We start from the raw sequence: 123,595 nt of genomic DNA, 5'->3' as shown, positions 1-123,595 counted from the left end.
AAGTACTGACTCTATTGGAACCTGAAAGCAAAGTTACAGCTGCATGAATACTATGACAGTTGAAACTTCAAATAAGAAAAGAAAAAGCAGCAAATTAATTAGCCAAAACATCAAACCTACATACCTAACTTGCATTCCATGAATGAGATGGATGCAGAGATATGAAGAACAGTACCAATTGCTTTGTACATTACCTTCTCTTCCATCCCAGGAACATGCCATTCCTTTCAGGGAGCCTGACCTTATTTTTCCCTGAATGGCATGCTGCAAACAGACTGTTAGTAGTCCCAGACACATGAGAGACAGCCTGAAATCCAGAGGGTTTCTGTCAAATCCAAATGCCCCTCATTTTAATGGTGAGTGTGAGATGCAGGAGAGCATTCACATCTCTCTTCAGGAACAAGACTCCATCCTGCCTTTTAATTTTCCTTTCCATGCACCATGATTCCTCTGTGAATCCTCTTCCTGCTGCTTCTATTACTGTTGCTTTCAACAAGGCTGTAGCCAGTTCTGTTGCTGCTGTTGTGGCAGAGCAATGGATGAGGAACAACAGCTGTAGCCACCACTGCAAACCTCTCCTGTCCTGGGTCTCTCTGTGTACATGTGGTCTGTGCAGAAATCAGACCCTTTTTCTTTCTAACACAAATAATTTCTAAAACTCCACAAAAAAAAAAAAAAAACAAAACCCGCCAAGAAAAACAAAATAAAAACCCCCAAAAAACCAAACCATACCAAACCACCACCACCAACAACACACAAAAAACCACCCAAAAAAACCCCACAAAAACCAAAAAACAACAAAAACCCCCAAACAAACAGAAAACCAAAGCCTTAAAAAAACCCCACATGTGGGTTCCTACTGGGCAGAAAACTGGCATGAATTGCGGGAACATTGTGCCAGGGATTGTATTGATGGTCTATTGGTGTGGATAGTCCCTGCACTCTGGTGCTGTTCAGTTTATTTCAAGAGTTGGAGCTAGTACAGCCCACCTATTTCAGCTCTGCAGCAGGATCCTGACTTGAAATAGATGGCCTAGGTGTGTCAAGGCTTGAACCAGGTCATCAGTGCCCTTCTCTGAGGAAAGTCCCTAAGTTCAGGATATTTCAGACAGAAAATCTGGGATCTAAATTCCAGCCCCTTGTTCAACCCTCTCTGATCAGCAAACCTAAGGGTTTACTCTTCTCCCCATGACTCAGCTAGCATTGACCTAGAGCTGCATTATTTGCAGAATCGCTGTGCTTCAGGCAAATTAGAAAAAATGTGGCCCAACAGTTCCACCACATTGCAGAACAGGATTCCAGTATCTTGTCTGCTTTGATTTTGAAGTGCTCTCAACAACATCCTACATAATCTTGTGGGGTTTTCTCCCGCAAGGCAAGGCAAAGTGCCAGCTAGAAGCTGAGGAGGAAACTGGCAGTGAAAATATGTCATTGTGTTACAAAGGGCTCATCTTACTTTGCAGACAAATTTAAAAAATAAAAATCTGTTTGCTTCATTTGAAAGAATACACCAAACTGCATGATACACTTGTATAACCTGCCTTCAACTCATGCCAGCTTCTCCCTACAGGAGGATTTTGAAGAACTCCTGTGATGCAGTAAGTTTACAGCCACATCCACCCCACCTGTGTGGTGACTCGAGACAGGCAAAGAGAAAGGCTTCTGGGTTCACAACCAGCTCAGATAACTGTTTAGTGTCTTTAGTATTGATTGAGAAACCTAGCTTTGGGCAGCCAAGATTGGAAGTTGTTTGGTCAAATTCACAGTTGTTTCTGTTCATTTATTAGCCTGTTATATTTCATTTTGAAAGAAAAAACACTCACACAAGATAATTACCTATGTAAACTCCACTATGCCTCTATGAATAGGGTAAGAAAATGAAAATTTGACCTAACTCCTGCGCACCTATGCAATCTACAATGTCCTCTGGTTAAAAATAGTCTGACCTGGCTGCTCATTGTCTTGTGTCAGGTAACATGTCCTTTAAGTCAGAAACTCAGTGTCAGATGGGCTTCTGGAGTATGTGCTGTGCTTGTGATTAATACACACAAAATATGACAGAAGTAGGGCAACTCAGTAACCCTGTTTGGATACAATGAATTTATGTAGTTATTGAGCCATGTCATGTGGGGGGCATCCACAGGGGCAGTTGCAGATATGCACATATAATGGAGTCATCCAGACTTCCTGAAACTATCAATCCTAGGATTAATTCTATGCTAACACAGATGTTTCAAGTACAAGAATATGTCTAGAGCGTCAGTGAATAGAAAAGAAGACTGAAGTTGGTGCTCAAAGGCAGACACATGCATTTTACACATATAGGTTATATAACTTGAGATTAATTCTGCCCTCTGAAACCATCCTGGGTTAAATATTGAGGTATTTCACCCCAATTACTACTATTAGGCTAAACTACAGACTACCAGAGGGCAAGCCTGCTTTGCTTCTACATAAAGTGGCTCTGGCTCTTGCTGAGTCCAGCAAGTAGATTTAGAACTGCAGGACTAAAAAGCCCAGGAATGGAGGAGACATAGGAATCTTAGACCTGTTTCAGGAGTGCTGATGGATTAGAGTCAGAGATTGGTGGCTGTAGCCACCACTGGGTGTTTGAAGAAGTCAGATCTGAATTGGTGACTACTTTGGTAGACATGCATGCACTATTTTACAAAGGTTTCCTCTACATGCCTCTACAGGTATTACTACCAATAAGCCATTACTCTTCAGAAAGCCACCTGCATTTAATTTTTAATGCCTGTAGCATAAATTTCTGAAGGAGAATTGCTGGCAGGAACCATCAGATAATCACGGGGTGCTGGAGCTGGGGCCTGCCCAGAGATGGGAAAACCACATCTCTTACTGGAAAAGAATAAGTCCTGAGGCTTGAGGCATTGCAGTCAGAGGGGAGTGTATGTAATAAAGACATCATTAACATAGCTGCAGCTCATACAAGTGGGGAAGGGCCCTTCTGGGTCACTGAACCTTGCCAGCTGAGGCAGCAGACCTACTGTCCTGGCCATACTGGTATTGATACCTGGGCTATGAGCCTGAGGCTCACTCAGGTGTACCTCCAAGTATTCAGTGGTATTCAGTGCTGGCTGACACGCAGACCATGAGTAGCTCTTGCAACCAGAAACTCTCAGGAACATCAGCAGCTGCAGGTTTACCTTGTCTCAATCTTCTGAGAAATTGCCAGTTTACAAACACAAGAAGAGCATTTTTAGGCTTTTTAAAACTTCCTCTAATGTCTTTTATTTTTGGTGATGATGACTTCTGCGAGCCAGAGCACACCTGAGCTCTCCTCCCCATTACATCAATGTTAGATTTTGCTCATTTCCTTGGATGATGTTGTAGTGCATGCATCCCACAAAGTTCTACAACTCTATGAATAGAGGCTATTCATAATGGAAAAAAGATCTTGTAAACTGGTTTCCGTAAGTACACAATAGGTAGGAGACAGTAAGTGAATTTACTATCCACTTCTGGAGGGTTATTTGTGCTCCTAAACTGTTGCATATTGGTCCCTAAGGTCTTGTGGATCTAGACATCTCAACATGCTTTTGGATGCCCTTTCTATGGAGATATTTGGCCTTGAAATCACTTAAGCCAACCTTTTCAAACTTAAATGCCTAATTAAGCATTCTCTTCCTACCTAATGCAAATGCCAGAAGTCCTTTCTATTCCTACAGCAGAAGAACAAGGTTTAAAGCTGTCTCAGTAGCTCTGACTCCACAGGTGCTGAAGCAAGCACGTTCCCCTACCTATCCAGATGACTATCATGCTAATGGCTTACTGCCTGCCTGTGGGCAGCCTTTCTGGGTGCACCTGGCACTGTTTAACCTGCTGGGTCTGTTCGAAGCTGTGGATCCCTACGTGCTCCAAATCGTGAACTTCAGCTGTGCTCAAATCCACCTGTGTGTCTTTCCATCAGAATAGCCTGCAAGCCTGGTTCCTGACAGTGGCCTGGTCTGAGCAGCCTGCAAGTCTGGTTTCTGACAGTGGCCTGGTCTGAACAGCCTGCAAAGCATGGTTCCTGACAGTGGCCTGGTCTGAACAGCCTGCAAGCCTGGTTTCTGACAGTGCCTTGAGCTGCCTGCAGCAGGCAGGACGGGCGGCCTCGGCAGGGACAAATTTTCAAGCTGGCCAAGACGCAGCCTGGAACAACGGCGTGGTTCTGAGCTGTCCTTACTACACCTGCCCGCACCAAAGCTCCTTCCATCTTAACTTCATCTCCCACCTCACTCACATGTCCTTCTCCTCCTGCAACTGCAGCCGCAGGCAGAAGCTCCCATAAACCGTGATATTGCAAGGAACGACCAGTCCGTAACCATTTACTCTTGTGCGAGGACTTGGTTTGCATGTGCTTTGTCTGCGATGAACATTGTTGTTTAAATTGCTGAGGTCTGGACAAAAATCACTACTGAGATCACGGAGCTAGGCAGCGGCCGTTTCGTGACGAGCCATCAGGGCTGTGCTGTGGGCTGCGCTCGGCCCCATCATGGTTTGACCATAGCACAAACTGCTCCTCCCTGGGCACCGCTGTGGCCTCCCCCGAGTACCGAGGTGCCTCAGCCCGCCGCCCTCCACCAGAGCGCACAGACAACGGCGGAGCCGGGCTGCTCTCTCCACAGCTCCCACGGAATCTCCGGTCGGTGCCAAGGTGAGACGCGGACAGGACCCGCCCCCCTCCGGGCACGGGTCTCGTTCGGCATCGCCCGCCCCTTCCGCCGGCGGTCCCGCCCCTGCTCCCGGCAGCCCGTGCCGGCATGGCGGCGCCTGGCGCTTAGGGCCGCACGTGTGGGACTCGCTGTGGGGCTCCGCCGCCGCCACCATGAAGAGCAAGCCCACGGCCCACAAGTCGGGCAACACGCACCGGGTGAGCGCCCGCCCGGACGCGGCTGCTGGCCGGGGGAAGGGAGCTCGGTGTTAGTTCAGCGGTCGTGCCCGGCTGCCGAAGCGGCACGGCGGCAGGAGGGGCGAGGGTCGGCGGCGTGGCGGGCTCCGCTCAGCGCTGCGAGGGTCCCGGCCGGGACAGCGGGGCCGGAGAGCGGCTGCTGCCCCGTAGCCGGCAGCTCCGGCCGCCGGGTCACCCTCCGTGACAGGCAGCAGGCTCCCCGCCGCCCTAGCGTAGGACATAATTCAGTGAAATTAACCAGGGTTGTTTCAGGAAGGCTGAGAGCGGGGCAGTTTGCTGAAATCTGGGTAGATTTCTTTGCATCTCTGTCATCGTGTTGGGCAGGCGCGTGGGCCGCGAGCCTCGGTTTGCAGGTCGGGAGGTAGAGGGTCAGTCCTGCTCCTGTGCGTTTTGCCTTCTTGTAGGGCTGATATTGAGAGGTATTATCCGGCAGCCTGTCTTTAGGAGTGGGGTTTCTGTTTGCAGTGTGTGTACTATTGAGAGATTTGGAAGGGCTGTGCTCAGAACTGAGCAAGAAATGTGTCTTTTTTTTGCAGTTTCTTACCTTTTCGGAGCGCCTAAGCAACATTAATATTGATATTATTCATCGGATTGACAGAACTGGGAGCTATGCTGAGGTGAGAGCAGCAATTGTGATTATTTTCTGAAATAACATCACAAATAGACATAATCCATGAAAGAGTCACTTAAGAAATTTATTTAGGAGGAAATTGGAAAGGAGCTCCTGCAAGAACTGCTTTTTCTGGAGCCTCATTTCATGTTTTGATCCCTTTTACTTTACCTGGTCTGCAGTATTGCCATTGAACGACTTTGTCAGTACCACCCTGATGTCTTCCATGTGGCTGGTGGGCCTGTTTCTGATGCTGCTGTGTCATTTAGCAGTCCTAGGACCAGACTTGGAAAGACTTGCATGTGCTGAGTATCTGAGTAGTTGCAATAGAATCTGAAGTTTGAAAATCATAAGCTGAAAAAGACCTCTAAGATTATTGAGTGTAACTGTTAACCTAACGCTGTAAAGTTCATCATTAAGCCATGTCCCTAAGTGCTACATCTACACATCTTTTAAATATTTCCAGGGATGATTATTGAACCACTTCTCTGGGCAGCCTGTTCTAATGCCTGACCACCCTTTCAGTGAAGAAATTTTCCCAAATATCCAGTCTAAACCTCCTCTAGCACAACTTCAGGCCATTTCCTCTTCTCCTATCACTTGTCATGTGGGACACATCACTTGTTACCTATGGACACCCACGCATTGGCAACATGTGTGTAAAGTAGGAGTATGTGTCTTTATGGATCACAAGGACCATTTCTATGTGTCATATAAATCATCATTATGATTATAGCACTTTGCAGGTTATTGCCACCTGGCCTTCTGGATTGTTCTTAACTTCCCACTCAATAGCTGTGAGGATGCCAAAAGAAAATCCCAAGGCATTGTGCTGGGTGAACTATGACTTAGATTATCAATCTTAGATTATCAAGGCCAGTCAACGGAGGTATAAAAAGCAATTATGTAAACAAGTCCTGCATCAGAAAATGTTTTCAAATGTGTTTTGAATATTGAAAGAAAGGCTTATTTTCAGGGAAACGCCATAGTGCCTGTTGAAATGAGTAACTAAGATTTCTTAGAGTATTCTTTAAATGTTTAAGGCACTTGATAGTTGTCTTCATTTGAACCTCTCATCTTTGCAGGACACATTCATTAGGGTTGGTAGCTATTTTTCATCTTTGTTTTGGCAGGAGGTTGAAACCTACTTTTCCGAAGGACTGCGGAAATGGAAGGAGCTGAACCTCACTCGCCATTTTGGTACGTCATTTATATTCATGTTTCCTGCTTCCCTTAGACTGCTAAAATATGGTTTTTCTTAATCCAGAGCCCAGTGGGAGACTATTGACTGGTTTTTGGACTGGGCTGTGGAGCTGTTATTCTTTAACACCCTACATGCTTACCAGGGACTGGACTAGTTTTCAGGGCTTTTCTTTTGTTTTTTGAACAGTGCAATTCTATAATGAAGTGGCCAACAAATGCCAGTCCTTCAACCAGCTGGTTTATTACCAAAGTGCTGTTGTGCAGAGCTTGAAGACACATCTGCAAGTCGAAGGCAGTCTTGCTTACCAGCCCCTATTAAAGTAAGTATATGGTCACAAGAAGTAGTCATAACCCTTGATGGTATTACAAGTGAGCATGACTCCTGTTGTAAGTATTCTTTATCTTTATTGTGCTTGAGGAAAATATTCAATGAGATGCCCAAAGTGGTCATATTTCCCTGATAGAGCTTTATGGTTCTAAGTCTTCAAAAAAGTATAGTTGTGACAAGGCAAACAAATTAGCTGGAGTGCTTACTAAATGTCAGACATTATATTAATGTGCTTTGTTTGACATTAATAATTTGTTTTCTTGTTTACTGTTGTCTGCTTGATTTTTTGAAAATCTTAAGATTCTTGCCATCCCCAGCTGCCTAAAAAGTGATGCTGCCTTTCTTTCCAAGGGGACTGTGCTGGATTATGCAATGTTTTACTAGGTTTTGATTGAAATGCACTAACATTGGTGTATTTTCTGAAACACAGTCTAGTGGTGCAGCTGGCTCGAGATCTTCAGGCTGACTTCTATCCTCACTTTCATGACTTCTTCCTGGCCATCACCAAGTTATTGGATACACAGGATACAGAGCTGCTAGAATGGGCTTTTACCTCTCTTTCCTATCTCTACAAGTATTTGTGGAGATTGATGGTGAAAGACATACACAATATATACAGGTAAAAACCATATTTAATGTCTGTCTTGATCAGCAGTTACTAGATGCTGTAGAAGTGTAAATGCCACATGAATGCATGGCTTAATTCTTCAGTGTACTTTTTAGCCTGCTTTCTCAGTTTTTCTCAGAGAGGAACTGGCCAAGCTCCAGGGTGTTACCAACTGCAGGGACTTCTGGGCTTGGGGAGTTCCTGAGCTGCAGGTGCTTGAAGGCTGATTTCATACATGCTTGCTGTGTTTTTAAACCTTTCCCAGGTATCTGCTTTTGGCTGCTGCTGTAGACTGACTGAGCATGTGGCCTGACCCAGTGTGACCACTTGTTCAGTCTGAAATTGCTGATGTAGATGGGCTCTTACTTTTGACATAGACAGTGGTTCCATATTTCTTCCTCCTAATTTCAGTTTGGAACAGATGGAGCAAAAAACTGGTTACAGATTTCCTCCCCAGCCCAGGCTAAGCTGTTGAACATATTGAAAAATTATCTGCTCAATTTGAGAGAATCTGAAGCACCACTCCCTCTGCAATGAACCTGTGATGAGCCATCTGTCACTGTTACTGATACCAGCAAACTGCAAATATTTGTCAGCCTTGCAAACTGAATCTTTCAAAACTTTTAAGTGTACAGGAGAGCCTGTTGGCTCAACTGAAATACAAATCTGGCATATAAATCAACTCTCATTTCACTTACTGCTGCTAAACATATATTTGGAAAATCTTGATGCTGTAATTGAATCTGTGTAGATCTGCAGATTTGAAAGGTATTTCTGATTGTGGCTTAATTTGCCTGGCACTGTCATTTGACCTTCTTTGCAAAACTCTTGTTGTTTATGCAGGGAGAGTGGAAAGGAATATAGATGAGGGAAGGTATTGGCCCTCTCTAGGAGTACAGGTTCTTAATGTTTGTAAAAAGTGGTAATGTAAACTGGAAACAATTTTTTAACCAACTGATGGCAACTATTGCATTGCCCCTAAGACAGTGGGTTATTTTGTGTCTTTGTAGCCTGTACAGCACCCTGCTGGCTCACCACAAACTCCACATCAGAAACTTTGCTGCTGAAAGTTTTGTCTTTCTAATGAGAAAGGTAAGTGGGATGCTTGTACTTTGGTGCTGTCTTAATTTTGAGGTGGTTTTTGGATTCAATGTGCAGTATTAGGTTTTCTCCAGAGAAGGGTTGCAAAGCCTGAACTGGCATACAGCATGTCCTGAGTTGTCTTTTTTTGTCATTTTGTTGTTTTGTTTTTGGTTTTTTTTGTCATACTGAGAATGTCATGCATTCTGTGTCACAAGTGGCAAATAGAGGCCTTAGCACTCTCTGTTTAGAGACATTAAACTAAATGCCTGTAGTTGGTTTATCTAAAATGACTAGAAATAGTAAGGTAATCCTGCAGAAGGGAGGCTTGAATTTGTGTGTGCACATTTTTTTACTGTCTTTTTCACAAATACTTAAAGGCCTTTGTAGAACTGAAATTCTTATGACGTTTTTCCACTCCTGAAGATCACTGCATGTAACATTCCCAAACAGATCAGCCGAGATCAGGCAGCAGCAGCCTTTCATGAAGTAAGGAGAGGGGGAGTGTTAATTGTTGGGTTTTGTTTAGTCAAAACATACAAAAGCCATGATTCCTTAGACTGGCTAGCAAGTTTGAGTATCCTCATTTTTGTCCTAAGTTGAGACCTTAATAAAGCATGTTCATTTGCTTGGTTGCTTTTGGAAATTTCTGAACTTTAAGTCAAATCCTCAGAAACTGAGGTGTTTACAATATTGGTCCAGAAGTCCCTGCAGTATTCTCAAGTGTGGTTCTAGTTTTGGACAACTGCATTCTGTGTTCAGTTGATTCATGTCTCTGTCTCATCAGGACAGGGACTTTTTTGTTTCAGTTGTGACCAATTTAACAGTGCATTTATGCACGTGTTTAAATGTGCATGAGAAGAATTAAATCCATATATTTCAGCTGCAGTGACTTCAGCAGACCTGTGTACATTCTGGGGTTGTGGGAGCTGTAGCAACTGAATAGCTGATCAAATTTCTTCTTTGAATTTCCTTGTGTGGTCACAGAAATAATGAGTTTGAACTGTTGTGGGATTGCAGAACTAGGAGAACGTGGTGCTGTGGAGCCTTTTGATTGTCTCTGTCCATCTGGCAGCTCTGAATAGAAGATAATGTTTTTTTCTCCTCGTGTTTTGTAGGTTTCTGATAAAAATGAACTCTTCAATTTAATGCTCCATGACCTGGGAGAGCACCCGGAAAAGGTGGAAGGTGTAGGACAGCTGCTGTTCGAGATGTGCAAGGGTGTTCGGAACATGTTCCATTCCTGTGCAGAGACGGTAAAAACAAGATTGCTGCTTTAACTGTTACTGTAACAGGCCTTAGGCAGTGCTCGCTGAAACCAGGGGTGTTTTCTCCTTCACCTCAGTGGCTCCCTGGTGATAAGCATGTTGGTAATTACCTGGTAGGATCTGAAAGCCTTCTAAGAATAATTTTGGAGACAGGATGGTTGTTTTAAGTAATTCCTTTTCAGTATGCCTGTATGCTGATATTGCACTTCTTGCTATTTCAGATTTTAGGTGATAGCCTATTTTTTTCTCAGTTCTAGAAAGAATTAAGATCACTGGAATATTTTAGCAATACCTTGCACTAATTGGTTTTAGGATTGCTAGATTTATTCTCTAAGTGTAAGATCACTATATACTCTTTTCCTGTGCAGGCTGTGAAGTTAATTCTGATGAAGCTGGGGCCTATGACTGAAGAAAAAGTTGAGCTACCATGGGTAGCTGTTGGAGAAGCCTTCAAGCAGATGATCAAATCAGCTGCAGTGCATATCCATAAGGAGCATTTTGACATTGTCTTCAAGTGCCTGGAGGTACACTGATTGTTTTTCTTCTTACTGTTATTTTTTTATTCATGAGTGACAGAGAAAAAATTCTGCACTTATTGTAGAAAGTGTTTGTGTTTTACTGGACCAGAAATGAGTTTTTATCTGCTTTGGGAACACAAAATACAGAGTCATGGGAAAAATTCCACCCTTCTTTTCTAAGCTCAGAGTTATCCTGGTGGCTGTTTTGTGAGTGAGAAGGGAGCTACTGCAGGTGAGACTTGGAACTCAGTCCTGTGGCTGGGCAAGGATGGTTTGTACAGTCTGCCTTTGCATGCACTGCAGAACCCTTGTTGGAATGTATTGCTTGTTTTATGTTGCTGAACTATTGGTGATTCAAAACCACTTTATGACAGTAAAAGGGAAGCTTTTTGCCCTTCAGAGCTTTTTAAGGCAAAGAGTTGGGTTAAACCTGGAAATCCAAGTTTGAGCCTTGCAGCCAAGTACTGAAAATCAGAATGGTTTGAGTCTGGGTGTTCCTGTGTTGCTGCTTGGGGGTTGCACTGTGGTCTGAAGGAGCACAGCTGAGTGCTGTGGGCTGTGCTGTGTTGGATCTGGGTGATGTAGAATAATCAGCAATGACACAGCCTGGCAGCGTATTTTACTTACCTGACCAACATTTAAAAGTTTGCAAACATCTGGTAGGAGGATTGAAGCCTCTTGCAGCTGACAACAGACTGTGTCAGTTGTGCTCCTGAGAGGGATGAAACAGGATACTGCAGGAAGTAGTTCAGATGAGCTTTTTTAGGGTAGTCCTTCCAGCATGGGTAAATAATTCCTATTGGTTCCTTCTTGAGACTGCTTTCCTGTGACTAGCCAGTTTCCTAGAAAATCCCATCCTGTTCCTCTGGCCTCACCCAATATGATGAGCAGTTTTAACCTGACTGTCATTAGCTACAGATTTGTTTATCGCTGAATGTTTTGTATCCCTGAGGTTTCTTTGACTCAGCATCTGCAGTTGGTATGAAATCTTGGAAATTTGTGACATATTTCCTTTTATTTTTAATGAGGTTTTTTCTTTTACCCTGGGAACTGATGGATGCACAGGGGATATCTTGCTCAGAGCAAAGTATTCATGTAGTCTGTGATAGCTGTCTAAATTGGGTTCAGTTTGTTGGATCAAGGGTAGAAGTTTATATTTTCTGTCTCTCTGGACAGAAAGAAACTCTAATGTATGTAAATTATATAAGTAATCTCTCAGCATCCACATTAGCAAAATGATGCATAAAGTGTAAAAGTACCTAAATTCTGATAATTCCAGTGAAAGCTGGCTGCTTCCAAATCATTGTAGGTGTGGAACTCAATATTTCTCTTTCCTACTTTGTATGTCAAGTATCAGCCTTTCTGGGGACCCTCATTTTAGGAGTTCCTTGTGTTTCTGTCCAAGGAATCTGGGATGTGTTTTTACCTGAGGGAAATTTCACAGTGTTTCTGCACAGTTTAATTTGTGGAATATGTATGAAAGAGCCAACAATAGTTTGTTGGGCAGCTGAGATACTGATTCTTCTGAATGTCCTTCAAATAGCAGTAAGTGAAACAGTCTGTTCATTTATCTGAAGCATTTCAATTCTCTATTTTATTTAAACAGGAGTCACTCCTAGATTTGCAGAGGAAAATAACGAAGGTCAACTGCTCTGTGGCTTCAGAGCAGATGGAAAGGATTCTACAGGCTTATCTGATCTTAGTGGAACATGCAAATGGATCTAAAATCTCACTGCCTGAAGATGTCTGTCAGGTGGGTCAGACTGGCACTTAGATGTGTCAGAGAGGTATTGTTTGAATATGGAAGAGGTATGGTCAGCTGAAGCATTTATACACATTTCTGATGCATCACTGGACTTGGGATTTGAGTGAACAGAGACATACATATATTTTGAGTATTGCTACTTCTCTGATCCTGTGAGATTTTACCTCTGTATGGTGATGTTAGTGTAGCCCAGCTTTAAATGAGCAGTGGGGAAAATGAGCTACTGCTTCTAGAGTCTGTTCCTGCCACTGTGGAGGAGATCCCCCCCATATCACTGGTATAGAGCATTTCTGCCAGATTCATGTATATTTGACCCCATTGGGCTAGATTTAGGGCCTTCAGACTTCAGTGGGGCTATTAGAATTTGTTTCTGTGGGCTGAAGCTTAGAACTCTGCCCTCCTGGTCCAGGGACTGTCCAGGCCATTCAGACCAGATAATGATTATCTTCTTGGACAAATATGAGTTCTCTCTTTTCATTTCAGGTTTTAATGAAAATGTTACAGACGCCATATCTCTCATCATCTTGCTGCAAGATGTTGCTGAATGCCATTTCTGCATTCCTGCTGGCAGAAAATGTTTTGTTGCCAGATTCTTTGACCAAGGAAGCTATTCAGAAGGTAACAAGGATTGCTGCTTATACCACAAATCCCAGTCTTCAAATTCCCTAGAGCAGGGTAATTTCTGGACATTCTGTTTCAGGCTAGGAAATATGCTGTAAGGTTCCCTTCAGCCTTTTTGCACAGATAATGAAGAACTTGCCCAATGCCCTAAATGAAGTCTGATGAGGTGTTGGGGTTACCTGACAATCTTGCACAGACTGTCAGTATAGCAGTGTCACCATGGCAGATGTCATTGCAATGAAATCCAGGCTTCAATTCAAACACCTACACCCTCTGTAGAGAAAGGAAGGAGAGCAGTGAAGGAGTGCATCCTACCTGTGGTGATAAAGCAGATCATTGAGTCAAACTTAGTGAAAAAAAAAATAAAAATCATTAGGTTTCCAAGAATTTAACGAGCATGCCTTAGCCTTGTGGACAAGGTTCACACAAGTGCACTTTTGATTTAGAAAGTACAGGGGTAAGCATATTTCAGTAGTACCTTTGCTCCTGGAGCATTGACATTATTAGCTGCATACATTCCTAACAAATGTAGTGTTGCAAAGATCAACAGGAGATTATACTTTGGAGTGTTATTCTTTAGTTTTCATGTTACAGGAAATTATAATTTTGCAATTAACAGTGTGGACCATAGTTTGTAGTGTGTGTGAAAAAATATTTCAAATAAAAATGCCACCCAATTTACAATGGGAAAACAAGACTTGCAATTGTTTAAAGGAGATCAAATTTCATCTGGTCTTCAGTGTTGACTTGTGCTGAAGTAAGATTGGTTTTGCCTGTGGCATGAGGCCAGTTTTGCTCAGCAGACTTCTTCAAACATTTGAGGATATTTGTGTAGGTTTGTGTTAAACTGGAGGAGGCTTAAAGCTATCCTTGTGTTCTGAAGGGTCTGGGAAAGAGAGATCTGGGTGTGTCTTTTATCTTGGTATTGAGGAGTACTGATCCTGGGTGTCCTGAAGGACTATTCCTGTTTTGGATCCTTCAAAAGCACAGAGGTTTGCTCTGCCCATGAGGTAGTAAGCTTTCTGCAACATGCTGCAGAGAAAAATGCCAAGTTGAAATATGTTTTGGGCCTAAGGTTTTCCCTAACACTTAGTGTGTGTGTGCTGCAGTCCTAGAACTTTCAGCTTCTGTTCTCCATATCACACTGAAGAGATAGCTCAGTTGTCTTTGCACAGAGACAGTAGGATCCAGCAGTGTTGGTCAAAAAAGGTTGTGTCAGTAGGGTTTGTTAAAAAGGACTGTGCATTTCTGTACCTGAATTGTCACTTGGAAACAATGCTGCTCTGTGTGCTGGAATTAGCAAGAGGGCCAGGCAGAGTATCTCAAGAGTTCAAAGAATGCTTGAATTGTATACCAGAAAACATGTCCCATGGGTAGTGAGGAGCTCACTGTGAAATGTCTCTCATTCTGCAACCTTTCACTTGCATCTTGCAGGTATTTGCAAGTGGATTTGAACGGCATTTTCTTTTGGACTTCTCTGAAGCAATGTTCACAATGAAGCAATTTGAGAGGGTAGGTGGAAGTGATTGTGTGTTATGTTTATTTTTGTTGCTAAAGGGAACTAGAGATTCCACAGTATACTTACCTGCCTTGAATGCTGAAGGATTGTTGTGTATTGACATGATGTTTATTTAAACTTCTGTTATGATCTGATAAGAAGGAAAGAGGTTACTTGTGCTATTGTGTTCAAGTTGTTAAGGGTTCTCAGGGTTGGAGGACATGATAGGTATCTGTTCACAAAAAGAAGCTTGTTAAGAGGGTGAGTGAGTTATGGATGGGAGGAAGAGAATGAGTTCTGGAGAAACTAAAGGGAAATGAAGAGTAAGCTGTATAAGTGGTGATCAGGAGGTATCAAATTAATTAAACAGAATGAGAGGTGAAAGCCAAGTCAAGGATCTGGAGTGTCCTGATAAGACTGGATTTGGTGCAAAATGAGTTTTTGCATTAAATTACAGTCCCTGCTGGTGTCTAGGGGCACCAGAACTGATAAGTCCAATGCTTTGCTGGCTTATTTGTGAGCATTTATATTTCCCTGTGGTTGGTGTCAAGGGTTTTTTTGTGGATTTGATGATGATTAAAAGACTTTCCAATCTTTGACCTTTTTTTTGTTTTGGTCTCTTCAGCATTTTCTCCCATGCTTTCTAGAATACATTGAACGTTGCTTCTCTGGCACAGATGCCATCACAAAGGATGAGGCCATGGCAATTCTGGCTAAACTCATTTTGGTGAAAGCAGAGCCTCCTACAATTGGTTCAATGGCATTTGAAAAGTATCCTCTTGTTTTCACTGAGGCATCTGTCAGGTGAGACTTGTCAAGTTCAGCTAACACTAGATGTGTCTGTGTGGCTCTAGGCCTGAGGGCAGTGCAGAGCACATAAAAGTTGCCCTCCAGTATTTGCTGGAGTTGCATAAAATGGCAGCATTTTTGGCAGATTTGCAAACCAAGTGATATAGTAGGACATCACTTTGCTTTTTGAAATCATGTGAGAAGAGATGCTGCTTTGGAAAGGTGGTTGCTGATACAAACAGTGTTGTGGTGCACATATGGTGGGGATCTGTTACACCGTGATGCAAACTGCATCCCTTGGCAGTTAATATTTGTAGTGAGTGCAGCAGTTCAGCTTCTCATCATTGCTAACCTCTTGCCTGTGCCCCAGCTTTTCTCCCTGTATGCATATGTCTTGTCCAGGAGCTTTCTTGGCAGCAGTACAATAGCCTTGCCATAGAGCACAGCTGGACATCAAAGGACATGTAATTAATCCAGAAGCAGCACTGTGCTGGCACAGCTTGACTGCTTTTAGTTGCAAACCTAGCTTGGTTGCAATTAAGTGGTTGCTTTCCCCAGAGCCTCTTTAGAGAATTAGGTGTAACCACTGAAGCACAGAATGACCATTGCTAATTTAATGATAGAGATTTTTTAGTAGTTCTAACTCAGCTAATTCAAAACTTTTGATGTTGCATTGCCTTTTATGTAAGGTCTGGTTTTTCCTTTAAGCAGTCTACTCTGTTTTTTTCCTATTTTTATTTAATAGTGGTGGAAGCACTGAGGTTTTGGGAACAGAAAGTTGAGTCAAAATTATTAAATTTGGTTTTCTTCCCTTGTTTTCTTTGTTTCTTGATTTCTATTTTTTCAGTGGTTTGGAGCACAGAGCTGCAAGGACCTTGGTCCTGCTTGGACTATTTTTTTGTGCTCTTGCAAAGAGTCAGTAGTGTAAATTACTGTCAGGAGACATCTCAAGAGTTGCATACCCCGTCTCCTATCTAGTTTTTAAACACTCCAATTTTGGAGATTTCTGAGCTGCCTCTGGCAGTCTGTGCCAGTACTTTGGTATCTTTATACTTATACAGTTGTTTTTTTATTTATTTGGGCTTTTTGACTTTTGGCTTTTTTCTTGGGTTGTTAGGGGTTTTTCCCCCAGTCCTCAGTGTATAACTTCAACCTTCTTTACAGCAGTTTAAATCCCTTGCTGCTTATCTTATCTGCTGGAAACATAAAGAGCAGAATATTTCTTACTCTTTGCATCAAGCTTTTACAAATAGCAGGCTTTCATCATCATACATGTCTAAGATCTTCTTTCTCTAGACCAACAATCCTAATTCCTTGAGCTTTATCTCATAAATTTATTTTCTTAAGCCTCTAATAATTCTTATTGTTGGCTTTTTATGAGCTTCTGTATTTCTTGAAGAGTGAAGCCTATGCAGCTCTCTGGCTGTGGTCTTGCAAGCACTGGGTGGAATGGAAAGATTGCTGTGCATGAGTGTGAAGGACTCCTGTTCATATGTTCCAGTGTGGTGTCTGCCCTTTCTGCCTGCAGATAGGCTTGTTGGTTTGGGCTCACCTTGTGATTCCATTTAAGTCCCAAAACTTTTACCTCACTGATTGTTTTCTGTCATCCATCTGTGTCAGTGTTATTGTGGTTTATTAGCAACAGTTGTAGAGATGACTCTCAGATGTTCCTGGGGTCTATATGTCCCAGCTGTGAGGGTGTTCAGCTGAGAGCCAGTGTCTTTTCTTCTAGAAATATTATTTGAACTTGAAATAAAGAGCTGACATTTCTTGTGGGCCATGTTTTGTGCTCTTCAGCATGACTAGATGATGTTTTGTTAAGTAGAGGACATTGAGAAGAAAAAAAATCTCTTGTTTTATGCAAGCCCTTTTTGCTAGAAGTAGACAACATAATTTTGAATATCATAGGAGCAAAAGGAACAATCTCTGATATGCAGTGGTGAATTATTAAAAATTTTGGGTTTATTTTTAGCTCTAATACAAGACAACAAACAAGTAAAAGACAAGGAGAAAAGACAGGAGTACCAGTGTTGGATCATGTACTGTCCTTAATGCATTTACCAGAGAAGGAAGACATCACTGACCTTTCACAGTCTTGGGTTGCTTTGGTTGTACTACCCCATATTAGGTAAGTGATATTCTAAGGTACTGTGGTCATGTATTTCTGTAGTACTGTCTACTTTCTTACTGCCTGTTTGCTGTCTTTCTGTAAGGAATCACTTTACTAAGGAAAAGACGATAAGTGCTAGTGCTAGGCTCAGGAAACTGGGGTTAGAAGACAAAAAAAAGTGCTGCATGGAAATACCATGAGTCAACAGTAAAGACAGGAATAGAATATCAGCTTCTTGATTGCCTACTCACTAAATTTGGTGCTTTAGTGTATAGAGATGTTCTTGACATATTTCAGTTTGTGTGTTTTAAGCACTATCCTCTCTCAACAGTATTTTTTCAGTAATTATTGAAGGACTAGTTAGAAAGAAGATGCAGTGAATGCTACAGCTTAAATTGTGAGTCAGAAATAGCAAAAACATTTTGCTGCTGGTTTCAAACTTGGAATGAGCTACATGTAATTTAATAGAGGTAAATGGGATAGAAAATTTTATATGTAGGTGTCAGTGTAACAGAAATAATAAGTCTTCCCATTTATTTTGAACAGACCAATGAACAAAGACCACATCCTGCCTCATGTGACAAGTTTTATAGACTCTCTCTTCACAGCCATTGGCAAAGGCAGCCTCTGCAAAGGTCAGTTAGTTACTTCCTGTTTATTTGCTTTTTGTTGATATTTAAAAAAATAAAAGCAATTTTTATGATTGTACAAAGCATGAAAATGAATAGTGGTAGCATTGTATCCAAAATTACCAGCTTGACTTAAACTAGAGAGCAAAGCTTGGGAGGAAACAACCTCCAGGAAACAATGGAGGAACATTTGCTGTTCATAATAATGATGGGGTAACAGATGTCCTGCACAGTGGAAGACAGAGGTAATTGGGAAGGAAAAGAAGAAAGTGAGGAAAAAAAAAGAGGAAGAAAATCTATCTAAATCAAATTCAGGCTGAAGCTGTCAAGTGAAGGAGAGACTATTGACTCATAAGCTCCAATTCAAACCTGTAGTGCAAAGTTTAGGACATTAGCATCTGTCAGTGCATAGCTACTCATCAATGACTGCTATAAACTCCAATTAAATATCATTGTCTCAAACCCTTTGAGCTCCATGTTGGGTGCCAAAAAAGACCCTTGTGGTTTAACCCCAGCTGGCAACTACGCTCTACCCAGCCGCTCATACTTGCCCAGTGGGATGGGGCAGAGAATCACAATAGTAAAAGTGGGAAAGTTTGTGGACTGAGATGAATGCAGCTTAATAGGTAAAGCAAAAGCTACACACAGAAGCAAAGCAAAACAAGGAATTTTACCACTTCCTATGGGTGGGCAGGAAACTTCCAGGAAAGCAGCATTATGCCATGCATAACGGTGGTTTGGGAAGACAAACACCATCACTCTGAACATTCCCCAGTTTATCTGCTGAGCATGACCATATGGTTTGAAATACCCCTTTGGTCAGCTGGGGTCAGCTGTCCTGCATGTGTTCCCTCCCAGCTCCTTGTGCAATCCCAGCCCACTCACCAGTGGGCTGGTGTGAAAAGCAGAAAAGGCCTTGATGCTTTGTGAGTGCTGCACACTGATAACAAAAACATCCCTGTGTTGTCAACACTATTTTCAGCACAGATCCAAGCCAGAGCCTCATACCAGCTGCTATGCAGAAACTCAGCTCTATTCCAGCCAAAACCAGTACATTCTCTGCCTGTTATTCAGAACCATTTATGTCATGCTCAGGTACCACACTATCCAATGCAGCCTCATTATCTACCTCTTCCCCTCCCATCCTTTGATACAATATTATTCCCTTAGTCTGTGGACCACCCCTGTAAAATGTTCACAGAATATCTGCTGAGTTCATTTTATCCACAAATCTGGGTTCCATCTGTTATGGCGGTCACTCAGGACAGGAGAGGTGGTGTCTTGTGTGGAATTGTTTGCCACCAGAGTCAGCTCATGTTAACTCACTGCTGCACTTACACTGCTTCTTGTAAAGCTTGTCCTCCATTGGTTTGGGTGGTTCCTGCTATAGGAATTCCTACAACGTGTGACTTAAACCTACAACATGCTACTGAAATGGGTTACAACAATTTAAAATAGTATCTTTTATAATCTCCACCCCAGTCCCTTTGGGCCAGGCCACAGGGCTTAACATTGCAATGACCTTTTCTCCTTGCCCCTGCTGGGGTTTGAATTTCCCCACAGTTTTGTTAGGGGAGTACCTGCTCCAAGTGGAGTCTTACCTACAAGTCCCGGTTTCTCCTGGGGTATACCTTCTGTGGTGTAGGCTTCCCCATCACCACAGGTGTTTTGGGGTGCACCTGCACCTGTTCCAGAGCAGCCTTATCCATGGGCCACAGTGATATGCCTGCTCCGAATGAGGCCTTGCCCATGGCTGATTTCCCTCAGGAGTGTACCTGCTCTGTCATGAACTTGTCTGTGGCCACACTGAGGTGCTCCAGTATGACCTCATGCATAGCTGGGGAGGACTCACAGTGTACCTGCTGCAGCATGTACTTACCCACAGGCACAGATGCTTCAGGTGCACTTTCTCCAGCCTGGATTTACCCTTGGGTCACAGTTCCTTCAGAGGTACACCTGCTGCAGCATTGACATAACTAAACCCATAGCTGCTTTGAGATGTACCTACTCTGTCATGGACTTAACCACAGCCACAGATGCTTTGGGATGTGCTGCTCCTGTGTGGACTCATCCACAAGTCACAGTTCAATTGACTCAAGTTCACACTGGAGTTCCAGCCTGGCTGGTACAGCAGGACAAAAAGAGCAGCACTGCCCTGGCCACCTGCCCACCTGGGTGCATTGCCATGGCTGTTATCAAAGTGCTGCCAGGTACAGCAGGGAAGGATGCTAAGCAGTACAGCACTACAGCTGTGGAAGCAAAAAGCAGGCACTGATGATCAGTGGCTGCTAATATACAGTAAGACAAGCAAGCCTTATGGCAGGCACAGAAGCTTGCTAATTGATATTAATAGCTAAACAGCAATAACAGCTATCAGTCAGGATTCAGCCTAGCCCATTGCTACCTTGCACTGTTCAGGCTCTGTGTGTGCCAGAGGCACACTGCTGTTTCTTCTAACCTTGCAAGCCACATGTTGGATACCAGAAAGAAGTATTGTATCTTAACCTCAGCCAGCAACTGAGCCCCACACAGCTGCTTGCTTACTCAGCAGGAATGAGGGGAGAGCATCAGAAGGGTAAAAAGGGAGAAAACTCAAGGGTTGAGATACAGATAGTTTAACAGATAAAGCAAAAGCCATGCATGCAAGTGAAGCAGAACAAGGAATTAATTCACCACTTCCCAAGGGCAGGCACGTGTTCAGCTGTCCCAGGAAAGCAGGGCTCCATCACTCATAACAGTTACATGGGAAAACAAATGCCATGCCTTCTTCTTGCCCCTGTTTTAAATGCTGAGCATGGTGCTGTCTCATAGGGGATATCTCTTTGATCAGTGGGGTCAGCTGTCCCAGCTGTGTTCCACTGGGGGAGTTAGTTTTCATCACAGTGGCTGGTATGGGGCTGTGTTCTGGATTTGTGCTGAACACAGGGTTGATAATACAGAGATGTTTTTGTTACTACTGAGCCTACTGCTGCTGCTAGGGCCTTTTCTGCTTTTCATAATGCCATGCTGCCAAGGAGGCTAAGGGTATGTGGCAGGCTGGGAGGAGGCACAGTCAGGACAGGTGACCCAGCTGACCAAAGGGTATTCCAGACCTTATCACTTCATGCTCAGTATATAAATTGTGGGGAAGGAGGAGGAAGGGAGGGGATGTTTGAAGTGATGGCATTTGTCTTCTCAAGTCACCACTACATGTGATGGGGCCCTGCTCTCCTGGAGATGGATGAACACCTGCCTGCCCATAGGAAGCAGATTCTTGTTCTGTTTTGCTTGTGTGCATGGCTTTTTTGCTTTATCTCAACCCACAAGTTTTCTACTTTTACCCTTCTGATTTTCTCCCTGATGTTGCTGGTGGGGGAGTGGGCAGGTGGCTGCAGGGGGTTTGGTGGCTGGCTGGAGTTCAATGACAACAACTCTCCCAATGCCTTGTGTCCTCCCAGCCTCCCCACTGGTGGAGTGGGGTGAGGAGCAGGAAAGCCCTTGGTGCTACGTGAGTGCTCCTCATTGGTAACAGAAACATCCTTCTGTTATCAACAGTTTCCAGCACAAATCCAAAACAGAGCTACCTACTAGCTGCTATGAAGAAAATTCCTCTATCCCAGCCAAAACCACCACACCATCTCTGACCCAAGTGGCACCACTACTTCTAAATGCTGCATCTTTTCTCCAGGAAGAGATGGTTACTGGTTGTCTTCCCTCTCTGGCCAGGAAAAAAATTAACTGAGCCTGCTTAGAGCAGGGCAGTTACTCAGAGAGCTAGAAAGTATTTGACCTTGTGACAAGCTATAAACAACTTCTGGAATGCTCCAGGTTGAGTGTTCATTGTTCCTTTGTTTGTAAGGGCTGTCTGTCATTTTTCATTTATAATACCTTTGTTAGTATTCCTGAGTGTATCCACCAATCAGGTTCATTGCTTTTTCTTCTTTAAAGAAACTTTGTCAAGCATTTAGGTCTTTCTTTTATCATATTTGCAAGGTGTTCATGCTGTCATGATTGTTTGATTGGTAATGAACTTAGCCTAAAAAAGGAATATCTAGAATTTCTTTTCTTGGGTCTCATCTTTGCTGGCAGTAGTAGCAGCACTGCTCAGGCTCTGTGTGCATGCCAGAGGCACATTGCTATTTCTTCCTTTGTTGATAAGGGAAAAGAAAATAAATGCATCCTCAGTCCTGTACTTATGCCTCCTCTTATCCCATATTACACTTATTTGCTTGGTTTTCTTCACCCTTCCCCCAAACTAGAGTTCCTGGATACTTTTTTCATCCCCTGGCATTTTTTCCACCTCCATGATTCCTGCAATTCCTTCACCTTCTACTAGGACTTCAGTCCTCTCTCACTGCCTGTGCAAGGCTCCCAGCCCTGTGCTCTATTTGACCTTCCTGCCCTCTGAGCCCTGAGGCAAAGTGCAAGTTCCAGAACTGGGTGTTTTTGGTGTTGTGGTTGCTGTGGAGTGCAAGGAAACAGGCTTGAAAACTGGGTCAGAGCAGCAGCAAGATATCTCTGGCAGCTCCTCAGGGCCAGTATGGAAGTGCTTCCCTTATTGATCACACAGGAGTGTCTGTAGTGAGGTGGAAGCTGCTGTCTTTGTCCAGCATGGCCATACCGCTACCAAAGGGCATGCAGATTGCAGCTTGGGAACTGTTCTTACACTAAAGATGCAGAAAGTTTCCTTCTGTCATTACTTGGTGTTTCTTCTCTCTTTGAGGAGCTCCTTGTGGAGGTTAATGGTTAGCAGGATCTGGGAAATCACATACCTGGGAAATTAAGCAACTGAGAATAGAGCAATTAAGCAACTTAGAATAGAGGAATATTCGCAGAGAAATAAATAGGATATGAATGCTCACTTCTCTTTCTTTTCCATTGGCAGCATGTAAGACAGTTAAATCTTCTAAAAACTTTCTTGCATTTGCCTGGTTTGGGAACAGTATTTCTTTAACCTGGAAAGAGGCGAAGGAGGGGAATTATCTTTTTTTTTTTTTTTTAAAGCAACCTATTTGCTAACTTTGAAGTGTGATGGGAAAGGAATTGCCCTTTCTTGCCTGGCAGGGCATTGGCTATCTTGTGCCTCTGGGAAACCCTCCATCTCAAAAGGAGTCTGAGAGGTTTAGAAAGGAGACAGAATTCAGCAAACCCACCTGCCATTCACTAATACATACTCAGTCTTTAGGTACGTGGGGCAGCTTTAAAGATCTTACACAGTAGTGCATTGCCAAAGTTCCAGAGTTTATAGGCACCTTTGTGGTGGTAGCATCTGTATGTATTTTTGCTTTGTTTTTGCTGCATTCATATCAATTTGGCAGCATTTCTTCCTTTTGAGCAGAGTGCTGTCTGTGACTCCTGCCACAGTGCTTAACTCCAGATCCCTGCTTTCTGCACATGTGGGTGTGATGGAAACATGCAAACTGGGAGCTGTCACTGCTTTCAGTGCTGGCTTGCTGGAGGAGGCACTTACTTTGATAGCCAGGGAAGCACTTCTTTTATGTGTTATGGTTAGAAAATACACATGCCAGTTCTGGGCTCCATATGCGGCCTTATTTCTCTGACTCCAGCCGTTTCAGGATGGGAATGCACCATACAAGCGCAAGTCACTGAGAGCTGTGTAAATTTACAAGATGTTCTTGTTCTTTCTCTGCTCCAGGAAACCTGTTTGTGGCCTGCCAAGCTGTAAGTACTCTCCTTAGTTTGGTGGAATCTGTTGAAGTACTCCATTTGTTACCTGTGGAGCGTGTCAAGAGCTTGGTGACGTAAGTAAATTCTGCCTGTTCGTGGTGCTTCGTGGTTTTCTTTGGTAGGGCAAAAATTTGCCTTTGCCTTTATATAAGAGCTGGTTAAATGCTTCTTTGTGTGCTGTCCATTCTGTTATGCTGGTGCATTGCTGGTGCATTGCTTCAGTATTGTGGTTATGTAGTGGAGCAAAGTTGTAGGCTCTTTTTTTGGAGAGCCAGGTAGATGTAGTTCCTGTTCAATGACATTTTCTCTGCAAACTGATGCTTTCTTAGCTGCAGGGCAGTGTGTCAAGTAAGTTGGTTCTAGTTTTATGTTGGAGTGCTACCCTGGTTCTAGTTTTGCTTTGGAATGCTGCACCTAGTAATTCTGTGTTACATTATAATGACAAAAGAGACAGGAACAGCACTTTCTGAGCTGTGTCAAAAGGCTGAGTTTGCCCCTGGTGTTGGGATTCCACCATGTCCTTACATACCCATGTTTGTGCTTGCTCCACAGTGGGAGGAGATTTTGTATACTCCCATTTTATTTGTTTTCACTCTATTTAACTTATAATTAGCACAGACAACTCTCTAGCTGGAGGGACAGGGAGAGAGCTTAATGCTCTCTCTGGCATCTCCAAGTCTTTAGTGGCTTGAGCTTCAAAACATCCTGTTCATTTAGGAAGTTATGGTGCTCATGTCTGAGGCATGATGGAAATAAAACAACTTGCCCAGATCAGACAGGAATTATTGGCAATGAGCTTTAGCCTAATGCTTTCCTGTCAGCCCTGTGCAGGGAATGTGAAACCTGCTTGGAGCAAGGGATGTAAGATGGCAGAAGGAGGTTTCTCTGTGAGCAGACAGGATTCCTAGAGTCTCACCTAAACCTAGATTATTTCTCTTCTGTTAAAGTTGATCACTGACTGAGCACCGGGGCAGTACCAGAAGCCCTGGTGTGACCTATGCAGGTTTATTTTCTGCAGCTGTGTGTCCAGCATGCAAGCCTCAGCTTGACAAATCTGATTGACACAAAGGAGGGATCTCATGCCTCTTGGGCTGTCATGGGTTTTGCAGCTACAAGTCATTGTGCTGGTGAAGTCTAATTTCATTGGCCTGCTGGTGCAGGCAGAGTCTGAAATCCTGGAATTTTCCCTTAATGTTGTAGTTATCACTACTGCCTTGTTTTTTAATACCAGTGTTGTTGCAGTGCTTTCTGTATGCTAATAAACTCATCTATTGTTTTAGCACTTTCCCTTCAGACCCCTCTGCATTGCTGTTGGCTGATCTCTATTACACAAGGCTGGCATTATGTGGCTGCCAGGAGCCCCTTTCCCAAAGGAACCTAATGGAGTTGTTTGAGAAGTTGCATCCTAATATTTCCACTGGTGTTTCCAAGGTAATCTGCTGTTTTGAGCACATGCAAAGTAATTTGTATTTTAACAATCAAACATAAGTAAACTTAGTTAAATGATAAAGTCTGGAAGGAGAAGCAGGATGAGACTGTAAAGCCATTACTTCCATAGTGTCTGCTTAGACCTGTGTCAATGGGGCATGAGTTAACAGAGGTTAACTGTTAGCCCTGTCAGCCTTGCCTCTTCCCTAGAGCTAAATCAGGGCAGGAGCATAATGCATTCACTTCTAATTGCTTTCTAGACTTCAGGAATTCATCTGTTTCTCAGCTCCAAGATGAACCCAGTGAAATCAGTGTGCTGTACTAGACAGTAACCTCTCTGGAGGTGTGTATTTGTCAATCCATATTGCCTGACATATGCTTCTCCTTGGAATAGGTCCGGCTGTTGACGGTTCGAATTCTAAACCATTTTGATAATCCACCTTCTGCACAGATTGAGGTAGGGCTAAAGCTTTTCATTTAACATTTCAAAGCTATCTGTGTTTCATGTTTTGTGTGAAGTGTTGTTCACTTAGCAGAAACAAAATGTATCTGGTAAAGGTGGTCTTCTGCTTTTGTCCTTTCACATTCCAGTCTTATTTCTTTGTCTCCCACCTCCTGGTGTTTTCAGATGTGTGCCTAAATGGTGAAAACCAGAGCAAGTCCTTTGACTTTATTCTTTTGTCCAGAATGGCCGTGAGTCTGTATAGTCTTTTTTAAGTACTTTTCAATGAAATAAAGGTACTCTAACAGAATTCATGTCACTTGTTTGTTCAGGGTGATGGCACAGGGGAATTCCAGCCATTATTTGCCACATTGCTCCAAGCAGAACTTGTGCCAGCAACAGTGAATGATTACAGAGAAAAACTTCTCCATTTGAGGAAACTAAGATGTGACATAGTGCAGCCTGCAATACCAAGTGGATCTTTACAGGAGGTAAGTATTTATTGTCAAAAAGAAGTGGTCACATTCCTTTATTCCAAGAGAATGTTCTTATTTCATCACATGGATTGCAGAGTTTTTAATGAGAGTGCATCAAAAAAGTCAATTAACTCTCAGATTAGATTTTAGAAAACTTACTTGTTAGTAGGGTTCACAGATCCCATTGTCCTCAGGAGTACTGTGTTTAGTAATACAACAGTGGTATCCAGATAAACGGCCCACAGTCAGATTAATCTGGGTTTGATGCCATGGAAAGGAAGGCAGATGATTCCAGGGAGAAACAAGATGTGAGCAAATTTAAACTCATGACCTTGCCATGTCCTCAATGTGGTTGAACATTGGTAGGGCTCTCACTGGCTGTTGGTGACCTCACTTCTGGATCTTGCTTCAGCAGGAAATTTTTTTATGCCTGTAATTGTTGAATGTCCTCTGCTGCTGAGCTAAAGGGGGCCTCACATCCATGAGGAAGGATTGTAGGTCACTCCTCCATGTAGCTCAGTGAGGAGCCAGCCTAGAGATCATGCCATTAGGCCTAGTGCAGTGAATACGCCTCTGGGCAAACTTTCATCTGTCTGAGGTCCCCCATTTTGCTGTGGCAGCACTGAAGTTGGTGAGAGAGACAGTCCAGATCATCTGCTGAACTGGTTTTTCCATATTCATGTTATTTATAGTTATAAGGTCTCAGTGTAGCTTACAGTAAATGGGTTCTAGATTTCCACATGAAGCTATGAGGAAGTAAATGGGTTCTAGATATTCCACATGAAGAAATTATTATGTATGTGACATCCTTCATCTCTTGTAGCACTCCTGAAAACTTCTTAGACCAGTTTCCTCTTTGAGAGAAAGAAAGGTTAGAGGAGCTTGGTTGGTCTTTAACTAGTGTTTTTTGCATCTCACAAGGTGGTGTTGTGTGTCATTCTAGGTGCCTCTTCGGTATTTACTAGGAATGCTTTATATTAACTTCAGCCCTCTCTGGGATCCTGTAATTGAACTCATAACGTGAGTATATGCAGTTGGATGCTGCAGTCTGTAGTTGTGTCACAGGACATTCCTTTCATTCTTATGTGAACTGAAGCTGAGGTAAAAAATGTCCAGTTTGGAGAGATTTGTGCATGAGAATATTCATGTGAGATCTTCTGAAATTGATTTGATCTCTCAAATCTCAGCCTGTGTAGACTCTTCAGTTTACTTCCTGATTTTTTTTACTTCAAAGCAAACTTGCAACAAATACAGTCAAATAGCATCAGAGTTTCAACAGGAGTTTTTAGTCAGAGGTAGCAGGATTTGATTTATGTTTCACAAATGCTTAAAGGAACAAGAAGTCTCTCTGTTTCCTCATCTGCTAACTTTTCTGTCCTTACTGGAAAACCTCTAAATTGTACTGAAGAGTAGGGAAGTCTTAGCATGGTGAAAAAATAAGTGACTTCTTTCAGCATGACTTCATCTTCATTTTTCCTTCCTTTGTTGTATGATTAAAAAGGAAGGGATTTTCCTCTTCAAACCAGTGAATTAATTAAAGAAAAAAATTAAACCAGCTCTTCAAAAGACATGTCCGTGTTAATTCTTCCTTTGATTCTATATGATTTGCTGTACAGAAGTCAGTAGAAAGCTTGAGAATATTTTTACTCAATTTGAGTTCATTTGAAGTCATGGGATACAACCAGATTATTTTAATAACAGTTGACATTTGGGATCCATGAGAAATGGCAGGGAAGTGCTACAGCTGCATTGTGCAGATGTCCTGTCTCTGGACAGCCACATTAAAGCAGTGATCAAAGCCTTTGATTGTGATGGTTGATAACTAGCTGAGTGACGCTTGCCTTTTCTTATCTTCCTTCTAATTTCATGCTGTATTCTGCTTTGTTAGTTCTCATGCAAAGGAAATGGAGAATAAACAGTTCTGGAAGGTCCTGTATGAACATTTGGAGAGGGCTGCTAGCTATGCTGGTAAGTCACCTATCCTAAGCATGGTTATCATAGCAACCCAGCTAAATGGTGAATTATGTGCCTGCTTTTCAAGTTCCCCAAATTTATGTATGATGGGGGAATTGAGAACCAGTACTGCTGTTGTGTCCAGGACAGTAGTGGAGAGGCTTGTGAGGAAGCTGTGTCTCCTGTCCTAAACACCAAGCAGTAGCTGGAAAAGGCCACCTGCATTACAGGAGGGAGTGGCAGGTTGTTGGAAACCCTGCAGCAGTTTCATCTTTGCTTAAGGCTGGCACTGCCCAGTCTGGTCAGGAGCAATGACAAAACCTGTGTAACGGTGCAGACCATCTTCCTGCTTCATGGAATTTCTGCACACAGTCCTTGTGTGTACTCTTGAGGTTTACCTATGGGCATATGCAATCTAATATTTCAATACAGAGTCACAAGTGTGCAGCCATTTGTGAACTTCCCTGTTACTCAGGGGAACTGAGCCCAGTAGAGAAGTGCCCGGATTCCAAGGCATCCTAGAACGCTTTCTAAGCAGTGTGTGTCTTTCAGGTCAGTGTTAAATACAGTTGTGTCTAAACAGGTGCATGTCACCAAATGTATTACTTTTGTAATGGGGGATGGATTCCTTGCTATTGGTGATGAAGTAACCTGAAAAGATTTTCTTATCTCTTCCATAGAAATGGAGCTGCAAGATGAATTAGATGAACAGGAGGAGAGCATTGCTGAAACAGAAAGTGAGAAAATGCCAGAAGGAGAGGTGGGGACTGTCTTTCTGGAGCAGCTGAGGAGTAGAACAGATTGCAGTGAACGGCTGGACCACACAAATTACAGGTTCCTACTTTGGAAAGCACTGGATAAGTTTCCAGACAGAGTGGAGCCTCGGTCGAGGGAACTTTCCCCACTTCTTTTGAGATTCATTCGGTAAGGAAGATTTATTTTTCAATTGAGTGGACACATTGCTTTCAATGTGTTGCTGAGCTTTAAGATTGGATATCCCATTACAGACTTTATTTCTTGAATGCATGGCTGATGACATGTCTGTTTCCAGTAGAGATAACCTTTTAATTGGACTGTGGATTCTGTTAGAAATGAAGCAGGCTGAAGTGAAACTTACAGTAGTAGGTCTCTGCGGCTCATTCATTGACTTGACATTGTCGCTCTCATTACTCAGTTACAGAGTGATTTCAGTGGAAATGAAGTTCCTCTTTAATGAAAACACACTTTAGTTTGGAATCACAGAATACCAAAGTGTTTTCCCCCAGGATGGAGAAAATACTGATTTTGTTAGAGGCTGATTCAAATTCCTGCCCCTGGAGGGAAATTAATGGTGTGCTTGCATATGTGTGCACATATCAGACAGTATGATGGACATAGTGAGGTGTTACAGTAAGAATGGTGAGGTTTTCAGTTGATGTTGTTGCCCTGAAACCTTGAGAAATGTTATGCTTCTAATTCCTTCCTTCTTTTTTTTAAACACAGAAATGAGTACTACCCAGCAGATTCCTTAGTGGCTCCATCTCAGGATCTCAGAAGGAAAATTAGTGGTACCATAGCAGCAAAACAAATACCCACTGAAGAGGTGAATGATGTTGCTATGGAGGAGGAAGAGGAGGAGGAGGAAGAAGAAAAGGAAGAAGGGGAACCAATTAGTATAGGAGTACCAAAAAAGAAAACAAGAAGAGCTGCTGCTAAGTAAGTATTTTTAGTATTCCCTTTTGCTCTCATGGAAAGGCAGATTCAGCAGCTCACATTGAGGTACAAGCTGTGGTTTTGTATATATTATTTTTTCTTCTTTTGCTTGTGCTTCATCATTTCTCAGTGGATTACAAGTCAGAAATTCTGCCTGTACAGTACTAAAAATCCAAACACGTTGCCCAGGTTTTATCATTATCTCATTACCTGCTGACCTGTCTGTGGTGTGTTTTACTTAAGCAAAAAATATGTAGTATTCTGAAGTTTCCAGAGACTCTTGTACCTGATTTCCCTGGCTTCTCTGTGCATATCTGTTAGTCTTTGAAAACTGTGGGCGTTGCCAAACACTTCAAAAAATTAGATTATTTGTTTAGGTATAGAATATTTGGATTCTGGTATAGAATATTGAGATATTTAGGTATAGAATATTGGGATTCTGCCATTTCCTACCCATTATAAATCTTTTCTTCTTAGGGACCAAGGTTTTTATTTGGTAGGCTGAGGCTGCATGTTGCTGAGTGTAATTGTTGCAGTGCTGAATGCCTGAGAAAGTTGCTCTTTGTATGAATTCTCCCCAGTGATGACCTCTGTCAAATATCCCTTACAAACACAGCACAAAGATTTATATTCTGACACTTCTTCTGCAAAGGATGGCCCTTGTAATGACAGAGAACTTCAAAATGTCACCTTATATGTTGGAACAAGACAAGTATGCAAGTATTTGATATGTGACCTAAAGTGCCATTTCATCCCAGGTGTCCTATGGGTGTTTCATTTTTTTTCCCAGATTCTGGCTTGTATCTGCAAGTTATCAGCAATTAAAATACAGTGACAGTCCAAGATATTTTGTTGTTTTCCCAGCCTCCATCTCAGAACATCCGTGCAGTGAAGTAGAAGCATTAGCACCCGGTAGCTGTAACAAAGGCATGAAAGATTTACCAGGGGTGTGTTAATGAGTTGTGGAGTGACCTCCCTTCCCGGGTCATGCCTGTGCCAGGGAGGACTCCCTTGTGGGGCTGCACCCTGTGTCCTGGGAGGCCTGGCTGAAGCAGGGAGCACCTGCCCCAGACTCCCTCTGGGATTCCTGGAAGGCATCCTACTCATCCCTTGTCTGTGCCCAGCCATGGAAGAGGGTGGCCCAGCTCAAGTGTCTGGAGGATTCAGTGTAAATTAGCAGCTGAATGAGGACAGCTTCTACCAGTCCCACAGCACACATGGTAGAGGAGATCTCACTTATCCTGGTCTTCTCTGTCCCTTTCCATGAGGAGGACGTGGGGCAGATGTGAGGTGACCCTGCTAGTGCTAGAGGAACTGACTCCCATCTGTCCCTGCAGCCCAGTGTTAAGTCCAGCACAGTCTGTGGCTGAATGCAGCCCGTCACATTGGTAGGAGCAACATGGGCACCAGTTATGGACAAGTGAATAAACAAAGAGATAAATACAGAGTTTTGGTGTTCTAGGCTGGGTTGTCAGAGAGAAGTAAGCTGCATCCTGACTGTACCCCTTTCTTGTGAAAAAACTGAGCCTACCCAGTGCTGCTGAAGTAAATGTGTCCTCTGTGCAGTGAAGTGACAGCTGGAAGGAGCTGCTTAGGGAGCAGGACACTTCTTGAGATGTCTGAAATACTGCTGAAGACTTGGGATCCTCTTGTGTTTTGTTTTATTTTCTTTCTTGTTAGTGAATTTTAACTTAAGTTCCCTGGTCATTTGTCTCCGGGATATTTTTAAAAATCATTGCTTTGTTTTGCAGGCAACTAATAGCCCACTTACAAGTTTTCTCAAAATTCTCAAATCCTCGTGCATTGTTTTTGGAGCAGAAGTTGAATGCCTTGTATACCCAGGTGAGGCTATCTGCTTACTTTTAGAAATACTGCTAATAAATCAACTCTTTCTTATTTGAGTGCCATGTCTAATATTGAGGAAAGCTATCATTTTTTGATCTCAGCTGTGATACCTGAAAAAGGAGCTGTCCTTGGGAGGACTTTCTAACAGGCTTCACTTGAAATGAGCCCCTTAGGCAAAGACCTGGTTAAGATACCTGGCTTAGTTTGCCAGGCACTGGCAAACAGATCTGACAGCTGACAATTAGTAGTCTTTGGCAAGGTGGAAGAGTGGCTGCAGAGTATATCTGTTTCACTTACACTTCATGGAGGATATGGGGAAGGATTTAGAATCCAAAATTTGGGGAAGATCTAAGGAGATCTGTCTTTGTCTATAGCGTTTTGTATACTAAGAGTATGGCCAGTATGTACAAGAGATTATCAAGCATCAAAAAAGGAATTTCTTCTTGAAGAATATTCAATTTGCTTGATTCTAGGGATTTCCCTGAAAGAATTGTCAAAAGTATGACTTCAAAGAGGGATTCTGATTCTTTATTTTACAATCCTTAAAATGGTTTTGTTTTTTAATTTTTTAATTTTACAGGGTTGTGTTGGTTCCCAGTTTGTGGATTTGTTCAGGTCATTGGGGTTTGCTCTCATTGTTCGTAGTTTGTTTTCTGAGGCTGTGTGTGTTGAAAGTTCCATTCCTTAGTCCCTGAATTTGACAATCTCTAGTAGACATCCACTCTGTTTCAGTCTATCTCAAAGTATTGCTTAGAAAAACAGTTAATTGATGTGTTTGCTTGGCTGTGTTCTTAGCAAAATATTGGGCAGTCGTGTAAAGGTCAAATCACTGTGGGAAAAACAGCCTGGCACAAGAAGATTATTTCATCACTTACTGTTTGCATTTCTGTGTCTTAGTACATGCATTGTCACGGCTGGTGTGTCCATCTGGCATAGGGACGTCATGGCAGAGTGACCTCTGATGACACTTGCTGTGCTATTTAGTAAGAAACTGAAGAACTGATAAAGATGCTGCCTGGGGAAATGATCTGTATTTCTCAACCTCTTTTCCCTGTCCCAATGAATCTCAGAATCACAGAATATGCTGAGTTGGAATAGATCCATCAGGATCATTGAGTCCAGTTCCTGCCCCTGCACAGGACACCCCAAGAATCAACCATGTGCCTGAGTGCATTGTGCAAACAGTTCTTTAACTCAGGTAGTCTTGGTGTTGTGACCACCCCTTGGTGTTGTTTAGTGCCTAAGTTATGAAGAGTCATCTTCAAGAGAGGGCAATTCTCACTGAGACTTTGCATACCAAGTCTTCCAAGTAGTTTTTGTTTGTCACAGGAAAGAAATACAAATATCTTGGAATGGTTTGGGTAGTCTGCTTTTTAATCCAGTCTTAGATACACAGCGGATACCTGTGATAATAAATTGATGATAAATGCAAACTCATGATGGTCCAAAAGACATCTATGAAAAACATAATATTATAACTATCCTATGTAGGTAGGAAGGAAAAGTATATATGAACTGTCAGCAGCCAGGCCCATTTTTATGAGTGGAAGTTGTATGTGTACATCTTGGCTTTTTAATGGCAACACATACATTCTGCTTCCATTTGAATAAGCTAGTCCAAAACCTGCTTGAGCCTGAGCCTTTGGGTTGTTTCACTATTTTCAGTAAACATTTCTACCTCCTAGATAGGGACTCATTTTCTTTCCTTTGTTATTTGCAGTTACTGTCTCATCAAGACCAGAATGTACAGAGAATAGCTCTTGACTGTATAATGACATACAAGCATCCTCATCTACTGCCATACAGGTAAAAGCTTTTATTTATTTATTTGTTTGTTTGTTTGTTTGTTTATTAGCGTTGGTGAATTAGCCTGCTATCATATCAGAAGCCTGCTTTGGGGTCAGTTTTATTTGGGGTCCTGTATTTGTTGAAGACATATAGGTAAAGTTTCATTTTAGTCAGCTGTATGTTTTGTATCTAAGAGAGGAAATCAGATCTTGAGGTTGATCAGTGTCTCTTTTTTGTTTAGAGAAAAATAGCAACACTTCCATTCTGTACCAGAATATTGTCAGTAGTGTTAGTAGTTCCATCATTTTCAGAGATGTCTTTTGTACTGATGATTTGTAACAACCCAAAGAAACTGACAGCATAACACTGTGTTTAGAGTTAAATAATTTCCTTGAAATACATCCAGGACATACTTGTCTACATCATTAGCTTGAATTTACTGGCTTTTGAAATATTTTTTTATAAAAGAGTGAGAAAATAGTACTTTAATATTTTGTATACAGCAAGGATAGATAGATAGGTAATTAGGTATAGATGCATTTGTGTGTGTATCTGTCTATTTTTATAACCCTACCTGCTTTCAAATAATGTTTATTACTCTCAGGGAGAACTTGCAAAGGCTACTGGAGGACAAGAGCTTTAAAGAAGAGATAGTCCATTTCAGTATTTCTGAGGAGACCACGGTAGTAAAAACAGAGCATCGACCAGATCTCATCCCTGTTCTTATGAGGTGTGTTCTCAAGTGTGAGTTCAAAAGCTTCATGGCAGAGTACCATGAGCAGAGAGATGTAATGCTGCTTCTCATTTTGAATAATTGAGATAAGCCCATGCTTAATGCTACAGTTTGATGACTTAGTTTGTGATATTCTGTATGTTTTTCTTATTAACACATTTATATAATGTGTTATGCAAATGGTGTTTTCTTTAAAAACAGCATTTTGGCACATACTGTTTCTACTAAGGATTACAGAGAACTGTGAGGACATTTCAGTTCATTGAGTGTTGCCAGCTATTTGCAGTGATGTGAATTGTCCTGCAAGGTAACCAGTTTTATACCTGAAGTTTCCAGCAGAGCTTCCATTGTAGAAGCAGAAGCTGATCTTTCACTGGTATGTTTTTGGGCATTATGTAGGATTTCAGTGGAGAACCTGAAGGGAGAACTTTCACTAGAGAATATTTTTAAACCGAGTTTCTCCTACAGAATGAGAGGTTGGAAAACAGATGGCTTGCTGAAAGCTAATGCAATCTCTTTCTGGTTCTTGAAGAATTCTCTATGGCAGAATGAGAAACAAAACAGGGAGCAAAACACAGGGCAAGTCTTCAGCGAGCACTCGCATGTCGATTGTTCTGCGATTTCTGGCCGGCTCGCTGCCAGAAGAGATCCGGATGTTCTTGGATCTGCTCTTTGAAGCTGTGAAGCAATTCAGTAATGGTAGGTAGGCCACAGAAGCTGGGGGTGTGGTATTCCCTGACTGTAGAGATGTGGGAGGATAAATAGGCTTAGTACTGTTATGTGCTTCAGTTTGTCTCTTGACCATGCCTTGAAGGGATGAAAGTAAACCCTTGGTAAGGACTAGGTTTCCCCCAAGTTTCTCCTTACAAAGCATGATTACTCTGTTTTACATGTCCAAGGTCAGAAAAGCTGAACAACTTGCCACAACTGTGCAAATAAGTTGTAGCAGGCCAAGAGTGGATAGTGGCTGGGATCATAGGCTAGCCTGAGTATCAGGGCAGTAAAGAGAGCTTGTAAAGTGCTCTGATTCTGTAGCAGTGGGAGACATCTAAATATCAGAGAGATGGAGAAACAGAGCTGTTCTTATTTAAAAATCTGATTGTGAGGATCAGTAATTTAGGGCCAAATTCCACTATTTTTCACTAAAATATTATTCTTCGTAGTGGGTTTATCCATGGTGCTTCCCTAGGTAATTTGCTGTTCCTTTGCCTATCACAGGGCCTTGCCAGACTGCAGTCCTTCAAAGTATGTCAGAGTTGGATTTAGCTAAAGTCCTGCCTCTTGGGCGTCAGCATAGCCTCTTCAATGGTCTTGAGGTTGTGTTGAAAAACATGGGACATTTGATCCAGCAATACCTGCCTGAAATTCTACAGATTCTGCTCTGCATGACTGCAGTGGTATCCTGCATCCTCCAGCAAAGAGAGAAGGTACAGTACATGCAAACAATATACAAACATGTAAATTAAGTTTTTTCTCTCCTCCTCCTCTGAGCTTACACATATAGACAGAGCTTTATTGATTCAGATAAAGATAAGTTGAATGCCATTGTGAAGCTTAGCAATTAGAAATCTGTCAAAATAGAGGCCAGTGGTTCTTGTCTGAAAGTGCTGCAGGGCTCAAGCAGTACAGGCAGAGTTAATGTACTTAGAAAACTGATTTGAACTGTGTGTTTGTTTGAACTACTGAAGAAAGAGTTGGAGGTGATCTCTGTGCATTGTTCCTACCTGTTCTTTGGAGAGATGGGCATGAGAGAGAGAGAGAAATGTTCTGTTGTAAACATGTAACAACATTTTATGGCCGGAAGTAGAAATTTGCCCTAAAGATGGAGTGTCTTGGCAGCAAGGATAAAACATTTGAGCAGGGGAAGGAGAGGTTTAAAGTTCCTTACCTGAAGACATTTGAACAAAGCTTGTCCATGAAGTGTTTTGTTGCAGTGCTAGACCTCAGAGGAGCTCAGCATTGTGGATGACCACAGTGATTATCAGCCCTTTGTGTCTCCTGTCATGGGACACAGGAGAGACATGACTACCAGCCATGCTTTCAGCACACTAGAAGCATCTTCAGCTCTGTGTCAGGAGTCATACTAATCCCTTGTTACCATTTGGGTCTTAGCCAGGTACCTGCAGAGCAGTGGAAATTATTTTTTCCCTTGCTGAGCAATGGCTGTACATGCAGAAGGGGTCAGGTGAGGAAAACATCCTGTTAAAGATTGGTTGCGCCTGAAGGTGGGGCGTGTTGGTTTATTGCTGCCCTGTGTGCAGGGAGGCAGCACAGACATCCCTGAGCTCTAGTCCAGCTACTTGGGGTCTGTTGGCAGCTGATCAGAAAATGTAACACTGAGCCAGGCTTTTCTGTCTTCTTGGTGCTGGTGCAGAGCCTGCTCATGTATTAGGTGGGAAGCAAGCAAACTGCACAGTCATCATCATCACTGTGGTGTTGCAAGGTGTTAGGAGATGATGGCCTGAGCAAGTGGGAATGAATGTTTTGTCACCATGAGCATGTTCTTGCCAAGACCCAGCTGTGAGCATTTGAGGTTAGAACTTGCTTTGAAAAAAATTTATCCAACAAAGCAAATCCTTGCAATAGGCATACAGTATCCAAGATCTCATAGTTGCCTGCAGGCTGCACAGAACCTGGTAACTGTCTTAATTTATGAAGAAGATTAGCAAATTGGAGGACGTCAGCATCCCCCAGTCTGACTTCAGCAGTGCATTGCATATGCCTGCATGTTTTCAATGAGAACAGGAGACAGGAGTTCTAAAAGCTCCTTCACTAACTGCTAGGAAAGCTACATTTTGCCAGAGTTGCTACAGTAATTCTGTCATGGTTGTGTAATATCAGGATTGACAGTCTGTTGTTTGTCTGAACTTAATTTAGCAGTTCATTAGCCCAGGGGCTGTTAAAAGCTCAAGTAAGAGTGTGAGAAATCTGTTTATCTTGACTAATAATTAGAAGACATTCTTGGAGTTTGAGAGTAATTTATTGCAGGCTGATACTGCCTGGAGAATTAAACATCAACTTTGACCACTTTAAGACAAGTTATTAATTTACCATTTGTGGATGCTGTGGGACAGAGAGAGAGAAATGCTTACCATTTCTCTCTGTCTGTCCCACAGCATCCACAACCATTTCCTAGTGATTGTGTTCACTGTTGAATTTCTTTGTCCTCTCAAAGGCTTGATCTCAGAGAACTCATGGTGATTGGATAGTGTGAAACCCAAAATGACTTCACTTGGAGGTTGCCCTTAGCAATAGTATCCTGGTTTGTGCTTTCTTTGGGCTTTCAAACAGTTCATTTGCCACCTGGAAGCTGATTGAACTCCATTATACACTTTCAGCATAGCTCGGGAGGTCCTGTTGCAAGAGCTTGGTCAGTTCCTTCCACCATCTCCTCTTTGTCTTTTTTACTTGTGATTTTATATTCTTGGATCCACTTGTGGTGGATCATGATATGGGGACCCAAAAGAGCTCCAATATCAGACAGTGGCTTTCATCTGCTCTCATGTGGCTTTGTTGTTTCTGAGGCTGAAGTTCATTACCTCTGCACTGTGGAACTACTTCTTGTGCTCATGCTGTGAGCTGCATTGCACAGTATGGAAATAATTTAGGTTACTCAGGTCAAGACTTCTCTCAGGGAGGAGAGTCAGAATGCAGCTCTGCGTGAATTCCCTTACTGAAATGTTTTTCCAAAGAAAGGCTGTGGAACATAGCCACTAAATGGGTACAGGAAGCACCTTCCTGTAACCAAATGCTATAGCCCCCACCTGACTCCACTGGAAGACATAATTCACATTCTTTCCTTCTCTGTTCCTCCCCCCTTCTCTTCGTCTGTTGATTTCTTCCCAGAAGATCTCAGTGTACAAAGTACAACTTCACTTTGAAGAGGTGATTTCCGTCCTTTCAAGTGTAAAACAGAATTGTTTAAGTGTCAGAGTTGGAAATCTAGTTAATTGCAGTGTAGCTTTCTGCATTGCATCCAAAAGGGGCAGATGCTACAGGGTTAAACCTATAAGCATGGACTTTTTATGACCTGAAGGAGTCCTGTGTAACTGATTCGGTGCAGGAACAGGCAGGCCCCTTCTAGAAACAATTAGGTCAGCTCTGAGGTGTACATTGCTACTGTGAACAAGTTACAAGAGAAAACAACAGAGGTTTCTGCAAAGAATGTGTCTGGATGTGGTCAGTCAATTGCTGGTTTAATTTCAGAGCAAATAGTTGGTAGCTGTTCTGCCAAGGTCTTACTGGGCTGGGTTTTTTGTTGGTTTTCATTACAGGTCCAACCTAGGTTGATTAATCCACTGAAGAATTTGAGACGTCTTGGTCTCAAGCTTGTGGCAGAGTTTTTTTCTGATTATGAGACCTACAGCTTTAGTGTGGAAGAGATTGATGCAGTTTTCCATGCTGTGGTATGGCCTCAGGTAAGTATTTCTTGTTTTTCCAAATAACTTGTTTGAAACATGTACCATGCAGAAAACTCCAGCTGTACTCCAGTCCATCATGTCAGCTCTGTCCATCGCTAGAGTGGATGTGGCCTTGGACAGATTGTGGCATCCCAGTGTCTGTGCAAGGCCAGTTTCTTGGCTCTTCTCTGATTAGTCCTAGAATAATCAAGTCACAGATTAAAGTACAAATTAATTAATATTAATAAAATGGATGCCATTTCTTTGTTCTTTAACCACAGAAGCAGACTTCTTCCCTAGATGCTTCAAGGAAGCTAAATAATACGAGTCATTTCTAGGTGTACTTTGCTACTTTTCTGTGTGACAGTTGTTGGGTAGGGGACTGCAGAAGCAAATGCTGCTGCAGGAAGGACTCAGGAGGGTCTGTCAGTGGGCTAAGTGATCTCGAGCCTGCCTGCCAAGACTTCCATGTGAATATAGTGGCAAAGCACAGGCATGTGGCTTTTATCAGAGAAATTCAGATTGCCTCTGAGCTTGGAAAATGCACTGCTGTACGATGAAGAGAAAACACAGAATTTAAAATTAAATTATATTGTCTTTGTCAGTGCAGTGGCTCTGGGGTTGTCAGGGAGTGCCTGTACCAGCTGCTGGGTTGTCTCTGCTCTAAAAGCAAGCTGTGTCCATGAAAAGGTTAACTGAGTAAGAGGGACTGACTGCAAGCATACTCTTCCATAGAGGCTTCTAAGGTATCCAAATGCCCAACTTCCCTGCAGCAGAAAAGCCTGTTAAAGAGCATTGGTCTAGTTTGTGAAACAACAGAGCTGCTTCTCTAGACATTGTGTTTGTTTACTCCTACACTGTTTCTCTTCTCTACCAGTAACAATATGTGATGTATAGTATGGTTATGTGGACAAACAGTAGATAAAAAGTACCAGGCAGTGCATATAGCTCTGTATTGCCCTGGGCTGGGCAATGGGGAAGTGCATGTTCCTGGTTTGTCCATGGAATCTTCTTTCAGCTGGGGTGCTACGTGGGAAAAGCAATGAACATTTATTGCAGTTCCAGAGCAGTTCAGGCTATTGCAGTTCCAGGCAGTCAGCAAAGCACTTTAAGCTTTCATGGAGCACAGTGTTTGCAAATTCTGAGTAACTCTGAACAAGGTGTACTTTTGTTACTAAATAGTTAGAATGCCTCTTGTCCTTACATATGTCAGGAAGACCGAGGGTTTTGAAGCTTGGATGGTAATACGATCCAGAAGCTCCCTCTGGAGTCTTTTCTGGTGAACTTCATGAGAATTTGGTTTTGGCAAAAGAATCGTTTTGACTTGTGTGCTTTCCTTTTTTAAAACTACAGAACTGAGGTGTGTAAAACTGATGGAGAGGGCAAATTGGTTTAAGCCTGTTGAACCTGCAGTTGGAGTTTTCTGTTGTTCATAGCCCAGGATTTTGCTGCAGAGACTTGTTAGCAGCAACACAACCCAAACACAGGTGGGGTTGTTTTGGATGCAGAACCCTGTGAGGAGATCCCACCCCAATAAGATTTCCAGACTCTCCAGTGAGGCTGTGGAGATACAGACCAGGTGCTGCAGTCAGGGCATAGGAAGTGTGGGAGGAGTGAGTTTTGGGTGCTGTGCTTCAGATTTTCTAGGTCTGTCTGGGAGAGTTTGCTAAGCCTCTGTGGCAAATGTGAGGTGTTGTGGGAATCTAGTTTCAAGAGAAGGCAAAAATGGTAGCTGGAATACTGTATAAACAGAAGTGAAATGATCTAAGAGTCATTTGACAAATATTGAAGAAGTTGGAAAATTACCTTATAAAAGGTTGAAATTGCTTTATAAAAAAGGTAAACTGTAGAATGTAAGGTCTTTGCTAGAGAGGACGTTTTGAAGTGGCTTTACTTACTTGTGTTGCATTGGTATCTGATTTTTCTCTCCTTTAGGTCTGCAGATTGGCTTCAGAGAGTCAGTATTCTCCAACTTTTCTGCTCAAACTCATTCACACCTGGAGTAAGAACCCCAGGTAAGTGTTCTTCTGGCAAAGAAGCCTAAGTACTTCTGAATACATAAAACTCAAGGAAGAAAGAGCACACTAACAGGCTGTGAATAATTGTGTCCAAACCTGTATTTTCTTTTTCCATTAGACTCTAATTCTTTTGATAGCAGTCAAAGCAGCTGGGAAGCTTTCCAGTTTATGCAAGAACTCACTTTTTTAATAGGCTACTTTTTCCATGTATTAATAACTAAGCACATATGCAGCCCAAACTGAACTCACAGGTGAGGAGGAGATCTGATTTCTGAGGGATATATTTGTCTTGACCAATGACTTCTTAGTCTTGTGAGATGGGAAGTCAGTTTTACAATATATAATTTCGTTCGTATTTTTAGAGTCTCTATTACTTTCTATTTTATGAAAGAGTATGGGCAAGTTCAGCACAGAATCTGTGACTGAGAATCTGTTACTGAAAGTTGTAAAAGAGCTTTTTTTGATTGTGAGAAGTTCCAGCTCAACTGTCTTGAGTGGTTTTTGCCTCTTCCTCAGACTCACTGTTTTTCCTTTGCTAAAGTACCAGGTGTTTCTCTTGAGACACCTCATTGGTAGGCATGAAGACCTTATGCACAAACTTCTGTTAAAAGTGATGTTGCATCACTAGGTTAGGAGCAGACTAAGACGAGACTCAGGCTGTGGAGAAAAGATTAGAAAAGGGACTTGATAACCTCTCAACCTCCATTCATTGTATTTTTGATGATGCTGTTCTGGTTTTTGTGCACTTTTTTCTTGGTTGAAATGGAAGACGGTCATTATTTTTTGTGACTTCTTGCACAGTAGAATTGTAAGCTGAAAATTCTGAACCTAATTTTCAGTGAACCTTTTTATAATCTTTCAGGTATTTCCCTTTGCTGGCCAAGCAGCAGCCAGATCATCCAGAGAGTGATATACTGACAAATGTTTTTGCTGTGCTGTCAGCCAAGAATCTGTCTGAGGCCACATCCAGCCTTGTGATGGACATTGCTGACAGCCTTCTCAACAGCCCAGATTTTGAACCCACGGAGCAGGTTTCCAGTCTGAGCGTGACTGACTGTGTTGTCATGGCCACTGGAGACGTGACAGAAGGTATGCCTGCCTGAGAGCTCTCAGAGACCTGTTGGGTGCTTTAGATGGAGGTGGTAGATTATAGTGAGGCTGTTCTAAGAATACTAGGGAAGTGGACCTCCCAGCAGAGATGGAAACATCAATGTACAAACTTGTCTTGTGCTCAAGAACTGTAAAGTCCTGCTTGCTTCGTGACTGATGAAGTCCACGTTTGAGTGTCAGAGTCCTGAGCACAGAGAGATTCCTTATGAAGAGATCAATGTTGACCTGTTCTGTCTGTGAAGCTTTGACTGATACAAGTTGAAGAACTGCGTTGCTGACTTGGCTCTGTGCCTAACACCAGGCTTTATATAAAGGCCCCATTCCTGTATGCACATGATCACTTTAATGTTTAGTCTGTGCTCCCTGACTGGAAAGACCTGGCATCTTTGAGAATTAATAGACAGAACAGTAGTGTGCTGTGTTTGATGCTGTGGAGACAGCATCAGTGTGCTGCTTTCACCTGCAACACTCAAAGCTAGTGGAAAGGAGCATGTGCCCCTGTTATGGCAGCTTTGATTTTACACAAGAGGTCAGTGGTGGAATAAAGAAAACCACATCTACAAATGCTCCAGTCATTTTAGATGTTGGTACTGTAGAAGAATGTCCTTGGTGCCTTCTGATAAGCCTACATATATGAGGGCTGTTACTGAAATCCATGAGGAGAGTGGTGTGTGCTTGCTTTGAGCTCATCTCAGACATGTTAGACTTGGTCTCAGCAAGTGCTGGTGCTTCTTCCCAGCCACCAGCTGCCCTGCATGTTTATAGCTCCTATTTACTAATGAAACCTCCCTTATCCTAATTTCCCCTTTGTATAGGGTTGGATCTCCCTTCTGTTTCTTGCAGCAGAGTTTCTTGGGTGTTGCTAACTGTTGTATCTCTTACAGAGCCCCTCAGCCTAGGTTGCCAGTTGGTCCTGCCTCATGTTCCTGCCGTACTTCAGTACTTCAGCAAAACAATGTTAAGTATGGAGAAGGTGAAAAAGAAGAAGTACAGAGCTCAAGTCAGCAAAGAGCTGAGTATACTTTCCAAGTAAGTGATTTTTAGAGCCTGAAACAGTTAAAAAGCTGGAAGGAGGGAGGAAGAAAGAGGCTTATTGTAATAGTTTCCAAATTAAAAAACACTGTGTCTCAACTTTTTAAAATTTGCAACAGTTGTAAATTGCTGCATCTGTCATTGACCTTGCTGTTTGCTGGTTATTGAGGTGATAAGTTTTCAGAAGTTGATTCTAGCTGATTTTGTTGCTGGTACTCAAACCTAGTATCTCTTGAGGTTAGAGAAAAGTGCAGAAATGTCTGTAGTCATGTGGAACTGAATGCTTAGGCTGGGACTGTGAATTTGGTAGGTATGCTCTGTTAGCCTGGATAGGCTGACAAAGCCTTGTGAAATGACGCTAGTGCTGACAGACTTCTTTGCTCTGTACTGGTGATTGAAATTATATAAAAGAGTAAATTACCTTGTCCAATTCTGCAGGATCAGCAAATTCATACAAGAAAAGAGCCAGAATTCAGTGCTTGTGAGCCTTCTCATCCCTTTCCTTTATCAGACTAACATGGAGCAGGTAGGTTAAAATTATTTCCTCGCCCCTACTAAACATATGATTTTATTTTAATCAAGTATATTTGTTTATTTAAAAGTCATATACATGCCATTTCTCATTATCAGCCTGCAATCAGGTCTTCACATGTTTGTAGTCTGTTCAGAATGCAGTGCCACTGTGTGTTGATGTGCGCTACTCACCCAGAGGTGCCAGTGCCCAGACTGATTCTGTTCCCCCTTGTCATGGGGAAGGTCTGCAGAAGTTATAATGCAGTCTTTACCTTCTTTGACACTGTAGCCAATCCACCAAATTGCTTGCATTGTTTGAAGTAATTGCTCTTCTTCACTGTGTATTTTATGCACCCCAAAGCCACAGGGTCTGGACAGCAATGTGAATTTATGTGGTTGAGTGTGTGGTGTGTGTGGTGTACTGGGCAGTGCTACATTAGTCTGCTGCTGGTTGAAAGGCAAAGGCAAACCATATACAGTACTATTTTGGGGGTTTAAATCAGTGAATCATTAGGGCATCACATGTGATTGCTGTTGAGGGAACTCATACAAGAGCTTTACTGTGCAGTGGCCGGGTCCCCTCACTGGAGATACTCAAGAACTGTCTGGATGCAATCCTGTGCCAAGTGCTCTGGAATGACCCTGCTTGAGCAGGGAGAATGGACCAAATTGACCTCCGTGGTCCTTTCCCAGCCTGACCCATTCTGTGAAGTATATGGTGCTGTTAATGTTCACCTCACATATTCAAGAAAGACTGCTTTTTAAAGCTCCATTAGTTCTCCTGACCTTTGAGTCATGAGGAAAGACACATAAAAGAAGTCTTTATCGTGCTGACAGTCATCTCTTAACATTGTATTGTTTCTAATTGAGAGGCTGCAAGTACTTCTGAGAGATTTGATGATTGCATTGTGTCCTTCTAATTCTTTGTTCTCGTTCAGTATCTCTGATCTGAATGAAGTACAGCAATGTGCACTTTGTGTCTTGAAATATGTCCCAAGGAAATGAAATAATCTTGTGAGTTCTCAGTAGTTATTGAGAGTTATGTGTCTCTTTCAGGGTACCCAAATTGACATTCTGGAGACGGTGCAGAACTTGCTGAGGCATTGCTCAAACCCTACAAGCTTTCTCAAACCACTGGCAAAGCTTTTTTCTGTCATCCAGAACAAACTGTCTCGAAATAAGTTGTGCTTGGTATTTCAGGTATTGCATTTCTACATCTTTCTGTGTTTTTTTTTTAATTTGCTCTAAGAGATCAAGAACAAAGTAATAGCAGTATTTATCTTTGTGCATAAATTTAAAAACCTTTTTACTCTACTTCTTGTGTGAAGTGAAAATAACAGAATTCTATGTGATAGAAATGAATGAGCTGCACAAAGATTTGTAAAAGTTTTGGCTTACAGCCTGGTTGATGTGAACCTCGCCAAAGATCTTTAGTGTAAGAGAAGCCAAGCAAAGCACTTAAACTGCAACAAATCCTGCATGTTGATGAAATTAGAATGGATTTCAGTATCCTGAAGACAATTTTTATTTGTATTCTTCTTTCACAGTTTATAGTAGGATATTCTGTATTACTTTGAAGTGACATATAAATTCTTAGCAATAAAACACAGGAAACATACAGTGTAGATGTTTGGAAACTTAGGACTTAAAACACATATCCTCCAACTTACATGAGAAAGGCTCTTATGGAGATTCTAACAGGAGAAAGGCTAATGCTGCTGCTTATTTATTTTTTGACTGAAGTGGTAAAGTCTTGAGTTAGCCAAATTTTTAACAACTATAAAAGTTAACTGGGTTTTTATGTTTTTTAGACTTTATCTGACTTGGATGCTAAGTTGAAGTACATTACTGATGTTGTTAAGGTATGCACAGTTTTTCTCTCTGCTCCCTTTTTCTCCCAATATGGTATGATCACATTTCTGTCATTTTTCATTAACAACTTGTTGCTCTGTCTTAGCTGAATGCCTTTGATCAGCGACATCTGGATGATATCGACTTTGATGTGCGTCTGTCAGCATTTCAGTCAGTCACAGCCCACATCAAGGAAATGCAAACAGTGGATACTGACTTCCTCATCCCTGTTATGCACAACTGCTTCTACACCATCCAGGTTGGCTGAATGTTCCTTCCCTTGCTATATGCACCATGTGTCCCTGATGAATCTAACTTTCAACTTACTTCCATTGGCTGGTTTTGGCACCACATAACATTCAGAAAGTATCTTTAGGTATTCTTGCAAACATGTTTTTGAAGTTTTGTCTGTTTACCTTTTCATCTGTGTGTCCCAAAAGGCAAGCACAGTGCATCACGACTTTCTGTCAGTGAGCAATGGAACTGTTTGGTCATTTGTACTGGATAAAAGGCACATTACAGGCTTGAAAGGCTGATTTTGGTTTGTTGCAGCATGTTCTGCTTGTGGGTTGTGTGGGTCTGCTGGTAAATGTAAAGGGTTTTTTCCTGATGGGTAGGTTGGGCATTAATTTGGGACTAGAACTTCTATAGGAAAGCTCTCAATAGTTTCTGAGTCTCTACAGGACTTGCTGTGTTGTATCCAGTGGTGCTGTTCTGTCCCAGCTTTTGGGTAGAGAAAGGTGTCAGAGCGAGACTCATGTGGTGCCATTTCTTCATCCTCTCAGCTCGGGGACATGGCTCTCAGTGACAACGCAAGCCTTTGCTTGACCAGTCTCATCCACCGACTGGCAGAGATCAGCCACACGGAAGATGAGTACAAGGAGCTAATCCAGCACACTCTCCTGGAGTCTGTGAGAAGGGGTCTGAAGAGTAAGACTGAGGTAAGGCAGTGGTATCTGATCACACATTTCCAGCTATCTTCATGAGATGTTTTTTGGGTGAGTTCTCAAAGTCCTCTACTGGGATAAGAAGTGCAGGTACCCACTGTAAACTTACCCTTAATATGAAACCTTATAAAATTCTGAAAGATTATAGAAATTACCTGTGTTTCTCTGCTGTTGTTCAGCTTTTCTTAGTTGAAACTCGTTTTTTGGAAGGGAGGCTTTAATTTATATGCAGCCCATAATGGGTGCATTTGTTGTTACCAAGAATTAGGACGTTTGACTGAAACACTTGTAAATGACAGCACTGCTGTTCTCAGGGGTGTGTAGCAGCCTCTCCAAGGGATACTTACCATTCACTGCTTGCTATTTTTAGAGCATCCAGCAGGACTACACATCACTGCTTTCCTGCCTCATTCAGACATTCCCAACAAATCCTGAATTCCAGGATTTGGTCCAGCTGACCAACTGCCATGATCCTGACATGGACTTCTTTGAGAACATGAAACACATGCAGGTAAAAGACAGCAGGCATTTCTTAGTGCCTCTCTTCCCCTGCCAAGCAAAAGCATCTTACTGTGAGGGGATGTTTTGCAAAGCATCTGTTTGTTGTCTGCAGAGAAATTGAACCTGTGTCATTAGATACTGTTACAAAAAAGAGGGGACGTAGACATCATCAGGAGTGATTGAGAATCAAAGTTATGTTTCTGTCTATAAATGTATTGGGTTTATGGTAGCCCACAGTCAGCAGTATCCTGAACATTGCTCTGACAGGCATGGAATGGGTCTCTGTTTTTTCTGGCCTATTCCCTGCTGCTCTCTGGAGGCTCTGCAGCCCCTTCCCATTCACAAACCTTAGCAACACAAATGTTACACAGAGCCTGGTTTTTCTTGCAGTGTGAAAATACATTAATTCTTCTTCCAGAGATGCAATCTGAGAGAGTCTTTGCTATACCTGTTCTTATATGCAGTTTGCATATAAGTTGCAAGTTTTTAATTTTCTCTGGTCTTTGCATTTCATTGCAGAAGCTGCTGTTTGCAGTTGCCTCCCTTGTCTAACACCTCAAGATAGGACAGTCTTATGATTGTGAATCCACAATGCCATTGACTTGGAATATCTGTTGAGGCAAAAGGCTAGTGAAAGCCCAGAAATTTAAGGAAAAAGGCATGCCTTAGAAATTACTGTAATATGTTTATGCCATTACCTAAAACTGGGACATTTTCAGAACTGCGGGATGTAGGTGCTCTCTTGTGCTAGCTGTGACTCAAGCACCGCCTCATTCACTCTCTCCCATGTGACATGTCTCAGATCCACAGGAGAGCACGAGCTCTGAGGAAACTGGCAAAGCAGCTCACTGAAGAAAAGCTTGTGCTGTCTTCTAAATCCCTGCAGAACTACATCATGCCTTATGCTACAACTGCAATTTTCAGTGAAAAAATGCTTAAGGTAGGCTCTTGCAATTGAATGCATCTACTTGAATATTTTCGCATTTCTTATATAGCATTTCCCTTAAAAACCTAACCCCCTTAGACAGCTGATATGTTTGTGAAGTGGGTGTCTCCATTGTAGATAAAAGTGCTGTGCTGGTATTGCTGGCAGAAAGAGGATTTGGAAGGTGCAGAAGCAGTCTGGGCCCAGTCCTGTGTCTGCTAAAAGGTTCATCTCTTAACTGTTTGGGTTAGGTTTTTTGTTTTGTTTTAGTTTTTACTTGGGGTTTTATTTGTCTTTATTTTTTTAATCAGCTTCTTATTTTCTTCCCTCTGCCTCCAAACTTTTGTCTTCCTGTTTAGTTGTGATATTCTTTGACAGTAGACTGTGGGAATATAGTCTGCATCTAGTAACAGAGGTGGGAATAAATACAGTTTTCTCTGGATTTAGAGAGAAACTGCAGGAATTGGCTGGAGACATCTGAAATCAATAGCAGCTTTGTAATTAAAATTTGAAGGCTGACATTTTTTTAGTCACTTTCACTTTCAGTGAAATTACTTGTAGTATCAGTGTGGACAGACTTTCCACCTGTGGCTTTTAAAAGCCAGGTTTCACACTTCTGTAGTTCCCTGCACACTACCAGGAGAACAGCAGACCTGCTTCTATCAAGTGAAGTAAATGTCTAATTTGCTTACTGTCAGAAATGTTCTTCTGAAGCTGAAACAATTAGAGCTCAGGCACAGGACCCAGCCCCTGCAGCAGTGCAGTCTGTGCCCCTCAGTAGAGTGACTGAGTAGCTCTTTGACCAGAGGGCAGTAAAATGTGTGGATTGAAAATTTGATAAAGAAATAGACATTTTATTTCACATCTGAAATGGGTTTATAGTTGACCAGCAATGTGCCATGTGTTTGTGGTTGGATGCCTTAACTGGTTCTTGTTCTTACTTCTTAGCACAAGTGAGCCCATAGGTTTAAGTATGTGAGAAAAGTTAAAAGTGTACAGAATAATTTGGAGGAAGTGGGTCTGGAGATCTGCTTGATAGACTGTGATTTTTTTTTTCCTTACTTGATGCTCAGGAGGAGATGTAAAAATACTGAATCCCAGCATCCCCACTAGACTAGACATTACTTCTGTCTTTTGTTGCTTTGGATGAAGAATGCTGCAGACACGTGGTCATTGTGAATGCTAACAGCAGCTGAATTTCTCTCTTTTGAGCAGCATGAAAACATGGTAACAGCCTCAGTTGAAGTTGTTGGAGCTGTCTGCCGACACCTTTCGTGGTCAGCCTATTTGTACCACTTAAAGCACTTCATCCACGTCTTGCAAACAGGACAGATCGGTACGAAGCTGGGAGTCAGGTGGGTACCACAAGCACTACTGCTCTGGGTTTCTCCAAAGACTGCTTAGGCACAGTTCAGTGTTTTTAGGAGCATCTCATGGACTTTGGCCTCTTCTCTGAGGTGAGAGATTGCTGGCTTTGAGGTGGACTTAGGCGAGTGAAGGTGGGCATGGCTTGCTGCCTGGCGCTATGAAGTTTTAGCAAATTGTTACTTTGTTACACCATGTCTCACTGAAGGCATGGCAGCAGTTCTGTCAGGCTGTCCCTGCTCCTGGGACACCTCTGTTGCTCCAGTACCACTCTCTGTGAGGTTTCACATTGAGCTGGGTCACAGAATATGTGTGCAGCTGAGAAGTAACCAGTTTTTATTTTCTGGGGTTTTTCAGGATAAACATCCTTATGGTGCAATGTCACTAAATCTGATGTTTTCCAAAAAGTGCCTGTAAGATTTTTCTGTTGTATATGCATCCTCTTGTTTTTGTGCAGAGGGCTGATCTTTCTTCATGTTTTCCTTCTGCAGCTTGTTAGAGACAGTGCTGGAAGCCTTTCACTTTGACCATAAAACACTTGAAAAGCAGCTTGTGACCATTGACAACCAAGGTAAGCTTTTTGTGTCTGCTTGTAAAAACACTCCTCAGACTGCTCAAATGCAGCTAATCAAAGTTTTGTGGTTTACTCTTGACATCAGCAACTTCCTTTTTTTTAAATGGGCATCTTGGAAGCTAGCGTTGACTTGTCTCCTCAGGAGTAGTGCAGATTTTCCTCCGGTGTGTTGACAAAGTCAGGAGAGGTTTAGGGAATCACGTCCACATTACCACTCCATCCCAGGCTTCTGTAAGCCAAAACAGCCCAGAACCTGTGTGGTTTTCATGGTTATCTGCAGCCAAGATGTCCTCACCTTGCTTCCCTTGCCATTGCATGGGACAAAGTTGTATCTTCAGCTTCTTCACTATTGTGGTTACCTATGTTGGGACCTTTGGGTGATGGAGGAGGATGTCTCACAGCTGTGCTTGTCAGTAGCTCTTGCCTTGTGAAATCCTCAGTTTTAAGTGAATGGCAGTTCTCTGCAGTTCAGGCACATTGACCTTTGCTCAGCTGACTACAGGGTTCAGACACAGAGTAGTGAAATCTTTGCTTTAAACCTGGCCCTGAGGGTGCTTATCAGAAACCAGCAAGCCAAAGCTTCTTTACCCAGTAGAAGCCTGGTGCTTATTGGTGGTTTGCTGTCACTGGTGGTAGGTAGGAGCTTTATGTAGAACCAGTCTGTCACAGGAGTCTCAATTAAGGGCTCAAGTTTTGTGTTCTCCTGTATTTACCTGTACTTTTGGCAATTACTTGATAGAAGCTGCTGCCGTGGACCTCGAGCCAGTGGTGGAGGCTGAAGAAGCCATGGAGGTGGAGCAGAGTGAAGGGGAAGAGGAGGAGGTTGAAGAAAAGAATGGGAAGAATCTCTCTGAGAAGCCAGTAGAACCTGAGCAAGCAGCTGAGCCATCTGAAAATGCTGAACAAGTGCCCAAACCCGTTTCGTTCTTACCCCGAAATAAAGAGGAGCTTCAGTGTCTGATCCAACACATTCAAGAAACAGTTACAGTCAACATCTTGCCTAAATTGCACAGGTGTATTGTTGCAAAGGTGAGGAGCTGACATTTGAAAGGTCCTTTGTAGGCTGCTACTTTAAGGATTGGGATACTACTTCAGAGCCAGTGAAAAAGCAACATATTTTTAAAAACTGGACACAACGAGAGAGACCATCTGAAAGCACAAAAAAGGCTTCATGCCCTTTGCTGAGTCGTGGAGATTACTGACAGACCTTCTGGTCAGTGTGGATGTGGTGTCCTAACTTCCCTGCTGAGAACTGTCTCAAACTACACAAGTGAAATGATTCACTTTGTCCAACCTCTTGAAGAGTTCTCAGCCACTTGCTTGCACCAGCCTAGTTTCTGTATTGAAAACAGGGATTTATCTCACCTGTCCTTTAGCTGTCTGGGTTTTTCCTGCAGTCATCAGAGGAGAGCAGCCTGCCATACTGGCGTCTTATAGGGTTTGTTGAGAAAAACCAGAGTTCGTTTCTGTATATTAAAAGTGCATTATGTCTTGCTCTCTTAAAAAGGTTAAAAGAGACGAGGAGCACAAGCTTGTGAAATCCAATGTTGTGAATGATGATGAGGTAGTTCGTGTTCCATTAGCTTTTGCAATGGTCAGAATGATGCAGTGTCTTCCCCAGGAAGTGATGGAAGCCAACCTACCAAGGTAAATCCCAGTGGGGCTCCTTACATCCCAGTGGGGCTGTTCATTGTGCAGGGAAGGAGTGCAGGCACCTTTCTCAAGCTGTGGTTACATACACGACTAAAGTCATGAGGGACATCCTAACAGACCTTCTTCTGGAAATTCCTGTTCCTAGGGACATGCACCTCTGCACCTCAGCATTTAACTGCTGTAAATCCTGACCCAAGAGCAGAGCTGTGAATCAAGGTGCAGAGGCAGGGCTGGTTGTGCTGGGGAAAGAATAATGTACAAAAAGAAAAGATAATCAGTAGAATGTCCTGGAGGGCAGTATGTGTGTGTATGCCTATAAAACCTCTCTGTGAGTCTGGCTGCGAGTACAGCTGTGGTTGTGAAACAGTCCTGAAAAGCAGCCTCCTTAGCAGGGTAATTAGTTCTGCTCTGCTTGGAGATGGACAAAGCTGTCTATCTTTGTTTCCAGCATCCTACTGAAAGTCTGCACATTCCTGAGAAACAGATTTCAGGAAATACGGGACATTGCCCGCAACACCCTCATTAAAATCATGGAAGTGTTGGGAGTGCACTACCTTCTGTATATCCTAAAGGAGATGCGGTCTGCACTCATCCATGGCTACCAGGTAATGCTGAAATTCTTCCTCTTCTGTTCTCTGTAGGCTTTTTTTCTAATATATTGGGAGGAGAATCCAGAGGGAAGTTGCTATTGGAATTGTTTTGCACTGGTAGAATAGCTTGGCATAATACAAGTAAATATTGTTGCTAATGCCTACATCAGTCTTTGTTTTGCCTTGCAAAGTCAAGTCAAATAAGGGTCTGTACCCTCAAAGAACTGAGAGTCTAAGCCATTTTCCTAGTGAAGAGTTGGGGTCTGAAGGGGAAGGATGAATTTCTGATTCCAGTAAGATTAGAGGAAATCTTTCCATAAGGTCATGAGGGCTAAACAGTATCTGGGGGGAGTTGCCAAAGAGACTGCACAGGCAGTGTGTGGTGATGCTAGTTGAAGGATTGCTTCCTAGATCCAGAGCCAAGGCTCTGACTATTAATTCATCTTTCCTCTTTCCATGGTTTGGGTTAAGAATAATTTTTCATGTGAATTACCACAGTGGAGTAGCATGGGCTTCTAGCTGCTGTAACAGTGAAAGAATCAATTAGAGCAACCTAAGTATATCAGTAAAAGCCCTGGGGAGAGAGGAGATGACAGCCCTCTTGCCAGTATGGCGTGGGATAGGGATCCTTTTTCTCTTGCTACTACATAGATTATCATCCTCCCAGTGTCTTTTTTTCCTGTAATGAAAGCTCAAGTGCAGTATGTGTCTTGTGATGTCTCTGGTATGGGAGTGTCCCCATGCAGTATGATTAATGAGGTCAATGCAGAGGTTTGGAATGATCTGTTCTCTTTTTCTGTAGCTCCATGTGCTGACTTTCACTGTGAACCTGTTACTGAAGGGCCTTACTACCAGGCTCAGTGCTGGTGATTTGGACCCCTGCTTGGATATCCTGATTGAGGTAAAAGCTGTTCAAAGCTAAAAGAAAAAGCATCATGAAGTGCTTGTGACATAATCTAGGAGGGGAAGGTTTTGTGTAGGTTGTCTCTGATTTGATGGCAAACTAGGCTGTTGTGTGTGTACTGCCAAGGAAGGAGGCACCAGTAGGCCCTGTTGTAGATGGGAATCAAGAGAAGGCAAGTATCTCTGGGGCTGTATCCTGAGCCCTGCATCTTGAGAGGGGATGGATTTAAGATTGACACCTACCTGTGTTTTCCTGTACTCTAAATGGCTGAGCAAGTCAGCAGACGTACTCAGTGCAGTCCACAGAGCCCAGGAACTCAGCTGGCCACACAGATGGGGTATAGTGGGATGCATTGATCTGACTGCAGTCCCAGTCCTTGTGTCACAACACCACAGAGGGGTGTGAGAACAGTCTCATCTGGTGTACTTAAACAAGGATGTTCTGTGTTGACAAAGGAAAGATAGGTGTGATTTGTAGGAAACGTGGAGAATTGTTTTTTTCTGTGAGTGGGGAAAAATAGTGTTGTTCTGTTGCTACTGGAGAAACCTGCTTTTCTTCAATCATTCATTTCTCTTGCCTGTTTTCCAAAGATTTTCAACCAAGAGTTGTTTGGGAATGTAGCTGAAGAGAAAGAAGTGAAGGGTATTGTCTCCAAGGTCATGGAAGCACGCAAAAACAAGAGCTACGATTCCTATGAAATTCTTGGGAAGTTCATAGGAAGGGGCCAGGTGACAAAACTTATTGTGCCACTGAAGGAGGTAAGAAAAGTCAGCCAGTCTCACAAACTGTGACCACTCTCAATTCTGTAAGGTGATTCTAGAGTCTCTGGGTGGCTACTTTGAAGTCACCTGTGGAATCTTGCTTTGGCTTCCCAATTTCCTTTAGGAAAGCAGTGAGACTTTACTGTTGATATCAGGGCAGGGAGTGGCATTCTGGGAAGCTTTTAACTGCTGCTCAAGTGGATACATCCCACTTTGAGTTCTCCATGCACTCTCCCTCTGCCCACTCTTCTTTCCTCTGGAGCTTAGAAATCCTGCAAGGCTGTTTTGTGGTTTAAGCTCTTGTGCTTGGAGGAAATGTCAACAAAATGTATCCAGGGTCTATCCGTGTGCAATAATTGCCTTTTCAAAGATGCAGATTTTTTAGCAGAGTGCAAATTCACACAGGAATGGAACCCTGATTTGCTCATTAGCTCTTGTGTCCTGGTGGCTGTAGCTGAACTGGCTGGAGGCTGACAGGAGCAATGGGCAGGGATGTTGGTGCAGAGCTGAGGCAATGGGATGCTATTCACCTAAAGAGCTGGAGACTGTGACAACATGATGAGAGAGAAATTGATCTAGTTGCTCCCATGATTTCTGATTACAGATAATTGCCATCAGGCTGTCCTCTTAAATTCTCATGGTTTTACCTTTGCAGACTCTGGAGAGCACCACAAGCTTGAAGATAGTCCGGAAGGTGCATGAGGCACTGCGTCACATCATGGCAGGGCTCATCTTCAACTCAGACATGAATGCAGAATCCCTCCTCCTCCTCAGTCATGGTCTCATCAGTGAAAATTTGCCTCTGCTCACTGAGAAGGCCAAGTGAGTTCCTGGGTGTTGTTCAGATGGTCTGGTATTGGTTTGCTTGCAGAAATGGCAGTTCTCAAATCCAACTGATCAAATGCATGAGAGTTTAATTACTTTCATTCCCCTTTTGTTTTCAGTGTAACTAAATCATTTGTGCAGTTACAGGGCAAAAAGAAAGCTTAGTAATGAGAGTTAGCATTTGTGGAACTCGTGGGAGTCTTCTCTTGCAAGGTCTCTTGACCTTCAGCAAGGCTTTTTCACTGTCTGATGAGTTGATAACATGCATTAGGATGTTAGGATGGAGGAACAATGAACAGTGTTTAGAAGCAGGCTGCAAACATTTCCATGGGGCCAAGGAACAAGGAAAAACATGGTCTTCATTGCTTTGCTGCTGGGGCAGAAGATGAGGAGAACCATCAGATTTTCTCTCCATCTGGTGGAGTAACTGTTCAGAGCTAGGTTTAGGTGTCCTGCATTTGGTGTTATGTAGGCTGGCTTTCTCTAGAAGTCTGCTGTTTGCCGACTTCTTGGAGCAGTGTTTGTAAGCCACCAGTAACTGATGTAATGATCAGTAAAGAAGAGCAGTGAGTAGTGGCAGGATGTGTATTTGCTTGAAGGAACTTCCAAAGTTGATCTGTCCACTAAGAAAAAAGTGAGGATGTTATACTCATGATTGTGTGTTTGTTATCTCTGGAATAGTGGCATTGTTCTCAAGTCTGAGTCCTGTCTGTCAGGCTGCTTTCAAACTGATTTTATTTCATTGTGGGCCATCTGTGACCTGCTTTTGCTTGCTATGTGGGAAGCAGCTGAACACAGTTCAGCTCCTTTTACTCCCAACAGCAGGATTGTTGTGGAGAGGGTTCATATCTGAATATTTTATTTGCCATGCATACACTTTTCAGGAAAAAAGCTGCCCCTCCTCCAGACCCTCGGCTGCAACCAGAGAGCTGCCTGCTGCTCCAGCCCACTCCCACAAGAGGAGGGCAGAAAGCTCGTGTCAGCAGCAGGACTAACACATATATCCTGGTTGATTCAGGACTTCGGGTAAGATCTCCTCAGATAAAAAACTTTACATTCAAAATTTTGTTAAGGGTATGCAAAGGAAAGTATTCTGGATATATTGTTTTAATAGCACAGCCGTTAGCCTTAACTTCACTTTGTATATTGTAACTCCAGTGGTGCTTTTAGAGATTTTTTTTAAGTGCCTGTTGAAGTATTTGGGTGAGATATGGCATAAGTTCTACTATAACCTGAAACAGTTGTGGGACCTTACTTGACTCTTTTGTGTTCTGGCTGACTTTGAGATGAATGTCCTGATTTTCCTATTGCAGCTACTGCACATGAGCCTGAAGAGATCCAAAGTAAATTCTTCTGAGGAACATGCTTTGGAAATGCTAGACCCTTTTGTTCAGCTGCTTATAGACTGCCTGAAATCTATGGATGTCAAGGTACAATTCTGAGCTGAAGTCTGTGTGTTCTGTCTGCTGTACTAAGAGTCCTGCCCACAAATGTCATCTTGCAGTTGACTTGCAAGAGGAGAGAAAGCCACCAGGTTTTCAAACCTGCTTTAATAGGTGTGCAGATTAAATTGTTTGAGGACATGTAATCCCAAGGGAATCTTGTGGCTGATGGAGGACTGAATACTCTGCTCTGTGTTGCAGGGGGCAAGTTCTAGAGAACATTCATAAGAGGAACTTAGAGAGTGTCTATGAGGATGTTCATGAGATCCTGTGGGTGCTGGGAGCAGTGTTCTCACAACTGTGGTTTCTTCTGATCCAACTCCAAAGTCTTCATTCCTAGCACTGTAGGCAGCCACTTTTTGGGACAGCTTTTGGTTTGAGTGAGCGTAGAGCCCAAGAGTGGAAGGCATACCTCGTACCCTGTCAGATACTTGGAGTGGGGCTTTCCATGTCTTGAAGGCAGCTCTGCTTCATATCTTTACCTGATAAAATCAAAGTTATAGAATATTGAAGTCACAGATAGTGCTTTCAGAACTGAGAAACCCTTGTGTTACCCATGAATGGTTTGAAAGAGGTTGAGTTTGTTAGCTAACTGCCTTTTACCACTGTTGTAGATAGCCTGACCATGTCTGTAAAACAGTGAGAAGTGTTCTCTCAATGTCTCTGTACCCACGTGCTGTCCTTCGGCTCTTTCTTCCAGGTGATAACTGGTGCTCTGCAGTCCTTGGTATGGATTTTAAAGTTCCCTTTGCCTTCTGTCAGTACAAATATGGAGTCACTGATCAAGCAGCTTTTCCTCTTGCTGAAAGAGTTTGCCAAGACAGGAATAGCCAAAGGCCAGAATTTCCACCTGGTTGTGAGCTGTTTCAAAGTAAGTCAGACCCAGCTCTGCTCATTTCTGCTTTAGGATTAGCTTTCTAGAATGAGACTCTTCCAGCTACAGATCCCTCCTGCAGCTGTCCTTGGAGAGGTAGTCTGGAGATCACAAGCTAGTGAGGAATGTGTGGCCTTGCTTATTCTTTCCCAAATACAAACCTAAAGATAGTTGCTCCCTAAAAATGCACAGCTTGTATCTGAAGAAATGTCTTTATAGAAACATGTTTGCCTTCTTTCTTCATTTTAGTAGTATCTTGTTCCACCTGAGTAAATCCTGGTAACTGAATTGAGACGTGGGAAGGGTACAATTCACTTGTTTACTTTTGTCTCACAATTGCCATCTGAAAGCAAAATGTGATGAGAATAGTGTTGGCCACTATGTTCTAGAGCAGCAGTTTGTCTTTTCAGGCTGAAGTTGTATAAATCAAGTCAACTTTGGTGTGCACCTTTATTTTATGGCATTGCATGTGTACTGACAATGTGCAATTTGATTTTGTAGTGTGTAACAATACTTGTGAAGAATGTAAAGAGTCAGATAACAAGCAAGCAGCTCCAAGTGTTGCTTGGCTTTGCTGAAGAAGACATTTATGATTCATCACGCCAAGCCACTGCCTTTGGCCTTCTCAAGGTATTTCTGTGCAGCAGCTGTGGGTATTCTGTGAGCCACTGGAACAGCAGTGATTCTGCTTCCTGGTGAAAGACTCTACATTCTCACATCAGGAACAGGCTGCAGATGCTGTTGAAGCTCTCTGTTATAAGACAGGAAAAGTCAACAACATTTTACTGTTTGACTTGTAGTCCCTGTTTAAAAGTGTTTGGGAGGTTGTTTTGTACACAGTGCATATGTGGATGTATTTGGATCTGTTTCTCCTAAAGAATCAACATCTCTGGTCATTAGCTCAGATATTCTGTATTGCCCAAAAGAAACAGATATGGATGTGTAAAGTGTAAGCCATCTTTTGTTTTGTTTTTTTTTTTTCCTTTGAGTTGCACTTTCTGTGTGTGAGAAAGTCTGTGTTAAGGTACCACCTGAGACCAGTGTTGTCTGGGTTGTAGACACTGTATAAGCAGAATGATGTGACTCCAGCTGTGCTTTCGCATTTTCAGGCTATTTTATCCAGGAAGCTGATTGTCCCTGAAATTGATGATGTGCTGCAGAAGGTTGCCCAGCTGGCCATCACGGGTCAGAGTGAGCCAGTGCGAGTCCAGTGCAGGCAGGTTGGTGAAGAGTTTCTCACTTTATTTACAGCTGTCTAACAGGCCATAGGGCTTAATGTGGCCATCCTGTCTCTCACAGACATGTGCCTTGGCCCTGCTGAACCCTGAACTCTATTTCCCCTTCTTTACTGATCTTTATTCTCCTTGTTATCTGGCTTCAGTTCTTGAGACTGGTGCATAGCAGAATCACAGACTCCTTGCCTATAGTGAGACTGTGGCATGCCTTCATAGAACTGTAAAATTGTTTAGGTTTAAGGTCATAGAGTCTAACCCTTAACCCAGCACTGCCCCATCCACCACTAAGCCATGTCCCTGAGTGGCACATTTATAATTCTTTTAAATACCTCCAGCCTGTTTTAAATAATCCACCACTTCCCAGGGCAGCCAATTCTGGTGCTTGACCACCTTTTCAGTGCAGAATTTTTTCCTAATATTCAATCTATACTTCCCCTGGCAAAACATGAGGCCATTTCCTCTTGTCCTGTCACTTGTCATGTGGGAGAAGAGACCAATCCCCACCTGGCTACAGCCTCCTTTCAGGCAGGTGTAGGGAGTGATGAGGTCTCTCCTGAGACTCCTCTTCTCCAGGCCAAACAATCTCAGCTTCCTCAGCCACTCTTCATAAGACTTGTGCTCCATACCCTTCCCAGCTTCATTACTGCTCAGCACCTCAATGTCTTTTTTGCTGTGAGAAGCCCAAAAATGAACACAGTACTTGAGGTGCAACGTCACCAGTGCCAACTACAGGAGAGCTGCTTAGCAACAATGACATGATCCTTCCTCTGGAGGCTTTTAAGCCAGTGTAACTAAGCTTTGCTCTTTTTTAAGCCCCAGGATAAGCAAATTTGCCACAAATCCATAATTGCTTTCCTCTACTTCCTCATTCTTTCCAAAGTAAAACCCACTGAAAGACAGGACTGGTTACTTTGTCTCAAGCATTGGGATATAGGTGCAGCAGGATCAGGAAATGTAGCTTTCATAGTTACAGGATGGATTTGGAAGGATGCAGGATCTCTTCACAGATGCCTGTAGTATTTTAAAAACTGATCCTGTTCCAGACACAGACCTTGGCAGCAGTTGTTGACCCTTTGTATAATAGGAACAGGATGAAAGGGATGATTCTCATAAGTTTGCTGCTCCATCACTAAATTGTCTTCATAACCTTTTTACAAGCTTACCTGAGTGTTTATTTTAACTCCTCTCTGTATTGTTTTTTCTTTCCAGATTTACTTAAAATACATTCTGGATTACCCTCTTGGTGACAAACTGAAACCCAGTTTGGATTTCATGCTTGCACAGCTGGAGTGAGTTTATATTCCTGACTTGTAGTCACTGTTCTGTGAGAACAGAACTTTGTTTTTAAAAATGATTCTAGTATGCCAAAAAGCTCTTTGTAATGAGCAGAAGGCATGGATGAAGTCTTTATTTTCCTACTTGTAAAACACTTCCCATTTCCCAAGTCTGGCTGTTTGATTAAGCAAATGCTTTTTTCTTATCCCTGTTTCACTGCTAATATCGTTCTTTATCTGTTTGTAAGCAAAAGTTCTATTGTGTGCTCAGTGGTTTACCACCTCCACTGGTTGTGAGTCATCATAAAGTCGCCCTAGGACACAGGTGAAATGGAACATCCAGGAGGAATAAGGGAAGGTGCATTTTTAGGGGACTGCTGTCCCATGGCAGTGTCTCAAATGCAATTGCAGGCACAGTTAAAACAACTGTACCAATTCTGCCAGTGTTGTGCCTCCAACCTCTTGCCGAGCTTCGCCCCTCCCTTGCTCAAGGTGACAGCAGTTACCAGGTTCCCCAGCACAGTGTGGCTGTGCTGACTCAAGTGGGCTGGAGTCAGCACTTCCTGGGCTGTTTGTGTCCCTGTGCTCATTCTCTGACAGACAGAGCTCTTGTCCATGGTATCAGGCCAGGTCTGGTAGCTGTTGTAGAAGGATCCCTATCAGTGCGTGTTTCTGGAATTGGTTGTTGTTAAATTGTTGGCAACTTCATAGGGGAATTAACTCATTCCTAACAGTTAATCCTTTATTTCTTCCCAGGTATGAGTATGAAACTGGGAGGGAATCTGCACTGGAGATGATTGCGTACCTCCTCGACACATTCCCGCAGGTAACAAGCACCCCCTGGTGTTCCAAGAATCAGGCAGTTACTGTGGGTTGCAGTAACAGCACTTTCCAAGCAGTTTATTTTGGAAGCACTTGCTAGTTCCTATTATCTCTTATCATGAGCAGAACATTCACTTATCTCCAAAGAACTGGGCTTTGCTCCAAAAGAGGAATGACATGCTGGAAAGTCTGCAGTACTTCTTTGCCTAATGTGCTCTGTTTGCAAGTAAAATAAAGCTGTGTCAGCTGGAGTTTGGATAAACTCAATCGTGATTTATGGCAGGAAGAAACACAACCAGATTAGGAAACAGACTAGGAATAGAAAGTGAGAGTTTTCTCACTGTAAGGGTTTTTCAATATTCATGAGAGATTGTTGATAGAACTGGTGTGTTCTGTTTGATTGGCCTGACTGGAGAGGAAGGGCTTCTCAGTGGGGTGGATCAGCATGAAAGCTAAAAAATAACTGTGTGTCTATACAGGATCACATAGGCAAAATCCTAAGCTGCCTTGAATCTTTGCAGCTGGAGCTTAACTGTGCATTCAGGACACTGGGAGAAATGCAATCAAGCAAGAATTTGGAAGGAAGAGAAATTCTGCACAGTAAGCTGTGCTTCAGCACTGCCCGATGATTTAATATTTCATATTGGTTCCTGGGAACTCTTTAAGGTGGCAAAGAGCTGCAGTCTCTGAGAGAAGGACATTTGGCTATTGCTGCAATGCTGAGGACTTCAGCCTGTTTCAGTGAGAGCTGGGCATGAAGATGCCCTTTAAGGTTTCACACTCACTTTGCTGACCCAGGGATATGGTAGCAAGTCAGAGTCAGAGCAGGGCTGGGGCTGCTGTAAACTCCCTGTGTGCTCCAACAACAAGGTCATCCCATTTTAGCAGTTCAGCTGCCTTAACATGAACCTACTCAGGGCTAACACTGCTCCTGAATATAGTGCAGCAAATACTCCTCTTTTTATCTTTAAATGCCAGAAGCTGCTTGGGTATTTTTGTTGATAATGGTTGTTTCTTTCTAGGATCTCCTGCACAAATACTGTGGGCTGTTTTTTGTCTCTCTTTGTATGATGATGATAAATGATGACTCAGCCAAATGCAAAAAGATGGCGGCTTTGACATGTAAATCTCTTCTCCGTAAGATCAGCAATGAAAAACAAGATTTGATGTTTTCACTGGTCACTGAGTGGTTTCACAGCAAAAAGGTACTCTTTCATCTTTTCACTGACCAGGTCTGAACTCTGTTGGAGAGTAAGATTAAGGCAAGTGAGAGATTGCTAGTACCAGAGCTGGTGGGTTGGTGGATTAGTTGTTCCTGACTTAGAGAGCAAGAAATGGTACAGCTTCATAAAGCTGCACAAATATAGGGACCTGCTGATGCTTTAAGTCAACCTACAGACTCCTCGCAGCTGCATTTTGCAGCTCTCTAACAGTTCCACTTTTGGCTCAGTGTAATCTTTGCTCAGGTTAGAGTTTTGAGCAAATTCCTTAAAGTTTTCCTGATCCCAGCATTTTGTGCTGACATTATCTCAGACATGCTTCGTTCTGTTGCTGGCAACTGGAAGGCAGCAAACCTGGTCTTCAAGATCTGCTGTTTGGATCTGGGTGCTTGGGTGACAAGCTGTCCTCTAGCTGAACCCAGGTTCTGTCCCTCTACACTAGTAGAGTTAGCATTCTTCAACACTTCATGGTTTCCATCCTAGGATGTTCAGTTTTGGTTTGTAACTGTAAGCTGCCTGTTGCATTGTGAAGGGTTGAAAAGTAACTCCCAGATTTCTGCAGTTGGGATTTCAGCAGTTCTGGCATTCAGTTTTAGGGTGCATTCCCCGGGATAACTTGTGCTGCCAGGTGCTTTTATACCTTGCTGGCAGCATCTCCTTTTTCAGTATACTCTGAAAACCAGCTTCTCTTAAGGTGCTGTTTCTACAGGCAGAAAGTAAGGGTTGCTACCAGCTCCTGCACTTGGGAGCTGCAAGATTTGATTATAAGAGTTAATTTTTTGTTATTTTTTGTGTGTCAGAGCTCACACAGGAGGTTGGCTGCCCAGGCATGCGGTTTGTTTGTTGAAGTGGATGGAGTAATGTTTGAACGGCGCCTTGCAGCAGTCCTCACTTTGATTGAAAAAGAAATCAACCCAAGAAGATTTGAAAATGTAAGTAACTTTTCTCCATGCATGAAGCTCAAGGGAAGAGAATTAAAAAAAAAATGAAAAAAGGGAAAAAATGTAGGAGAGATTTAATGATTGAACTTAACTGTTCAAGACTGAGGAAAGACACAAAACACACACATCTGTTCTGAAGAGGACCTCACTGACCTAGAACCTTATTTTTTGCCTGTAAGCCCAAATTTGATGTCATATGTCACAGCACAAGGGGAAAAAAAACTTTGCAAAGCCACCTGGCCTGAGCCTGCAACTGTGCAGTGTAACCAGCAGATATATTGTTCCTTGCAGTGTGGGAAATGTGTCTGCTAGCTGCAGAGATTTGTGTAAGCATTGATTTCAGGAGTGCATGGCATGGGACTCTGCTTTGTCCAGTGTTATCTACAGCTTTAACTTTCAAAGTACTTCCTCTACTTTAAGACCATGATTTTGTTGTATGGAAGATCTTTTTAGTGCACTTGATTAACTCAGAATAACAAGGCTGCCTCAGATTCTACTTGGCATGTGATAATCCCAAAGGGATCCCAGTCACTGTGCCTGGGGAGTGGCCATGAATGTTACTTATGTTCAGCATGCTGCCCTTGCACAAGAGAGAAGAGACTCTCAGATCTGTAAATTGGCAAGAGATGAAAATAAAATACCTGCAGTGAGGAGAAATTTGGTGTAATCACACCCTTTGCTGTGACGTGTACTGACATCAAGCCAGCTGGTGGTTGCAGGCAGGGTGAGGCCCACAGGCAGTACACACAGTGTTGTCATAACAACTCAGGGCTTCCCAGGTGATACAGACAAACCTGCACTCAGCTGGGCTCTGATGAGAATCAAATCTGCACAAGTACATGCACAGACATAATGTGTGTAATTGCTTGCATTTAGAAACCCAGCAGTTTGTTACAGTCATGTCTGTATGAAAAGCAAGAAGGATGATTCTAATACAATCTCCTGCAGAGATTGTCTCCAGAGGAAATGCTTCAGTGGAGGTGCTTCTGTTCTGTTTACATTGGGAATTGGGTACAAGTCAGTCTTCTGGCTCTTTTTGAACGGTTGATCTGAAATTTATTTAGCCAGGACTAATCAGGACTGTCCTCAGGTTCTCATAAGTATCTTTCTTGACTTGCTGATTTTATTAGATAACTGAAGAAGAAGAGGAGAAGGCTGCAGATAGGCTGCTATTCAGCTTTCTTGTGCTGGTAAAAAAGCTAATCACAGAGTGCAACTTGACTCAGTTAACCAAGCACAGTGATGTTGTGAGCAGGATCTGGGGTAAGTATCATTCAGGAGTTAGTACAGCTGTGCTCCAAGAAAGATTCTTTGTGTGCCTTGTGGTTTTTCACACGCTAATAGAAATGACTGAACTTAATTATACAAGGTTTCCATTCTGCAAAATGCTAACACACAGCAGTTATTGGGCAATGAAAGAGAAGTTGCTAATGGAAAAGGTTACATGCTTGATGAAAACAACACACCCTCTGTCTCAGTTGCTGGGAAGTGCTTTCTATTATCCACAGAGCAAATAATTTGAAACTATTGCATGTTTCACCATAATTACATTCTCTTGGATGAAAACATTGAGGTCTCCTGAGAAGATGAGATTTCCTTGATCACACATACCAGCCAGAAAATGATGGCACTTGGTAATAGTGCTCTAAATACTGGGCCTGTCAGGATGTGAAGACCTGAAGTTACTTGATTCAAGCAATTTCCCTGTGTTGCCATTTTGTTGCCTTTAATTTACCTGCTTCATTTGCTGCAATCAGATGACCTCATGTGGCTGGTTAGTGACTTTGAGGAGTCCAGCCTGCCAGGTGCCTTTAGTGAGATAGCAGATAATCATTGTTATCCTGGATTTTGGCCAGAGGTGAGACAGGAGAGCAGCTCCATGTCTTCTCTGAAGCATCCTCGGCCTCTCTGCAGGGGTTTGATTTGACCATCAGCAGCAGGCCCAGCTGACACAAGCCAGTCCCCCAGACATCCTGGGCAGATGAGCTGTGGCACCGACTCCCCATGGGGACTGTAGTTGTTGCAGAAACATGACTTGCCTGATCATTGTGGGGACATTTGGCTACCTGTAGGTTTTTGCTGCTCTTCACTTTGGCTGGATTGAGTTGCTAGAAAGTCTTTTATTATATTCTGAGCAGATTAGCACAGTTCATTTAATTCACCTTTTTATTGCAGCATATATTGCAATAAAAATAAATTGTTGGGAGTGGCCTCATTCTATTTTTGCTCTCAATTTCCTTTGCTGAAAGAGGTTTTCTTTTCTCCAGATCATGTCCAGTCTCACCTGTGGTATCCTCATAGCTGGGTCTGGCTGACAGCCACTGAGATCTTTGGCTTGTTGTTTGCATCTTATAAGCCAGAAGATCTTGTCAACAGATGGAAGGAGAGAAGGTCAGGGAAGAGAAAAAAGACACCAGCAGAGCTGTCTGCATCCACAGTCTTCTTGACTGCTGAACTGGACAAAAAGGTAATGATGTCCATACTACCCCTTCACTCTGCTCATGCTCATTCCCTGACTGGGACATAAAAATAGTTCAGTTTGGCCTGAATGTTTCTCTTTTAGTCACTTGTCTGCTGTCTAATCCTCATCACTTAAAGCATTTGAGGAGGTGGCTCTGATGCTGGGAGGGGGCTTCTCCTGGGGTCTTATTCTCAGTAGCACAAAAATACCTTTCCAGATTGAAAGATGCAGGCAGAAGTTGTGTTGATCTTTTGGTCTCCCCTGGGAATTGCCTTTGGTGACTGCAAAATACTGCTTTGAGTGTCTGCTGCCAGCTCCCTTCAGTGGAGTCATTCCTTTCTTATTTTTCATTTCCCCAGATGAAGGAACTCGCGTTTGCATTCTGCCATCAGCTGCAGTCCAAGTTCCTGGACATGTCTCTGAGTGAGCAGGTAAGGGCAGGGGCTGCAGGAGGGCACAGAGCAGGCCCTGGCATGTGAGGGATGTTGTGTCCTAGGTGGTGGCACAGGACAGATACACAGTACAGGGCTCGCTGCTCTCTGCCCAGGGCACAATCCTCTGTCACATCAAGTCTTGGCTCTTACAGAGGCAACCCACAGTGACTTACTCCTCTGTTTCCACACTTCAGGTTATAAAGAATTTACTTTTTGTGGCCAAAGTTTTTTACTTGCTAGCCCCTGCCTCAGAAGAAGGTAAAGAGGCAGATGGAGAGCTCAGGTCTGAAGTGGAAGAGCAGGAGGTATCAGAGGATGAGAGAGATACTTCTGCTCAAGGAGAGGAAGAAAGAGAGGACACACAAGAGAAAGGCCAGCCAGCCACACTGCTGTGGTTAATGAAGAAGCTCTCTGTCATGGGGAAGAGAGAAGCAGCATATTCCCCTAAGGTCCCTTTAAAGGTAAGAACAGTGTTGGTCCCGCTGCTTTTGATGAGGTGGGCACTTCTACAGGACAGTGTTGCTCTGGCTCTGCTTTCAGGGGACAAGGGGCAGAGGCTGCTGTGAGCTGGCACTGAAGTGAGGATTAGTAGGTGCTGAAGAAACACCTGCTGTGTTTTGGGGCTCTCAGGAAAGGCTTGTGCCTGTCCTTGCTAATGCTTCCAGCCTCTTGAAGGGTGGGGGAAGAGTGGTAAACCCCAAGGCACCAAGCCGAAGAGAACAGAGCAGTGCCTTTGAATGCCCCAGAGTGCTCATGCAGGCAGGGGAATGGCAGCGTGGAGTAACTTGCTAGGAGAAGGAGGGGGGAGGTGTGGGAGAGCATCACCAAAAGCACTGTGGTTCCCCATGGTGCACAGATAGGTTGAACTTGTGTGTCCTCAGCTGTTGAGAACAGTGAGAACAAGCCTGTTGCTCAAAGTGTCAACAGCTGCCAACCCAGTCCCAGCTCACACAGCAGGGGTTGTGTCTCTAAAGGCTGCACTTGGATGCAGTAAGACCTTGAAAGAGCAGTGAATTTGTGACTCAGGTGTCTAAAACAACACCTCCTGTGCTGAACAGTGATGCATGGCCCTCTGGTAGCAGTTCAGTTAGGAAGCTTCCTTCCAGCTTTCCTTACTTCATGTCCCACACACTTCTTTTCAGAGAAGCTGCATCTTTAAGTTCCTGGGAGCAATCTCGGTGGATCTGGGGCAAGACAGGATCAAGCCCTACCTTCCAACAATTCTCACCCCTCTGTACAGGGAGCTGAACAGCAACTATGCAGAGCAAGGTAAGGGATTTCCCTCTCAAAGAGGAATGTGCATCACAGCTATGCCCCAGTACAAACATTACCTGCCATTCCTTTTGTCTGATGAGGCATTGATATTGTAATCAGTGAATTTCACCTGCTTGCTGCCTAACCAAAGTACCAGGAAGGGAGGAGGGTGTATGTCAGCTGAAATAGAAACCTGCATGTTCAAAGACTGGAATGAAGTTAGGAATGCTCCTGTGTTCAAGTGGGTAAAGCTTGAGCATGTGGTGTAGTAGGAAAAAACTAGTACTCAAAGGTGGTCTCATGGTGGCAAGACTTAGGGAGTCCTTCCTGAGAGGAGCTTGGAAGAACTGTTTGAGAGACCAGGGGAAGTATTTGCCCTGCTCTCAGTTTTCCTTTGCACCTCTTTGTAGCTTTTTTTCATCCCCAGTATCTTTCTTTTCCCCCAGTGATTGTAGTTAATATATTGCCGCTAACTAGTGATTCCAACAATTAAGCCAGCCCTTATTTGGCTACCAAGGATGCTGACTGGAATAATCTTTATTTCCAACAAAGCCTATTTCACTAGAAGTCTACTGGCTATGTATAGAAAGAAAGCCACTTGTAATTACCTTTGGAATGACTTCACCGTTCTAAAAATTTTTTTTGCTTCTCAGAAGCTTTGTTTGTTTGTTTGTCTGCTGGTTGAAAAGCTACTCTCTGGGAAAGCTGGTGGAGCACCAGCAGATTTCACAGGTACCAGTTTGGGCAAGGTTTATCAGTGTAGCCATCCTTTATTAAAGAAAGAGGAATCCATATTGTGCTCTTGGCTTTTGTTCCATATGCTGAAAAGATAAAGTCAATTTTGTTTAATAGATCCAACACTGAAGAACCTTTCCCAAGAAATCATAGAACTTCTCAAGAAGTTAGTGGGGCTGGAGGCCTTCTCGCTGGCCTTTTCTTCTGTGCAGAAACAGGCCAACCAGAAAAGAGCAATGAGGAAAAAGCAGAGGGCTTTGCAGGTAAGATTCCACTTTCTCTTGAAAGAAAAAGAAATAGGGCTTCTCTAAAGGCTTGAGAGATGCCCAGGAAGGGGAGTTTGAGGAAGAACTGCATCTTTAATTAGGACAGTTTCATCAGTTCCTTTATAAAACTTGGAAGAAGCTGTGTATGATTGGCCTCTTGCACAGGTTCTGGCTGACAGGGATGGTTTTCTGCTCACCTGAAGGGCAAAGCACCCTGAACACCACCCATGTGTTATTTTAGCAGTCACCAGTTTCTCAGGAAGTTGATGATTTTCACAGGGACTGCTGTTAGTTGTCAGTGAACTAACAATATACTGGTTTTCCTTAGACTGTAGCAAATCCTGACATTGCTGCAAGGAGGAAGCTGAAGAGACACAAGAATAAAGCAGAAACCAGGAAGAGAAAGATAGAATCCCTGCGTCCTATGTACAAGGCCAAGCGACATCGAAGTAATGCACTAAAAGATTTGGCAATGCTGGAATGAAAGGGCTTTTCCTTCCTGGAGGATTAATTTATGAAAAGTAATACTGAGTTAAAGAACTAATTACTGTTTTTAAAAGTACTTACATATTTCAGTTGTATTTATTAGTATTTTTATGGCCTTTTTCATCAAGGATCTTAAGTAAATCTTCTAAATTTTTTCCAAACCTGTATATTTACCAGAGCATGTACAGTTAAATGGGAAACAACTATGATATTTTATATTAAATTTTACTTCATTTGTAAGAAATGGGTTCTGTGATGATTGCATTTCTGCCTGTGAGCACACTGGTCTGACTCCTGACTTTGAGTTGTCCTTCAGTTTCTGCAGCTACACTGAGCTACTTACCTGTCACTTCTGGCTGAGAGTGCAGGAACAACAGCTCATGAAGGTGGAAGTTAAATTCAAGTCACTGCCCTGGCACATCAGGGCAGTAATGTGTGCTGAAGACACTGGTTTTCCTTTCAGACACCCACTGACTGCCACATTGGCAGCCAGAGGTGCACTGCTTGTGCTCTCTTGCTGTACAGTGTGTCTGCACTGCAGGTGCACCTCTGCAGGTGTTCGGCTGCGTGGCTGCTGGAACTGGCAGCCCTTGGACTTGTTCCTGTAAAGCAAGCAGCAAGCAAGCAGCCTCTAGGAAGCAGCACACCCTGGGTATAGCTGACAGTTCCAGATTTTATTAGTGTTCTATCTACACCAATATGCTGGCCACCAAACCACCAAAGGAAGGGGGGATGACAAAAAAAAAAAACCCACCAACTTTCTCAGCCAGTAAGACTTCCATACAAATTAACATAAGTACATTCTTTAAACAAAAAGTAAGAAATGGAGTATCATAATGTACACATTCACTTATTTCAGTTTTACAATTGAAGAGAGGCATCCACATTACAGAAGTCAAACTCAAATCTGATCTATTTACAAGTATCTGTGGCCTGAACATACTTAACTGCAGAAAGGAGGATGCTGGCTATAGCTGACACTTCCTTGCACTGGTCAGTTTTGTATCACTGCCTGCTCTTCAAGGCCTCCACCAACCTAGGAAAAAGGTTAAGTCAGTTTACTGAAAAGTCATCTCATTTCTGCAGAAATACTTCCAGCAGAAAGCCAGTCATTCTTCTCATGTAGACTTACATCAGACTATCCACAAATCCAGTCTTATTTAAAAAAAAACCAAATGTGTAAAATTAGATATATGAATGAAACATAACTAGACTGATACTCACCATTCCATTGCTTCATCAAGCCCTGTGCCTTTAGTTGCAGAGGTTTTGAATATCTGCCATTTTCGGTCCTTCAAAGCTGGTAAGCCAAGGGCATTTGCCATTTCTGTGGGAGTCATGGCCTGTTCCATGTCCTGTTTATTTGCAAACACCACCAAAATGGCTTTCTTCAGCTCTTCTTCCTAAAAAAAAAGGCAAAATCATGGCAGTTGTTGCAGAGACTTCTATGGAATTTAAGGAGAGAAAACCTGTATAATATAAAACTGTACATATAATAAAAAAGAACTTCAGCAGCTCTCAATTATTTTGTTTGCTGATTTCTGTTCTGTAGAAAATTCTTCAGTGAAAGAATGGTGTTTATTTTCCATTCCAGTATGAAACTGCTTCCTATAGGAGCAGTTTCAAAACATGGCCAGCCCAAGTTATGAAACAAGCTGGTGGCTGGATTTAACAAGGCACATTAAATGAGCTTGCAGGTATTTTGGGCGGCAAGGCAAGAAAGAGAAAGGAAGTGTTGCTCAACTGATCTTACTTCCATTACCTTGTTCTTCAGCTTCAAAACATTGTAGGATGTCAATTACTAATTACTGTCAATCCTTCAGGGCTTGATCTTGCCACACTGCATTATTTAGCAGCTGTCCTGGCAGGCAGGTAAATTTTCATATGACTGCAAGGCTACATGAAATTAACTGTCCAGGTAATGCTGCACAAACCCATGAAATACCTGCAGAGTATTCAGTGCTTTGTCAGTCAGAAGTGCTGCATGGGCTATGCTGAGGGCTGAAGTTTCACAAGTGAAGTTGAGCTTCACTTGGTTCACTGAATCAAATTTCATATTTACTCAAAAAAAAGGTTTTAATTTCTGAATTTATTTTACTGATAATGACTGTGATCCTTGTTTTCTTACCTCTAACATAGCAACAAGCTCTGATTTTGAAGTGCCAATTCTGTCTCGATCACAGCTGTCCACTACATAAATGACGGCGTCTGTGTTTGAATAGTAACACCGCCAGTAGGGCCTGCAGAGGAGACACAAGTTCCAGTCATGTCATTTGCATGTCAGCAGTTCCTTTTAGCTAGATAATCAAAAACAGATCACCCAGAGGAAGTAAAAACTCTCGGAGGTGAAAAGCCCCAGGAGGCAAGTAGATTTCTTCAAGGGGCTACAAAAACTAACAGACAGTACAAATACTCTCTGAGGCACAACAAAAAAAAATTAAAAAGCAACTTGAAAACAGGGAAAGAACAGACAAGCTGGCGACAGATTTATTTGGGAATCAGACTGCAGGACATCAGATCCATAACTGAGGGATAGGAAAGCAAAGTAAGTTTAAAGATGTAACCAAAGAAGGGTCACCAGAGAAATCTTAAATGAATAATTAATACAGGCAATTAATTAACAAGGATCAAAACAAAACACATTTTTCAGAATTACTGTACTGCAACTAAAAAGGGAAGGAACCTTTATCTCACTAACTGCACCTTCCTTACTAGCTAACTACACTGCACCTTGCTACTAAGCACTGAAAAAGGGATCAAGGGGATCATACAAGGGTACTGTTAATGACTCATTACAAAACTTGTGAAGCTTGCTAAAAAAATTACCATCTATACCTAAATCCAGCTTCACTACTCTTAAGAATGCAAAGCCAGGCAGTATCTTTCTGGGTTTTTATCACCCCCTCCATCCTTTCTCAAAATGCTACTCAATTGCCTACTACACTAATAAATTTGTTTGTCAAAGTAAAACCGAATACAAATGAAAACCCCAGCTAGTTTTTTTCCAATCTGTGCATCACAGGTTTTACAAACTGAATTCCATTAGATATGTTCTCCTGAGAATGGGCTTTTTAAAACTTAACCAATTTTCAGAAATGCCTGCTATGAGAATTCCAAGAACTTAGCACTTTTTAGAGAAAGTTAATTGACTTTAAGAACTCTATTACCTTATGCTTGTCTGTCCTCCTAAGTCCCAGACTTGAAATTTCAGATTCTTGTACGTCACTGTCTCAACATTGAAGCCAATGGCTGAAACAAAGTTAAACAATTTTACTGTTGGTAATTTTCCTGTTTTTCTGAAGAATATCACGGCACTCAGTTTAAAATTTTCAGTAGCTGCATAATAAAGTTCATGCCCTTTGAAAAGCTACCCCAACAAACATGACTCAAAATAATGCAGAAATATTTCTTTTGAACTAATAAAACCACATTGTAAACATATTGTAGAGATTTGTAAGAAATGCAAAGGTTGTTAAAAATCAACAGCAGTGTGTCTGAAATCACCAAAAGAAACAGAGCAAGGGTTAAAGAACTGTCCTGCTGTGATAACCAAGTACACAACTGACAGCAAGAGAGCACTAAAGAATGTGTCCTTCTGTTCAAACAAGGTCTGCACTCTTTGAAGAGCCACAGCAGAACCAAAGCAGAACCAACTTCTCAGGAGAGGACTTGATACTGATGTCTGGAAGATGGCAACAAGGCTGCAGTATCACATATGTCATTCCTTGTCCTGCCAGCCCAGAGAAACACAGCACAGGGAAGTGAACAGTGGGCACAGGCTGCTTAGAATTTACGGAGGCTGAAATAAGCAAAACCCTCAGGCAAAAAGATTAAGTCCCAGCAAACTGTTGGCTTCTAAAAGGTAATAGAGGCCTGAGCAAAGTGAGATGCAGGAGGAACACAACAGACATGACAGGGACATTAAAAAGTCAAGCACCCCTTGTCCTTCATGTTCCACAGAGTGATCATGGCCAGAACACTTGAGCACACACACTGGGTGGGTGTGGCTGCATGAATGCCAAGACAAGTGGTGAAATCACTTGCATTTTTTAAGTAAGCATCACCTTCTCCCTTGAAAGCTCACATTGAGTTTTGTTACATTTTATACAGATGTAAAGTTAAACAATCTGCTTTCTTCTTCTCCATGTTAAACAAAAGTTTATAAAACCCTTGTAAAAAAAAAAAGGTACACCATCCTATGTACAGCAACAATGACCTCTGAAGTTCACATAATACCTGTATTTGGAAACAAACTGATTATAGAGTCTACATTTACCATCTATTGAATGCTGACCTACCACAAGTAGTCTGTGAAATCATGCTAACAATCTTGAGGTCAAATGCTTTTTGAATTTTTTAAGGCAGCATAAAATATTCTTTTCTAATACTTTTATCCAAGAAAAGTTCTTAGATACAACAGTGCAAGGCTCCCACACCATCAGGTCCTTCTGTTTATGAAGGAAATATGTAGTAAGTTCAGCTGGCAAAGTTTCTGTGTCAGAGCTACAGGCAAATCACAGGCTCCAGGCAAATACTCTCCCTCTGGGCAGATCACTTACTTGGAATGGTGGTAACAACTTCTCCAACCTGTAACCTGTAGAGAATGGTTGTTTTTCCTGCTCCATCCAGCCCCAGGATGAGAATCCTCATCTCTCGAGTTCCAAACAAACTGGAAAAGATGGTGGAGAAGAAGCCCCCTACAAAAACCAGCAGAGAAAGACATTTCAGTGTCAGCCAGCTCTGTGGAGGATATGCAAAGGCAGACAGACCAACCTCATCTCTTGCTGCCCTACAAGTCATTTCTCTTCTCCACTGAAAAAGGACAAGTCCAGGTTGTTGCCCAGATGGCTGTGTGCTCATCAACATCATGTCCTCCTGGTTTATGCTGCCATTTTATGATTTTATGGTAGCTCACTCCAGCAAATCACATTGTAGCAGTATCAAATCTCACTGCAGTTACAATTTTATTTTTTCCTCTTCTCTCCTTTGCCAAAATATGAGTCATCTGCTTTTTGGCTTGTATTAGACTCTACCTTTTCAGTGCCAGAGACTATACAAGGACCAAAAGAAGTCTGAAAGAATTCGGCAACAGAAGATGTCTACGGCCTTCCACAGGATCAACCACTTCTTTTTTTCTTCAAATTAGGTATAAATCAGTCGGACCTATTAAATCAGTTCATTACAAACAGCAAAGCTGCACCAAATCAAGTATGGTAATGCTACAGAGAAGTCTAGCAGCTGATTTTAAATGTCCTTCTCATTCTTTTTTTTTTTTTCAAAACCGGCTTGCCCCAGCATCTCATTTATTCTCTAAATGCATGCAAGAGTACTTGTGGCCAGGCTAGTATCTGATTTATGCCTACTAGATTTTTAATCATAAAAAGAACGCTGATGTTCTAAGCCAGTAAGAATTACTTTTTTTTTTCCAAAGATGTTAATAACAAACATACCTTATGTTAAATCATAACTTTGTAAATACACTTAGAGCCTGCAAAAGGTAATGAAACATCCAACAAGCCAGAATCACTGACAACACTGATAAATATACCAGAGACAAATTAAGATTTGTGACCAAAATCTTACTGAAAGATCCTTTGATAAAAATTATTCCCTATGTTTGCCTATCTAGGCATCTGCTTTTCCAAGGAAAGGAGGGAGCAAAGTTTATACTTCAGAGGGAACTGAGACTGATAACAGGTTGCTTTATCTCTTCTGGGCCCATCCCACAGAAGCCATACACTACAGACCTGGAAAACAAGAAGTTATAAGGGACCATCAGCTGCCAGTCTGCATAGTGCTGCTCATGGCACCTCTTACTGCCAGGCAGGCTAATAACTTTAAGAGAACTGAGCTGGAAAAAGGTATTTCAGTAGAAACATCACAAACAGAAGGTTACCACTGGTTGCATGGAGGCCTAAGATGCAAAAATTCTTTCAGTCAGTAACTTTGCTTGCCGCCAGACACCTCTCACTCCCTCTTTTTATACGCTATTGTGCATGCTTTTCCCACACTAAAACACTGCCCAAACACCATCTGCAACAGGGCAGGTTCACTTCAACAACTCAACCCTCGGATTAAGGGCCTCTCCTTAAAATACCCTCCACTTCATTTACCGGTCTGCAGGACCTCCTCTCCTAATCCGCTCTCATCAGCAGCCCATTACAGACTCGATTCACAGTTTAATTTTGCCAGGTGTCAGGAGTACAGCACCTGAGGACATGACCGAGCACACCCTCCTGCGGCTGCTCGGACCATTCCCCACGGCAAGGCAGCCCCAGGGCGGCCTCCGGCCACTGCCCGGTTCCCGGACAGCCGGCCCGCGGGCAGGGCCGGGCCTGAGGGCGGTGGGCATCGCCAAGCGCGGCCCTCAGCCCGCTCTGCCGCCGGCGGCGGGCTGGAGACCCGCGGGAGGGCTCAGCACCGACCCGTCCGCCCTCCCCGCCGCAGGGAAGAGTCCTGATGGACGGCTCCCCTCGGGCAGCCGCTTCCCACCCGCTCCTCACCCATGTCGAGCCGCTCCGCCGGCGCTCCGGCCCGCCCCGCTCCGCTGCCCTCGCCGCGCTGGCCCTGCCGCCTCCGCCCGGCTCCACGTCGGACTCCGCGGCGAGTAAACAAAGCGCTCCGCGCCCGCCGCCGTTTCGACACACGGAGCCCGGCCGCGCCCCCGGCGCGGAGAGAACGGCCTGGGAGGGGGACCCTCGCCGAGCCCTCCCTGGACAAGCCCGGGCGGGAATCAGAGCGGGGAGAAAGGTCGGGAGAATAAAAGCCGCGGCCCTGGGGCCCGCGCGCGTGGCGAATCTGCGGCGGCGGGAGCGCGCGGCGGGCGGGGCCCGGCGGCGTCACCGGCCCGGGGCCTCCGCGCTGCCCCCAGAGCCGGGCGGCGAACGGGAGCCGCGGCCGCACAACCGACCGCGCCGAACCACCGCCTGCTGCATGAGGGCGGCGTGGGGGAGACCTCGGAGCCAGCACGGTCCCTGGGTTAGGGACTGCTTCCCTCCGACTGGGGGAGAAACAAGAAACATTCCCGGCTGGAAGTGAACAAAGTTCAGCTGTGTAAAACGCTGATAGCAAGCTGCTCCTATGGATTAGCTAACAGGCTCACTTAACAGCAGCACTGTCGTCATCCCTGCATACAAATTATGTCAGCCATGTAATACGGTTGCACAGATAAGTAAATATGAAATCATAAAAAATGTGAACCATTACATAATGAGAACTCAGAGGAAACAATGTACAAGGCACACATGAGCTGGGCCATAAACTCAGACTGAGTTAAGGGAGAAGTGCAACCGATCTCATGTCAATAATCAATGATTATGCTTTTTTAAATAGCTTTTTTACAGAAAATACAGGGATATATGAAAATCTCATAGGAGAACAATCTAACTGTAGAACCAACCTACCATTCATGATTACTGGCTTCCTCCCCATGCACTTCATTCTGTCCTTATACTTGTGTTGGAGCAAGAAAAGCACAGAAACCTTTACTCCCCCAGCCACAAGAACCAAACCTATAGCAGTTACCTTCCATGAATTTTATCCCTTTTCTCATTTAAACTTATTCAAAGAGAAGCAGCTTGTACTTCTTCCAGATGAATAAAAGGTAGGACGAGGGGAAGCAGAAATTAGCAGTTCACAGTGCAAAATGAATATAAAATCCACACCACAGTAATCAGTCTGCAAGTGATGACACATGAACTCGCTGGTTGCATTAAATCTCTGTGTGAAACAGGAACAACACAGACAAAGATGTTTTAGTTTTCTCTGAAAGCATCAACAAATGTAGTATCATCACAGCTGCAGAACTTCCTGTTTCCTTGAGGCCCTCCATTAGAATTCTTTCTTGCTTGAAATATTACATTATTCATAACTCAGTTGAAAAGAATCCTTTATTTTTATGTCACGTTGGGAGCAGTAGGAAAGAATACTCATCCACAGGGATAAAAAAAAGTAACAAAATAATTTTGGCAGTACTTAAAAAAATGTCTGATCTATAAAATGCAATGACCCAGAAAGCCTGCCCTAGTACACAGCTTCACTGGGCAAGCAGCATCTACCAAGTGCCTTTTAGGTCCTTGATATCCTTAGGAGACCACGGATGCGTCTAACGAGAGCTTGAATAAAGGTGTACCGCGAGCGAATCTTGGAGTATAAACCCTCAATGTCCAGGAGCTTCTTCTGCAGAGATTCACCAAAGCTGTTTGTGGCTTCAATCTGAAGCTGAGAAACAGAGATTTGATGCAGTCATTAATACAAAATCTTTTCTTCCTGAAATGCCAGTTTGTCATCCACTGCCTGTCAACCCCTTCACTATGATTTATTCTCTGACCTGCTTTCCAAATAATGGGTTTTTCTCTAATAAGTACTACTTATTCTATTTTAGGCATTACTGGTTATAATTCAGCTTCTTCACTCATTGTCATCATACAAACACATCTTCCAATTAAAATTTTCCTAGTCCTTTAGGGACTCTTTAAAGAGTCTGTGTGCACCAACAATATTTTTTTCATTAATGCATACGTAAAGAGTCACTGAATTAACTCCATTTTAAGTATTTTACCAAGATGATACTGTATACTTTACTTTTGAACAAACAAAATAAATTACACATGCCTCATGACAAAACACAGCAACTTTTCTTACAGTTCTAGATCCAATAAAGGTACTTGAGACTGCCATTTTGAAGAACAGTTGTTTTCTGCATAGTCATAGAAATGTCAGTGAGATTTATTAATATCTTTTTCCGGCCACTTCTGCATCAAATTTACACAAACTATTTTATTTCTGTGTAAGTGAAATTACTTCTTTTCTACCATTCAAATTTTATAGTCTCCTCAGTTCTTGTTACCGTTTTGATCTCATTTCTCTACAGCCTAGCTGAAGCTGACCCATAGTGAACAGTTTCATCACAGAGAATTGAGAAAAATGCCCTCATATTGCAGATCTTTCAAGGATATCTGGTGTTTTTGGAAAGCTGTTATTAAAAAACACCATTTGACTGGTTGGTAAGAGAAGAAGAATGATTATTTTGTAGGTATAGTTCATTTTTTACTTAACTTTTCATATTAAGATTCAAAGATATGTGCACAGCAGCAAAAGTGCCACCTGTTTCACAATATTTTCCAAAACAATTTTGTAATGCTTCACTGATTCTAAATTAAGTTCTATGTTGTTGGTGTTACTGCAGGTTGTTCAGAAGTGGGAAAACAACAGTCAGACTGCTTCTAATAGCTGCAGGGTAGCCAGGAGCCTTCTGTACCCTGCAGCAGGCTGTCACATCTCACCTGGTCTATGTCGTGCTGGCTCACTCGATTCAGTCCACTACTGAAATCCAAGCTTGGCTCTGATCCAAAGGAATCTGGCAACAGAAAACAAGATGTTAAAATTGTGTTGGCTGCTCCACACTATCCCTGTATCAAGTCATATAACAAATTTAAAACAGCATTCCAATTTGATCCAAAAGTAAACTTAGGCATTAGAAATTACACAATTTTTTTTACTTAAATGGCTTAGAGAAAATACATAAACAGTGAGTCATAAAGATTTTGAACACAAAACATGGCACTCCTCTGCAAATCTACTCTCCCTGATTTCCTTCCATTTTCTTTCTTTTTTTGAAAGATGAAATTCAACAAACTTAAAATCCTCTGGCAAATCAATGGTGGCTATAATTCTAAATTTTAAATACTTTTAAAACCACCAATATTAACTTTATTTCATAATTTCATCTTAGATTATATTGAAATATTTTTCTGTACACTATTTTGGATCAATTATCTGATTGTATTAGCTGAACTTCAGTTAGTTTGAAGGACAGAAATAAAAAAATTAGTTACATTTACTTTCCTTTGGAGGTTATGTGTAATATACATACCCCAGAAGTCTGGGAGTAAACAATATCAGTATTTCCAATTCTCCAGTGCAATATCCAGAGGTGTGCCAAAACCAAAATCTCTTTTATTAAATATAAAAGACAAGATATTAATAGTAGGAAATCACTTTAAAGCTAATCACAAGAAGATATTCAAAGGCTTTTTGATGCTTGAGAAATTTTACCTTGCAGCCTTCCTTTCTTAAATGACATCCTAGAGGACAGCAGTGGGTCTTGGGAGTCAGTGGGTGTGCAGTGCAGTAGGTAGTGTTCCAGATGGCGCCAAAGGATGAAGAGACATATTTCTATGATATCTGCAGACACATCTCAGTGAAGGACTCCAATTTGGTTGTCTTTGGATTGTACATTATGTATAACATATATGAGCATATTTACACACTTGGAAACAGCTGAAGATGTCAGCTCAACCACCTGTCACCTCCTACACTGCCATAGCCCAGTAATGGATCGCTCACACTCACTGTCCTCATCACCCTGCAGAGCCTCAAACCAGCCCTCAGGAGGAGAGCAGAGTATGGAGTGCTCATGCGGTTTGTAAAGGTGCCTCAGCAGCATACAGCAAAGCTGAGGTTATAAATCCAGGCACGGCAGGAACATCCCAGGTGACAACAGAGAAGTGTGCAAGAGCACATCTTTCCCAAGGGAGGTTGCAGAGGAAAATTCTGATCTGTTGAAGACAATTTTTTTGTGAATGACTGGTTATTTCCATAGAATTACTGGTGTTTATGAGATTTAGGTTTATGCAAGGTTGGCTGTTTGACTACAAACTCCTATTATGACAGGCACATCAAAATTATTTTTCAAAGTATTTCTTCCACCATATTTGGACATGTGTGAATGTTTATGGGGTCTGGACACTAAAACTGAAGAGCTGGGCTGTAACAATTCCTTTATTGGCATATTGCAGAAAGTCCTAGCTGGGTTTCAAAATGGGAATTATTAACTTGAAAATTGTTACGTTCTGGCAGTAGCAGAGCAATACCCTTGTAAGTTAATTGTCAGTATTTCAAATTTACTTTTGCAAAGAATTTTTGTTCAAAGTGGTCAGAAATCCAGGTAAAAAAACTCTGTTTCTATCTCTCTGCTTTTCTGGATCATCACCTTGAGGGTCATTTCAATTTTAGAAGGATACAGGAACAGAGGGAGAGCAATTTGGCTCGGTTATTTATTAGTTTCACCAGGCGCCGCCTTGCCAATACGTATTTTTGGGAAGTGGAAATCTTGTCAACCCCAGCTGGCATAACTGACTGACACAACTGTGATGGGAAGAGAAAAAACAGAAAGACAGTAGCAAATTACAGAACATCAAGAGAAATAAGCAAATAAGGTTACTTATTAATATCTAGAACTTTCTTCTAAGCTACTATTTCTTTACAACCTTACTCTCTATTTTGAATTTGCATAACCTTGCTGACCAAAAAATGGAAAAATGAAACCCATCTCCAAGCAACTATAATAAAAGTCACAACTTTGACAAAGTTAAGCCAAATATTTTCCCTGAAGTTTTAAATCACTCATTCTGTGGACCCCCTTCACCAACAACAGAAAAGAATATGCACAAGAAGTGGAACTGCTTGCTTATCAAAAATGCTTTGGAGCCTTTGTTACAGCTGTGTCCAAATTAGTACAATACATTAACTACAGACTCAGAAGAACAATTACCTCTTTTATTTCATCTGGTGGCAGTTGCTCCACATTTTGCAGTTTGTTAACACTCTGACGATGGCTGTCATAGTAACTGAAGAAATCGCTAGTGCTCTGTTTCAGCAGGTAAACAATAATGCCCAGGCCAGGCAAGTGCCAATACGGGACCACTGGAGCTTGTGTATCTAGACAAGATATTGAAGATAAGAAAACAAAACTAATAAAGCCCCAAGAAATCAATAAGCTGTGCTCTCTGTCAATAACCTAGACAGGAAAGCACTGGCAAGTACATTTTGCCCTTGTGTCAGAAGTAACCTAAATGTAATTCTAGGCAAAAAGTTCTGTGACTGCAGTACTAAAACGCAGTCAGCCTAGCGCAGTAGTGAGTGCAAAATGTGAAATGTAACTAGATTAGAAGACTTACTATTTACATATTTAATCCATTCAACTGCATAATAGCACAGTGTAAACTCTTGCCATGTGTTGTAATAGAGTTCCAATCAAAACACATCTTACATGTCATAAATGAGGTCCTACTTTCAAATAATGTAATCCAGCACAGATACTGAAATCTGATCTTGACTTCCCACTGTCTTGTGCTATTTATTTACATACACACATTTCTTTACTGACATATATTTCTGAGGCTGTCAATGAAAAAACAATTTGTTTGTTTTAACTAGGATTAGTTTCTGATTTGGCTTAGTGCAAGGTTGAACAAGCATGGATGCCAGAATGAGAGAGTGAGCAGCTACAGTATTGGCATAAAGTGACTTAAACAGTATGTGAAACTACAGCCTCTGGTTCACTATTTCCTAGTAGTCCAAATGTCACACTGTTCAGGCTCATAAAACAGCAAGTCAAAAATCTCACCCTGCCGAGGCCCATCTCGGTTGGTTGACTCTGACAGGCTGGGAGTAAACAGACAAACAGTGTGTTGGAAACTGGGGGCGCTTTGCAACATCAGTGACTCACAGTATTCCATCACGTTGGCACAGATCTGCCAGCAAAGGGGAAAAAAAAAAAGACAGCATGTCAATTACAGTATCTACAGGCTTTGAAGCATTAAATTTTACATGGACAAACATCAGTGAACAATATGCTTTGCTCCTCTCTTCCCACCAGATTGTTATGATTCTATTTTCTCATTGGTTACAAACTCTCCTACTGCAAGTCTAGGACTTGCAACTTTGCCTCTTTCCCAAACCTGCTAGCTAGAATTTCTGGATAATTTTATGTCCCCTTAGGCTTTAAGTTAGTGTTAGCCATTACCCTCTATACACAGCTTTCATTTTGAACATTTCTATCAATTTAAGCCTTCAAAATACACAGTTTGTATGCGAAACAATAAAGGTTTCTAATGCAAATGTAAGTAAATACATTTTCAAGGATTACTTTAAATAAAATGTGGACTCCTATACCACACTAAAACCAGTGTAGAGCATTACCACTACCATACGAAATAATGATAACCAAACAAATCTACACAGCAGGCAAAATGTTGAGACTGAAGCTTCTTGCATCTTGTGTCCTTACCTGTTGCATGGCCAACTCAATTTCATCCCTCTTGTTCACTCTGTCTCCTGCTAGGTTATCATCTTGCAGCTTGAACTGCCGTAGCCTGTCTGACCCTCCAAACCGACTCAGAAGTCCCAAGCACTGGCGCTGCCGTAAGGAATGAACATTTAAATGAAGTGCACATTTCTTTTCACTTAAGTGATACATGTTCCTTAAAACAGTATTAAGAAAGAGATGCAGACAAAACTTATGGCATTGTTTACATTTGTAAACAAAATGTAAGTTTTTAGTGTTTTAACTTACCTTGATTTAATTTGGAAATTAATGGCACCCTAAAACACTGCCAATGAGAAATGAGTGCAATTCACAAATGCACAACTTTTCTTGTGTCTCTTGCAGACTATTATACAGAATACTATCAATGACAGTTTAGGTTTACCCATTCCCACACCTAAAACACCTTTACCTATACAGACAAACAAAATCTAACATCCAGTAAAAGCAGAGTACAAAAGCTACTTCAGTAACAAATAAATGAACCACTAGCATGTCTGATACACCAAATTGTTGAGCTGGAGACATGATTGTGGCCCAAGTGGTAACAGGCTGTTTCTGCATTACTTCACATGCTTTGGTGTTGGCTTCAAATTTTTCTCTTCACCCAAGTCCTAAGCTAGGAAGGGAAACAAAGTCCCTGATGCAACCCTGATGCTGTCAAGTGTTATTTTTTCTAATGCACAGGGAAGTGTGGGGAGACACCAAAAAACAGACCATCAAAACCCCATTCACTCCCACAAAAAAAATCCTCACACATTCTTCTTGATGCTGGAAAACATCTCTTTCCCAATTGCTACTATTCAAAGTAAAAAAAAAAACAGGAAGAAACATATCAAGGCAGCCAATTCTAAAAGGACATGGCTTAAATATATTACTTTATTACCTGAAATCGCCCTATGTGTCCTTGTAGCTCCATCTGTGTCCCTTCATTAACATCCATGTCCAGCTCATTTAGCACTCCTGATAAAAGACACAGCCATTAAGTAACTGTTTGTTTGGGGTTTTTTTAAACAGATTTGTGCATTATTACATTTAAATACCAGCATTGTTCAGAAATATTTCAGCCAAACATTCAACTTGTATTTTGCATATTTTTTGAGCAAAACATTAAGATATGAATGCAGCTACCAGGAGATGTATGAGAGCATGCAGCTTACTGTTCTGGTAAGTAATCAAATGAGGGCAAGGAGGAAGGGAGGCTGGCATGGAAACTATAGCTGTTGTGCAAAGCTCTGTATACTGTAAGCAAAGAAGCACCTGGGCTTAACCTACAGCTCTGCACTCCTTCCTACAGTAGTCAGACATTTCTCCTGAACAAAGAAAACCATTAAATCAAAATAGAGAAGTTATTTTGAACTGGTGAGCATGCAGAAGAAACCACTATATCCATCACAATCATTATTAGCCCTTTGTGAAGAAGTCACTCAAGAAAAATGGCAGTATGCTAATTTGCAGTGCTTTCCCCCAGGAAACTTTATATTTTAAACAAATAAAAACAAAGAAGACATTAAAAAAATAGGTATACAAACAATTTTCTATCTTAATTTCCTCAGTTATAGAACTTATTGAATAAAAACGGTTTTTTGAAGAGACCACAGATACTTTGAGCACTTCTATTTGTAAATCACCTCCAAGACGCAAAGTACTTAGTGTGAGGTAGCATGATGAAAAGAAAATGGGAAGTCAGATACATATGGGTAAGAGCACTATGTCTACTGCATCTTTACTTCAAGAAAAAGTTATTTAACATTTCTTGATTTTTCTCAGAGCTCTACATGTCAAAAAAAAATCTGTATTGTCATGGATATTCTCTTCTGTCTTACTGTTTCTTTACAGAAAACAAAGCCTGAGATTCATGCAAATGGGGTTGAGACTTCAAAACTGCAGTTCCTACCAGGCAATGCTGCCTTGCTGATTATTCCTGTCAGGGAGGCCAGCTCCTGGAGAGATCCAGCACTTACATCTTGACACCTCAGGATTGCCTGGATTGTATCTGAATGGGAAATGAGGAACTGCAAAACCTGCACCACAAGAAAAAAAGAGAAAATATGAATGACTCAAAATTTAATAGCAAGCAGAGAGGAAACAATGCTTCTGAAGAACTTTAAAAGACCTCGTGTACCAGTGAGGATGGAATTTAAAAACACCAAAACAACTTACTGTCAGAGCAAAGGCACACAATTTCTTTGAATGAGCAATACCAGTGGTACTCAAGCAAGTTTTGGAACTTACCTGTCCTGCAGCCTGCAAGTGTTGTGCCATGCTGGACGTGAGGATCACTTGGCACAGCTGGAGAGCTGGAAGCAGAATCTGGCGGTAACGCTCCACTGGGGCAGGAATGAACACTGGGGGATCTCTCATTGCATACATTCTTAAGAGGCATAAAAAGAAGGGAGAAAACAAAAGATAAAGAGTGCAAGAAGAATGAAATCCACTAGTGAGGCAGAGCCTCAGCCTACAATCAATCAAGAACCTAAACCCATTTGTATTTCAATAAGATATCTAGACCTGAACTGACTTTCTATTGGAAAAGCAACACATTTATGATACACAGCTGCTGCCAGACATTTTCTGTAAGCAGGGAAAATTACTTCTTTGTATTATGCTACACTAAACTAGATAACTTTGTTGCAGAAATACCATACCTGCTTACTGATATACAAAACTAGGTATTCTCAAATATTTTAGGAAGAGTTGTACTTAATTCTAAAGCAACTGTTAAATACAGTCCTCCACCAAATGTACTGTAGGTTTTATACAATCTTATTATGTCTAATTGGAACTTTAAAATAGTATACTTTGTCTAAGTCCTAAATTTTTCCAAAGCATTTCAACTCTCTGTGTAACTAAGAACTGTGAGTTTAAAAAAGGAACCAAGGCTTGAAACCAACCCAGGTAATTTCCCCTAAATATGGAATTTTTATCTCTGAGATCTTCTCTCAATCACCTCACAATGACTAATGTGGTATTAAACTTGCCAAGTGGCACATCAAGAAACTTGCCAAGCAATATATAACCGTGAATATTTTTTTTCAAACACATCATGAAATATTCCTGAAATAGTATTTAATTCACTGGTCTCTCAATGCTTTATGGTGGAGGACAGACTCTGCCCTTCACAAACTGCAAAGCCTCCAGAATAAGTTTACAGTGTAAGCTGTTTGTCAAACATAACAGTATAAATTATTTAATAATAATAATCATCAGTTTTATCTGAGATATCAATTTTATGTAGTCTAAGTAATTAGCATGCAAGTACAACGTCATACCCACATCTGAAATTTTCCTCTCAATGAAAGGTAGCTTTAAACTGAACTGATAGGTTTAAGAAACACACACATAAAGAATAAACTCACAAGTCATTACTCAAAAATCATGAGGCTATAGAAAGATGTGATGTGCTTCCAGGAAGACTGTGTTATGGTTTCCCCCTCAGCCAGGGCAGCCACACTTACCCCTGGTGGTCTGTTTCGGGTCGCATGTCATACACCTGGCACTGTGCCAGCCGCACAATGACGCCGGACCGCAGCAGCTCTAACGCACCTTGCTGACTTTTGGCTATTCGAGTGAGGAATGCCTGCACAACAGCAGAGAGGGTTAAGTTTTGGAGATGCACAATGAGGCTTATAAAGTCTACTTTCTCACTTGATTTTTGCATCATTTCAAATATATTATTTTAGTAAAATATCCTGAAGGAATACTTTCAGGGCAAGTAGCTCAGAGTGCAGCTGCAGATTGAGCTCTGGGTGGCAGGAGCCCCAGGCAAGAGCCTGTGAACTGCCCACCCTTTCCAAAACAAAGGCAACGAGGGATGTGGGGCACCAGCCAGAGGACTGGACACTCAGAGACATGGCAGGAGGCAAGGACTCAGCTGAAGACCCTAGACTGACACACACAGACTGCTGAGAGTACAAAAACCCAGGGGTTCCTTTGTTCAGGGTCCCTCCTCAGAGGCACCAGCTCAGGCTCTTGTTCTCGTGTTGCACCATGATTAAATCATTTTAAGGATCCAGATGTCTGAGACTGCCCTGGGGTCAAACCTGGGGTAAGGAAACCTGGTCTGAGTGTGTGAGTGTGGTGAGGGTAAAGCAGGGCACCCATCAGTCACTGGAGCCACTCATTATGAAGGGGCTTTGGTCCCAACAGGTAAAATCTCTGGTGGTACAAGTGTGACTGCCAGAGTGCTCTTGAATGGTCAGACAGAAAAGCTTCCTTAACAATATCTCTGAGTACAATCAATGCAAAATGTAGACAAACAACTTTAACTAAGAAGTAAAATTAAAAAATGAACACTGTAACACAAAATAATTTCTAAAGTACTGTTACCATTTTGGACTCATAGGTGTACAGCGCCTTGAGCAAAGGGGGCTGAGGAGTGAGCAAGCTCTGAAGAGCCAGGTCATCATCTGCCAGGCTATCCACAAGCACCTTCAGGTAGCCACTATTCGAGAGATACAACAGCCACTGCTGCTGCTTGTCTACTGAAACAATGTGATCAAGTAAAGCCAATGCCAGCATCTGGGATGAGGGAAGAAAAACAAACAAATCAAAACAGAATTAAATATATAAGATCAATGAGATTTTTAATAAATACCTAGAAATGTGAAATGCCAAGCAGTTTCTTCTAACAGCTTCTTATAAGCAGAATGCATTTCTTCACTACAATTGCAACCATTTATGTGAAAAATATTTTAAGATTACTTTACACTAGTATGGTAAGAGCCAATTACCTTTCTCCACTATTCTTTTAAAAAACATTAAAGATATTGTTGAACCAATAACTAAGGCAAAATATTTTAAGGAAGTATTGCCTCAAGCACGATTACTATTTAAAACTAGTTTGCCTTCTGAGGAAATTCTCAGCTATTGGCTACTATCAGAAATTACTTCATAATGAAGTCACATCTTCCCAAGCTAAGTCCATGACTTTAAAATGCTAACAAATAATTGCAACAGGGGTCCCTATCTATATCTATTGCAGCAGAGCTTTCTACCCTTATTTTTAAACAATAGGACACACAACCTCGTTGAGAAAAAAATTAATATGCATGTATGGCTCTACTTTCAGCAGCTTGAAGGATGAATGGGAGGACAGAAACATGAAACAGATCCTGTATCTATAGAAATGTTCTAGTTCTACCTCATGAAACTTCCCATCTCTGCACAGATGATGTTCTTTAAAACAAATGAAACAGTAATTTTAAAAGAATAGATTTGCTTACCCTGCCTATCTCATGGCCATCACAAGCATCACGACAGACCACCTCCATCAGAGCTGCCCCATAACTCTCAATAGTTGCCATGTTTTCCCGTTGCAATTTACTAAACATATCTTCAGGAGCTGTCAAATGTTCCCACATAGTTTTTTTAGCTGTAAAAAGCAAATAAAACAAAAAATGAAAACATTCAAAGATAGGCATCTTAGCATTAACTTAGCTACATCCATCAGGGCATTCTCTCTACGCCTCGCAACAGAAATGCCCCAAAGTCAAGGGTTTTTAAATGAACTGCAAATGTTCTACAAATCCACCCTTCCTTGAATATCACACAGACCAGCCAGAGCAAAAAGTGTTATCCTGTATACATACACACCCTTGTAAATAGTCTGCTTAAAATAATTCAAATGTTCAGTACTTGTTACATAGATAAACTAATAGGCCTAAAACTGGAAGTGTTCAAGGCCAGGTTGGATGAGGCTTAGAGCAACCTGGTCTGGCGTCCCCGCCCATGGCAGGAGGTTAGAATGAAATCATTTTAAAGGTCCCTTCCAACCCAAACCATCCTAAGATTCTATGAACTTTTACTGGGACCAAAGAATTCAGGGTGAGCTAAATTAACAATGTGACTTAAATGAGAGAGAATGAAACCAAAGTCAGTCAGACACTTCAAAGGGGTCATAACAAATTCATAGTTTGTTTTTTTGCTTTTACTACTGTAGCTCAAAACCCAGGCCAAGTAAAAGTCTGCACGCAGGTAACTAGCTCCAAGATTTCTTCTCAATTCCTGTCTGAACAATTATTAGAAACACTAATAATTCAAGTATTTTAGCCATTCTCAGAGATAATGTGGTATTTACCATAAGCACTCAAGGATTAACAGCAACTCTGGTTGGCTTATTTTTTGCTTATTTTTTTAGGAGGGGATGGTGACTGGGTATGTGTGAGGCTTTTGTGTTTTTTGCCCCCCTAGGGAGATCTTCAGATAAAGGAAGAGAAAGGGTATGAAATTATAAACAAACCTTGGGGTTTGTTTTGAGGTTTTTTGTGTGGTTGGTGTTTTGCGCTTTTTTTGCTTTGGAATTTGTTTTGGGTTTTTTTAAACATGTACATTATGGTATGAATGTACATAAAGATGTGAAGACATAAGCAATTTATTTCAGAGGCTCTTAGAGCAAGATGTTTTCCATCTATTTCCAGAAGACAACTCAGCATGCAGAAACTGTACCCTCCAGGGTTTAATAACTCTTTTCCAAATACAGTTGGACCATACCTGCTTCTAAAGTGTCTGGTTCATCTGGTCTCTGGGCAATCTGCAAATAATAAAGCAGTGATCCATAAAGGTGTGTCCTCACTCTCTGGAAGCCACCACCTGTTAACAATAAACATTCACAATTAAAACCAAACAAATGTAAATTCCACAACACCATCTTCCACTGGCACCTAATTTAACTTTCCTATGGCAGTGCTGGCAAAAGTAAATAAAACTAGATTCCTTAAGGTGAAGTTCTACTGTTTGCATAAAAGTGTATTTATGAGTAAATTCAGCAAGTTTATGCTGCTCCAAAAGAATGAAAATATGAAATTCTCCTTATAGTCATTTACATATTTCTCTTCTGTTTGTTGTTCAGATTTTTTTAAAGTGTTTGCTAATTTTGTTATTAACATTGCTTACATCTATACTAATCATGTAAGATCCACCTAACTGACTGCAACAAAAATCTTCACTGCAGTATCTGAAAGCAGCTCAGCCCATCTTTTTACTCTTGGCAGTTGGAATTCACGTACACGCACTGCAGAAGTCAACACACCTGTTTTCAAAATGAAATCCAGCAGCTTTTTTAAGATGATGTGGAGGGAGGAGTCACCAACAGAAGCAAAACCCATGGATATGCTCTCAGAGCCAGGTGATGAGGTAAAAGAACCATCCAGCATCAAGGCATACTGGGACTGTCCTGCCATGGAGAGTGCAAGTGGCTGTTTCTGCTCCGTTTTCACAGACTGGCTCAGGTGGGCAGTCAGGGTGAACACAGCCCCTGCCACCACCGGCATCAACTCCTGAGCTGCATCATCATCAAGGATCTTAATACAGAAGTAGAAAGACCAAAAAAAGGCAAAAGAGAAAAAAAAATGTTTAAAAGTGTCTGATTTCATGAGTCATTAAAGTAGTTAAATTAGCCTCTCACAACTATTAAATTTATGTATGCATAAGGATTTCATTAACATGACAGTATTTAAAACACATAAAAATCAGTAATGTCAGAAACTTGTTTAGAAACCTGAGTTGAACATATTTTAATTGAGAAGACCATTAGTCTTCTGGATTTTTTTACATAAATCACAGGCAGACTTATAATCAAATCTGGATAGCAGAAAGGGAAGAAATGTCTTGACATTTGAGATGCTTTATTAGTAAAATATTTAAACCTAAGCTAGAGAAAGAATAACTGGTATCTGCTTTGCTATACAGCTATTTTATTACCATTAAAAATGTGAAGGTACTACTTAAAAGAACCCAAAGGGTTGAGCATCAGGTAAGCATTAAGGCAATGTGGAAAAATACTAACAAGAAGTTTGCATGCATTGTTTTTGATCACTCTGTTATTTGGAAGGTAAATCTGGTATATCTTTATCACTAATGCTGAAGGAGCTTTCCTTTTAAGCAATATAGTAATTTTGAACAGTAGTTCAATTATTTTCAATAGACAGTAACATTTTTTTTTCTCAACTTCACAGAAGTCTTCACCAGGATGTTCCAGAATATTAAGAGTCAGGAATTTCCTCTTTGTAAAGATTGTAGGAAAGAAATTTCTTCAGCTAGTGAAGGCCTTCTTTGTTTCCTGGTTTTTTTTTTTAATTCAGTTCAAATAAAAAACAAAACCAGAACTTCACTATAAATAGGCAACTTTTAGGTAACTCCTACAGAAAAAAATAATGGTAGTAACAAAAACAAAATCCAAAAAGTTTACTTTTTTCCTAGAAAAGATAAAACTTTTTAATATATATTTCTCAAAACAAAACTCTATTAATCAGAACTACAAACCACATAACTCTCATAATAAAGCAAAAAAATAATAATACCCCAGCAGACTAAAAAATACAACAATCCTTCATTAAATTTTGCCTTTTAGAATTGATGGGTCAGTAGTAACTGTTCTAGTCTGTCTCAAAAATTATTGCTATAACTCAGCAGTAAAACACCTAGACTTTTAAGACAAACTCTTATACTTCCAAAAGCCCTTCTAATTGTAAAATGTTTCATTTTTCTACTGTGAAGTTTCATTCAGCTCATTAATTTTTCAAAAGCAGCAGCAGTAGGATTTGCGGTGAGTCATCTAAATGCAGTAAATTAGCAAATGCAGCAGTTTGCCTTCAACCTCCAGTAAGTTTTTGGTTTCTCATCAAAGCAGGGTGTTTCTTTTTCACACACCTTTGCCAGACTACCATCATGTGGGATGATACTGAAATGCCTCTGAAATCTGCCAATATATGGCTCATAGTTCAACAGTAGCTATGCAAGAATACAAAGTATCATCTCTGTCTCTTCTATCAGCATAGCAGCAATCAGAAAACTAAAACGAATACTAAAGGCAGACAACATTTTTTTGGATTACAATCAAAATTGCAGCACTTTCACATAAAAAGATGCAGCAACAAAGTCCAAGGAGCGGGCTGATTTCCAGCAGAGCACTACCTTGTCATGCACATCCTGCAAGAGATCCCGGATAATCAGCTGCCTGTCCTCAGCCTGGATGAGGTCCTGGGGGCAGGCAGTGAGGATGATTTCCACCAGCTGTCTCCAGGACTCCAGAGCATGCCTCTTGGCATGGAGGCACTGCAGCAGCTTGTTGCGCTCCACCACGTACTGCAGGATAGTGTTGATCTCCTGAAAACCCACCACAAAGAAACTCAGTTACTATGTGCTAAAAGAAATTCATAGCAAAGACAGAATTCAAGGTCATAATTTTTTCTATTAGCAGTAGTCTTCAGAATAAAATGTTAAGTCTTCAGCTTACTAGAAACAAAGTGCTACTACTACTTTAATAAGGTAGCCCATTCCATTTCTGAGCTGCTTTTCACAGGGCAGACATCATTAATGTCTCAATCTCATAGGAAAAAAAATCAACCAGGAAAATTCTTTTCTAGCACTTTAAAATCGAAACAAACAACTATGAAGAAACTATTTGTGCTTTTTTTTCCCATTTAGTCTGAGTAATTTCCCCTTTATCCTTTGCATCCATGTAAGCAATTTTGACTTAATTTAGTTGTTTTCTGAGTTTCCTGCCATCTGTGAATCTCCAAGTTCACTGAAACTATCTGTGTAGAAAAAAGGAGAAATAAATCAGCATCTCCTGTGAAAGAAAGGCAAAATGATCTTGGCCATAAGATGAACATGCTTGTACTTGAACAGCAAATCTTGACATCAGTGTGTAACTGCTTTCTGTACAGTGGGGTGAGGAGCTGCAATTGTTATCACTAATGAGGAGGGAAGAGGTTAAAGAAAAAAAGAAAACCGATCACAGGCCAGCTGTTTAGAGAACAGTATGGTAAGAAGTACCTTAGCTTATCAGTTTTGGGGTTTTTGTCTTGAGGAATTACTAACTCTAAGTTAGGACGCAAATCCACAATCTTTTATAGTAATGCTTACTGTTTGACAGGCTATGAATCCACCAAGAGCAACAACAAACAACAGTTAACTTTTTCTGTACTTACCTCCATAAGTAAAGGTCTCTGGCCTATTGCTGCCATTCCTTGAAGGGCATTGACTTCTGCAACCAGAACTCTGTGAACATACTGAAATTAAAAGTGACATTTAAATGATTGTACCAGTTTAACGTGGCAGGTAGGTAAACACCACACAGCAATTCACTCCCTGCCCCAGTGGGGTAGGGGAGAGAACTGGGGGAAAAACAAAGTGAAATTCTGTGGGTTGAGTTAAAGACACTTTAATAGAACAGAAAAGGAAAGCAGCGGGGAACAATACACCATTTAAACTAATACAAACAAGGGATGCACAAATGCAATTGCTCACTACCTGCCAACCACTGCCCAGCCAGCTCCTGAGCAGCAGCCCACAGCCAGCTGTTCCCTTAGTTTATACACTGAGCATGATATCACATGGTATGGACCTTTGGCAAGTTTTGGGTCAGCTGTCCTGGCTGTGTCTCCTCCCAGCTTCCTGAGCCCACAGCCCACTCACTGAGGGGTTGTTTGAGAAGCTGAAAAGTCCTTCACTAAATAAATACTGCTTAGGAATAGCTAAAGGATGAAGTGTTGGGAACATTACTGTCATCCTAAATCCACAACACAATACTATACCAGCTACTATGAAGAAAATTAACGGTACTTGAGTCAAAACTAGGACAAGTGACAAAGGAAATGTATTCGTATTTCTAAAAGAATCTAGGAGATGGCTACATAGTGACAGATGCAACAGATGGACTGGGATTGAAACAAGTTTTACTCATTTTTTAGGGTCACAAATTCTTCAGGACAATTTATAATACACATGTCAAGTACTTGTCACAATGTGATACATTCATAAGTAAAGCCTCCAAGAACTACCACAGTACACAACAACATTGCACATGTAATTGTGTACACATATGTAGTTGTGTACTACTAACCAAAGAAATACATATCTGAAACATACACCTTTTATGTAAAAGCAAGTTTCAAAGTATTATTAACACACTGATTTTATTTTTTTTTAATTATTAAGTTATAAAATACTGTATGCAACTTGAAAACAAAGACAAATGCTAACCTTGACATTGCAGACCACTTGTCCACGTGCATTCTTGTGCTCACAATTAGTAATGACTTGCTCAATTTGAGCCCGGTCAAAAAAATCCAGTTGTAAAGGCTCTGGAATGTCCTGACTGAAGTCAATTGAATCCAGGATATTTAAGATCTTTCTGCGTACTGGAAATGCAAATCAATTCAAATTGTATTCAGAAGTGTCAACAGGAAACAAAAAAATTAACTAAAAGAGCCTAATTTACGTTTGTAAATCTGTAAAGTTTCAAATGAAAGCATTAAATCTTCAGAAAGTGCTATCAATCTATCTAACAGGTTTAAAAACATTTTCTCCAGCCTTAAATTCTTAAGATGTCTTATCTTGCACAGTTCTCCTGTTACACATGCATGTCATCCAATATTTACAAATACAAGACTAATTTTTTCTCCAAAATGAAACCAGGATGGTTTTCAATTATAACCATTGTAGTCTTTTATTGAGAAACCATAAAGAATCTGAATTTATTAATTTATGTGGGACTTACATTCTTTGTCATGAAAATACAAATATGTTCAGACTTAGCAACAGCCTCACTGTTTCTACTTGTTAGCAATTAATTTGATAGACTGCCACTCTCCCATTTCATCCTTGCACAGATACCTAAACATACTCTTCAAATTGCCTTTCAAGTTCAGTGTGTTTTTCACTCACTCACTTCTTTTTTTTTCCCCCATACTAAATAAAATTGTTTCATGTACTGCTGCTGTTTAGAACACCTATTACTTTCTTTTCTGAAGGGTCCTTTCTGGAGGTGGTTCTCCTGCCTGTTCAGGATCAAATACACTTTATTGATCAATAATCAACAGTCCTAACAGTTACCTTTGGAAGCAGTGTCAAAGTGGAGAAATCCACTGACTGATCGACTTTCGTCTTCCATCCCTCCTTCACCATCAGCTGAAGGTAATAAAACATACTAAATAAATTACAGAAACAAATCTAAGTGAAAAATATAACCTACTTTATTAATAGTGAAAGACAGGGCACAATGATAAACTGATAAACCTTTCACATCAAAGCCTTCTAAGACAATATACCCTTGAACTCTTAATCAAATGAAAAAAATACTTATCTGTCAAAAGCTATCCAGTTATTATATACAGATCAGAAAATCCTAGAAATGCTTAAATAGACATCTCACTCTTCAGTATGAATAATGCAGTTGGATGGACACCATAAAATGAGTAGCATATCTGAGCACAGTTTCCCATACTCAGATCCTCTAGGAGGAAGAGAATGCTATGGCTGACAAAAGTAAGGGAAAACACCATACTGCAGTAGCCTGTTAAAATATCTTCCATTTATTCTACCTTCTTCATGTAAGGAGTTTTATTGCCATCTGGTTTTATTTTTCTTAATTTATCTCTACCCTGTTCTAAACCTCTGAAATCTTGCCTTTTTATTCAACATTGAATTTTACACTACATTGGGATGAAATATCACTTTTGTGATGTTATAATGTTAAAAGCAAAATTGATGTGTAGCTACTATCTTCTGTGAGAGGGTCCACAGCTTGTGATAGACATTAAGACTGAGAAACTTTGTCTTAAACTGTTCACCATGGAAGACTGTCCACCTTTTCTATTTTGTAACGTTTCTGAACAGCAGCTCAAAACAAATTATTCCACAAGTTTAATTCTTTTTTAATATTCCCCATCCTACCACATAAATTGTTCTTAATTTTTCTACCAGCAATGAACAAAACGATGCCCTGCTTTCTTTCTCTTTGGAGTCTACAACCATCTTTCTTCCCATACCACAAATGAACTGCCACAAGCTTATGAAGAACAGAATTCAAATGAAGTGTCTCATTCTCCATTTACTGCAGCCTATTTAGCCTCACCATAAGTCCCTCTTACCCAGGTATGGTTTCACAGGCATATCATCGAGCAGCAGATGCAGCAGCCTCTGCGTGTGGGAGCGCTGGCGGTTCAGGGACGTCACTCGCATTTCGATAGCTGCAGTCTTCATTAGCCAGGACATTTGGTTGAGTGTTGAAATCTCATGTTCTGGACAGGGATAAGGCAACAATTATAAAACAGCATAAATAATATTACTTACTCCAAGGAAAGCATTTTTAGAGGATGCCATTAGTAATTATTTGCTTACCAATTGTTTACAAAACAAAAAGACAGAGATCTGACAAAAGCCAATAAATGAACATGTGGTTACTTTGAAAATAAACCATATACATATATGCAATAAGCATATACACATACACAACCAAACTGGACACAACTAACTGTTAGAACAGTCACTGTGAATAATGCAGTGCTTCATGAGCCAATGGGGTCAGTTACAATTTCAGTGAAAATAACCAGGCATTTACCCAAGTGAACTGTAGTTTTAATCAAAATTGGTGAGACTGGAACACAGGTCTCCTAGAATCTTCCTATCTTCATCTAATTTAGATTCCTAAGTTACATAAGAATCATCTAAAGCACTTTATACATGCTGGATACATGTACTTCAATGCTAAGTTTACTGGCATTGAACAAAAGATTGATGGTCAAGCATCTGATAAAGTATATTTATTCAGTTTAAGACACTTGAGAAATCTTGGTTTGAAATACAAAACATACCTACTAGCTTAAAAGTACTTTCGTCAAAGAAAGGGGTGACACAGGTGGTTACAACCATCAGCCTTATAATCCCTTGGTTCTTTATAATATTCTTTTTAATATTTTTTTCCCATAGTAAAGTCTAACAAAACTACAATGATAATTGCAATACAGTTTAGGATGTGGTTCTGGAGACTTAGTACACTCCAAAGATAACATTCTTTTCCAAAAGTTCAGCACTAAAAATCTAAACTTCTTAAGTAGGGAGAGTTCAATTTTTGCAGAATTAAATGATTAGCAGAGCCTGCAATAAATTCAGTTTAATAATGCTACCTATGTTTCTTCTTTCACTCCAAAGGAGTCAAAAAATACATTGAATTTTAAGCATGCACAATCTTAGCATAAAAATTACCTTTGATAGAAAATGGCAAGTACTGCAGCTGAGTGAATAAGAAATCCTGACTGGTCCTCAGATATCTCATAGTTGGACCTGAAGTGTCAGAGCATGCACACAACTGATAGATCACCTGACAATCAAAAACAGTAGATATCCATGTATGGAATTTATTTTAAAACAAACCAACCACCAAATCAAAAGCATAATGCTGTTCTACTGCTCAAACAATATTATCAGTATTTACAGTAAATTTTCCATCAGATTTCTTCAAAATTGAACATATTATTTGTAACAGATGTTGAATTATGATCTTAAAAGGACTACCAGCATGTGATGACCACAATGGCTGTTTCTTCACAACATGACAACAGATGAGCCTGTTTGTTCAGCTCACTTAAAAATTAGTATTTTTTCTGTCTGCATGTCCACCAAGAGAGGATATGTAATAAATTTTCCCTGCTTCTACAGAACTGCCTTTTGCTTTTAATAATGTTTAAAATCCTTTCTAGTGCCCATGGATTTTCAACATGATACAAGTGTGCAAGCATCAGCTACCTCACACATCTAACTCAGTTGTCTCCCCCACCTGACACCCTCTCAGCCACACATATTTACATTCTCTCACAGCTACAGAATAAAGTAGAGAGTTTCACTGGCTTAGTTGGAATTTTATGTTATTTGCTATCATACTACACTTCCAAAATTAAAAAAAAAATTAAAATTGGCACATGTCACAATGGACTTAAAGGCTAACTAAAAACATTTAGGTTAAGTTTTACACATATGTCCTAATTCCAAGTTTCTGACATGAGTGCAGATCCTTTGATTTCTGTGATGCTGCAAGATACTTTTTAAACACAAGAAGGTAAAATAGAAAGAGTTCACTCTATATAGAAACCTGACATATTCATTTTAAAAATTAAACTATTATCAGAGTCATCAACCATCTGTGTTCACCAGCCAAGAAGTAGGAAATTTTATTTAGAGTTTACTTTCAGTATATGCCAACAGAAAATATGCTGAATACCTGGTAACAGAGTTCTGCAAGATGGGGAGATTCCCGAACTGCTGTAGGCCCACTCCTGGTCTCAGTACCCTTCTCCAGGATGTTCAAAATAGCATGAAGGCAAGTCCGTGGGCAACCCAAGACACCTGAAAAGAGAAAAAGAACTTGACATTCTTGATCTTACTTTCCTCCATAGCCAATACAGGTCAAGTACACAGAAATACAGAACCTAAATCGTTCAGATACCCTCTGCTACACTATACTGCTCCACAGAGCTGCAACAAAAACTTCTGGCAAAGTTTTATCACCATTACTTAAAATCAAAGAAGGAACCATGTTTCAGCAAAAGCCTAATGAAAATATTTATAGTTAGTCTGTAGGCTTTTGAGATGGTAGTGAATCAATTTGAATTCTTGTTTTACACTTTTAAACCAAGAGTCATTTGACAATTTCAAAGAACAGCTTTAAAAATCTCCCGTCTTATTTTACAAATACAGCCATTTAATGACTAATTCTCCTAAAGGCACCTGACACTGCAACTGTGGGGAATAGGGAATAGATTTTAACACTGAAGTCAAAATTCTGTCTTTTTGCATTCTTCCTTTAGCCAATTAATTCTTTAATCGACCCTAAAAGAGGTCCTGAAGCAGCAAAAGCATCAATAATCAGAGTTCTTACAGGAGAAATAATCTCTGTTTGAACATGTATAATTTATGCTTTAACAGGAAATTATTATCTTGAGGTAAATGTCTTACAGTCATTATTTCTTCACATTATTAACAAGAAAACTGAAAGATGTGGGCAAGGTCTCTCACACCTTTGAGACAGATTTCCTCATCACTGACCTAACATATGATAGATGCCCTGTAAAATTGTGTGGGTGCAGATCAGTTACCTGTATTGTGTAACTACAGGTATTTCACAATATCTGAAGAAATAAAACTCAGATCCTATCTATATTTCATTTAGAACTATGAAGAACTAAAAACTGCTGGTCCTGAGCATCCAATACAAACTTGAAGATAATGAGAAATATTCTTCTCAAAAAAACTAAAATTAAATTATTGAATGTTGTTCAAACTTGTTTATGTAAAACATCCTTTAAAAGAGTTGGGAAATAATCTTGTATTTCAGACTGGAAGGGACACCATGACATCTCAACACCAAACTACTGCTAGCTATGTAGCTAGGATATCAAACCATTGTTCTTGGCTTCAGACAGTTGGGTCTTGAAAACTTCCCAACATGAAGACTGCATGACCTCTACAGCCAACCTGCTTCACTGTCTTCTGGTGAAAAAATTTCTCCTATATCCAAATTGAGCCTCTTTTGTTTCATTTTATGCCTACTGCATCTCATCTTCCTGCTACACTCCTCTGAAGAGTCTGGTTTTATCCTGTCATTTACATCTTTGCAGGTGTTCAAAGATTTCTATTAGGTTTCCTCAGAGCCTTTCTCTTTTCCAGACTTCCCTCAGCTTCTCCTCACAGGCTGAATAATCCAGCTCCCCCATCATCCCTGTTAGACTTGCTCAGTCTGTTTTGTAAAATACCAATTAAAAACTGAGGAGGCGAACAAGACACAAAGTAGCACACTATTACTCTCACCAATTCAACTTGAAGGCAGCAGGAGTGATCTTTCTGAACTTTGCATTGTTATATATATATTATTAATATATTTATATATTCCTAGCACTAGCATGAAATCCCACATTGTCTTAAAAGGTTTTCTTCTACAACATTAAAAAACAAAACTGGTTTTCTTTCCTATAAATAATTTTAAACAGGAGCTTGAGCAAGGACAGAACAATAGCCAAGAAGTAGAACCAGTTAAAAGCAACAATCTCTTTAGTAGGTTGACATGTTGTCATTTGCAGGTACAACTTGGATCATCAAATCAACTTCTTTCTACTAGGGACACAACTACGATGCATTAAATAATAAATACATTAATGTTTCCCTTCTAAATTATCATTATCCCCCACAATTCTAATTTCAAGTCTAATTTTAAGTCCAAAACACTTAAACAAAGACTCAAATCCTAAAGTTCTTTAAATGCTGCATTTGAGTATTAATACATCTTTTCATGTAGCTTTTGAGGACTTGTTCAAAGCCTGTTGTTTTATTCTTTAATTGAAGAGGAACTGCTTTTCCCCATAAATTTCCCAATAAATCTTCTCAGTGTTGTTAGCAGAACTAATTAAATGGCAGATCAACCTCTCCCCTTCATACCTGGATCTTGCAAATTTGTGGTGCTGACAGGTTTCTTTAGTTCAAATCCCAAGAGATACAGAGCTAGGCTGGGAGGACTGCACTCAAGAGAGGTGATAAGGAGATTCAGAATATGGATCCTGGTTTCATGATGGATTTGTGCCCGCTTCTTCTCCGGCTCCAGCTCTTGATTAGAAAAAGGAGAAAAAACAGATACAGTGACTAATGAAGTAAAAAATCCATCTAATAGAATAATCTTTAGTGTCTTCAAGTTAAATACAAGAATGTTGAGGGATGAACTTTTATTACTGCAGAGAGATACAAGAACAAAATTGCAAATTACTGTTAATACAGCTGTAAATAATATAACCAAAGCAATGTTAAATACTTGTCTTCTGAAAACAGACTCGATTTGGAGCTGGCTCACCATACTGTGGACATACTTTAACAAAATACAGGTACTTTTCATTCTGTTTAAGGCCCAATTCCACAGAAAACAAAGGAAGATTGTTTCCTGACTTAAGAACACTTTTTACACTTCTTTCATCAACTTCATTCCATGCAAAAGACAACTGTTTAAGCCATTTTAAAAAGCGTTTTACATACCCTCATCTGGATTAATTAATTCTTCTGCATCTTCATTGTCTAAACATTCCACAAATCCAGCCATCAGCTTCTGGCTAACACTCTGTATTCAACAATGGAAGGATGGAAATTAAAACAATTTTAAGAGTACTAAACCAAATACTTCTCATCATTCCCTTCACATAATTTGATAGAACTTCTAGAGAAAAATTATACAATCTACTTAATAAGCAAGAGTTAAGAGTCACAGCTGTTCTAAGAACAGGTTAGCAATTAGCCAGTGAACAGGAAAAAAAAAATCTACTGTTGTTACATATGCTAAATTATTCTCACAGATTGAAGACTATAAAGCACAAAAAGATCTCCCTATCTCAAAGGATATTGCCCTTTTTCTTCTTGAAAACAATCATGATTTTGTTTTTTTGAATTAATGAAGTAATTGTTTTACCAATGCCACAGTAAAAGACGTTTTATATGTGGGTAGATATAAAACAAAATATAGTTTTAATGTAGTTTCCTTTATAGAAACATTATGAAGCCCTAGTATTTCTCCATCAGTTTCTCTTTCCAGATTCAAAGAAACAAATACTTACCTGATCATGTGTGAAATCCCCAACTAGTTTTATCTGGATGTTGGAATTATCAGAAATACAGCACAAAATCTTGGCACTTTCAAAAGCTAGTTCAGGATTGCTGTTTCCATGGTAAAGATACCTTCAAATACACAAGATTATGGCAACAGAATTGCTGAGAATTTAACTTTTTAAAGATGGATAAAAAATTAAACAACATTTAGAAATGAAACATTAACAAATCAAATTTTAAAAATGAAACATTTACAAATCAAATTACATGAGATAACATTAAAGCTTCAAACAAAATTTCACCCTGTATGAAACACTGAATGCTCGTTCATTGGGAGAGATGAGTAGGCTGACTAGGGATAATAACCTTTCCTGGAATTTTTATCATTCTTTTTATCAAATATCTACATTAAACACTGCTGCAGAATTAAATGCTTGTAGGCATTTAATACAGTAAATAATGGACAACACTGTAAAACATGGCCAACAGCCAAATTCATTGAACTTTCCCACTCTGTGACAACCAAAGTCTGGGGCAAAATGTAATTATATGCAAGGTAATCATTGAACATAAGGTAGACAGGAAGAAATCATGAGGGGGGGAAATTCAGAAAGAAAAACTATAAATACAGATCCCAATCTTGCACTAGACAATCACAGATCATACCACCTGTGAAGACCTCTCGCCTCACCAAAAAAAAATTCATGAGATGCTCTGTGTGAAGAGGAGCACTGACTAGTGAAACCAATGAAAGGATCCAGGACCCAAACACTTCTGTGCCTCCAAAACTCCTCCCTTCTCAGTACTCTGCACATACCTAGCAATATTCACCACGTGGTCAGCCTTTTTAGTGCGAGGGTTGATTCCTTGCAGCAGCTGCTCCAGAGGTGTGACAATAAGGGAAAGGTGGCTCTCCCGCAACAGATCCATAAAAATGTTCTCCTTCTGTAGGGTTAAGTTCAGAAGTGCAAGGCAATACTGTACAGCTTTCTCTAAATGCTTCTTCCCTGCAGTGCACAAAGAACATGAGAAACACAGAGGAGAAGCTAAATAGACTACATTCATAAATGTCATTCATCAAGCCTTGCACCAAGAAAAAAAACCTGTCAGTTGTTAACCAGTAGGAAAACTGCCCCCAAAATACAATTTTTATATGCAACAGATACAAGTTACAGATATGCAATGTTAGCTTTAAATCCTACCTACTATACATTTTAACTTGTAAAATGAATTACAAAAATGAAAAATTAATTCTAGGCACATACCAGGAAATGGAGCATAAGTATCAAGCTGCTTAACCCCTTCTTCTAGCAAGCTAAGGCAAAGTTCCAGCATTGGAGACTCATTCAACAGATGATACATCAAATTGAATCCAGGTGGTTTATATGCTATTATTTCTTCTCCTAAAGACAAAAGGAGAAAAAAAAAAAAACTATAACCTCCAATAAAAACCCCCTGTTTTACTTAAGTTAGCATAAGCTACAAAACCTAAAAGCCCCCATGATTCTAAGTAAAATCCCTTGCACAAAGTCTTCAGAAACTTTCTTTATATAGAAGCCATTGAGGAAATTGTAAAAGTTTGGGAATAGTTGTAAAGACAATTACCATTACTTTCCAGTACCCAATAGCACAATTTCAAATTTAACCCTAAAAAAGATCTTACTAAAAAGAAAGTGGAAAAAGTTTATGTCCCCCCCCGCAACCTGCACAAAGACCCTGAATGAGGGAAAAAGTATTTCCAGAAGTCAAAGAGAATGTCCACGATAAATCCCTATGACTGTTGTAATAACGTATGCAAAAACAAAACTACTAGCCTAAAATTCAAAGACCTTCGTGATATGAAATAAAAGGAGAAGACTAATGCTTCTGATTTATCTAGGCTCTTCATGAACTGTGATAGATAAAAGCAGGAAAACAGTAAGTATCTTTTTTAACACACAAATGAGAACAAGGGTACAAGGGTTTCTTTTGGCACCAGCTTTAAAAATGCCCTTCTTCCACTCATTCTGTGTGTGCAACTCCACCACACACCAACAGAGAAGACATGCCAGTGTGGAGCCACACACTGAATCTGCTTGAAAAATGCACCTACTCAAAACTAGATTAACCCACTTCTCCAATGTATCATGTAACCCACAAATAATCAAACAAGTTGAAGGATTAGCTGAAGACAGGAACAAGCTAACAAGTTTTCTGAGCTAGTTTTGCTGCCAAGTACTCTTTGTCAAAGTATGAGGCCCACAGGTCTTCCAACTCAAAAGATATTTACAGTTAAAGAAGTGGTTCTCACAGCACTGCTACAAGAAAATCCACAAGCATCACAATGGAATTCATTTTAAGAAACTTTGTTTAAAAAAAAAAAAAATCTAGGGCCCAAATAAGCCTTAGATTTCCTATAATGAGGCAAGTGTAATCTACTTTAACCTTTTAAAGGACAGCTGTTCAGAATTAAATTACTTCAAGTCACAATTCCACTGCTACCACTTTCAATAATTCATATATTAATAATGTTAATACTAAAAGTTATCTCAAATACAATGCTGCCTTTAAATTAACCCTACAAATAGTAGTGATTTAGATAGAGACCAAACAAGTCCGGAGGAACAAGTCAAAACCGAGGTGCTGTTCAAGTGTCAAATGTTGCTCTTCAACCAAATCAGAAATGAAAGAGAGAGAAGTTATCCTCCCAGCAGAGACAAAGTAGAAAATAGTGTACATGAAGACCTACTGAGTCAGCAATGCAGATCTCAATACTACGTGGAAATTTTTAACATCTTCCTATTTTAAAGTCTTGGTCTAGCTTTCCACCAGCTTATTTGCAATATTAAACAAGATCCCAAGATAGAAGCAACAGAGCAAAACAAGCTACAATTCTGTTTGTCAGTGAACAATGAACAAGTTAACCTTGTAACTCCACATATTGGTCCACAAAGTCTTCAAGTTGAGGCTCATAGTCCCGCAATAATTTGTAAAACACTTCCAGAACTACCTCAGCTACTTCCCACTGCAGATAATGAAAAAACAAATAATACACAGATTAAGGCTGATACTGAAGCAACAAAGCCAAGATGACAAAGAACACAACACACACTGCAATGATGTACTGGATCAGAACAATGGCTAGCATTTCAAAATTATATAGTCAAGCCAACAACACTATAATTCATCATGTCAAATAATTTGAAAACCCAAGCTTTCTTTCTGAAGTGAAAGGGGAACATTGAAACAGATTTATTACCTGCTTTAAGCTCTATTACACAATATACATATTCTGATATTGTATTATTGTATTTATTGCTTATTCGTATAAGCAACAAATAGTTTTTATTATGTATATAGCTAAGAATAGATCAAGAATAGCCAGCTCCACGATTCAGTTTAGCATGTGCCTCCATCCAGAAGTATTTCATCCAGAACCAAAGCCAAATTCTTTGCTTAAGTAAGTCAAAAATATTTTCTGAGGTAACATTGAGAAAAGGACAAATGTGACTTGTAGGTTTGGGCATGTCATGTTCAGAAATCATTAGCCATGTAGTAGACTTGCAGAATCCTGCACAGCAAATTGAAATTTAGGAATACAAACTTCTTTTTTAAAAGATAATTTATACAGGCTCCTTTAAAGTATATCCTGATCTATGAGTTGAAATATCACCTGCTTACAGAATCAAAACACTCTCAAGTGCCCTAGGTTACTTTTACACAGCTTTCTCAAACAGATCTAAGCCACATCAACAACTATATCCTAAGGAAAAAAATATTTTGAACCAAAACTTACTTTTTCAGCAGCTTTCCGGTAAGCTCTGGTGCGGAATCGGAGAAACACGGAATCCCTGAGGAACTGGAGGTAGGGATCAAAGCCTGGAGGACGCAGACCTGCTCCCAGGTTAGCTGGGAATGAACTCTCCACCAGTGTGCTGATGAGTCGACAGAAGGCGCGGGTTAAAGGATATTCCTCATAGCGGGACTCAATCTCATTCAATTCAACCTTCCCAGGAGGACAGCAGAAAGAGAAGGAGACAAATCACAAATTTTGTGGGAGGAAGAAACATGTGAGAAATAATATAATAGCATCATCTGTGAATTACTTCACAGTGAATCAACTTAGCAGCATTTCTGTCTACAGTACAACACAAACAGAGCAAAAGCAGCAAAGCATCAGTACTGTTCAGTTCAGCAACACATATTCATTCCTTTCTGAGCTAATAGAAGATATGCCTCAACATTTACCTATTTTGGTTTTATTTACCACTGTTGCTAGATGCAAAGTGAGCTATATACCAAGACGTAACAAAAGTGAGTCCAATTTAAGAAAAATTTAGTAAGAAGTGAGGAATTTGAGGGTTTAGATGCTGTTCTGTTCTAGTATGAAGCTGAACTAAATGCAAAAATGGATAAAATTTTCCAGACATTACAAGCAGGCTTGAAAGTAAATTACAAAGCAGTGAAACAACAGCGTCTATTAGAAAAGTTTCCCATGGACACATGAAGGAGAGGCAGCCTCTGCAAGTGCTTCCCAAATGCATATGCAGATGATCAGAGAGGCTGCCAAAGTACAGAGACTCTCTTACCTCAATACCAATTGCCTGTCTCTGGCCTGGACTTCTCACAGTTTGTAATATCTTTGAAACAGAAAGAGAAATGAAAACAGACCAACACATTTCACATAATCAAAGTGTATCTCCACAATTTTTATCAGGAGTAAAAAAAAAAACACTCATCACGTTTTAGATCTAAGAAGAGGTTTTCTAAATCCTTTTAAAGGATAAAAAGCCAAGATTTTTCTATTTGAGAGGCTGAATTATGCTTGACACTTGTATGCTTCCAGCTTTACATTCTCCAAGATCTGCATCATGTTTTCACATTAATGATTTTTACCTTATATTGGGTACGGGAAAGACATTTTCTTCATTATCTCTTACAATAGTGTATTTTAAGAAATATCATAAATTAAGAAGCAAAGGTGGTGAGATGTCATTATTGTCAGGGTCTCTTATTAGCAACTAAAAATAAGGCAGCAATTACAGTTCAAACAGGACTGTTAGGAAACCTGTACTGATGTCAAATAAGCACAGCCAATGACATCTCTGAGGCGATACTGTCATTTTCAAAATCATTTCAAAGCTTTAACTGCTTTGAACCAATTCATTAACTGTGAAAAAAATTATATCCAACAATGGCAAAAAGAAATTTTAGGAAGAAATGCAATGCTATTTCAAATATACTACTGGCAATTTCAACTAACTTGGATGCTACAGTTCTAAGCACTGAAAATCCTAAGATACCTGTGTATATTCCAGGGATTGCCAGAGTGAAGCAGCTATTTCAGGAGATCTTCCAAAAGCAGTAAGGGTTTCTAATAGCTCTGCTTTCAAAATAGGAGGAATGCTGCACTGCAGAAGTCCCAGGATGACCACTACTGGTGTCCACTGAGGGTGCTCACAAAGAGCCAAGCGAGCATTCTCACTCTACAGAATAAACAGAAAACAGAACTGCAGATTATTTCTTTAAAGGCTTTTCATGTCTTACAATCTCTAATTCACGGTTCAGCACCAAAGACTCTTTGTACTTGAAAGTACACATGATATCAAACAAATAGCAGACAATTCCAAAGCCAACCATTTTAATTACACAAAGAGCGGAGTATAAAGACTTACAAGTACTCAAATTCTGCCTATCCACACAGAAAAATTATTTGGATAATACAGGCTTCTTATAACAATCTGCTTTTTTTAGTGGACAACCATTCATGGAATTAGTCTTTAAGTACTTACATTCTAGCAGCTTCTTCAAGCATGAGTAGAGGGACTTTTCTTCATTTTTCTATTACAAACATTCTGTATACTCCTATCTCTGTGTATTTCTATGAACCCACACTTCATTTGGATGTTTTTTAAGAACTTTTTTATCATTTTGTTTTAGTCTAAGAACAGGATCATCACTCACGTAAGCTCACTAGAGACTCTGAGATGAACCACTGGACAGGAACAAGCCTCTAGCCTCATCAAATAGTAATTCCCTGCATCCTTAGAACAAATTTATCTTCATCCCAGATTATGATTTAATGATGCCACGAAATATTACTTTTAAGAGCTCCCTTTATCCATGCATATCCAATACTGACATTACAGCTCAAACAGGATCACCCCATTATCATTTCTGCCAAAGACGATTTTTAAAAATCATATTTAGTTTCACTGATCTGTCTTGTGTTTGTGTCAGCAAAACCAAGGCCATCTCACTGTATCACAAAAATTTCAGGCTGCAAAATCTGGTACTTGAGAGCAGAATTATACACTATTCAGAATTACACAGACAACTCACAATACAAAATTATGAACTGCAATTTTATTCTCCTGGAATTCTCTTCCAGTCAATTCATTCAAATCATTTTACACCCTTGGTTTGGGGATGTTTTAAACCATAACCCTGGAGGCAACTTTCACAGCTGATCACATTCCTTGCCAAATTTCTATCACTTCCTTTTGAATTCAACTAATACTTTTGCTTTTTCAAACTCATAAATAAAGGCAAAGAACTTTCCTACTCCACAGTGATTTATTGTGAATATACCTCACTTCTGAAAGACATTACCAGCTCCATTACCAGCATGAGAGTCAAGTAAGCAAGAAAATGAGCAATACCAAGAACACAGGAAAAGGAATCATCTCTTTCTGCTTCACCTACACTTTCAGTGATTGGTCATTACAGTTACTCCTGATGCTTCCCATACTTACAGAGTTCACTAATAAAATGACAACTGCTAGATAAATTTTCCTTACATACTTTTTTTGGTCAAGGAGAACTTCAGAGCTGAATGATGAAGATTTGCAAGGAAATAAAGAAGTTTTAACAAAGAAAAGCAAATAAAATGTTACTTACCCAATTGACTATAACAGTGGTCAGCTGTAAAAATGCAATTAATCCATCCTGTTCTTTCTGTGTGATGCCTCGGAGAGGCAGGTGACGGTACTGGACACTGTCTGCACTTGGCAAGTCTTTCCTTAAGTGCTCATGATAAAGCATCAAGGAGTGGAAGAAATGCTCCCAGGAGACAGGACTGCCACCTGCTCCTTGGATGTTTTCCACTAGAAAAATGACAAACAGGTGATGAGATTTTCTTTCTACTCTTTCACAGGGTGAAAAGCAGGATGGCTAAAACTAAAAGTTTCTTATCTAAAGAAAAAAGTAAAGTTCAAAGGAAAGTCATTGTATGCAAAATTAATCATTTATGTTTGGGGACTTTTGCTTGTTTATGGGTTTTTTTGAGACAGAAAGGTGCTAATATAAAGAACTAGCATAAATAAGTTTTCTGTTTTATGAATTGGAATCTTTGCAGCATTTTTTCTATTTTCAAAGAAGAGGGGTTTTTAATAATTTGACCAATGCAAAACTGATGCAAAACACATGACTGACTAGCATCTCCTACTTTGAGAAAGTGCTACTGTATTAAATGAATCCAAAAATTCTAACTGAACAAAGCGCTTCTGAACAAAGTTAGCTCAGAAAAGTTACATTGTATATTTTGTAAATACAGCTAGCTTTAAGACATTACTTATTTTTTGTTTTATAATAAGCAACACTGACATTCTGCACTTCTTAGGTGCTAAGACATGGATTTTTTTTTTTTTTTAAGTATTTTTTCGCTAGGTGAATTGCTCCCATGGTGCTCAGACATCTAACTACCTCATCCGGCAGGTTTTATTTCAGATTACATTTTCAAGTAAAGACTTCCAGTTTCACCTTTGTACTACTAATGAAATGTTAAAAGTATGAGGCCACAATTCATCTCAAATGAGTCTTCGCACTTTTGGAAAGAAAAGGAGTTGAGAAAGAGCTGAAGTGTCACTTCTCTTACCATGACTACTGCCATTGACTTTTAGCAAACTAAAGCAGTAATGAGCACACTGAGGCCCACTAGCCAGTCCCCGCAGCATTTTCAAGTATGGGATGTAAATTGTGGAAGGAAGTAGATCTCCCATTTGCCTAACAAACTTTGACAAGACAACCTAGAACAAATAAAGATCAGTGTTTTAAAAAAAAAAGGAAAAGCTGAGTATTATAGGAAAACATTAAGAAGTAAAAGTCAGAAAACAAATTCTAACATAATGAGGGCGGGGTAGACAAGTTCCTTTGCAGACTGGCCTATTCAGTCAGACATGTTTGAAAGAGAAACTAAACAAAATAACTCACGTGACTGCAGAATATAATAACTCTGCAATTCTGTATTTCTAGTGATAAAATTTACTTCAGCTCCCAAATGTTCCAGAGGAGTATTATTAGCACATCTCACAGTGCAAGTAAAGAATTCAGTGTGCTTGTCATATACCTGAACAGTGACTCACACACACAGTGATTCCTTTCAGAGACATTAGGCTTGCTTGCACCTGGCCCTAATTTAAGTTGCCAGTATTCTGGGTGAGTCTTGGGATGTGTCTGATTTTTTGCGTTTTTTTTTTTTGGCTAGGTTTTGCCTAGCACTGCACATTCCTTCAAAAGGGTTGACAGAACCCAAGGTACCCAAAGAGTTTTTTGAATGTCTACTTTACCTGCTTAGATTGTATCCTCATTCTAATATTAAGTTCTGTCTCTTATGGACTATAATTTTAGGACTTTAAATAATTTAAATATTCTTAGGACTTTTTACCCCTAAAATACTATCAACTGCAGTTAATAAAGTTTTGGTTTTTTTATTGTTAAGGAATCTAACTTCTCAGTTAAATGAAAAAGGCATGCAGAAGTCATCACACAAAAAACACAAGAGAACTATCAGAATCCATTCAGCAACTGTAAAAAATCAAACCTAAACAACATTTTCAAAGAGGTTTGTTAGTACTCTTTCTTGCTAAGTTTATTGACAACCGTGAATGGCTGGCAGAAGCAACAACCACCATGCCATGCAGAGCAGGACACATGCAATTCAGTCACTGAAAAAAGGTAAGGTCTTCTTAGAGGTTATCTGTAATAAGGATACCAAAAAAAAATTTGTTGCTTGAGGGTTTTTGTTAATTTGGTTTTAAGTTACTAGTAAGTACTCAAGAAAATGGAGATAACCTGGCGCTGAGGGGGTCGCTGGTGAGCTACTCCAAGGTAGGAGCCCATGATGGTGGAGGTCTGCAGGGGCTCTGATGGACACCAGTACTCATGGGCAAGCTCCAGATTAAAGGGGTCCTTCCTGTACAACTCAGCAATCTGTCAGAAAAAGGAAGATGCAAGAAAAGTAACAACTCCAGGAAGAAAAAAACAATTACTTCAAAAATAAGCACTGCTTCTAGATTAGCTATAAAAATCTGAGAGGCAAAGCATCACAGGGCTGGTGTTCCAGTTCTTAAAACTTTCTGAAAATCACAGCTTCTAAATAAGAGAACTGGAACTAGTGACAGCCAGCAAAATTCAAAATGCACATATCAGTGAAAATTTAATAATTTTGTATTTTACTATTATGGATTAAATCATTGCTAAAAAAAACCAGTGTCATTTCTCCTTAAACAACCATATGCTTACCTTTATACATTAATTTTACAAGTTAGGTAGTATCATAATTAGAAACCTTATCTGCTATCTCAACATACAAATTTCTCAGAGCAAATTTTTATTTCTTCATTTAAGTTTCCTATAGCTATATGAGATGCTTAAGAAAGCATTTCACTACAAATTTTCCTGCTGATGTCCTATAACCTGAAGGAAATCTTTGGAAAAGACTAGTAATACAAGCTTTTAAATTATCAGAAAATATAAAACACCTCAGAGTTCAGTACACGAATCTATTTTTCAACATAGATTTTTCTGAATGTGCAGTAAAGCAACCCTAATAGCTAATATTTAAACAAATATAAGTATTTTCATTTCCATTTTATTTTATTCCGATTTTCTTTATTTTATTAAAAATATGACAAAATCATTCTTTAAAATGTATGCTTATGGTCAAAACTCTACTGAAATAAGGGAATTTGTAATTCCATCAGTCTTGATGGAGTCACCTTACTGAGCAAATATAAAACAGTCTTCCCAAACTTTCATTACAAATATATCAACACATAAGAATTATTTAAACATTTCAATTATTTATCAGAGTAATTGTCAACAGTGGGGTAAAACCTCTAAAACCTTCAAATGTAAGAAACAATGCAGTATTTGCTTACTAAAAAATAATAAAAACCATGACATTAACATCAGAAACCAAGGCAGCAAATTAACTCCTTTATATGAAAAATTATAGAAAAGTATCTGTACTTAAGGAAAGAAAATTTCATCTCAAAAGGGAAAGATCCAGCACCATATGGCATCATTCAGGTACAAGTTTCAGATGACAAGTGAAAGTCACAATCATTATTTGTCACAGTAATTTACAAGAAAATAAGGCTTACTAGAAGCATTAAATGCTCCAGATCTCTCCGAAGGGAAATAGGTGGATCATTACCCATCTGAATACTCATGTGGATCATGCGAGCATCTTCGTCAGCACGGTTCCTCAGCTGTTTCACCTGCAGGATTTATGAAGTGGAAAAGGAAACAGTGGTCTATATTTAGCTAAGAATGAAATAAACAGAAATAATGGAATTGTCTACATGGCCTATTAAACTAAGAAAGCAAACGTACTTGCACGAACATGACAAGAATATTCAATTTTCTATTTTTTCAATCCTCTCTCCCTCCCAAGAGCTTGCATGCAAAGTTTATTGATTGACTATAACTTACTGCCAAAGCCCTTAGAACATAGCAAAAGCCCTCAACTTGTATCACAGGAGTTTTTTCCTAACTGACTGCATCAGATACTTTGGTTTGGCTCCAAAAGGTGGATCCTTTTCCTCTTTCTAATTTAAAAGCTAGACAGCTTAGTTTCAAAGGATGCTAGACCATTACTCACAAGGAGTGAAAAGAAACATGTAATGTAAATGCAAACATGAATGCAAAATATTGATTCATGTATATAGATCTGTTGATTGCACCTTTCTTAACCATTAAAGACTACTCCTACTTGCAGCTACTTTACAACTTGAAAAGGTCAGAACTGATGCAACTTTGGAGTTACTCCGTCTCAGCCAGAAGCATTATCACATGTCAATAAATACCACAGGAAAAACAAGAGAGAATAGCAAGAAGAATGGCAAGCAATTTTTTTTTAAAGTAACCATTTAGTCAGCATCCTAAACTTCTTTGTGTTGAAAATGCTAATTATTACACAAAAACCAGCTGACATTTAATTTTAAATTCAAAAAGCTTTTGACATGAGACTCCAACAGAGGCTTATAGAAAGCAAACTGACATGAGATTAAAAGTTTTGTTAAATATTAAGGAGACATTGAAGAACAAGAAACAGAAGTAAGCAACCAATTCAATACATAAATAAAACATTTTGACAGTCAATAGAGTCTAGTTCATGGTCTATAACATATCTCAATATGCAAAATTGAATGAGCAGCAAAATAATGTGTCTCATTAGGGAAAAATAGTTTAAAATAATAGTAATAGGAAAACATTACTCAAAACTAGAAATAACTTTGGAAAGGGTCAAAGCAAACTAGCTAAATTGGTATACTAACTGAACAAGAAAAAATGTTGATAAGTTAAATAATGAATTATTTGATAATTAATTATCAAGATCAGAATAAATATAATGGAGGCAACCAAAAGATTTACCCAAATCATCACTGTCAAGCAACATAAATGCAAAAACTATGCAGAAGAATTAATTAAAATGCTGACTTAGAGATTTAAGTAAAACTGAACAAAGGTTACACAGACACACAAAGCAAAACAAAGATCCTGCAAAACAGACACTTCTTTTTACCTAAAATTTGAGATTCAGTAGAAATAACTAAGGACATAAGCCAACCACTGCTGTCAACAGTTAAGACAAAAAGTTGCCTTGTAAGGCTATACTCAATTGCCTACTAACAATTCCCTGTGAAACAGCTAGTACTGACTTACATCAAACTAGAATGCATGTCAATGGTCAGATTTTGTCTTATATTCCGCATTACAAAATCCTGTTTGTAATGAACATCTCTCTTTGTCCTCAGGCATTAGCTTCAACTAACTGAAAATCTGAGCCAAAGCAGGAAAAAACCAAAAAAACCAAACCCAAACTGAAATGGAATTTCAGCATCCATTTAAATTTTAATCATGTAAAACAAACACTACTACCACCATAAAAGCTTGTGTTGCAAATCTCACCATACTGAAGTGTTTTAAAAACCACATTCTATTTCAGTGTGGAACACAAACCCCAAACATTATGGCTTCTATAAAGCAAACAGGTTTTCTGGAGCTGGACCTCAAGCTGAGCATCACATCTGAATCTCTGTGCTACCTTGTACAAATAACAGAAACCTAGAAGAGATGCCCACACTTCTCAGTAAGTGCTACTCACCCAAACAACTTACTTTCATTGGCATGAGTGCAAGGAAGTCCGTGACAAGGTTATGGATTTTGCGAATGTAAAATTCCTCCTGGTAGAAATTTTCGGACGCCACAACAGATTCAGTGAGGAACAGGAAAACATAATCAGCAATCGCTAGCTCTGCCATTGCCTCGTCTGCCTCAGTGAATTCTGCTAGAGCTGGGCAACAAAATTCACAAGAGGGGAAGAAGTAAGTAACAATCTGTTACCAAACAAATATATTTCAAGATACATAGACATGCAAATTTCCATGCTTCTATCAGCTCTGTTTTTGCTACTATACAGGAGAACTAGACTGAAAAAAAGATAAATTAATGGCAGATGATGACCTCTATTCTGTTTTAATAAATGTTACAGTGCGTATCCATTTACCCCAAAAAAACTAAGGCAGTCAACCAAGAACCACAAACCTACTTTATTTAAACATTAATGATATTGTTTACATTTTCTTTTTTAGATATTTTGGAGTAGACTCAATTTTGACATAGTAGAAAGCTAGATGATTTGTGAGGTTCGGAAAGGAAAAAATAAAATTATGAATAGATTCATCATCTCAAGATACTGAGGTCTAACATCTACAGATGTAAAAAAAACACAATCAAGAATCCATTCTGGATTTAAGCAGATTCAAATGATACTAAAACTGAAAATTAAATGCTTGAATTTTCTAGTACGTTAAAATCTCTTTCACTTCAATGAGGCACTATTAATCTCTAGTAAGTAATTACTTCTACATCTGTGTACATTTCAGAGCAATTCATTTCACTACCACCAAATCCACATATAAAAAGTTTTAAGGAAGTAAATGACAACACTTCAGAAAGGTAATGGATCCTTTGACTTACACCACTTGCAGTCTCTGAATACTAATGTGCAGCAACTGAACTTTACCTGTCACATCAGAGAATTGGGATATTCCTCGCAATGTCAGTGCCCAGGCTAATCTGACAGTGGCTTGCAGGCCGGGTAATTTCCAGGGCTGGCACTCCTGAAGCCGAGTGTGGATCGTTGCTATGTACTGTCTTTCTGCTAGCAGAGGGAGCCGGTGCATCAAGTCTTCAACAACAAAAACAAAACCAATACTCAGTAAACAAATGGGAAAAAACACATGCAAAATCCTGCCAATTTGTTACTCATCAATAACAAAACTGCTCAAACAACAATTTATCCATCTGCACAATGTAACCTCTGGGAAAGCTGCCAGCATTACCTTCACGATCCTCTGCCCCTTGTTCCAGAAAGCTGACATCAAAGCAGTAAAGGAGAGCCATAAGAAGAGACAAGTTCACTCCATCCAAGGAGCCATCAGCTTCCACTGTTACCTTCTCCAGGTAACTTATGAGGAGTAGAGTGTCATCCTTACTCAGGGGTGACTGACAGGTCCAGACAAAGAGACTTTCAGCCAAGGACTGTCGGCACTCTTTAATGAGATCAGAAACCTTTACAAGACAAACAAACAAACAATAAAAACCAACCCGGTTAATGTATCTATTCTGGTAACATGTTCAATTTCTCCTTCTCAGTCAATCACAATGACTGGCTTAAACAAAAAGTCACTCTGAACACAGCAGCTACAGAAAATGCTGGGTTTATTTGCTAAACAAAAAAGGACCCTTCTGCTTGTTAATTGTATTTATATTTACATGTATTTAATGAAAGGTGTAAGTAGATATCTGGGAATATGACTACACACAAACCAGTAACCCTGCCGAGGCCAAGAGACATCAATCTAAATAGAATTTACATAGCTGTAAATGGATCACACAGAAGGCACACTCCCGGTCTCTAATTACACAAGTGCACTAGCAGTTACCCCAGTTACAGTCAACCTTCCCTTTGCCCCAAAAAAAAAATCTTCAGGTGAAACTAAGGTAAATTAATGTAATTTAAGATAAATGAGAAAGACACTCTTTTCACAGTTTCTAGATTCATAGTAAAAGTGTAAAGCTAGTTCTTTATCCAATGGAAAGTAAATTGATTTATTATTACACAGAATGATTTTAAAGCAGATCACCCATTAGAAATGAGATCAAAAATTAAAACAATAATATTTAAAATCTTCCTGCCAGTAAAATTATGCTGCAGTTAGTGACAATGTCAATTAAGCCCAAGAACTACAAAGATGACACTGTATTTAAGCAATTTTCACTTGACTATTAGAAATGCTTTCATTCATATTAACACAATTGGGCTATTAAGAGAATTATTCACCTGACTCAACTTGGTTTCCATCTGTTTTAATAACTTGTGAATTAGTTCACTTTTCTTATGTCAATATTGCAGATAATGGTAGTGCTGATAATTTAAAATTCAGACTTCAGAATTTAGAAAAGAAGAAATTTACACACAATGTAAATATTAGGCTTAGATTTTTACTGTTACAATTCTTCACTAAAAATAAGACATGTCCTAGCATCTGGGAGCAACAGCAAAATAGAAATGCAGGAAGCAATGTGAATCCCACACTGATATTACACAAGCTGTGGAGCAATACATGTAATCTCAGACAGCAGCAGACTTTGTGCAAAGGCAAAGGACTTCTTGCAGTCTAACTCTGTCCTAATGTGTTGAGTAACACAGAAGAATATCCATGCTCAGTGAATTTTACCTCTTTGCGATGTTTCTCACTGCCCAATCCTCGCTCTCTCTGGAGTTTATCAAATTCATTGTTCAAATCAATGTTAGACACAAGTGTGAGGATCTTCTGAGTCAAACCCTGCTCCATTAGGTCATCTGTAAAGCGTGTTGTCATGGAAATTAACTCTTGACTGTAATGGAAAGAATAGAAATTTAACAATTAATCATAGTTTTCCAGTCACAAACATGTCTAAAATACTGAATCCCATAAAATGTATTTGATGACAAAAAACATACAAATAAATTACATCCAGAGAGTAAATAAAGACGCATCACTAATCAGTAAGTAGTGCCCTCAAAATATTATGCTGAAGGGATACAGAGTCTTTAGGCAGGGATCAGCTAGTTGAGATTTCTATTAAAAGGAAAAAAGTATTATATATAAAAGATGAACATAACTCACAGGCTTTCTTATTAGTAAATACAATTTTCCAGATACTGCACTCACAATTTATATTTACACTAGAATACATTTTTTCATCTTTCTCTAGCCAACTTGGAAGCAGTGTGCACTGCTTTCTTTTTCAAGGCAAAAGTATAATAGCATATAATGTTCACCAGTAGACAGTACATTCCTTTTAAGGAAATCCAGGATCAAAATTCCCTTTTACAGTACACAGAAAGTCAGAACACAGCAATGTCCTCAAATACTGAGCAATGACCAATAGTTAGAGCAACAATGACTGGGACAATGTCTGAAATAAAATACTGCCAAAAGCTGAGGTAGCATGAAAGAACTGCAAGTAAAATAGATATTCCTATAATCCAACAAAAATATGAGCAAAAAAAAGATTATACTTTAGAAACAAACATGAAAGCAGCTGCACCATGTTACGAGAAAAAAAGCAAATCTGAGACTATACATATTCCCTTCAGTCTAATTAGTTCTAAAAGCACTCAAAACCAAGAGTTTTGATCAGCTTCTTGCCCTGATACACACCTGAGTTCCAGTGTCCACGTCTTGCCTTGGCGTGACTGGATGAGGGTTCGCAGTGAATTGGCAATGCACCTTTTCCCATCCCAGTACAACAGAACTGCCACTAGACCTCTGGTCAGGCCAGGAAAGTGAGGCTGCTGGTGTTCTCCTAGCGAATGAAATGCACAGAAATAGACAGAGAGCTAAACACACATGCCTTGATAACAGCTCTGTATCTTTGTATTTCTAATTGAAATATAAATATCGTATTCAAAGTAACTGTGGTTACTCACTACCACTTTGATCTGTTTCAGACACTTTAAAGAAATCACAGATATTTTGGGTGCTATTGGTAAAATTATTACTCAACTACTAAAACATACAAAAAAATTTTTTAAATGCTAGTCCAAATGGTATTTGCCACTGATACGTACCCATCTTAATAATCAATTTGAGATGATTATCATAGAAATATATTTTATTCAAAATGAAATTTTCTATCTGAAACTACATTGAAAATTCAAGTTCAAAATAGAAAGTGAGCCTGACTTGAAGATGGCTTTCCAAAGGTGACAAATTTGCAATCTACCTCTTTAACAAATTTTTCAAGTTAATGAAGAGTAGCTAGTAATAACTAACAATTTTAACTTAATAATTCTAAAATCAATCTTCTACACAAAGAATGTGTCACTCTCCAGAATACTTCTCTTACTAATCAGTTATTAGATTAGAGAATCACACAGCAATATATAACTAATACATAATTTGAAGAATCAGTGTCTATTACACTGCTTTATGGAAAAATTCTCAATCATGTTTTAATTATGTTTAAATTCAATGATACAGAAAGTAAATCATAAAACCTCCTCAGAATATATCCCCCTTTGCTGGGGGCTATATTAGCTGAGCATACAAACATTAGGGTTTGCCACCATATGACATTATAGTGAGTATTTCTTTTTAAGAACATTCTGTGATAGGAAGTTAAGGCCTTCACTGTATCATCCCTTCACTTTAAATGTACACTTCAATAAGAAAGCCCTATTTAATCTGTATTTCTCCAGATCTTGAATTTTTTCCCTTCTCACCAGCTAGAAGGAGCTCAACAGCTGCCAGCTCTCCAATATCAAAGAGGTCACTGAGGATAAAGGCTTCTCTGATGAGCTGCTCTGGCAAAAGCCTAGTTCCCTGCTGACCCTGGATAGCAACTCCTTCTGTGCTTGCTTTCTGAATTTTCTCATGCTGCTGAACATTTTTTGGCTGCAAGAGAAACAAGCATCAGAAGTTATTCAAAATGGCAAGATCAAATACTGAATAAAGCTTTACTCATTAACACTTCCTCACAAATACGGTTCTGTCAGGTTAAGTTGTCATCATAAAAACAAAGGCAGTGTTTTTAAACAGAGACAGTAAAGGCATCCTAAAAATGCTTCATGCTTGGACAGCAGTGGTCTCTTTGTGGGAACATAAAAAACTAATCTTATACAATCAGTGCTGACATTTAGTTTACTCAAAATATTAGTGGTTGAAAATAAACTTTGATAAAATTCTCAACAGGAATTTATATCAATTCAGTGAAAGACATCTGGGTTGTTGATCAGAACTGTTGTGTTACTCCCAACTGTTCTTTACATCATTCTTTTTCCATTAAACTGAGATGCTAAAATATACTGGTGAAACTCTATAGCTGACTGTTAAATTTTCTGACCTTTCAATTTAAAAAAGCCATCTCCTATTGGAGAAATTGCACCTCTGAAAGACGATATATTTCTAGCTACTACCCTACAATCCACCAGCCAAGAAACAGGGAGTTTTTTCACATTATCTGGCATTCTGAACAAGACACATTCTGTATTTTTTAAGTTCATGTGTTCACCTATTTTTTGTTTGTCAATTTGATTGAAATATGAGCAAAACCAGACAAAATACTTTGTGCTTTAGTTCAGATACACAAGAGTAACAAAAAAAGTTAATACATGACTGATGGATCATCAAATACTTTTAGTATTCCTTTCAAAACAGCACTCAAATAATGAGAGAAAAAAAATCATCATAGATAAAATTATCCTGTAGATGACACAATACAATATGTATGTATTTCTTTTCCCACTTAATACTATTAGTATTCTTACAGCAGAACAGGACTGATATAAAACATCTGTGTTATGTACTACAAAAATGTCACATGAAAAGGATGGCCAGGGTCTAAAATGGCAGGTAAGACAACAATATAAGACAGAGGAAATCATCAACTCTCCAGCTCATTCCAGAAGAGAGCATCAGTCCAGTACCGGATTTCTGAAGAGAGAAATGAAGTCAGATTTGTGCTTCTTTAAAACTTGATCAAGACGATGAACAGCTTCAGGTTGCCTTTTCCAAATGGCATTCATTACAGTCTGCCATATGTCCTTATATGGACCCCACAGGCTTGCAGCTAAAAGAACAGATAAAACAATGTATTTAAAATAGAGAGGAAGAAAACAAAATATTTCTCTATTCCTTTCAATAAGTAGACCCTTTTTTAGTTTACTGTTACTCTTGGCATGTCAGTATATTCTTACACCCATCAAGAAATACATATTTTCCTTTCCTAGGGCACAAAACAAAAAACAAAAAAAAAAAAAAACAACAGTGGTCCGATATAAAACTTAATTGCATCCAAAGAAGTAAAGAACCAAAAAAGATTATGTATATACCTAAATTCTGGTGCTGAAAGTCATCTTACAAGAATACTTACAATACAGGTATTAGGTTGGAAAAGACCTTTAAGGTCATTGAGTTTAAGCATTTATCTGGCACTGCCAAGTGCACCACTAAACCATGTCCCCAAGTGCCACATCTACATGTCTTTTAAATCCCTTCAGAACTATGACTCTACCACTTCTACAGAACACTCCAGAAAAGGACTCCCTTCACTATCAGCCAAAAAACTCATCAAATCAAAATATACAATACTCTTGAATTACAGCAGATGGCTAAAGAAAAATTGTTTCAACCATTTGCAAAGGTTACTACTTAAGTGAGTAAGCTGGGCAAACCAAAAGCAGGTTAAGCAAAAGCAAGCTATTTAAATCACCCTTATTGTTCCTACATTGTCAGAGATGAACCGGTGTGTACTGAGCCAGTCATCTGGAAGGGGTGCAAAATCCTGCCTCACTAATCAGAGAAAAACATTCTCTGTTGAGAGAGCACAAACTCTTTGATTACTCAAACTAAAATTGATATCCCTCCCAACAATCAAAATGCCAATCTCCTAAGCTTCAAAGTACCTCTAGAATGTCAGATCAAAGACTGCCATACTTAAATGGTGAAGTCTACACACTTAAATGGTGAAGCCATTCATGCTGAGTAGCTACACATGAATTTACAAATGACTGAGACAACAATTTAGCAGTGCCAGTATGGCTGTGTCAGGCCAACCTGTAAAAAAGATATAAATTTGCCTTTTCTGAGCATCAGTGTTTTAACTCCTACAATGTTACCCCTGCCTAGAAATAGCTACTACTGCATGCATAATTTCACACATAGCTGTAACTGGTTGTCCCACACAACTTCAGAGTTCAGATTTATTTCCACTTGAAATTGTCTTTAACTACATTACCAAGTCCAATAAACACCAGCAGCCAACCACAGTGCCTGCCAAAAGCTGTTCAATTACTTCCCTGGCCCATTTGTTTACTCTTGTCCCTACCACATCATTGCTTTGCATCAGCCCAAACACATGTACTCTAGGGAATTAGAACAAACTAAGGGTCTAATTTCTCAAAGCAAAATCTAATCCAAAAAGGAGTTGATTTTCAACAGGATCACATCTTCAACCCAGTTTGCACTGAAATGGCACAAAGATGAATTATTGCAGAAAAAGGAACAGGCACCAGGAATAGGAAGAGGTGGGACTTCAGCAACCATGCTGACTTTTTCCCACTTAAGCTGTTCTATTATTACTAATTTTAGAAAGGCTGACTGTCCCATCAGGGACAGCAAGAAAAGACAGGCTGAGTTGCTACTCTTGGCAACAGTGGCAGTTGATGCTTATATGCCTGAACATTTTGCCAAGTGATAGACCCAAACATGATATGCCTGTTCCCACAAACAATATACTATAACCTAAGGCAAAATCTTTACTAGTTCTAGTACCACATCTGCTTTAAATTTTTCTCAAAATTCCTGTAAAAAACTCCTTATTCCTCTAGGGTTTTTTTAATTATAAGGCTATAGACTCTCTTGCTGTGTAACTCATCAAATAGTCTCATTTGAACTACTCCAATTTTCACTTCAACAAAGCCATAGTTTTTTATGAAGAGTCTTTGCTTTATTACTGCTTTTCTGTAAGGCTACAGGGATGCAATCCATTCAGTGAGATCAAAAATCTTCTCAGTAAAATCTGCCTACCACAAGAATGGAGGTTTTAATTCTATTAGCTAGAACTAATAATGACTATTAACTGTCACTATTGACATTCAAAACCTTATTTACAGACCTTTTGGCCTATATGGCAGTTATAACTTTTTCAGAGGGTCTCCATTCTCCTTCTGTTAACCTAATGAAGCTCAACAAGAGTAAATGCAACATCTTGCACCCAACACAGAACCACTCCTAGCTGAGAACCAAGGGAGCTTCTGGAGAGCAGCCTTACAGACAAACACCCAAGTGTCCTGGCAGACAGGAGGCTGAATACCAGTCAGCAGCACAGGCTCATAACAAGACTCCAGGCTCTATTAACAGCTGTAGCCAGCAAATGCAAGTAAGTGATTATTTAGACATCTCAGAGTCCTTAACTCCCACACTGTGTCTAATTTTGGGCTCGTCAGAGCTAGACACTGAAATAGCGAGCCAGAGAACAGAATGAATGAGAGGCTGAAAAAAGTGACCTGGTTCAGTCTTACAAACAGAAGGCTAAAGAGGGACAGGGGCTTTGTTTTCTCTAACTACTGAATGGCACTACATGCAGAAAGCAGGGTAAGATTCTGGATATATTTCCCTTTTGCCTCTTACACCACACAGCACTAGGAGATGAGCGTAATACCGAAGTGATGCCTAACCACATGCACACGGAGCTACACAGTCCCCGGTAAGCAAGGAGGCCTTGGCTGCCGGACGTGACTCCCCAATAGGTCCAGCCAGGCATGGCGGCAGCTCTGACCGCGGAGCTCCGTCCCCGTGCAGCTCTGCGCGGCCCGAGCCCAGGCACCGCCGCACGGGCGGCCGCACTCCAGCGCCTGCCCGCACACCGCGCCCACACTGGCCGGGCGCCCCGCAGCCCTTCCCCGCTGCCCGCCGGGCCTCGCCTCGCCGCTTCGCCACGCCCGGCCTGCCCAGCGCGGCCGCCCCGGTTCCGCGGGCTCGGAGGAGAGGCGCAGGACCGCCGGCGGCCGCGGAGCGGGATGGCCGCGGGGAGAGGCGGAGGAGAAGCCGCAGCCCCACGCTCAGATTGTTCTTACCCGAATTTACCGCCAACGGAGCCGCCATCTTGGGCAGAGGGAGGCGCGTCCGGCGCCGGCGCCCGAGGAAGGCCCGGGCGTGCCTGGGCCCGGCTCGCTGCCGCGGCACCGCGCGGCTGGGCCCGGCAGGGGCAGCGGCTCCGGCGCGGCGGGGCAGCCCCGCGCCCGGGCTGCTGGGAGCTGTAGTCAATGCAGGTTCAGCGTGCCAGCCCGCTTCGTGTTCGCTGCGGGCGGCTGCGGGAAGGGAGAGCGCCGGGCTCCTGCACTCCCGCCCTCCTCCTCTAATGTAAATAACACAGCGACTCCGTGCCGTTCCGTTCTTCTTTCCCTTTTCCTTTCCGTGCCACGCTCAAGTGAGTCTTTCCTTCCAAGCCCTGCCCTATAAGCCCTTTTCACTGAATATGGCTAAATACCTGTCTTCAGACACTGCACTGGGAGATACATTCACTAGAATATTTAAATTTATTTTTTAATTGAAAAAAAATATCATCAGGATGATTCCAGCTTGTCTGGTTTCTGATTGAAGTCTTTAAATAATAGATACAATGAATAATTTTTGCATATGAATGAGGCTTTACAATCTTGTATAGGGGAGGATTAAAAAAAACCCCATCCACCCCCCCCCCAAAAAAAAAAAAAAACCCACAAAAACCCCACCAGATCTGATAGGAGTTATCCTGTGAAGAAAGCTGCATTTAAACTCAACGTATGTGCAAGAAAGAAAATGAAAAAGTACCAGGCACAAAGAAAATAAAAAACATGTTTATACACTTATTCATCTGGAGCTGAGGAACAAATATCAGTATCTTAGAAGCAGTCTGTGTCTGAAGTCAATTTACCATTCTCTGCCCCAGTAGTAATCAGCATTCTTACAGAAATTCCCTCCTGTATTACCTTTAGGATAAAAAATTCCACTAAAAGTACTCATTTATAGTTCCAATTGTTTCCCCTCTTGAACTTTATTAAACCACTATTCCATGTTTGCAAAACTATGTCCAATGAACTAGACCCATGGGAAATGGGCAAAATAACTATCTTTGCTTCTGTAGATCTCCCCTGTAATGGGATGGCAGAGGGGTAGCAGAGAGAGAGCAGAGCTCCTGGGGTGAGACTGAATTGGCAAGGCAGCTGCAAGAAAAAGGAGACAGAAAACAGACAAACTGTTTCACTTAGTTAGAAGAGGAGAGAGAAATGAATATTTTAGAAAAGAGGTGAATTCTCAGAGTTCAGTAGATGAATGTGTTCTCAATAATTTGGCCTAATTTGTTGATTTAGTCAAAGATCCCATATTTCTTTGAGATTTACCTTACCCTGGTCATAGCCATGAACAGAACAGACGTATAATGATGAGAATGACAGTGAATTATTCATTTAATTCCAAGAAATAAGTGAAGTTATTCCCCAAGCAGCTGAACTAAAGCAGCCTTGGTACCTGGGTGGGGCATTCCTGTATCCTCTCCCGTGCATCCATCCCTGTGAAGCCATAGTCCTGCAGGTATCAGACAAACTTGGAGATGCCTGTGCTGATCACCTGGCCACAGCAAATGTAGTGGATAGCTTGAGGTTTTGCTTCAGTCTTTCCTTCCACAGCGATTCTAATTTTGATCTTTTTCCTTTATACATTCCCTGATTTGCACTAAGTTTATGAGCCCTCTAGCCTTTGATCAGATTAAGTTGGAATTGACTCAAAAATTGCAATAGGTTCAAAAGTTACTGAAAAATTTGGCTTACAGTGTGATTTCCTAAGCTATGTTTCCTTAGGAAACATGAAGTTTTAAAGTAGAGAGAGAAATAAATAATTGATTAAAAAAAAAAAAGCCTTTCCCAGGTATTAAGAGCTGTCATATTTCTTTTGGCATTCAGGTACAGCCAGATTGCACCCACTTTTTTTGAACTCTGTTGAAGGAAAAAATCCTTTCTAACCACTGCAGATTTAGTATTTTAAATTTCCAAATAATTCTTTCCTCTCCTTGCCAATTGACCTAGGGTCACATAGCAACAAGAAAAAAAAGCCTGAAATAGTGGATAGCAAGGGGTAGGTCATTGGGCAGCTGAACTGCAGAAGAAAAAATACCACATTTGGCTCCAGCTGCACAGCATTTATTATATTCTTTCTCTGTCAGCAATGTGATATTTTAATGCAAAATAGTTGTGACCGTTCAGCTCCTAGTATGGATGAAGTAAGAGAGGCATCTAGCTGCACCATACCATACATTCTGCACATATTTTTATTCGCATAACTGCATCCATCCATCCATGCTTTAATGAGTAGGAAAGTCCATGAATAGTAATTCTTGCTTATCCTTGCTTTATTTGCTGTCCTTTAATTTAGGTTCCCATTGTTTACCCAGGATCACTGGCTGGTTTGGTAGTCTATTTTTGACAAGTCACTATAGGGAAAGAATACCTCACTCCTCTCCCTAACAATAGCTCTCAGCAAGTTCTGCAACGCAGATGGGTTCAAGAAGGGACACCAATGTCTTTCATCCTTAATTAGTAGACAGAAATCTGTGAAGTATCAAAGGTAGGCTGACACTAAATACCTGGGATGGATATTAATTCCCCTGGATTCCAGGGAAAGGAGGTTCCAAATTGCGAATTCTGGGGTAGCGAATTCTGCTTGTGTGGTGAGAGACCTACATTAACTTCTATAGGTGGAAATAACTCTTAGTAATAATTCAAATGAGCTGCACAGTGGGAACCTACTCTTTGTAACCTGTAGGTGGTTTGTGATGTGCTACAGGTGTAACATTCTTAATTTTGATAGTACTGTATTTGGTGGTTCATAGTCAAATCATACATCAAGATACCAAGATAACAATGATGATGATAGAATTTACTCTCTTTACATATTATTATTACAAGGAAGAATAATTATTAGCCAAAAAAAGAGTATTGTTCAAATGCCTAAGAGGCCCCACTTCATTTCAAACCTTTAATCTTTAGTGTCATTATGATCACATCTTTCACATCTCCATCACATGATGGAAAAAAATGAAAAAATTCTTTTCAGCATTGCAGCTGAAACTGAAAAAGTTGCCTTGTAGAACTGCATCTACATAAATAGACCAGTCCTTGCATTGTGAAATATGCCTCTTTCCCAAAAAGCCAGAAACATTTCTGGCTACTGGTTAGTCTAATAAGACTTCCTGGAGCTCTTGTTTTGACTGACACTAACTCTGTGCATCTCAGCTTACTGTTCTGTAAAAATGGGTATAGCATCTCACAGCAGGCCTGGAATGCTGATTGAATGGATCTTCAGCCTGGCCCCATCATCTGAATAGAGGAAAAATAATGTATTTTTGTTTTATGTTAGTTGGCAGAGTAAAAAATCCTGAATTGTCTTATGTGCTGG

The 123,595-nt window shown here is 40.6% G+C and overlaps 3 protein-coding genes across 3 annotated transcripts; 1 reads left to right on the top strand and 2 right to left on the bottom strand.

Moving 5' to 3' along the window:
* The first annotated feature begins 4,797 nt into the window (after positions 1–4,797).
* On the top strand, positions 4,798–67,650 carry UTP20 (UTP20 small subunit processome component). Its single transcript, XM_058804481.1, has 62 exons — positions 4,798–4,876; positions 5,452–5,532; positions 6,659–6,725; positions 6,916–7,048; positions 7,487–7,675; positions 8,674–8,755; positions 9,862–9,999; positions 10,380–10,535; positions 12,136–12,282; positions 12,778–12,912; positions 14,350–14,427; positions 15,039–15,217; positions 17,175–17,330; positions 17,859–17,947; positions 23,577–23,682; positions 24,889–25,039; positions 25,431–25,493; positions 25,811–25,969; positions 26,898–26,974; positions 27,843–27,922; positions 28,588–28,831; positions 29,390–29,602; positions 31,351–31,441; positions 33,165–33,250; positions 33,837–33,962; positions 34,498–34,664; positions 35,184–35,392; positions 38,240–38,383; positions 40,301–40,380; positions 41,246–41,472; positions 42,378–42,522; positions 42,964–43,051; positions 44,095–44,238; positions 44,850–44,900; positions 44,996–45,148; positions 45,675–45,830; positions 46,207–46,347; positions 47,140–47,277; positions 48,478–48,617; positions 49,119–49,198; positions 49,941–50,230; positions 50,709–50,848; positions 51,303–51,459; positions 52,247–52,345; positions 52,939–53,106; positions 53,765–53,931; positions 54,819–54,960; positions 55,248–55,364; positions 56,077–56,247; positions 56,752–56,880; positions 57,360–57,470; positions 58,695–58,774; positions 59,516–59,585; positions 60,604–60,786; positions 61,602–61,733; positions 62,873–63,005; positions 64,010–64,209; positions 64,563–64,634; positions 64,832–65,098; positions 65,780–65,906; positions 66,744–66,889; positions 67,221–67,650. Exons 1-62 carry the CDS (start codon positions 4,832–4,834, stop codon positions 67,374–67,376), a joined length of 8,391 nt encoding a protein of 2,796 aa, XP_058660464.1. The 5' UTR covers positions 4,798–4,831; the 3' UTR covers positions 67,377–67,650.
* A 394-nt stretch (positions 67,651–68,044) lies between these two features.
* On the bottom strand, positions 68,045–74,090 carry ARL1 (ADP ribosylation factor like GTPase 1). Its single transcript, XM_058804482.1, has 6 exons — positions 73,882–74,090; positions 71,938–72,075; positions 70,546–70,627; positions 69,507–69,618; positions 68,603–68,781; positions 68,045–68,414 (listed from the first exon to the last, which is right to left on the bottom strand). The coding sequence occupies exons 1-6, from the start codon at positions 73,883–73,885 to the stop codon at positions 68,384–68,386; spliced, it is 546 nt and encodes a 181-aa protein (XP_058660465.1). The 5' UTR covers positions 73,886–74,090; the 3' UTR covers positions 68,045–68,383.
* Positions 74,091–74,907: 817 nt separating this feature from the next.
* NUP205 (nucleoporin 205) lies at positions 74,908–117,228 on the bottom strand. Its single transcript, XM_058804897.1, has 42 exons — positions 117,091–117,228; positions 115,888–116,059; positions 114,824–114,968; positions 113,855–114,014; positions 112,457–112,685; positions 112,138–112,302; positions 111,230–111,405; positions 109,211–109,327; positions 107,898–108,035; positions 106,702–106,852; positions 105,726–105,931; positions 104,129–104,311; positions 103,415–103,465; positions 102,622–102,831; positions 101,751–101,850; positions 100,112–100,249; positions 99,664–99,853; positions 98,855–98,975; positions 98,283–98,364; positions 97,698–97,862; positions 95,488–95,612; positions 94,476–94,590; positions 93,362–93,511; positions 92,325–92,399; positions 91,473–91,630; positions 90,419–90,499; positions 89,400–89,591; positions 87,517–87,787; positions 86,979–87,077; positions 85,712–85,860; positions 84,816–85,007; positions 83,945–84,066; positions 82,722–82,860; positions 82,384–82,510; positions 81,373–81,449; positions 80,451–80,579; positions 79,788–79,914; positions 78,933–79,099; positions 78,403–78,526; positions 77,435–77,563; positions 76,663–76,736; positions 74,908–75,598 (listed from the first exon to the last, which is right to left on the bottom strand). The coding sequence occupies exons 1-42, from the start codon at positions 117,187–117,189 to the stop codon at positions 75,446–75,448; spliced, it is 5,973 nt and encodes a 1,990-aa protein (XP_058660880.1). The 5' UTR covers positions 117,190–117,228; the 3' UTR covers positions 74,908–75,445.
* Between the last annotated feature and the right edge of the window lie 6,367 nt (positions 117,229–123,595).

The sequence above is a fragment of the Ammospiza caudacuta genome, chromosome 5 (assembly GCF_027887145.1).
Source record: "Ammospiza caudacuta isolate bAmmCau1 chromosome 5, bAmmCau1.pri, whole genome shotgun sequence".
Taxonomy (NCBI): Eukaryota; Metazoa; Chordata; class Aves; order Passeriformes; family Passerellidae; genus Ammospiza; species Ammospiza caudacuta.
This window is presented reverse-complemented; position numbering and strand designations above follow the sequence as displayed.

What these genes read in the sequence shown, in the direction of transcription:
- UTP20 (XM_058804481.1), top strand. Translation starts at nt 4,832, where the DNA reads ATGAAGAGCAAGCCCACGGCCCACAAGTCGGGCAACACGCACCGG. An exon ending in TCCATTCCTGTGCAGAGACG is followed by an intron (nt 10,000 to 10,379) that starts GTAAAAACAAGA and finishes TTTCCTGTGCAG; the next exon opens with GCTGTGAAGTTAATTCTGAT. An exon ending in ATCAGACTAACATGGAGCAG is followed by an intron (nt 43,052 to 44,094) that starts GTAGGTTAAAAT and finishes TGTCTCTTTCAG; the next exon opens with GGTACCCAAATTGACATTCT.
- ARL1 (XM_058804482.1), bottom strand. An exon ending in GGAGGACAGACAAGCATAAG is followed by an intron (nt 69,619 to 70,545) that starts GTAATAGAGTTC and finishes TCTCCTCTGCAG; the next exon opens with GCCCTACTGGCGGTGTTACT. An exon ending in AGCTTGTTGCTATGTTAGAG is followed by an intron (nt 68,782 to 69,506) that starts GTAAGAAAACAA and finishes CTTTTTTTTTAG; the next exon opens with GAAGAAGAGCTGAAGAAAGC.
- NUP205 (XM_058804897.1), bottom strand. Translation starts at nt 117,189, where the DNA reads ATGAATGCCATTTGGAAAAGGCAACCTGAAGCTGTTCATCGTCTTGAT. An exon ending in CTTGCCATTTTCTATCAAAG is followed by an intron (nt 93,512 to 94,475) that starts GTAATTTTTATG and finishes ATCCCTGTCCAG; the next exon opens with AACATGAGATTTCAACACTC. An exon ending in ACACCTATGAGTCCAAAATG is followed by an intron (nt 84,067 to 84,815) that starts GTAACAGTACTT and finishes GCTGTTGTGCAG; the next exon opens with GCATTCCTCACTCGAATAGC.